At 41.4% G+C, this 144179-nt stretch overlaps 1 protein-coding gene across 2 annotated transcripts; it reads left to right on the top strand.

Annotated features, from left to right (window-relative positions):
- Window positions 1-25060: 25060 nt before the first annotated feature.
- Window positions 25061-119175, top strand: LOC148028216 (ARM repeat superfamily protein). Of its 2 annotated transcripts, none has more exons than XM_087689993.1 (16): window positions 25061-25505; window positions 67587-67705; window positions 71519-71564; window positions 71703-71775; window positions 71906-71963; window positions 72080-72175; window positions 72390-72501; window positions 73547-73813; window positions 73921-74022; window positions 74574-75177; window positions 75461-76086; window positions 76796-76989; window positions 77279-77501; window positions 80048-80167; window positions 113495-114280; window positions 114848-119175. In XM_087689993.1, the coding sequence occupies exons 1-16, from the start codon at window positions 25407-25409 to the stop codon at window positions 117989-117991; spliced, it is 6669 nt and encodes a 2222-aa protein (XP_087546119.1). In that variant the 5' UTR covers window positions 25061-25406; the 3' UTR covers window positions 117992-119175. The 2 variants fall into 2 exon arrangements, with proteins under 2 accessions (XP_087546119.1, XP_087546118.1); XM_087689992.1 differs by having other exon boundaries at window positions 25062-25505; window positions 72384-72501.
- The last annotated feature ends 25004 nt before the right edge of the window (window positions 119176-144179 follow it).

Here is a 144179-nt window from a genome sequence, read left to right as displayed (position 1 = left end):
CATGTTTAAAGCAATAACCCTTTGACATTCACCTTCATCATTCAGTAGTAAGTCAAGGGCAAAGTACTCAACAAAAAATTGGGTATTGTGTTTCATAGCCTGCCCATACAAGGTGTGCAAGAGAGCGTGACTAGTTTGATTAGTAGCACAAGCACACATGTATGCTTGACCACCTTTACCAAAATTCAAACTCTGTCCCCCCAAACCCTAGTTGATAAACCTTCCCCTCCTTAGTGCGAGAGAATGGAATGTCATAGTTCTGAAGCTCAATAATAGCCTTTGGGGCTTCTCTGCACATATATTGGATAGCATCCTAATCACCTAACCAATCACTTCCATTAACAATATCATGCATATGCCATCTCCAACCATCTTGTGTCATATTCCCCAAAGCTGCATTTATGCCACCGTGAGAAACCATGTGGGATCATGTGGGGAACAACTTTGTGATGCAAGCAGTATTAAAAACATGCTCAAAGAGACCAATCGCTACATGAAGTCCAACTCCACCTTCCCCAACCATAATCGCATCATACGTATGGTCAACTAGAGGATATGATACTGTTAATGTCATGTATCATGGCACCTCTCTTGGATCCAAATAGAAACTCTGGGGCAAACACCCTACTTGTGATAATTGCCCACCAATTCTTTCACGTTGATTAGCCGTTGAAGGGGACGAGCTACGAGAAGAACAACTCCTCAGGATCCCACTCAGACATTGCTTTCCCAACTGTGCCATCTCTCTCTCTCTCTCTCTCTCTCTCTCTCTCTCTCTCTCTCTCTCTCTCTATATATATATATATATATATATATATATATATATATATATATATATATATATATATATATATATATATGCTTCCACACAAAATTTTATGAATGCATTGAAGAAATTGTGCGTAGCCTAACTACATATGCTCGTGTGGCATGCAAACACAAAAGATACACACAACAGAAAATTAAATTCCTAATGACGCTGACTAATGTGTTCAAATCCTTGGCAAAAAACTCTGCCCTCAGATTTGCAGTGGTGGACATGTAGCGTCACGACATCCGCCCCCTTCAAACCTGCACATCCTCCGAATGGGCAACAGCTACCCATCCTCATCACCGCCAAGCTCGACGGTCAATGCAATCTCTTCATCTTCTGTAAAGCATCTGCAATGTCCATATCTTCATCTTCATCATCTCCTGGCTCAAGTCCATCAGAAATCTCATCATTCAACTCCTCAATTGCACAGGTTGCATCATCTCTTCTCTTGAATAGTTTGATTCTCTTCCCTGTAATCGAAATTCGCAAGGTCGTACCATCAAGCTATTCTAAGGAATATGTAGCATTGTCATGAACATGTTGCAATAAATAGGGCCCAAACCATCGTCTGGAAACCTTGCAGATAGCACTATACTAATTGTCTAGACTGATGTCATAAGCCAACACCCAATCTCCTTCCTTAATCTCTTTAGGTCTTAATCTGTGTCTATTATATCAAAGTGGTCTTTGTTGTGAATCCTGGCCTCTTTGAGCTTTTGAATTGCTCTCTCAATATCTTCATGTCTTCTCTCCAACTGACCAATACGAAGAGCTAAAATATCTTCTCTAATCATCTCTTCTTTCTGCCACAATAAAGCACTCCAAGAAAGTATGCAAGTCTCTGTAGGCATGACTGGCTTCTGCCCATACATTGACTCAACTGGCATATAACCTGTAGTCACACTATAAGTAGTGCAATCATCCCATAAGGCTAAATACAACAACCTAGGCCATTCCTTGACCCGCCGTCCACCGCATGCTTTAGCCAAGGCTTTCACAATCGGCGGATGGCCTCTTTTGCTCTTCCCATTGCCTTCTAGATTGTATGCCGAAGTCAAAGCAAGTTTAATGCCAAGGTGAGAGAAAAACTCCCTTGTCTCATTAGCATCCAACTCACCTCTATCTGCAGTAATTTTTCCAATACATCCATACATGCAAATAACATCCTCCAACAGAAACTTACAAACCACTGAAGTAGATTTTGTCTGTAAAGTTCTTCCTTTCACTTGATTTGTGAGATCTTCTCATGCCAAAACAATGTAGCGCATCTGCCATAAACCAATAGGCATAGTAATCAAATCAAGAACCCACTTGTAATGAATACATAGTGGATAGGTAGGATGAAGCTCATCTCTATGCCTCACTGAAGAGAACAACTGACAATCAGGACATGTCTCAACAAACTATGAGTACATGCCTCTCCACCAATAGTGCTCCTTGATCTTCTCATAGGTCGCCCAAATAGCTTGATGTCCAGCCAAAAGACTTTCATGAAATTCTTTCATGACCCGCACTTGTGAAGCTCTATCACAAACAACTCTCAACAGCTATCCTCCTCGCTTTCATGGATGCTTCCAAAGTAGCCCGCTTCGCAAGAAGAAACCATAATATTTTCTCCTGATCTTCTTGAAGTCTGCATCAAGCCATCCATCCTGTCTAGACATGGTACTCAAATAATGACCAATCTGTAAATACTCTCTTGTATACAAAGACTCATCAAAGGTTTCCAAAGCAGACACATGACAAATATGATCAACGTGCATGGTTGAAAGATTAGCCATCAAAGGTTTCCAAAGCAGACACATGACAAATATGATCAACGTGCATGGTTGAAAGATTAGCCCGATCATCAACATCATCAATGTAAGAAAAATCCATACCATCATACCTCGCATACGAAAGCATATCGACTACTCAGTTATCTTTACCTGCTATGAGCTTGAACTCAAGATTCATAGATGTTATGTACCCAATCCACCTAAGCATGGCAATATTTGGAGTAGAACAACTCATGATCATAGTTAGAAGAGGCAAACAATCAGTCTCGACCACCACAGCAGCACCAATGAAGTACTCTCTGTTATTATTGAGAGTCGTGACAACTCCCAAGAGCTCCCTCTTAATCTGTGAATAGTTACATTGCCGCTTGTTTAGGACTTTTACCCCAAACCGAATAGCATACCTATTCTTGTTTGCATCATCTTAACCAACATCCCATCCAATGCCGATAGGACTAGTATCAACAATAAGAACAATAGGTCTCCCACACTCACAATCTACCTTTCGAAGAGTTAGAGCAACTCTCAATAATTTCTTCAATTTTTGCATAGCTTTAGTATGTCTCATCTCCCAAGAAAAACATTGCCCTTTTCTCAAGACCTGGTAGAGATTATCTGCAATATGAGCAAAATGAGGAATCCAAATAAGATAAAACACACAAGCTCCAAGAAACCTGTGAACCTCCAAAGTAGAAGAGCAAGTCTCCCTATCTTCTCTATGGCATCAACCTTCGTAGGAGAAGGCTTCCTACCATAATATCCACACATATGTCCAACAATCAAAACTTCTATGGCTCCAAAAATAGACTTCAACCCTAACAAGGTCAAATTCACTTCCTCTAGCCTGCAAAGAATCCTCTCAACATCTCTAATATGTGAAAACATTCTAGTTTGAGTCTTGCACAAACAAATGGGTCACTCTAACCCACAAAGCAGGCATGACAAGTTGTAGGAAATAGTTGCTCCAATTGGTAGGAACTTCAAAGAAGCACATCTGGCTTTCAAAGGCTTTAAGATAGGCTGAAACATTATGGCCATCAAATAATTTGTGCTCACTATATTGTATAATTTAGTTGGATTATACCTTAATTCATGCTACCAATCGTTTGTGAGAGTTGTTGATACTCATTTGAGTTATGGTATACATTAGCTTCAACCCCATAGGTTCCAAAACATGAGGGTTTCTTGGCAAATGTGTCTCTTCATTTGTAGTGCTATTGCCAATAAAATTTTGCCCTTGGTTTGTTGCCCCCATGGTTTGGTTAACCTTTACATGATACTCATCTAATTCCTCTTTCATGTTCTCAAGAACTTGCTCATTCCTCTTGTTTCTTGCCATTGAGATAGATGCAATAGTAAATGACTACTTGATAGTAAATTATTAATAACTTGAGTTGTACTTTTCCAATCTCTTTGATTTTTGGCTCTTAACAAATCTTGTAATTGGGGGTAACACAGATTTATTGAAATACCAAGTTGGAAAGAATTATGGGGTAGATCCAAGTCAAAACAGTAAACCCTATCTTGTTATCTAGAAGTTGTCTACTATGACCACCTATCAGCAAAGAGACTATAACTTTTGAACCAATATGTTTCTTTGCCAAAATTTTTAGCTACAATCAAAGCTAGCATTGTTCTCTTTGAATGGAGCACAACATATCTCTATAAGAATCAATATGTCTATTTCTATAATCAATTCCTTGTGATTGTCCAGAATGAAATAGCAGCATGTCTATGCCTAAAGCAGTGTTTTAGCCCTATTTTACCATTTATGATCATACATCATCATGATACATATGTGGTTACTAAAAATGAACATATATATCCTACAAATACCATCAAACCACCTATGTATAACTTGTAAATCCGTGCAATTATTTATATCCACTAACATGTTTTGCCCTATTTTGATACCAATGATCCTTGAATCCTTTCCACTCTTTTCTAAGTGGTCTTCTATGGTCCACTACCTATGGTGAGGGGTAAACTATGGATAGGCACCTAAATGGGCTTTGAAACTCTAGAAGGTGTACAATGTTCCTTCTGGGGGCTAGGTTGTGCACACCTATGAAATCTTAAGTAGCAAGGGAGGGTCATCTCTCTTTTATCTTTCTATCTTGTCTCGCTTCAACCCTTTTCCTCAATCAGCATATATATGGTAGTGCTTGTGTTCTAAAAATCTGGGATGATATGCATGCTAGATCAAAAGCTTTGGGTATTCAATGATATGTAACAATTCAAAAGATAATGAAGATCAATGAGGAATAAGAAAAGTTTATCTTCAATAATCAATGACTCGCTAAATTACTAAACTCGCCTTTTATAATTTCTCGGATTTAGCAATATATTAGATCAACAAAAGATCAAAGATTGGAGATTAGCCAATACATAGATAAGAAAATTCTCTGAAATTCAAATGCCAATGTTCTTAAGCTTATGAATCAATACTTCCAATGAATCAATCATTGGAAGTATTGATGGAAGCAAATAAGCTAATAGGTTAAATCATTGTTCTCCCAATCAAATAATGAAGGTTTAATCAAGTAATAAATGTATACTCAACCTAATCTCTCCTTTATAATCGAATATGCATCAACAAATGGAAATGGAAGGATTAGAAAAGAGTAGATGCAATATCTTTTTCAATACTTGATGAAGAAGAGTGTTGAGCTTTGATCAAATTCCATCCATAGTAGTTTATGGAAAAGCCTTATGAAGCCTCCAAATCTCTCTCTCTCTCTCTCTCTCTCTCTCTCTCTCTCTCTCTCTCTCTCTCTCTCTCTCTCTCTCTCTCTCTCTCTCTCTCTCTCATTATTTCTACCGTAATTAACAATGCATCAAAAGGTCAACATTCTAACTCGTGTTTATTGTACAAGGAATAAGCACAAAATTCTGCATGTTTTTAAACATTCTATGACTAGGAAAAATCATGGTACATTTAATGGTAATTCAAACATGATATGTCTACAATTTACGCCTGCCTTTTCATGGCATGACATGTACTCTATATAGATGAAAAAAACTAGGGAATTGCTAGTTGTTGAATCAATAGCTCCAATCAAAGTGCATCGATTAACAACACCCTAATTTTTATTTTTTGTCATTCCTTGCATGCTCATTTAGTATTATTTATACAAATATAATCCACATTATATAAAAGAATACACCAAATAACATAGCTTGACACAAGTAAATTTTAAAGTATAAAATTATTTTTAAAAAAGAGTGATGAAATAATATTCCAATTTGTATTCTAATTTGAATATGAGTTTATATAAAGCTTTGCGAGCCAAAATTTGGCTTGCATAAAATATATAAGAACTCAAACCACTAAATCTTGGCTTGGATTACAAAGTACATGTTTTTCCTATGACTAGATTACAAAGCTCCTAAATCTTGGCTTGGATTAAAAAGTACAAATCCTATAAAATATTAACATGCATGCCTTGTTGGTATACATGCAAGGCAGCATGCTCCACAGGAAGTGCATGACATTGCAAATTAGGATTCAATCTCCTCATGGCAATGTACATGTCTTAAGTGGAATGAACACAATGTTTTGCTCCTCATCAAACACCTTCACCATCATTTGGAAGGTTTTACTAAATATGCAAGCCATTACGTGACAAAGTAGTATGGTACCTACAACAATGTACATGAGGATATATGCTTCAATTTATAGGGAAAAAAACAAAAGAAATGAAATTAACCATACCACTAATTGAAACAAAGAGCTTTGGACCAAAGCCCTAAACAAGACCAAATGAAACTATATATTCTTTTAAATTAAAGAAAGAGGAAGAAATACCAATTTTGAAAAGCCTTTCTCATCATGTCTTCTTTTCTCCCACATCATTGTCCCTTCGTGTCTATATACAAACACAAATAAAGTGAGATACTTTAGAACTCAAAAACTTTCTATAATTTTTTGCAAACTACATATTATCAAAATTTAATTTGATTACAAAAAGAACCACATAGATTGCAATTCAAGTCTATTTCATTGTTCATGGGTACAAGAGCATGTAAAAGGGCATTTGCATGCATCTTTGCAAGGTACCCATGTTGTTATGTATGCTATGATATGCTCCTCCTCTATACATTCCTATTATGCAGAGAGAATGATTTAAAGCTATCATAATCCAAAATAGATTTTTTATATAACATTAATATAAAGAGAAAGAAAATGTAAACATTTTAAAACGTAGGAAAAAGGAGAAGATGAATACATCTCTATATGAACTTTGCCTCCTTTGAAAACTACATAGCTTGTCTTACCTCCTTTCACAATGTGGAGCTCACTTCCTTTGACAAATAAGAAAACAAAAAGAATAAGAGTAAGAATACAAAGAAGAAGATGGAGAGAGATGAGCAAGAGAAGGAAAAGAAGAGCAAAATAAACTCACCTTCATATGTATGGACAAGAATAGAGGTTGCAAAATTGTAATGACATCTCTCCATAAAAGCTCTCAACTATAACATCTCTCAACTATCAAATTTTGGTCATGGCACATTCATATGCACATTTCTAAATGTGTGAAGCTATGAGGAAAATGCAGTGTTAAAATATGTGTGTATTGACATTTATTATCATATCTCAACCACTTCATTTCCAAAATGAAATTATAGTTGTACATATACTAGTAATTTAATGTGCATTTTAACATCCATATACCCTAGTGTAGTTAAATGTTCATTTGATTAGATTTCTAAGACCTCACCACTCACCAAAAACTTAAACAAGATTGTTAACAAGTTTTTAAACATGCTTGTAGAAGTGCATCATGTGCCTATGTCTCTGCTTTGATTCTATTATAGTGTTGACTATACAATATATCTCTTTCTTCGATGACACTCTTCTTAGGACCCAATTTTCTCCTTCTATAATATTTCCACGCAATAAAAGTTAGTTGGTTAGTTCGAAAGTTAGTTATTCAATTAATAAGCTAGTAAGATTCCTAACTAAAGACTAACTAAGGTAAAAACTGACTAGCATTAATAGCTAATAATTTTCATTCAATTAAAAATATATTTAAAAAATCAAGAGTCATAAATCTAACATTTTTCTCGGATTGATAAGGACCGTAGCCACCCTTCACGAAAAGTACAATGTGAACGAGACTTATAAGCCATATTAATCACTAGTATTAATGTGTATAGTTTGAATGGTCCAAAAATATTAGATTCTTAGGGGGGGGGGGGGGGGAGGGGGGGACTATTGTATTTTAGATATTATCCTAAAAAGATAGAACTAAAAGTCATTTAAAAGAAAAGATAAGTGATGTTTTAGTTAGTTTTGGAGATATTATAAAAAGAGAAATAAAGAAAAGTGACTGGCAAAATCGCGCACGCCGCGATCGTAGTCTACAAGCAGTAGACAACACTTCGAACAGAGAAAAGAAGAATGAGTGAACTAAGAGCTTTCTAATCAAGCGTCTTGGGGTTTTACCCCCCTTTTGGAGCCAATACAACCATCAGATTTATGATCTGGGCATCAGATCACCGAGTCTTCTAAGAGCCCCTCCACTCTTGTTCTCAGACTTATCCTCTCCTCTCTAATTCATTATAAATATGAGGCATGGGGAGGCACAAGGGAGCATAAGGAGACCCCGAAAGGCTGCAAGAGAGAGGGAGAGAGAGAGTATACCCCTCCAAGAGATTGTGAGAGAGAGCTTGAGAGAGAGAGAGAGAGAGAGAGAGAGAGAGAGAGAGAGAAGAGTTACCTCGAGAGGCTGCACAATTTCCCTCTATCTCGATCCTCAATTTAACCATCTTCTCTTACGCTCTCCCATCTCGAATCTATTCCATCTTCTTAATCTCTTGAGTCTACTTGCGGATGATAGCCTCGAAGTGAAGAATGTCGTGTGGAGATGATAATCCTACAACCAGCAACATAGCTTCAGGTGAAGGCATCACTGTCGATCCAATTGCGGTACCGGTCGTAAGTAATGTATTTTCAAATTGATATATGCTTGTTTTAATGCTCGCAACAGATGCATTAGACTCTATACCTTGTGGTGCTAGAATAGGTCATTGCAAGGATAAATCGCATCTCAAATATTCAAAGATGAAGTTTGTGAAGTGCTTGTATCAAAGGGAGTTAAATTGCACCTAGTTGCTATGTGATGAATCCATGCATAGCATAAGCAACATATGGGACACTAAAGTATTGAGCATCGATGAGTCTTTGATTAACCTTTACCGAGGATAATATTGTTTAAAGTTCGCAAATGCATGTATACGGTACATACATGGAAGAGATTATGTAAACTTTACATCGATGACATGCGACTCCTTGCCTTAGGAGAAAGGAAGATAAAGCCAAGAAAAAATGTTGCATAGTAGAAAAATGCTAAAAGATAATTGTCACTTAGAGAAGAGGCATAAATGCTCTTGCTAGATTGATTAATTTGCATTGGAATGATAGGACTTACATCATGTATAGTATTGGAACCTTTAGCATATGCCTTAGGCTAAAGGAGGGAATATTAAGTAAATTTTACTCTTTGGCCCCAAGGGGGAGAGCGAATATGCGATGGAATTATTATCGCGTCTATTATTATATTGTTTGGGAAAATTACAATTAGCTTTGTTGGTTGATTGAACAACACCCTAAATGTTTTTCTTTCAATCAAGGGATTGTTGCATTGTGATTTGGATAAATATTTCAAGGCTTGTGTTGATGGCAAATGCATGGCAAGGGTCTGTAATGACAAGTTGCCATGGGAATAAAGGAATGTTTTTCTAGAATATGATATTAGAGCTGATTGCTTTGATTGTGCTTGAATTTTAATTGGATTAATTAAGGAATTATATTTTGCACGCATGGATCATCTCCAAGATCACATCGTGGATTATCCCGAGAGGGCATTGCTCGATTCATAGGCTGATGGTCGAGTGGGAAAAAGGCCAACCACAGAAATGGCATCTCACTCCTAGACCGCTTGTGGGTCAGGTGGAGCTCTAAACACCCCTTTCCTGTCCAAAATGGAGTTGGAGATCCCCGTGAGCCCAATGTCTGGGACGTTGGAATATCCTATTCTAGATAAAGGATGGAAATTTCGGTGCCATGAGATTTGGACTGGGTACTTCTGTTGGACAAAAGGGATACATAATTCTCCTGTATGGGCAGGAGACAAAGATTAACTTAAAGATAAGTTAAGGAACTTGTTTGATAAAAGGATTGCTTGTTTTGTTTTTGTGTATGTGTTGTAAATTACGTGAACGAACTCTGTGCCCTAAAAGGCTTAATTAATGAAGCTGATTTTAAATGTCGCACATAAATGTGGTAGGACCTAATTAGACAATTAAAGCTATCAAGGGAAGCAGGTGGTTGGAATCCCCCGACGGGTCCGTCCTACGACTTGGTGGTCCCAGAGAACTGGGAGGCTTCTCACAAGGATTTACCGACAGATGACTTTAAGTATTGTTAAGTTAGAACCCAATTCATGCCGTTTTAGGGGACCGGATGCCGTACGAGCAGAGAGGTTGAGCGGTGCATCCCTCTCATTTGCCATTCTCTATGAACCAAGTGCAGCATTAATCTGCTTCGACTCTGTTGCTCCTACTCAAAGTGGGTCATTTGGAGCTCGACGCTAGCTACTTCCTAGAGACTTGGCTGATAGCAAATAGACCCTGACTTCAGGTTGGTCCTAAGTGGGAACGAACGGATACTTCCGCTTCAGGGCAGACTCGGGAAGACCTAAATCACAAACCCTGTGACATTCCTTGCGAGTGCCAGGTGGCACTTTCTAGACTCCCCTCCCGATGGGCTGCTAAGATGTGTCCCACAAGTGGTCAAGCGAACACGTTACACCTTCAATGAAATAGATACCCCCTACCATTTATAATTTCTTACTCATCTAATGAAGCGCTACTTGTTCTCTTTAGAATACTTGATGGAACCTTGCCATTCAAAAGGGATGCCTCCTCCTACACTAGTGTCTCTCTTTCCCTATAATTAAGAGTCCACATTTATGGCAAACAACTGGCAAAATTTTGCTTATATTGTTTTATGAGCCCCCTAATCCTACTCTTTGGCTATATGCTTGATGCTCCATGTATTTAGCCAATTGTGATCCTCCTTAACATGATTACACATTATCTTAAACTTGGGATTCATGATTTTCTAGACTCCCAGAATCTACTTTATTGTCAAAAGTGCATTTCCTCTAATCTTCAGTCTTTGGATCCTTAATGGGTGGCAGGGTGCCAAATGAACTCTCCTCTTGCAAGTGGCATACTTGGCTTCATTTTTGTTGGCTCTTGCTACTATACATATCATAGGTTACAATGAATTTTTATGTTTATTAATTTTCTTTACTATAGGATCCATGACAAAACCTAAGAAAATTGTTTTCTATCATTATCCTCCTCATTTTCTCCAAACTTTCCCTTCAATAAGAAGGCATTACCTTGGTATGTCAGAACATAAATGATTATCACTCGAGTGAATTCCTCCACTTGGAATTTATATGTGAACTCATGTAGCTCGATGATCCACCTCATCACCCTCTTTGAGAAATTTGCATTATTCACGAATTGGTATATTAATGTGTAGCTAGTCATGATGGTGAATGTTTTTTTATAGCAAGTACCTCCTTACCCATACAAAGCAATATGATTCCAATCATACAAAAGTGCAATATGTCAATAACACTTGAAATGGATTTTATGTTTTTATTTTTTCTATGATGATAACCCAAGAAACATCATTGGAAATGTGCAACAAAGTGGTTGCATTACTCATGATATCATTTTACAAAATAAATCTAAGAGCTAGGATCATTTCCATGAAACTAGTATTTAAATCAATAGAAGTGGGATGAAATCCTTTTGATTGCCCATAGGGTACCATGTAGATCACTGACTATCATTCGTTATGATGAATTAGGAGATGTTGGATCCACTTGGCCTCGCTATGGTGGGCCCTTGAAGTTTAGCTACCTCACTCCATTCCTTTGAGGTTGATTATAAGTTACATACTCAAGCCTATGAGTGGAATTAGCTTCCCCTATTCTCACCTAACCATCACTCTTCCCTTTCCTTACCACTGTTATTTTTTCACCTCTTGAATTTGGCTTTTGATGTGATTGAGTTCCAACTTTCACCTCCTAAACCAACCCTACTATTACTATTGATGTAGGGCTTCTCCCTTGTTGTACTTGCCTAAGAAGCTTCTTTGCACTCAACTAGACATGATGAAACTTTCCTCTAATAAATGTGTGTTTTTTTTTTCTTTCCAACAATGCATGCAAAGCTAATACGCCTTTAAAGCCTTCACCTCTAACCAACTTGCATGAGTTGTCTCTATTATGAGCAATGTCCTCTACCACCTCTAGAAAAGAAAGGAAATTGTATAACGTGTTGAGACAAGTATAACAATACAAGCCAATATAGGCTCTTTAGGGTAAAACTTACCCCATCAAAATTTGCAAGCATGGATATGAAAGATGCCACCAATTAAGATACCAATCCAATGCAACCTCACCATGCATGAATAAACCCATATTGAGCTATTACATCATATTTTGTTGATGTGCATCTCCACAACCAACATAAATGCTTGTGCTTGTCTTGAAAATTTCTATACACATACTGGGAGGAATGTACTTTTAGACTTTTCTCCCAATCAAATAAGCAATGCCTCTCCCTTCCCTCCATGACATTCTTAGGTCCACTATTGAACATTCTGTAGACTACTCTCCAATTGTACAATTGATATGTGTATCATCTTCTATAAACCCTCAGGATTTCACTTTAGGATGCCTACACTGAGCTTAAACCAAAATAAGACCAACATATTTGTGCCTTTTCTTTCATCTCACATATTGCCATGATTATCAACTCTTATCTACTAGGAAAGGTAACTAATAGTGTTAGCTAAAGTAATAATGAAAGCTCTAACTTTATTATGTGATGGGAAGAAAATATGATTACCTTCGGTCGTACACGTGCTACCATTGTGATACCCCACACATGGCCAAAACATATTCAACTAATGCAATTGCCATGGTCACTTTACAATGGACTAGTATGGCTTGTAGTTGGACATTTACATAGGTGATTGCAAGAATCCATCCATCCTAGCTACTGTAAATCTATTCTCCCACACCATCATGAACTTTCTATTTGTATACCACACTATTATTTTGGAAGCAAGAGGGATGCTACAAATATATGTACATCATTAGTATCTTATGATGTTGCAAGTGATAATGTGTGTGTGTGTGTGTTCTCTCTCTCTCTCTCTCTCTCTCTCTCTCTCTCTCTCTCTCTCTCTCTCTCTCTCTCTCTCTCTCTCTCTCTCTCTCTCTCTCTCTCTCTCTCTCTCTCTCTCTCTCTCTCTCTCTCTCTCTCTCTCTCTCTCTCTCTCTCTCTCTCTCTCTCTCTCTCTCTCTCTCATTTGAGCCCTCACATGCACATACATGAGCTTTCCCTCCCCCTCCCCCTTGTGTGCGTGTGTGTGTGTGTGTGTGCGCGCGCATGTGTGTGTGTGTGTGTGTGTGTGAAGTCTCATCGCAATACCACTATAGGAAAATCTAAGAAAACACACACACACCAATTTTTTTTATAGGAGTAGTAGCATAAAAACTTGACTTTTCTTTTTAGACAAAAATCAATGCCAAAAGTTTACTTTTCTTTATATGGATCATATTAGCCATCACCATGCACATTGATTCCAACTCATTTTAGATGTGTTTCTATCTCTCCCCTTTCTTGATGCACTCTCTATTTTCAAAGAAAAATTTTCAATCCATTATGTGCACATGAGAGAGAGAGAGAGAGAGAGAGAGAGAGAGAGAGAGAGAGTGTGTGTGTGTGTGTGTGTGTGATGATGGAGAGAGGATAGAGGGGGATATCTTTTTAATATTTAGCCCAAAAGGGGATGCCAATGATCCCTTTACAAGCTAAACAAAGTTTTCAAATTATAATTTTGGAGAGATATAGAGATAGTGATTGATTGGATGCGTGTGTGTGTGTGTGTGTGTGTGTGTGTGTGTGTGTGTGTGTGTGTGTGTGTGTGTGTGTGTGTGTGTGTGTGTGTGTGTGTGTGTGTGTGTGTGTGTGTGTGTGTGTGTGTGTGTGTGTGTGTGTGTGTGTGTGTGTGTGTGTGTGTGTGTGTGTGTGTGTGTGTGTGTGTGTGTGTGTGTGTGTGTGTGTGTGTGTGTGTGTGTAGAGAGAGAGAGAGAGAGAGAGAGAGAGATTCTTTTTAAAGAAATTTAAATCTAAAAGAGGGCATCAATGTCCCACTATGGTGTAAATTAAAATCAAAAAAGCAATATTGCGGGGGATAAGGCACACCCACAGAGTTGATATGGCAGAGGAAGAAGAGAATTAGTTTGGGGAAGAGAAGGTTCATAAAGAGAGAGAGAGAGAGAGAGAGAGAGAGAGAGAGAGAGAGAGAGAGAGAGAGAGAGAGAGAGAGAGAGAGAGAGAGAGAGAGAGAGAGAGAATGTAGAAATAGGATAAGGCAAAACACCAATGAGATGGTACTACTCATGGTGGCAAAGAGTGGAATAGGTGGACTGTGTGGAACAAAAAAAGGGGGGATCAATGGCTCACTCTTTGCATGCACTCCATTTCTAGTAATTCCTAGTTGCTAAGGCAATGTTGTGGCTATTTAGAGAATGTGCAATAGCTCAAGAAGCTAAAGATGATGAGTGACATTTTTATCTCATACATCTTGTTCCACACTAGCCCATTGTCGACTGATCACCTAGTCAAATGTGTCCACAAATTCACCAAGTGGGGGTATCATGTTCACTCTTACCTTTGTCCAACTTCATCTCAATTGTATGCTTGCTTTAGTGAGCCATGCCCCACAAGAACACCCCTAGGTAGCCATGCCCCATGAATGCCAACATATCAATGGTGAATTACTAGGTGGCAAGCATAGAGGGTCAAGGTTAATGGCAAAAGACATGTATTGCTATAGACAACCATATAGAGAGGCAACATTCCATAGCAACTTTCTCATGAAATTTGAAAACACAAGAAGAACATTATTGCTTTGCTTCCTATACTCCAATGGTTACTTTCAAAGCTATGTCTCCTAATATAAGATCAGAAGCATCTTCATTCCCATTTGCCTCTCTTTTCTATTGTGACTTTTGTTCGTCAATGGTTATCTTGGATTAATCCAATCTAGGCTTTTGCCTCCTCATTTACATGGTGGTACTCTCTCTAGTAAGGAATTGTATTTGAGGATCTATTGACAACTATGTGTCCACCAAGGGTTCATTTTGATCCAAATTTATTTTATCATCAATATTCTACTTACCTTCCCTAATACTTCTTTTCAAATACAATTCATGGACAAGACAAACATGTATGACATGACAAACTTAGGTTCTCTCCCTTTCTAGTTGATGAACTAAGATAATGAAATGTTGGAATGAGTTTGCTAAGCTCTATTAAGCAAGAATAAGGGACATCGATGGCCCCTCTAACATTAGTAGACATGACTTTTCAAAAGAAAATGTGTTAACAAAATGCACAACATACTTGGGAAGACAGGAAACAACAAGGCAAAGCGATGGAAGGCATCCATGCCGAACCCTAGAGTTGGTATTTATATGAAGAAAGGGGCATGCCATGGCTATCATTCATGCACTCTGCTTTCTAGCCATGGGTGTGTTCTTGCAAAACTCGTTCCATGTAAACTTTTGATGCATTCTCATGCTTATAGTTATCCCCTTAACCTCCAACCAAGAAGCATAGTTCTACAACACTTTCTACATCTGCTCCATATGTATGTTGAAGATCCAACATATAGTTGATGAATGAGTCTTTCACAAATCAATATATCTCTTAATGAAAGCCATTTACCGCGTGTAGATATATGTTACTCTATTAATTGTTGAACATTAGAAGCTTTGTTTGGCTTGTAGCTTCTAATTTGGAACAAAGGAACACTACATTGATTGTTAAATTAATGTTTCTCTTGCCAATAAATTGTTTTGCATTTCAACAGTAAAAATATATTCCAAAATAATATGAACAAAAGAGTTTGCCTTAAAATTGTTTTTCCATATCAATAGTTCAAAGTTACATTTGTAGGTGACACCAATCAGCTAAGGAGAAAACCTCCATTGTTAATAAAAGATGTGGGTAAGAACCTTGTGAGACATAAAATTATTAGTGGGACTTTTGAACCTTGATTGCACCTTTAAAATGCCTTGCCTACTTTTTCTTATAATCATGTGAGTGCTAAGCCCATTATCCCATCCATAGTCCTCATCATCACCCTTTCATTGAGTGCAATCACTTTTGTAAATCCAATATGGTTTCTAGAAAATGATTTTTTAGCATGGTAATTTATAACTAATTATGCTAGAAATGAGTCAAATCAATAAACGTGAATAGCAACATGCCTTTTGTAATTATCACATTGAGATCATATTGAGATGGTTGCATGTGCAATACCTTAAGACAACAATTCTACTACTAAAAATTTGCCACATGAGAACACATTACTACATGGTAAAGTGCCTTGCTAGCTTATAAATTGTTGCCACTTGATTCTAGTCGCCCACCAATATACACACACTTATTGAATCATAAGCCATGTAACCATGCTATTCTTATGACAGCATGAAACCTCCCTATCATCATTATTTAACCTTGTTCTTACCCTTCAATATACTAATCATTGTGCATTTTTCACTATATTGTCATAACTCTCTAGCCTTGTTGTTACCCCTCACCATACTGATCATGGTGCATTTTCCAATATATGTTGTGATTTGGCAATCTTCTACTCATATGACTTAAGCCTACTTCAAGCACCCTCCCTCTTATAAGTATACCAAATTGTGTTGCATGTGTATATGATGAAATGATACTAAAATTTTTAGTAATTTAGTTGCCTTATTGTCATGATGATGAAGCTTCCTATTTTCCCTCTAACCTAAGCAAGGTACTATATGCATGAGCTATTGCTACGCCATGGGGTCTCCTCAAGAGCAAGAGGCATGTATGAATATTATGGAAATGATGCAATGAGCCCCCTTGATTCCTACAACTCTAAGAACCAAGAGGCTTCTAACTAATACTTAATGTTTATTTCTTGCCCTTTCTGGACTCTTGCTATCATTGTAAGGCTAGTGATCATTTTGTTTGGTTTTGTCCAAACAAGACAACAATGGATACCTTGACACACTAGAGGAGAAGATGAATGCTAAAGGAGCCAAACCTTATGGAAGGCTCTCAATTGTTCACAAGTTTTAAGGCAAATGCAATCCAAACAAATGGCCCAAACTAAGATTCAGAGAAGTAAAGTCTCGCCTATCATAAAATTGGCATGAGATCAAGCTAAAAATTTGAGCTCGTTTCTATAGCATATTGGGGTTCCAATTTCCAATTAGCAAACAAGGTCCCAAAAGAAACATCAACTTGCATAGGAATAGAAAATATTAGGGGAAAGAAGAATTCAAATTTTATTTGATGCATCCTCTTGATCAGGGTCCATCCTATAGCCCCACTTTTTTCCCCCAAAATTATTGAAAATATCCAAATCTTATCTTCCTTTTGTGCGAGCAATCCCAAAAACAATAGCATTGGAAACTACAAAATGGTACAATATTCATGATGATTGATAATGCTAATGGAAATTGCATACTAGGATTATAATGGTGGAACACCAAACTCTTCTACCATAAGTAACAAAAATTCTACATGTTTGTAGCACTATAACACAACTTTGCAAGCTATATAGAACACTTCACTTATTAATGCCTTAGTTCTTGAGCAAATTTTCTCATGTACATGCTCCTTTGACATATCTAGATACTCTGCAGTAGATCAAAGAGATGCCAAGTTCTCAGTTTCAATCTTAATTGCAATAACATTAATACACATGGGCCAAGTGATGGTATTGGTTTCCATCTATTATGCTCTACTCCTACAACTCCTTCCTCCTCCTCTTCTTTTTCCAATGTCATTGTTAGCACACCCTTCCATCACCATCCCTCCCCGCATCATCCTTGAAATCACATGCAGAAATATATAATCAAACTCTTTGATCATATCTCCACCCTAGAGCTCATTGAGAAGCTAAGATTTTGATCACCATGGAGATAAAAGAAATAGGTTTGCAAAAACCATCTAATATGCTAGAGATAAGCGCCTCTTTTAAATTATGGAGAAAGAGAAGGGACCACATGATAAAGAAGAATTGACTTTTAAAAACCACCTTGTACTTGCAATCACTTGGTCCATTTAGCAGTCCTAATGACAATCATTGACCCACCATTGGTCCTTTCAAAGAACATACATTAAGTGAATAGCAAGCAAGCCCAACCCACGATATAATCCGTAGTGTATATGAAGCCACATTGGTCTAGCAAACAATAAATGCTTTTCACCTTCTCCTCCTCATTGGATCAAACAACTTCCTTTTGACTTGAGTGACCTTGGGTCACAATGATGAGAGAGAGAGAGAGAGAGAGAGAGAGAGAGAGAGAGAGAGAGAGAGAGAGAGAGAGCTGCATGTGCTATGTGCTTCTAGTAAAATGAGACCGAAGGGGGGGATGAGGCAAGGTACATGTATTGTTGTGCTTCCAACAAAATGGGACCCAAAAGTGGACATTGCTTAAAGCCTCTACTAGGGCCTTGAATGTGAGTACAGTTTGACCATTGTTAGAGATGTAGTAGACTATCTTTTCCATAGGGTAATCCATGGCCAGAAGGACAAAATGATGTTGGCACAATATGACCAAACCTTCCAATGACCTACCACCATTGATCTTACTTTAGCCCACATAGACAATCACAAGCACCATATAATGTCTTTCCTTTCTATTTTTACATTGTGGCGATAAGACTTGTGCCTTGACAGTCTAAAACACAAAAATATTGAGCTCAATTTAGTTCTCTGAATGAGAAATGTAGCATTGAGATGTTTTCAAGGACACTTGGAAGTTGTTGAGATCTAGTTATGACTGCATCCTACTCATTACATCGTGATGTGAATAAAATGTAGTATTGAGATGTTTTCAAGGACACTTGGAAGTTTAGGATCTAGTCATCAGTGTATCCCACTCATTACATCATGATGTGAATAAAACGTTGAGTGCTAGAACAAGTCCATATTTTCCTAGCTCAATATCCACCATGACCTCTTTTTTTGTGGTGGAATATCTTAATCTCCTTTTAGGGAATCAATATGTCACACCTTCCTTGGCCTTAAGCAAACCATCTTATTTCCATACAAATACAAAGAGTCCTACACTAGCAACAACAAATGTGAAAATGTTGTACTTAGAAGTTGTGAGAATACCAACCCTTTGATATCAATAGCTTAATGAATACCCTCATGCAAAAATATGGGGCTTACATAAGTGAAGAAAGCGACGATCCACTTCAAAGTTTGTGTTCCAAGTAGGGTTGCCAATGGCAAGGTCAATCTAAAATTCTTCATTTCAAGTGGAGTAGAGAAACTATTGAGTATCAATTAATGACAAGAATATCAAAAGAAAGTTGCAAATGGTGGTGAAGCTGAATCCTCTTGGTGGTAATTATGGCAAAGATCTAAATATACCCCTTTTTAAATAGAGCTATTGCTATAACAACTCTCATTAATTTCCAATTACAATTGTAGAGTAGGAAAATTATTCCCAAGTAGCATTCTTTCTCAAATAATCTATCCCTAATTGCATATCCTTTTTCCACTTATGACTATCATCCCTTAACATAGCATCCTCATAACATGAAGGCTCTCCAGAATCTATTGTTATGAGGGTGACAAGAACTTGACAAGGACAAGGATTGTTGCCTCATAACCTATAGGGGAATAACTTGAAGAAGAAGAAGAACTTATTTCTTTATTACAAAAGGATGAAGTACAACAATGTATTTTTTTATACAAGACAAGATCTCAATAAAAGACTAGATCAAAGACAAGATAAGACAAGAATTAGAGATACGTGGCTTGAACTAGAACTAGAGAAGACTTACCTTGCAAGAGCCTCACAACTGATGTTGGCAAGACTAAAGGGCTTGTAGCCCAAGACCCCTATTTATACTAGAGTTGAGGAGGTTAAGGCAAATGTTCTAGATGATGATATCATTGATGACATAAACAATGATATAAGGAAGATTGATATAAGCATTGATATAAGTATTATTCTAGAACCTCCTAAAGTATCTTCTAAAACCTCTTAGAATATTCTAGAACTTTCTTGAATCTTTCAAAAATTTCTAAAAGATACTAGGTTTCTTACTGTCCATGACATTACCCTCTCCTTTAGTGATGATTTCCATGAGGGGAAATGGGGTTTCTTGGTAAGGCTCTTGGCTTCAATGGATGTTGTTGATGAAACTCCTTTACTTTGGCAGGTGGTTGGTGAAGATGAGAGGCTAGTTACCATGTTCACTCACTAGAATCATAGTCCTCCAATGAACAAGGCATTCAAGCCTTCTGCAAGAGATTTTGAAATCAAGGATATCCCCAATCTCATACTTTGGATGACCTTCGATTTTAACATGTAGTGATGGCTGTTAGTTCCTCCCCCTTATTGAGGGCATATGGCAAGCCTCCAAGACTAAGACATGGAACATTCGGTGAATTCTCATGGATTGTGATAACTCACGAGGATAAGTGAATGGATTCACTTGGCTAATGATCTTGAATGGCCCAAATATTTGATAATCTAGCTTGTGGGAAGGACAAGAAGAACATTAATCTTGTTGTAAAAGCCGAACTCAATCTCTAGTCTTGTAAGTTGGATATTGCATCTATTGTGTCGATTGGGATTGTGTTTATATCTTTCATGGGCTTGTTGAATATGTGACTTTAACTCCTTATGGATCTTTGACAAGTATTCACTTAGATTCACAGTAGTTGGATCCTTAACTGGGTGATTGATATAAATGTCCGTTGTAGAGTATTTTTCATAGTTAGCAAAGAATGGAGTCTGCCTAGTAGGTATGATTAGCCTTATTGTATAGCCAAATTTAGCCAAGGGAAGTAGATCCACCTAATTATCTTGACCATAATTGATTGTATATCATAGATATTATTCATACATTCTTTGACTAATTTCCACACTTGAAGCCACCAATGGTATCATGAGATGAGCTCTATTGTTTTATTGACCCCAAAATGGTATTAGGAGATGAGCTCTATTGTTTTATTGACCCCAAAATGTTCAGCATTGAGAAGGTTATGCCTTGTTTGAACTATAAGTAACCGAAGTGATCAGGGTGGCATATATAGTAGTCCTTGACAATGGAGCATGCTTTCAACTTTTTGAAAGCCTTCAACACTTGTACACCCTTCTTGAACTTTTTGCTTGATATTCTAGGCAAACTGATCCTTGGAACCTTGTAGAAGGATGCTCAGATCTTCTACATCTTTGCTCATTATTGTGCAAAGTTGGAATTGTCCTAGTTTTAAGACAATAGAATCCTATTTGTCACGAACTGCATCTCCTTTTTTAGATGCAAGATATGAGTGTCGAGAAAATGCATATGGTTTCTCTTCTTTGTTGCCAAGTTGATATGTTATGGCAAAATCAAATCTAGAAAGGAATGTACTCCAACTTACTTGTCATTGATTCAAGACTCGAGAACTCATGAAGTACTCTAGACACTAGGATCATTGTCTGTATTCAAAAACATGGATGAATTCATCTCATGTAAAAGTTTTCATAGGCCCAAATGCATGCATGTAAAAAGGATACTTTGTTGACAATGATAAAGGATGTTAGGAGAAGGGGTTTCTATAACCCAATTGAATTGACAAATGCATCATGAAGATATCAAAGAAGAAACATTGTAAATCTAGCCTTAAGCTACCACTATTAGGTTGCATGCGAGAATGTGATATCAATGCTATTCACCTCACTACATGTGAAAATTAGAAGTGCAATATAATTGCCTTATGAAACCAAGATTGAGGGTGAAGTCAATGAAGCGGTTGGCCTATGCAAGTATGGACCATGAAATGTGCTTTCTTAGTCAAATGTTGTAGGTGCTTCCTTTTTTGCTCAATTGTTGCTATTATATTGCATTGACATTGATGCCACATGATAATAGAACAATATTGATAAGACAATGTCCCTCAAGCCTAGAGAAACCTTTGAAAGATTGAGATTTGAAGTTGTTTACAAATAACGTAGTTGAAACGATTGGACACACACACACACACACACACACACACACACACACACACACACACACACACACACACACACACACACACACACACACACAAATTAAGTTGGGCAAATTACTTTGGCTTTAGAAAACTTACTTTTCTTTATATGAGCATTCTCTCTACCTTAGAAAAATAAAAAATTTTAATATACTTTCTTGTTCACTCTATTTTTGAATTTTCATCGCTCTCACTCTCTCACTCTCACCCCCTCTCTTTTGATACTAAATTTCTCATAATTATTTCATCATACACACACACACACACACACACACACACACTCTCTCTCTCTCTCTCTCTCTCTCTCTCTCTCTCTCTCTCTCTCTCTCTCTCTCTCTCTCTCTCTCTCTCTCAACACTCTTCTTCCGCTATCCTAAGAAAAAAAGCAAAAATTGTTGCAAGGAACTATGTGATAATAAAAATTGGCTTTTTTCATCACACACATGCACATACCCCTCTTTTCTCTCTCTCCCTCTCTCTCTCTCTCTCTCTCTCTCTCTCTCTCTACTTCCATTGAAGTTTTGGGAGAAAATTCTAAAGTAGGCATGTAGCGTAGACATAGGTCAAGTGCTTATTATTGTAAAGATGCTAAAACATATTGTTTCTCTTATTGTCTACATATGAACAATGCGCATACAAAAAATAATATAGTCAAATGATGGACACATGCATGCCATCTGTTGCAAATGCACGTGAATGTGCATGCATACACATGCATGCATGCACCCATGCACATGTACACGCATGTGTGCACACACACATGCACACACATGGCTTTATATATCTCTATAATGAGAGAGAGAGAGAGAGAGAGAGAGAGAGAGAGAGAGAGAGAGAGAGAGAGAGAGAGAGAGAGAGAGAGAGAGAGAGAGAGAGAGAGAGAGAGAGAGAGAGAGAGAGAGAGAGAGAGAGAGAGAGAGAGAGAGAGAGAGAGAGAGAGAGAGAGGAGGAGTAGGAGGAGGAGGAGGAGGATGTGGTGGTGGTGGTTTGGAAGCTACAAAAGATTTAGTTTAAAATTTGAAATATGCATGTTAATCAATTTACAATTCCCTCCAAAAGATTAAGTTAAAGGTTTATATTTTTGCCATCAAAACCAAATTTTGTGAACATTGTAGTTACCTTTGTTTATTCATTGGTATATTATTTGGTTATTGTCTTTTATCTCTCAGTCATTGCAAAGTTCACCTCCTATTCCATTGGTATGTAGATGGCATATTAGTCTTCCTTATTTCATTTTCTTGCGTGTCATGCATAGAGTTAGAGTGTTTAGTCTCTAAAAATGACATTTAACCAAATGACCAATAGAGGGTAGTGATGCTTTCAAAGCTAGTGCTCTATCACTCTTAATCCCTTTCTTTTTTGCAATTTGATTCACTTATTCTAAAAGCATAAGGATTAGGTTTACATTGGCCATTCATCTCTCAAGCTTATCTATCCGATGGACATGGCAAAATATGCCACAGACGGTCATTTCTCTCTATTTTACTAGACTTGACATTAACAGTTCAATTTCTTGGAAAGTAGTGTCATTGAACATATCTTGTAGCCCTATCCCTTATTATAGCAAAAGTAAATTACTTGACCCGCAACTTGACATTCCAAAGTGGCTTATTGTGCTCAACTACATCTAGGTTGGTGCATGACAACTCAAACTTCCAACACCACAAAGAGACTTTTTAAAAAGTGCAACAATTTCCATTCTATATTTGTGATTGGGATTTGACCCATTCTTGGCTCCTTGAAATGGTAAAGGCATCATAGAGCCATTCATATGTAGGTTTTCCATTACTCACCATATTGTTGTTAGTTTGTTAGTAATACCAAAGAGACTTACAAGCCCCATGTTACATGGTCCTTCTTGATTTACACTTTACACCTCATACAAACTTAATACTTTAAGATTTTCATAATTTAAAAGGTATACACATAACATTAGATTCATGACTTAGGGGTATTTCATGTGGAGTCCTCTCCTAGAAATTTTTCATATTTTGGCTTTGTGAAAGGCGCCTCTATTTACACTTTGAAGTGCTCGCTATTTCTCTAGAACAATGTTGAGATATGCCAATGGTTTAAGCTCTGGGATAATGTGGCACTTGAAAGTGATGTGAGCCCCAAATGTACATTTTTTGATTATTTTAAAAGGAAAAGATTGCTTGTCCTTTAGTGATTTGGGCACACAAACTCCATTTCGATTTTGCCTTTCCACAGATGTCCACACCCTACCAATTATGGTATGAATGTGAGTTTTGCACTTAGTGTCACTCACCTTTCATTTTGTCTAATGGGCTGACAAAATAATATTGTGTAACAACCTTAAGAACTTTGTTATCATAAGCCACATGCCAAAGGGGTCCATAAGGTGACTCCCCCAAAACCAAAACACACTCATTCCAATTTAGTGATAGTCTTACATAAAAGAATGATATAAATTCTTATATATTATATATATGTTTAATGTGAGTCAAATATAAGTTGAGCAATGTAATTTACTCTCATATTTTGGATTTTGGTAAACCTTAAAATGTTGGATCCTTAAGTGTTACTCTATGGCCTTCTCACTGTCATTCATATGGGAACCTTATATTTATAACTAGGTCTGCTTGATAAAAATATTAAAACACCCTCAAAATTTAAAATTGAATGCCATATGATGTAATTAAACATTACTATACAAAAAGATATTCTATTGGCCCCTTTATCCTAGACACCTCTGCTTATTGTCTTTCAAATAAGATTGAAAACTTTGAATATGATACAAAATGTACTCTGTCAATTGCTAAACTACTAACATATGGGCATCAAGCTAAACAAAATCTACTTTGTCATTATTAGTATGCTATTGAGATATGGGCATCAAGCCTAACCGAGATTTTGGTGGGACTCTCTCTAGAGTCTGATGTAGCGCTTTTTTTCTTATACACAAGAAGTTTTTGACAGTTCCCCATATGGGAAAAGGGGTTATTTTCTTTGGTTTTTCCCTTTTGTGTTCACGAGCTTCTACTCATGATGCACTACTTACCTCACTAGGTGCAATCGGAGTGTAGGGGCTACCAATGGTGGGTGCTAGGGATGCGGTAGCTCATGATGTCCTTGGCCCCAAGCATACTTAGCTAGGTGTAGGGTCCCTCCCTTGTAGAAGCTCATGATGTCGTCGTAATTCACAATACGGGCGTCGGGAATTACGGTGGTAATCTATCTGAGACTTATTTTGTTCCGAATTACTTATGAAAAGTTGTATCATTTATAGTACTTACTGAGCACATGTCTGGACCTACGTGGGTGGTGCCACGCGAGAGAGAAAGAGAGAGACAGAGTGTGTGCGCGAGTGAGAGAGAGTGCTGATCCTCTAGCGTGGAAAAGGCAATGATCTTTTTTGACTCTCAGTGACGGTTGGGACCGAGACAACAGTAGTGACTGTGACAGGGGACCCAAGCATCAGGCCCAAGGTGTCAGATCATCGGAGGATGCAGCTGTTCCGCCATAACCCACACAGGGAGGAACATTCGGGCAGCGGCGATCTGGTCGGCCCGGGAAGTCCTGAGATGCGGGTCTTCAGAGAGGCAGAAGAGCTATCCATAGAAAACCTTCCAGTTTGCTAGTGTCCCCAATACCGCTACACAGATCAAGAGCTGATCCAGGAACTGTAAACCGAATGGCGCGCCAGGTCAGCCCTGCGAAGCCCATCGTGGATGCGCTGCTGCAGCGCTTCCTCCCTCTTGCGCGCCGCAGGATCGATACAGCCCAAGCCCAGGTCCTGCGTCATCTTTGATCGTACAAGTATCTTTTTGGTTTGTTTTCATCACAGGTCCAAATTCATCACGAGATTCAATCGCAGGGCTTATTGCCAATTACAGATAAATCGTAATTCAGTGGATCTCAGACCCGGTATTGCAAGAATTAAATTTGCTTTGGGAAATGGTCATTAAATTTGCTTTGAGATATGTCTGTTAAAACGGCTGCAAGCTCATTCGGTCTCTCTCTTTCATCTCATGAAGCAGCTACTTATAGTTGTGAGAGAGGGTAGATTTTGATAAGGTAGCGTCGATAGATAGAAGAAACTCTCAAAAACTGTGGAAAGAAGGTAGCTTTTTTTGCAGTTTAAAGTGCTGTACTAATCTAATTGCAAATTGGGCCACCTTTGTTCAAGCTTGGTGCAAGGAATTGGTTGTTGTAGATCTCTTTGTCAAGACAAATACAAGTCTGCTTAGCCCATGGCACTACCACAGGGGTGTGTGGGGCCAATGACTATCCAACAACTCAATTGAATGTTGAAGGTGTGATGCCAACTGAACAAATCATCAAATGATTCTTGAGCAACAAACTATGTCAATGTGCCAATGTTAGCCATTCCTAATGTGAATGAAGGAGGACCAAACTTGTTGATACATCAAACAATTCCATTGAAGGTCATCTCAATGTATAACATACACATCTCAACGGGTGTGTAAACGGAAGTAGAATGCATGGACAGCAGGATCGTTGGTTGCCAGATAATTAGTCAGCCAAATAAGGTCAGACTCCAGAGTCTTCCTCAAATGTGTGTGACTCGTATTATGGGACATAGACGCTTATTGGAGCCTAAGAATGGAACACTAAGCCACTTTGATAGAAAGATAAGAGCTAAAGTTAAGAAGAATATACATAGAGAGAATGACATTCTGAAACTTATGTTCAAATTTATCATGGTTAACCTCATCTCCACTTGCTTTTTTCTTCCATTCACTCTCTTTCTTATCGTCTCAATAACGCAGGTTTCAATCTGAATACATGGGTAGTAGCCTTATTAGGTAGCAGCAAACCATAGCAAAGGGAGCATCCAGGAGTGTTGTGTGTTGAGTAGCCGAGGTTTGACTTTAAGCAGCTTTAAAATATTTTAGAGACTTTGATATGGACTTACATAATCTTGGAATGATATATGTGTTGAGGCCCAAGAAATCAAGAGATGGTTGCATAGCTCCATCACTTGTTACCCTACCTTCACCTCCTTTTCCATTTCCTTTCTTATCTTACAATCTCAATAACATAGGTTTCATATTTGATAATGTGGGTAGTAGCTCTATGTAAATCATAACAAGGGCTCACATCCAAGATTGTTGTGTGTTGAGAAGTTGAGGTTTGACTTTAAGGAGCTTTTGAGTTTTTTCACGGATGGTTGTCGAGCTCAAACCAAGAACTTGACTAGTTGCAAGTTACTGCTGCAATAGAAAGTGTTAGGGCCATTAATAGTATTGGTTAATTGTCAAATTAGCTTAAGCGTGCAATTATCTCCTAAGATGGAAAGTGCCTTGTTTTTCACATGTATTGAAGGAATGACTTGGAGAAGGCGATGAGATTGCACCAATGCAAGGAAATTCCAACTCTTAGATCTCTTGCACTAGAAGTTGAGTTGGTTCTTGATCATAGGATTGGATGATCATACCATGCAACCTATCAATTGGACATGTTTCTTAAGGAGTAACCTTAAGAGTTTAAAGGGTTAGCTGGTTGGCTTTATGGTTTAGAGCACCAATAATTGTCAAGGGAGGAAGTGTTCTCTTTCTACATCGTAAGGTTAGGCGCCCAATTAGTGGTAGACATTAAATTGAGGATTGAGGTTAATAATGTTGGGTCTATTAGGACTTTAGAATGCACAAGAAGAGAAGTAGAAGAATATGAGACAATTGCAAACTCATGATTCAAGATGATCATCAATTGACAAAGGAATGCATACCAAAAGCATGAGCTGTTTAATATGTACACAAGGCTTGATACACATGACTTGCACGCCTAGGCTCTCTCTCCAAGTTAAGTCATATGAATGAGCAAGAGAAGCTATAAATAGCTCACCAAAAGGAGCAGGTTGGACAGCCATTAAGCCATGATATGTGTTGAAATACAAAGGTTGTTCTGTACTAAATACAAATCACAAAAGCTCTATACACCTTATGACATGTATATTTCTAACACCCTAAATCCACCTTGAATCACCTAAGAAAATTGTCCAAATGTTCACCATGTCCCATACCATAATAGGCACCAAAAAATCCTCAATAGCATAGTGCACATGACCAGGAGGACAGATGCACCATGGATATCCTGGCATAGGGTGGGCAATGCTAGATGGGCCTCGGAAGGAGCACCTGATTGATGTCAATATGAGATCTTAGATCATACCCCAATTTTGATTATAGAAAGTATCCAACACCAGGACCCCTTAACGTGTCATGCATAGCCTTGTAGAAGATTTGTTGATCTTGTTCTGTAATCTGCAAGGAATAGGGTTTGCGTGGCAGCATTGAAATGTATGCATGCATGACTCAGTGATTCAAGTTGGTTGTTGATATAAATTCAGCTAGTGGACAACAAAATAGGTGAGATTTTGGATCTATAGGGGAGTTGATTTGGATGCAATAGTAGAGGGGCAATTTGAAGCTTGATTGTAGGCCATCTCATGGGCTACGCGTTGATGCTCTTTGATCCATGATCTAGTCTCCCTAGGCATTTAAATTGTCATTAAATGCAATTGTTGCTCCTAGTGTCCTAGCACTAAATGAAACTAGGGTTAGGGTTTATTTTAGGGTTTCCTATGATGTTTAAGTTGTTAGGGTTTCATATTTTATCATTTAAAGACACTTCGTGCCTCATTTTGTACCACTATGGCATTATTCAGTGCGATCGCCTAGAGCATTGTACTCTCTCTCTCTCTCTCACACACATTAATTCATTACTTCTTATTCGTAATCAAGTATTGTTGTGTATCGATGAATTCTTTCATCCTCGTTCATTTTCCATTAAATTAATTGCACAATCACTCCACGTCTGGGCCAATAGTGGTATAAGAGCGGCTTTTGTTCATCGCCCCCACCATTGCTCACGATCATTTTCTCCTAGTCATTGCCATTGAGTGCCATGCTGCTGCCCCAAGCCATTGCCAGTGTGTTGGGCTCTATTTTCTTCATCGATGACCACACAGTCTTGCCATACTCATCCTCCTCTAGCCTCTGATGGACGGTCCTGTCCAAGTTAGGCTCGTCAGATCTCCAGCTCCCTTGTTGCAGATTGCATTGACACACTGGCCTGTTCGTGACAAGAGCATTGGCTAACTGTCATCTTATAGTCAACTTGCAACACTCCCCTGCTGTGGTCTACCATGCTGCCTCACCACATTGGTCACAAATTTGCCCCCTATGCCCCAACCGGCACGCTTGCTGCTCGTCACACATCATCGCTACCTTGAACGCGCAAAAGTTGTCAAATGCTTGTCCCTCTCGTCAAACCTGCTGCCTTAAAGTTCACTTGCTTCATGCCAATCTGTCGATGTTGACTGGTGGCCTCACAGCCGACAAATGTTGATGTGTCACGTTACACGTCGTCAGCCACTGTTGCTCGGGTTGACTTGCATCCACCATACACCCGACAGCTTGACTTTAAAAAAGAAAATATATTAAACAAAAGCCCTTGTTTCTGCCATCTACCCCATCTAAGCACAAATCTCCTAGTCGAGCTTGAATTTGCACAGGAAGTTTGGGGCTTTTGATCAATTCCACCAAATTCTTCATTGAATCGAAGTAATTCAGCAAAGTCATCGACAAATTTGGGGATTTTCACCAAATTGGTCAAATTTTGCTCAAATTTCATAAAAAATTTGGAGCTTTTTGAGAATTTGGCATCCTTTATTGACATTGAGGCAGAATTCATCATTAGGTGCGACATTCGACATCTTTTAGGTAAAATTTTTAAACAGAAATGATCAAATTTCTCTTCGATTTCCTGATAAGATTTGGGGCTTTACGTCATTTGAGTCCAAATTCACTCCAGTTTCTTCAAAAAATTTGGGACTTTTCTTAAATTCATCAAAATTCATCAATATTGAGGCTCGATTCACCTTCTAGTGTGGAATTTGACAACATTTGGATAAAATTTTTATCCAATCTCTTCAATTTCACTTCATTTTTCTGGTAAAATTTGGGGCCTTTGCCCAATCCCCCCATTGAGGCACCCAAAATGTGGGGCTTTTGCCTCAATTCATCTTCTTGGCCCTTGATGTGCTCCAAAATCATATTATTTGGCTGCCTGTTCTTTCCTGACATTGAAGACAAATTTGATTGTTTTGGCATATTATTGGGCAAAATTTCAGTATACTCAGCTGCTGTCTACATGGTTGGAGCATTTCCAGCCATTAATCTCTGATTTCAGCACATTGCTGATTACCACCTTCATCGGGTAATATTTATTTTTGAAATTAATTATTTTCAACATATTCTTCTCTCTCAGCAAAAAAACAGCAAGAGAAATTATTATTCTTTATATTATTCGACTTCATTGAGGTGGGCAGCATATCTTCTATCAGTGATTTATTATTGTTCGGGCATGTGTTTTCTCTCTCTTTACTTGGAAAATATTATTTTATTGCTAATCATCACTCATGGCCAGCAATAATAATGATTTGTTGGGTGTGCTTGGCGCTGACAACAAGCTCGACGGCACCAATTACCCAATGTGGGCTTACATGATGCGACATGTTCTTGTCGCGAAGAATCTATGGCATATAGCCAATAGCATGGAGGTCTGTCCAACGTTGGCACCACCTCCCGCTTCCACAACGCGAGGTGGCTCTCATGATGTTGAATCATCCTCTTCTTCGGCAATGTCTCCCACTCAAGACCAAAATTGATGGGATGGCCATGACGCTCAAGCGTATGCCCTAATCGCTTTATCCGTGAAGAGAGTCACCATTCCACACATCTGATCATGCAAGACATCCAAGGAAGCATGGGATAAGCTTGCATCATTATATCAAGTGCGCAATGAAGCACACATTGCTTATCTACGTAAGCAATTGGAAGACGTTCGCATGGAAGTAGATAATATGAATGCCTATCTCACCAACATCATAGATCTTATTGAGCAATTATTAAATATTGATGAAGAAGTTCCTGATTACCAGCTTGGTTCTATTACTCTTAATGGTCTACCGGAGTCATATCAAGGTTTTGCTACCACCTTACGGTTGGAACTATGGGTCCCAAGTTACTTACAACTTCGACCAACTTGTGTCTCTTTTGTTATAGCAGGAGCAAAGCCGTCTCAACCACAATGCTACCATGGCAACCGAACATGCCTTCTCCACCCATCATTGTGGAAAAACCAAACCCAAGCTATAAAACAAGGTTGCTGGTCTCAGACTGGTCATCCTTCTCCCTCCACCCCTTCTACATCGAAGATACCCTTCCATGCTGGTCCATCCTCTTCCAATCCTTCCAAGGCTTGAGTCAACAAAGCTAAGAGGTGTAATTATTGCCGGAAAATAGGGTACGACATCACTGAATGTCTTAAGTGCATTGCATTAGAGAAGAAGAAAAAGGAGTCCGGTCTTGCTCTTACACACGAGATTGCGAACTATTCTCTATTTAAGGATTATACATTTTTCATTCAGTGTTAGTATAATCCATCTATTCATGATGCTTGTTTTCTCTATTACTGATGCGGCTTCTACTTGGTATTTCGAGAGTGGTGCATCTAAGCACATCACCTCTTGCCGAACATTGTTTTCATCTCTCTGATGTACCTAAGGGAGGTATAGTTGTGTGGTATATGATGATTAGATTTCTTCTTCCATTGTCTTGACACTGGACAGGCACCCTCACTAAAGGTCTCTATTGTCTTGATACTTATGATCAGTAACTTGCTGAAAATCCTATTGACAATGCCTCATTAACAAAGGAACCTTTTCATGATACACATTTATGGCATCAGAGGCTTGGTCACATAAACTATCGAGCATTAATGAAGCTCCAGTCATTAGAGGATATGGTCAAAGATCTTCCAAAAATTCACTTGCCATCTAATCACATTTGTGAAGGTTGTTTACTTGGTAAGATGCATCAATTCTCCTTTCCTAAGGATTCTCATGTTCATTCGCCATCTATTTTGCATCTCCTTCACAATGATGTTTGTGGTCTTATGGGACCAAATCTATTGGTGGATCTTTGTATTTTGTCACATTCACAGATGATAAATCCCAATTTACTTGGGTATATGGCTTGAAATTACTTGGGTATATGGTTTGAAATCTAAGGCTGAAGTTTTCTCTTGCTTCAAGACTTTTATTGCTATGGTGGAAAACCAAAGCGGTTTTCGCATTCGAACCCTTTGCATTGAGAGGGGGTGAATATCTTTCCAAATAGTTTTCACTTTATCTTGCATCTTGAGGAATTCATCATCAATGCACTGTTCCTTACTCCCCACTCCAAAATGGAGTAGCAGAGCGGAAGAATAGGTCACTCATGGAGATGGCAAGATGCATAGGAAAGAGTAAGAATTTACCTAATTCCTTTTGGTTTGATGCTATTCTCTGTTGTTGTTGCTTATGTTTTGAACAAGTGTCCCACAAGAGCTTTACGCACTATCACTCCTTATGAGGCATGGACTGTTAGAGAGTCATTTCCTGGACAGCAGAGTGCCGTGTCAGTAGTACGGATAGTGCAGGAGTCACATCAGCAGCCACATTAGCAGTTTGCGCAGGTGCCACGTGGCGGACAGTTTTTAATCATTATTTTATGCAATTGGCTTCATTTACTTCAGCTGACCTGGTGCTGGGCACTATTTTTCTTTGACTATTTATAGTCAGTTTGTGGCACACTTTCAAATATTCTGATTTGACATCTGATAGAGTTGGTCTGTTGAAATTGACAGTGTGCAGGCTGACGGAGATCGAGGTTCTCAAGGCGGAGACACACGCAGATATTTTCTTTGCACCCATGTATATTTCTGCACTCCTATGTAGCATACTACGGTGCAGATTTTCTGCGTTACACTCTCCTTTTCTCTCTCTTTCTTCTCTCTGTGTTCACTCTCTTTGCCTTTGTCGTATGCTTCCGCATCACTGCACTTTGACATGGTATCAGAGCGGTGAAATCGGACGGACTGATTGAAGAACCTACCTGAAGAGGAGATTTCAGCGTGACACAAGGTTGTGTTTTCAGCATTCAAGGGCGAGCGGGAGGACTGCGTATCGGAACAAGGCTGAAGCGAGTGTGGGCGTGCGGGAAAGGAGTCCAACTGGTGAATTTGCTGCAGGTTATTGCTGTTCAAAGGGGAGGAAGGCTGTGTTTTAGGCCTTCCACTGCAAATTTTACCTTTTCATTACCTGCGGCGGTTGAAGAAGGTTCGGGAAGCGGAGGAAACAGCCCTAAAACAGGTTGCGGTTACACAGTCAGAGGGGGCTGATTTTGCGTTTGTGCAGGCATTGCAGGTGAACATGTCTACAGAGACTGATTTGGAGTTCCAGGCGATCATGGACAGGAAGGTGCATGTCCTACCAGCTCTTCCATCAGATCAGAAGCTTGATGGTGACAATTACCGCATCTGGCAGGTGATGATGTTGGCCATTTTGGGGTCTTATGATTTGGCGAGCTTGTGATGGAGGAGATTAACTGGCCCTCGGTAAGAGATGAGTCCAAACTCTCTTCCAATGCTCGTGCGGAGTTGACCAAGGCCCAGTCTCATTGGGACAAACTGAATGCCAGGATTCGTTCTTTTCTTTTTTTGTCTTGCACTAGAGTCGTGATAGCTCACATCGAGCACTTGATGGTGGCTCGAGAGATATGGCTAGAGCTCGATCAGATGTATAATTGGATGACCTTGATGAAGAGGGTTTCTTTGGAGGTGCAGATGCGGATTGTGTCCGTGAATAAGTCTTCTTCGCTTCGGGAACACATCAACAAGCTTCGGCAAGTTCAGATGCATGTTTAAAATGCGGGAAAGTCTATTTCCTTCGAAGACATGGCGATCACTTTATTGTCCTAGTTGCCGCTACGATTTGGTATCTTTTATTCCGCTCTTATTGCATCAGGACTGGAGTTGACTCTTCGGTGGGAAGAGTTGGTTCCTATGGTCTTGGACCAAGAGGAACAGTTGAAGGGAAAGAATGCTTCCAAATCGGAGGCATTGGTTGGTTAGGCCTCTCAGAAGAAGGGGAAGGACCAAAAGAGGAAGGAGGACAATAAATCCAGGAAGGACAAGGAGAAGGAATCGACTTGCCATATTTGTGGTAAGACCAGTCATTGGAAGAAGGATTGCCTCGACAAAGACAAGGACACCAAGAAGGTCACGAAGGATTCTGGAGCGGTGGTTGCACCCTCATCAGCTGCTTTTCTACACTTAGTAGTCATTGAGGACTCTACACTGAAGACTTCTGATGCTGCGATGATAGCTCCCCAGGCTTGAGAGTGGATCGTGGATAGTGGTGCCTCACGGCACACGACTCTTTCTTCCGTTGGTATTGCCCATTTGCGACCTTCGCATGGGCAGATTCTCATTAGAGATAACTCTTCTATGTCTTGCTGCGCGGGGTGAGATGCAACTGATTCTAGATGGTCGTGGTGGTACCCACACTTCCGAGGTGTTGCATGTGCCAGGCTTGGGGTATCATTTACTTTCGGTCCATAAGATTTGTTCTCTTGGCCTCTTGGTGGAGTTTGACAGTGATATTGTTCGCGTCCTTGATCATGGATCGAGTTTGGAAGATGTTGCGAGGATCGTTTTTGTTCGAGGTTTGCCGGACATAGTAGTGAGCCGCCAGCCATGTGTCTCCTGCATTCGTGGGAAACTGCATTGGGATGCGATTCCCAACAAAGCTTTACGATGGTCTACTTCACCTATGGAGCTTGTATCTACGGATCTTTGTGGTGCGATGAGGACCAAGTTCCTGAAAGGGAGCTTGTACTTCATGTTGATCGTAGATGACTACAACAGGATGACATGGGCCTATTTCTTGACGTTGAAGTCAGAGGCTTTCTCCCACTTCAAGGATTGGCTTCTCTTTGAGGAGTATTGATTTGGCCGGCGACTGAAGACCTTGTGTTTAGACAAGGGTGGTGAATTTATGTCTAATGAGTTTGCTCGTTTTTGTGCAGATGGGCATTCACCAGGAGTTTACTAACACTAACACTCCTCAAGAGAATGGCATTTTGGAGTGGAAGAATAGAAGTGTGATCGAGATGGCGTGCACCATGATGAAGCATCGATAGACACCTCAGTTTCTGTGGGGCTGAGGCCGTGGCTATTGCAATTCACATCCTCAATCGATCTCCCACTTCGGTCGTTGACAGGATGACACCTTTTGAGGCTTACTTTGGGACTAAGCTTGATGTCTCGTATTTCAGGATCTTTGGGTGTGACGCCTATGTGCACATGCTGAAGACGGAGCATGACAAGTTTGAGGCGGCTTCTTGACGACAGATTTTTGTTGGCTACAGCTCCCAATCCCAAGGTTATTGTCTGTTTGATCCCGTCAAGCGGGATGTCTATACAAGCCAAGATGTGCAGTTCGTGGAAGTTTCGGTCACAGAGGGGGGTGAGGAGCACCCTGTCCTTGGAGATCCAGGGGAGAGTTGGGCTCCCGAGACAATTCCTTTGGAGCTAGAGTCTTTTGATGGAGATTTTTCTTCTGATTTAGAGTCTTTCCTTCCCCCGGCCACCTCAGTGGAGCTTCCGCCGGTGGATGTTCGGGAGTCTTCAGCAGATGGAGAGCGATGGGGAGAGGTCCGGCCTCCTCCTCGTTGGGCCCATAACACACTTTGAGATTCAAGGATCGAGGGGGTTCCTGAGGAGTGGGAACTGCAGGATGGACCGCAGAGGTCATGGAGGAATCATGCACATTCTATGGAGCTTGTTTGCTCTAACTATTGTTTGATGACCCGTGTTTTGTAGGATCGAGAGCCCACTTCAGTGAATGAGGCTTTGCAGTCTGACCATTGGCGGAAGGCTATGGAAGTCGAGTTGGAGGCTATTGAGAGGAATGGCACTTGGTCCCTTGTGCCTCGTCCCTCTCACAAGAAGGTGATTGGTGTCAAGTGGGTCTTCAAGACCAAGTATCTTAGCGATGGTTCTTTGGACAAGCACAAGGCTTGCCTTGTTGCTAAAGGTTTTGCTCAGCGCCCCGGGATTGACTTCCATGATACTTTTGCTCCCATTGCTCGTATGGCGACTATTCGAGCTGTTCTTGCCTTGGCTGGCCATAGGAGATGTCTTGTCTATCAGCTGGATGTGAAGTCGGCCTTTCTCAATGGTGACTTGCAGGAGGAGATCTATGTTGAGCAGCCTCCTGGCTTTGGATCCTCGGATGGGAAAGTTTCTAGGTTGACGAAGGCCTTGTATGGCCTTAAGCAGATTCCACGTGCATGGAACAAGGAGATCAACTTGTTTCTTCAGTTGAAGTTGGGATATTGATGCTCCAAGACCGATCTGCAGCTTTATGTGCACACTTCCGAGGCTGGTCGGTGTGTTGTTTGTGTTGTATGTTGATGATTTGATTTTGACAAGGGATCATGCATAGCAAGTGCAAGAGACCAAGACAACTTTACATCAAACGTTCGAGATGACGGATTTGGGGCTTCTTTATTTCTTCTTGGGTCACGAGATTTATCATCTCAGAGGGGGATTTTTATCTCTCAGCAGCGATACATTCAAGAGCTTTTGGTGACTTTTGAGATGGCGACTTGTCGGACCATTTCTACTTCTATGGATTTGAACTGGAAGGCCATTGTACACTCCGATTCTCCCTTGACGGATGCTTCCTGCTATTGTCAGTTGATTGGATCCTTGATTTGGCTCCTCAACACTTGTGTTGATCTTTGTTTTGTTGTGGGTCTTTTGGTGGGGTTCATGAGTGAACCCAAACATGTGCATTTGCAAGCTGCCCTGAGGATTCTTCGGTATTTGAGGGGGACCTCTGACTTAGGGATTTCTTATCCAGCAGGTATAGATGCTTCCGCTCTTGTTCTTGCCGGTTGGAGCAACTCGGATTGGGTTGGCAATGTGGACCAACGGAGGTATACTATAGACTATTGTTTTACCTTGGGTACATGTGTTATCTCATGGAGTAGCAAGAAGCAGCCCATGGTAGCCCTTTCTTCTACAGAGGTGGAGTATCAGGTTGCGTCTTCCACCACGTGAGGTTGTGTGGCTTCGGAGATTGTTGGAGGAGCTTGGCTGCCCTCAGACTTGTCCTACTCTTCTGCGGTGCAGGGTTGCATTGCCTTGGTACGGAATCTTGTATTCCATGCCCGGACGAAGCACATTGAGATCCAGTATCACTTCATTCGGGAGAAGCTTCTGGATGGGACCATTGATGTGGATTACTACAAGACGGAGGATAATTTTGCTGATTTGTTCATGAAGGCGCTTCCCCAGGCTCTTCTTTGGCGACATGCCAGATCCCTCAATCTTTTGACCTGTTGAGGATCTGAGAGGGGGTGTTAGAGAGTTATTTCTTGGATAGCAGAGGACCACGTCAGCAGTACGGACAGCGCAGGAGCGACATCAGCAGTCAGCACAGGTGCCACATGGCAGCCTGCAGTCAGACAGTTTTTTATCATTATTTTATGCAGTCGGCTGCATTTACTGCAGCCGACCTGGTGCTGCACTATTTTTTCCTGGCTATTTATAGTCAGTTTGTGGCACACTTTCAGATATTCTGATCAGACATATGATAGAGTTGGTCTGCTGAGACTAACAGTGCGTAGGCTGACGGAGATCGAGGTTCTCAAGGCGGAGACTCATGCAGATATTTTCTCTGCACCCATGTATATTTCTGCACTCCTATACAGAATACTACGCTGCAGATTTTCTGCGTTACACTGTCTCCTTTTCTCTCTCTCTCTCTCCTCTTTGTGTTCTCCCTCTCTCAGTCTTTGTCCTATGCTTCCGCATCGCTGCACTCTGACATGGACTGGATCCAAGCCTTCTCTCTCTCACATGAGGACTTTCGGATCATTGGTGTATGCTCATGTGCCTTCTCAAAAATGGCATAAGCTAGATGACAAGGCTGTTCATTGCATATTTAATGGATATAATCCTGAAAGTAAAGGGTACCATCTTTATCAACCCTCTACAAGCAAGGTTATTGTTAGACGAGATGCTATCTTTACTAAAAATGTTTCTCACCTCTTGTTGGATTGTAAAAAACAGCCTACTATTGATACTTCAGACATCTTTGACAGCTTACTACCGCCGCTTTTCCATAATGGTTCCATGGCTGATCCTTCTTCTCAGCCTTCATTTCCACCATCTACAGATACATTATAGCAGTCTATTCAGCCTGAATTACAGCCACAACAGCATCATGATACCTTGTTTGAAGAGCAACCTCCTATTCTAGATCAATTGGAGCATACCAAGGAGCGTACAAGGGCTGAAATTCAGCAGCCTAAAAGAGTCCCTCACTGGCTGTTGGACACTCTTCGGGACAGCAAACCACCTCTTCCTTTGGTTGCCCCCACATGAGCCTCTGCTCGCAAGGATCAAGGTAGTCTTCTTGCATGTGCATTGGTGGCTATAGCATGCAATGAAGAACCTCTATGTTATAAAGATGCTTTCTCAGATGATCATTGGGTGGAAGCAATGAAGGCAGAGATTGATTCCATCCATCAGAATGACACTTGGGAGCTATGTGACTTGCCTCACGGCAAGTGTGCCATTGGTACCAAATGGGTTGTGTGCCATTGGTACCAAATGGGTTGACAAAATTAAAAGAAAGTTAGATGGTTCTATTGGTAGGTACAAAGCCTGCCTTGTTGCCAAGGGCTGTGCCCAACAACAAGGAATTGACTTTGAGGAGACTTTTGCCCTTACCTCTCACGTTACTATCATCAGGAGTATTATTGCTCTTGCTGCCCACTTTCATTGGGAGGGCCATCAGCTAGACATCAAGACGACATTTCTCCATGGATATCTCACTGAAGAGCTATATGTTTCTCAATCTCCAAGATTTGCACTTAATGGCCTCGAGCACAAAGTCTATCGTCTCAAAAAGGCTTTGTATGTTTTGAAGCTAGCTCTACGGCTTTGGTACACCCGCATATGTTCTCATCTATTGCATCTTGGATTTTAGAATAGCCCTATCGAGGCTACTCTTTACTTTTGACATTAGGGATGTGATTTTATTATTCTTGTGCTTTATGTTGATGACATGCTTGTCATTGGGACCAATGCTGGTCAAATTGCAGCATTTAAGGCTGATTTACAACAAACATTTGCCACAATAGATATTGGTCTACTTCACTACTATTTGGGTATCCAATTTGCCACCATTGAGGGGGGCATCATTATGACAAAATTCGAGTATATTGGACAGCTTCTTCAGCGTTTTCAGTTTGAGGATTATAAGCCCGTGTCTATTCCCTTGGAGCCTGGTTTTAGATTCACTTTTGATGATGGTAGTGGATCCTTTGATACTACTTTATATCAGTAGGTTGTTGGATGCTTGATTTATCTATGTCACACCAGGCCCGATCTTTAGTTTGCGGTGTTCCAGTTGAGTAGATATACGCACAGCCCTTCAGTACTTCATTGGTAGGTAGTGAAGTGTGTCTTTCGGTATCGTAAAGGCACCTAGAATCTTGGCCTTTTCTACAAGGCTGATTCTTCACTCTCTTTGCATGGATATTCGGATAGTGATTGGGCTGGATGTTGAGATTCTTGTGTCTCTTATAGTGGCAACTACTTTCTCTTGGGTATATCTCTTGTTTCTTGGTTCAACAAGAAACAAATTATGGTTGAACTTCCAGTTGTGAAGCTGAGTATAGAGTAGAGTTCACAGCCATAGTGGAGTGTGTTTGGTTCCGCAAGTTACTTGCAAATCTTCATGTGCACTAGATGGCTTCGACACTTATCTACACTGATAGCTAGAGTGCTTTGGCCATTGCGTGGAACCTAGTGTTCCATGGTCGCATAAAGCATATAGAAGTTCATTATCATTATGTTCGTGAGCAGATATCAGCTGGAGAAATAGAGTTATCTTATGTATCCCACTGAAGACAACTTGACAGATCTTTTCACGAAGGCTCTTCCTCGACCAAAGTTTCAAGCTTTTTGGCAAGCCTTGAACTTGATTCTATTTGTTCCATGAGTTGTTATACTATGTATTGTCATAGGTTGCTATATTCACTTGGACGAACTTGTGCAACCATGACCTCATGTTTCTTTTTATTTTCTAGGATTCAGCCATTTTTTCCTTGATCAATTCGCCCATCTCATGGAGGGGCATTTGTAGGCCATCTCATGGGCTACACGCTGATGCCCTTTGATCCACGATCCAGGCTCCCTAGGTATTTAAACTGTCATTAAATGCAATTGTTGCCCCTAGTGTCCTAGTACTAAGTGCCACTAGGGCTAGGGTTTATTTTAGGGTTTCCTATGATAGTTAAGCCGCTAGGTTTCATATTTTATTATTTAAAGACACTTCATGTCTCATTTTGCACAAGTGTGGCATTTTTCCGTGTGATCACTTAGAGCGTTGTGTACTCTCTCCCATTAATTCATTACTTCTTATTTGCAATCATGTATTGCTGTGCATCAATTTATTCTTTCATCCTCATTCATTTTCTATTAAATTAATCACATAATGACTCCACACTTGGACCAACATTGGTCCTATTGGTCATTTAGGATCTATATGCAAGTGTTCTTGATCCAATTTGTGTCCGCGTGTGCTTGTAATCCCAAGGCAATTTGGGGCTTGATGCAAGAGGCAATGGAACCATGTGAATGTGTGCAATGGAAGAGAATCGGAAATAAAGAGAAAAAAGAAGAGAAAAAGAGAGACTAGGAAGAGAAGAATGATTTGCATGAACAAAGAAGAAAGCTGAATACAATGAGAATTGATCAGTCCTTGCACACAGCCCAAGGCGTCAATGAGGGCATTAGATCAGGCTAAATAATGATGACGACACCTTCAACAGTGACAATGACGGAGATGGAGAGTGTGCAGCCTATTGTCCATGACGAAGATAGAGAAGACTGCAGCCACTTGATGAAGCACTTCTTTGCTATGGTTAATAACTAGTCTAGGAAATCCCTACAATCTAACAATGGGGGTGAATACGTCTTTGAGGTAAGACATGTGGCATGTGGATAGTCCAGCAGCCTCTCTCTTTCACTACTCTTGAAGGATTAGCTGATTGGTTTGCTAGTGGCTCCCCTATTGCACTTCATGCATCCATTCCTACAGTATCTCCTGCACCTTCTAAGACCACTTTTCCACCTCAATATATGTGATGGTGGTGACACACTTAGCCTTTCACTTTTTAGACTTTCACTGCATACTTACATAGTACATACTCATTGTATTGCACTTAGCTTTGCTTTCTTTTATTTTGAGTTTTGCTTTTTGGAGCATCTCATTGTTTACCTTTGTGCTTGCAGCTTTTGATATCTTTTTGTAGGGTTTTGTATTTCAATGTAGGGCCCACATGTAGGTTTCCACAAGTCCTTTTTGAGCTGGAGACAGGAGCCACATGCCGTTCCTTTCATGGTTCCATCTCCTTGGAGTTTTGCTCTTCTACTAGCATGGTGGCTTTCCCTCCCATGGCGGATTGTGCAACTTCTCTCTTGATGCTATCATGGTGATGTCTTTTTTCCTTGCTCTACTAGTGGGGATGCTTCATTATCTTCATTTCATGTAGTTCTCAGTACCACACGAAGACCGACTTGTCTTTAGGGTCCTCTTTCTTCTTCAACATTCATATCCAGGTTGAGAGGGGGTTCCTATCCTTCTTGTTATTCTATAGGTTTTGGCACTTGTCTTTGACCTTGCTCTCCCTCCCCCTCCCAGCCCCCGGGTTGTACCTTCTTCTATGTATTGCATGATTTTATCATCTTTGTACTAGGGTGCTTGGGCAAGTGAACAATTTCCCTATGAGGGACACTGTCCAAGTGGCACTTGTTGCATAACAGCTAATAAACTTGGTGATGATGTGTAATGACTCGTGAGGGCTCAAGATTTTGGACGAGAGATTGATTTTTTTGTGATTTTGTTTAGTTATTGGACAATCTAGTATCTATTCTTGTCTTGAGAGTTGAATATTATACGACTTTAGTATCATTTATGAATTATTTATGATATATTATCATTCATTCTTGATTTTGGCATTTTGTCAGTTTGTTTTGAAATGAGAATCATGATGTTGCAACTTGACTCAGTCCATATTGTAGATAGGCTATTTTCTTTGTATGATATATTTGAATCATGATGTTTGAGTTCTAAACCATAGTATAGCTTGTCCAAAGACTAACTTTGACATAAGTGACAAGTCAATAATGGATCATGGATATATAACGTATTATTGTCAATTGACTCTATTATCACTCAAGCTCAATGGGCCATTCTTTGTTTAAGAGAGAGTTCCATAGAGATTTAGAACTTCTTTTCCCAGTCAAAACTATTAAAAATCCCTATATAAAAAACCCGCGTTTCTTATTTTACCCCCTCTTGAAAGAAACTTACGAAACATGTTTTTGACATTTCATTTCTAAATGCTTCTGACGTTTCTGATTGCTATGACTTGTTGCACGAGCATTCTTCAGCATGTAGCATACTATGTAGCCCATTGTGCAGATCCTTCTTTACATGCTATTTCATCACCTTTCCCTCGTCATCATTGACATTCTAGAGTGGATGGGTAAGCTTGTCTTGTTTTGTAATGTGTTGGGTGTAGCATTTCTACTTTTGTCTTTTGGGTCATTGTTACTTAATTGAATCAATCGCCGCCTATAACCTTACATTTCCAACCACAAAAAAGAAAAACCAAAATTGAATGTGGTTTCATCCGCCTTTGTAGGGCTTGGTAGACCATTGGGTAGCCGACGAGCACACTTTGCGCGATACCTTGTCCTCTCTGGGTCGACTACTTCGATTTCCTTGGTAAGATAACTATGTCAAGATTGTGGGAGAGAAGGAAGGAGTCTCACTTGTAGCTTTCTCACTTACACAATGGGAGAATACACAAAAAGGTGGAGGTTGAAAACAGTTTTCCTCTTCTTAGTTGTGTAAACAAAAAAGAACACACGTACAGAGAAATAGAAGAACCCTATATATAGGTCTCAAACCAAACTCAACTAACTAAGGTGACATACTAATTGAGCTACGAACTAGAGTAGATAAGGATAGCTGTCATCTAGCTATTATTCTTGGGCAGTGTACCAACCGCATTTGCAACTAACAAGTCGGTGACATAAATGCACAACGGTCACCCTGGCATATCATGAGTGGAGCTCGATATCTCAACACTCCCCCTCGAGCTCAATCCCAATTCCTGTACACCAAGCAGGTCTCTAAACTTGCGCAGCTTCTCTGTGCCCAATGCCTTTGTGAATATGTCAGCTACCTGATCCTCTGTGCTGACATAAACTAGATCAATAAGATCTAGTAAAACCCTCTTCCGCACATAGTGATAATGTATCTCAATGTGCTTTGTTCTAGCATGATAGACTGGGTTATTTGCCAAGTGTATACTGCTCATGTTGTCATAATAAATGACAACTGGTCCATTTGTAGGCTGATGCATATCATAAAGTAGCTTATGCAACCAAGCTACCTCACATGCAGCCATTGTTGCACCCCTGTACTCAGCCTCTGTGCTCGACTAGGCAACTGTAGGCCGTTTCTTGCTGCTCCAAGTGACTGCAGCACTCCCAAAAGAGAACACATATCCATTGGTAGATCGTTTATCAGAAATACTACCAGCCCAATCAGCATCAGTGTATCCATGCAACTGTATCTGAACCCCAGTCTCATAAAATAGTCCATACTGCAATGTGGACTTCACATACTTGAGTATGCGTCTAGCCGCATCCAAATGCGGTTTCCTTGGAGCCTGCATAAACTGACTTACCAATCCAACAACATAGCTCAAATCTGGCTTGGTAATAGTCATATAAATCAAACTTCCTACTATGCGTCTGTACATAGTAGGGTCTTCGAGAAGCTCACCTGCATCTGCGCTCAGCTTCACATTCTGCTCCAAAGGAACTGAAATAGGCTTACAACCTGTCATCCCATATTTGGACAGCATATCCAATCCATACTGCCTCTGCAAGAGCCGTATCCCACTTGGTGATCTAATCACCTCAATGCCCAAGAAATAGCGCAGCTCTTCCAAATCTTTCATCTCAAACTTCTGCTTCAATAGCATTTTCACATGAAGGATATCTTTATTACTATCACCTGTGATAATCAAATCATCAACATAAATGACAAGCAGCATAATACCTTTCTCTGTTTTTCTCACATAAAGTGAGAAATCTGCCTTGGAAATCTGAAAGCCAATAGTCACAAGATATTGTCCTATCTTGTCAGACCATGCACTAGGTGCTTACTTTAAGCCATACAAAGCTTTCTTCAACCTGCAAATAAACTCAGGATGAACAGCATGTACATAACCTGGTGGCTGCTCCATATAGACCTCTTCTTGCAAATCACCAAGAAGACATTCTTTACATCCATCTGATGTAAAGACCATTCCTTTGATGCAGCCATAGCAATGACTGCTCTTACGGTTGCCATCCTTGCAACCGGACTGAATGTTTCTTCGTAATCAATGCCATATGTTTGTGCATACCCCTTGACTACTAATCTTGCCTTATATCTGTTCACAGAACCATCTGCATTGTGCTTCACCTTATAAACCCACTTATAATCAATTGCATTCTTATCTTTAGGCAAAGGTACCAATTCCCATGTAGCATTTGCTTCCAAGGCATCCATTTCTTCATCCATGGCTTTCTCCCATTTTTCTTTTCCCATGGCTTACTCAAAAGAAGTGGGTTCTGGCTCTTGTATCACTTTGACCATATAGGCATAGTGAATGGCTGTAAATCCATCATATTTCAGCCTATCCACAGGATACCTAGCTCTAGTAGACCTGCGCAAAGTAGGTTCACTCCTAGGTGCTCTCAAAACATCCCTGGTCTTCCTTACTCCAGGTGTAACAATAGAAGGAATATCTAACTCATCGTCAATGCTCTGTTCTGAGCCACTGGATTCACCATCCACATAAGAGTGACCTGCATTCATATCAAACATGGACTGATCTATCTTCTCTTTTCCTTTTCATGAAACCTGCATACCACTATGTGCATTGTTTTGAGGAGATTCTCCTGATCTCAATCTGCCTGTCCATTGCGAAGAATGTGAACCACTACTAGAGGACACTCCAGGTCCACTAATATTTTGTGACTGCTGCTGTGAATTCTATGCAGCATTACCATTTTGTGTATCTACATCATCAATCACATTTACTGGTTTATACCAGCTACTCATCTCATAAAAAACAACATCTCTGCTCACTGTAAACTTACGAGTAGAAGGGTTATAGCATCTATACCCTTTCTGCTGCAGAGAGTAACCAATAAAGATGCACTTCTCAGCTTTTGGATCCAACTTGGATCTCAACTCATCTGGCACATGAACATAGGCAATGCAACAAAAAATCTTCAAATGAGAAATATCTGGTTTCCTACGAGTATACCTCTCCTCTGGAGTCATCCCATGTATTGTTGCAGTGGGAGTCCTGCTCATTATGTAGACTGTTGTAGCAACTGCTTCAGCCTAGTAAAAATCTAGCAAGTCTTTTTCGTTGAGTATGGTACGAGATACCTCTCCAATATGCCTGTTTTTCCTTTCTGCAATTCCATTTTGTTGTGGGGTATGACTGTATGAATATTGCTGCTTTATGCCATGCTCCTGCAGGAACCTTGCAAACTCATTTGAGAGGTACTCTCCCCCTCCATCTGACCTTAGGCATTTTATTTGCAGGCCTGTTTATTTTTCAACCATAGCTTTAAGAGTTTTGAAAAGCCCAAACACTTCACTTTTCTTTTTCATAAAATACACCCAAATTTTTCTGCTATAGTCATCAATAAAAGTGATAAAATAATGACAGCCTCCAATAGATGCAACTTTAGTAGTCCACACATCAGAGTGGATTAATTCCAATGGCTTTTTACTCTCTTGAACATATCTAGGAAATGATTTCCTTGCCTGTTTTCCAAATTGATAGGCTTCACATACCTTATGCATTTCTGCAACCTTGAATTTAGACAATCCTGCAACAATATTTTGGGCTTGCATTGATTTAAGTCGCTGTACATTAACATGACCAATGCGTTTATGTCAGATATCAATATCTGAAACTACACCGGTCCCATGTGCAAATATTGCTGCACTCAATTTAGGCATGTCTGTATCCAATGTAAACATTCTGCACTTCTTCTTTCCTTTTGCTATCAAGCGACCTTTATTTTTCATATCCTCAACAAAGCATCCATGAGAATTAAATCTGACCTGCAAGCCCCGCTCAACCATTTGACCAACAGAAACCAGGTTCTTGGTGATATTCGGGACATAAAATACATCCGACAGGTATTTTTTTTTTCCATCCTGCATAGACAAAGAAATTTTTCCAATCTGCACGATAGGATGTGCAGTATCATCACCAGTCTCTACAAATCTTGGTTTTTCCATTTTCCTTGCATCTTGTATCCATTCTGCATAACTTGTCATGTGGTTTGATGCACCTGAGTCAACATACCACACATCGTTGCTTTCTTCTGCACTTGTCACAGAATTGGTCATGTGCTGCACCATAAACAAATGCTCATTTCTGTCATCACCCTGTCTACTAGAAGATGCATAATTCCCTTGTTGCAATTTTTCATTCATGATGTCATTTTGCTTTTTATAGCAGTCTTTAGCCATATGACCCATCTTACCACAGTAGTAGCATTCAACATTGTTGTTTGCATTTTGGCCTCTTTGCTATCCACCACGACCTCTTTGGCTCCCCCTGCCTCTAGAGTTACCACGTCCTCCTCCATAGGACTGGTTTTCTTGAGTTTGCTGCATATTCTGATTTCTACCACGGCCTCCAGATCGGCCTCCTCTACCTCTGCCTTTACCTCTTCCAGCATTTGAGTAGAAGACAACTTCTTTTGAAGTTCCTTCTGAAGAAGATGCACCACCATTTCTCTGCTTCTCAGAAATTAGAAGAGCAATCAACTCCTCAAAATCAGGAAATCTTTCACGGACGGAAATCGATGTTCGGAACTGTGTATAATCTTTTCCTAGACCATTCAAGGTCATAAAAACTAAATCATCATCTTCCACTGGCGACCCAATGGAAGCAAGTGCATCTGCAATCTTCTTTACCTTCATGTGGTAGTCATTGATCATACTTTCTCTTTGCACATTGTGCAACTCTTGCTTGAGCTACATTTTTCTGGCTTGTATATTTGTGCTATACATTTTTGATAAAGTATCCCATGCCTCCTTTGGCGTACTTGCATCCTGAATATGCACAATCATAGAGTCTGAAATACTGATAGACAGCCAGTACATAACTTTTCTGGCTCTCTCATGCCATCCTTTAAATGCCTGCATTTGTTGTTGATTGGGAACATCAGGAAGAACTAGTTCTTTTTCGTTTCCTTTAACGAATTCCCAATATCCTTTTCCCATAAGGAAATTCGTCATTCTAAACTTCCATGCTTGGAAGTTGTTCTTGTCAAGCTTTTCAGTGACAATGTGTGAAAGAGAATCAGATGCCATTACAAAACACTGCAAAAAATTCTATCACTGCAAAAAACACAGCTTCAGCCTCACAAGGGCAAATCTGCAATACTGACGAAAGTGATATTTGACCACACAGTCACTTCCTAGTGACGATTTTGCATCAATAGGCAACAAGGATGATTCTGTAACTCCCAATATCTCTGCGCACAGGCACACGATGCAATTTCTACGGTAACTTTTCACCGACCTATAGAACAGTGGTCACACAGCAAAAAACAGGGCCTTTTCCTGAGTGCGTGTGGAAAACTTCGGCCTCCAAAACAGGCTCCGAAATGGCCTTGAATAAAAAAAACAGGGCAACCAAGGGCTAAAGCCCTTTCTTGCAGCATATACTGTCCTCTTCTTACACCGCGAAGGGCGTCTCAATTTGAGACAATGCACTCTTGCACTTTCCGGCTGTGCTACCTGCAGAGACTTGCTCCCAAACTCAAAAAATGAAAGCAACACTGGTCCTCTTACCAGGACGCCGCGAACTTGGTTTGCTTTCTTGAGCTCCTTACCACGAACCAGGCTTTGATACCATGTCAAGATTGTGGGAGAGAAGGAAGGAGTCTCACTTGTAGCTTTCTCACTTACACAATGGGGGAATACATACAAAGGTGGAGGCTGAAAACAGTTTTCCTCTTCTTAGTTGTGTAAGCCAAAAAGAACACACGTACAGAGAAATAGAAGAACCCTATATATGGGTCTCAAACCAAACTCAACTAACTAAGGTGGCATACTAACTGAGCTACGAACTAGAGTAGATAAGGATAGCTGTCATCTAGCTATTATTCTTGGGCGGTGTACCAACCGCATCTGTAACTAACAAGTCGGTGACATAAATGCACAACGGTCACCTTGGCATATCACGAGTGGAGCTCGATATCTCAACAAACTATCGCCTCTATAGTCTTGGTAGGCCATTGGGTAGCCACTGTGCATCCTTTGTTGGATGCCCTGGTTGCTTTGGGACGGAATGCCTTGGGGCAAACATTATAGGCCCTCCCTTTTCGGCGCATCTTTGGGCTTGAGAGGGGTTATTGAACTACAATACGCTTTATAGCTGATTAGTATCTTTAAACAAATCCAAAATACGCTTAATTAATGAAAAACACAAAATTGATATACAGTTCAAGAGAGTTTTAGTGGTTCCCCAAGCACAAAATTGATACCCAGTTCAAGAGAGTTTCAGTGGTTTCCCAAACCCCTAATTTTTTAGGGCACCCTTTAACATCCATAAATAGACACCATTTAGGCTCACCCCTCTTGTGCAAATTTTAGCCAACAATCTTCCTCAATGTGGTGGTTCGACCTTTGCGATGACTGCCACACCTTCCATATCTCTTCCAATGCGTGGCTGTCAAAAATAATAGTTATGCTCTGATACCATGTCAAAATAAGGGATAGTGTAGAGAGACATTAGGTTTTGTGGGGAGTAACATAGTGTGTGTATGGAAAACACTGAGAGATAATAAAAACTCAAAAACACAAGAACACAGTGATGATATACTGAATCATGCCATGAGAAGAAAAGCAGATATAGTGGAGCCGAAGCTTAAAAGATAACTGCGTTGTCATCTTTGAATCAGGTGGCAACACGTATGAGAAATCTGCACTGTGAAGGGAGCGAAACGTTCTTTGGGTAGTGGGCTATCGAAGTAATCACTGGAAGGTGAAGGACAATTGTAGAGGGAGTGAATTGCAGCCCTCTGATGCCTGTGGAAGATGATCACCAGCTGTTGAGGGAGCGAATTGCAATCCTCTGATGCTGGGGAGTGACTTGGGCAGCAAAATGCAAATCCCAGAGTGTCGGAGCTGTCAAACAGAGGGAGAGCAGCCCAGATGTTTACACTAAGTGGATAATGATGACGCCAAATGATGGAGGATGATACGAGGTGCAAAAACGCAAGTCCCAATAGCCCCTGTGATAAACGAGTGACGCCAAGTGTGATGGAGGAGGAGCCAGGCTGTAAAAACACAGGTTTTAGCAGCCCCTGTGACAAACAAGTGATGCTTGGTGATGGAGCAGGAGCCAGGCTGCAGAAACACAGCTCCTATAATAGATAAGTGATGAAATGACTGATGCTCCATGATGTAGACTGTTGCCAGAGGCTAGGACGTTGATGCCAAGCTAGAGATGATGACGCCAGGCAAGGAAAAGATCACACTAAAAAATGTAGGTGATGCCAAGTAGATGATGGTGATGCCAAGTAGAAGATACTCCAAACGCAAGGCTTGATGTTGGAATAGGGCACTTGAAGCAGAAGAGGAAGGGTGAAGGCAGCCAGGAGCCAGGAGCCACGAACCTCAATGTCCTCCTGAAGGTGTATGAGGGAAATGGAAGGGGCTAGTGAGAGAAGGGAAGAGTGTTTAATGACGGAAGAAGAGGGATGAAGAATGATTGAAGAGTGGTGAGAGTGGTAGAAGTGAAGGATGAATGAAGCGACTACCTATTTATAGGTATAAGTTGTCTAGGGTGGTGCACCACTATGTGGGTGCCCATTGAAAAAGTGGCCAAAATGTGGACACCAACCCTTTATGGGGCTGTCAGTGCGAAACCCTAAATGAAGTGTGTGAAATGAAGAAATGGTTTTGTCGCTGCCCACTGTCTGGCACCCTCCCTCTTGCTGCGTTTGGTCCATCAGCCATTGCTGTCAGTGTTGGCACCTCCCCTCTTTTGGTGCCATTGGCGACCTTCTCCTTCCTCTTGGCGGCTCCTACATTGCTGCATTTGCAGCTTTTTGCTGTCACCACCCTCCTTAGGCATCATCCCTGTTGTTGCCTCAGTCTCCTGACTCTTTGGTGATGAGCGTTTGGTGTTTTTCGTCTTTAGCACTCGGACTGGTAGTCATAGCTCTTGGGATCCATCTCCAGTGGATGTCACTCTCCAACACTCCATTGCTCTGCCCTTGGGCATTCTGTACACTCTTATATTCATTTACAGCATTCATTCACTTCAGAGTTTCTTCTCTCTGTGTTTGAGTTTTGACGTTTTGTGTTTTGCATTTAGGGTTCGAGTTTTGCTTGTCATTGTCTAAGTCTTTGTGTTTCAGTCTTGGTCATACATTGTATGTTTCCTTTATGCAAACCCTAGCATATCTTCACACCTCCTAGCTGTTGCCCATTCATTCTTTCATTTTGCTAGTTTATCTCTCTGTTCAGCCTGCCATTCCCTCTCTCATTAGCCTGATGTGGTGCCCTCACTGATGCCTTGAGCTGCATGTAGGGACTGATCACTCCTCATTATATTCAACATTCATTTTTAGATCAGTGCAGTCTATTCCTTCCATTCTTACATCTTTCCTTCACTCTCTATGTTCGTGTTTCTCTTCCTTTGTGCACTCTCACATCATCGACTTTTGCAATCAATTAAAAAAGAAACCATAAGGGACACCAAGGGTTTGGGGCGTGCTGGTGTCAAGTTGTCTCTTTCTTGAGGGCAATCTAGCTCAAAGTTGGTAAAGTCATGAATCTCATTTAGCTATTTATTTATGTAAACATTGCCCACTGTAATTACTTGTAAGTGAGGGTTTCACCACCCTTCTTTGATAGGGAAGGTTGGTTTCATAAGGAACAACTACAAAGGAAGGAATTGAGTGAGCAAAAGAAAGAGTTATAGTGATGGGTTAGACACGGAGATCGAGACAAACAGTCGTTACGCGCAGTGAGAAACAGAGAGAGTGAGATAGAGCAGAGTAGAGAGTGAGCACATTTGTAGGTACAATGACGAGAGAGTATCTTTAGGTTTTTAGATAGATATATATGTGTAAGTACAAGTGCTAAGGGTGTGTTCACACTCGAGTACATTTAAAAGGCACAAGGCCTTTATTCCCAACAACCTCCCACCTAAAGGCAATGTGCCTTAAGAGGAGAAAAGAATCAACTAAGTTTAGGTATGTACAAAGCTGAAATACATATATCTATCCAACTTCCATCATCTGTCGGCAATGAGCAAACTGCGCTGTTGGAAGACCCTTCGTGAGAAGGTTTGCAGGGTTATCATCTGTATGCACTTTGACAAGCTCAACGCTCTTGCTGTCAAGCACATCTCTGATGAAGTGGTACTTCACTTGTATGTGCTTTGTCTTTGCATGAAAGACAGGATTCCATGCTATCATGATAGCACTCTGACTATCACAATGGAGAATAGGTAACTCTGAGATGCCGAGCTCTCCCACTAGACGTGAAAGCCATAAAGTCTCCTTGTATGCCTCAGTGGCAGCCACATACTCTGTCTCTGTAGTAGACAATGCAACACACTTCTGTAGCCTGGAGATCCAAGAGATTGCTCCTCTTGTGAAAGTAAACACATACCCAGAAGTGGACTTCCTGTAGTCCGTATGACCAGTATAGTTTGTATCCGTAAAGCCAACAACAGATGCCTTCTGCTTTCCAAAGCAGATGCACAACTCCTTTGTGCCTTTGAGGTATCTCATAATACCTTTCACTGCATCCCAATGCTTCTTGCCAGGGGTTGCCATGTATCTGCCAACCACTCCCACTGCAAAGGCAATGTCAGGACGTGTAGCAACCATAGCATACATCAAACTGCCAACAGTTGAAGCATATGGTATCTTGGCCATTTCAGCCTTCTCATCATTAGATGTAGGGCTGTCCTCTGCACTAAGTTTCACACATGGAGGCAATGGAACCCCAATTGTTTTCCCCCCCTCCATATTGAAACGCTGTAAAACTTTGGAGATATACTCCTGTTGAGATAGATAGAGTAAGCCTTTCGATATATCTCTGAGTATTCGCATGCCAATAATGTGATTTGCATCACCAAGATCCTTCATGTCAAAGCTGCCATGAAGACTTTGCTTCAATGAATCCAAGGCATGAGTATCCCTGCCAGCAATCAGCATGTCATCAACATACAAAACCAAGATAATCAGGCTGCCATCTGCTGCCTTCTTAGTGTACAAGCAGTGATCCACTTGACTTCTATGAAAGCCTTGGGATTGCACGAATGTATCAAACTTATGATACCATTCTCTTGGTGCTTGTTTCAGCCCATACAAACTCCTTTTGAGTTTACATACCATTTTTTCTTTCCCTTGTTCAACAAACCCTTCAAGCTGCTGTACATAGATGTCTTCATGCAGATTACCATGTATGCAGTCTTGACGTCCATCTGTATGAGTTCCATATCCTCAACTGCAACCAAGCCCAAAATGGTTCTCAATGTAGTCATCTTGACTACAGGAGAGAAAATCTCATCAAAGTCAATTCCACGCTCTTGCTTGTACCCCTTTGCAACCAATCTTGCTTTGTACTTTGGTGAGGAACCAGAAGTGACCTTCATCTTGTTAACCCATTTGCATGGAAGGGTTTCTTGCCCTTTAGGCAACTGCACCAAATCCCTGTCTGTCCATTGCTTCCTTGAAGCAAGACGGTTCACCACAGTCTGTCAACGTGACATGATCAGCCACATTATTTGCACCAGGAACAAATCTATTAGGTTGTCTAGTAGCCCTAGACGATCTCCTAACCCAATGGTCATTGTTTGCTGGCTGTTTCTGCAAATTTCCATTTTCAGCGTGCTGTCCTGGCATTTCAGCCTGCAAATCAGCATTAACAACTTCTTGTCCTAGCTGTTCCTGCACATGTAGTGGCTCATTTTCATGGGCAATAGTTGACTGATCATTTCCTGCATTTACAGGTTCATTTACAGCATGTATTTGCTACTGTATAGTGGGCACATTTTGCTGTCCAAAAGGTATTTCTTCCCGGAATACAACCCTATGGACCTCCTCAGTCTTTTCGGGCTGTTTGTGCGTGCGATCTTTCCGGAAGATAACGTCATTGCTGCGTACTATTTTCCTTTTCTCGAGATCCCACAATTTATACCCCATTTCACCCTCGTCACCATATCCTAGGAAAATGCATTTACAGGACTTTAGCTCAAGTTTGTTGCGTTTTTCTTTACGAATGTGCACAAAAGCCTCACAGTCAAACACTTTCAGATAGGCATATGAAGGTGGCTTGCCTGACCACGCTTCTTGGGGAACTCCTACCCCTAAAGACCTGTTTGGTGACCGATTAATTAAGTGAACAGTTGTCATAACAGCCTCTGCCCAAAAATCATGGGGTAATGCAGCATGAGACAGCATCGTACGGACCTTATCCTGTATGGTCCGATTCATACGCTCTGCAACTCCCTTTTGGGGCGGATTATGAGGGGCAGTGAGCTCTCTCTTTATCCCTTTGTTGTCACAAAATGCCTAAAAGGCCTTGGACACATATTCCCCACCATTATTTGAGTGAAGACACTTAAGTGTCTTATCTGTCTAATTTTCAGCCAATGCTAAGAATTTTTTAAACTTGTTAAGTACTTCATCCTTGCTACGAATAGGGTAAACCCATACTTTCCTTGTAGCATCATCGACAAAGGTGACAAAATATTTCTTTCCCCCTAAAGATAATCCTGGCATTTGACATACATCCGAATGTACTAACTCTAGAGGAGAAGATTTCAAAGAAAGAGACTTTTTGTGAGACGTCTGTGCATGTTTGCCATAAATACAATGATCACAATGCTCAAAATCAGCATAACGAAGACAAGGCAAGTAACCCAAATGAGAAAGCACTTTCATTTCTATTTGACTCGTGTGTCCCAACTGGCTTGGCTGCTCAGTCACGGCAACAACGTGGTCACGCACACTAGATACATGAAGTGGATACAAAGTATCACTCTTGCAACCTTTGGCAATAACCCTAGTTCCCTTACCGATCTTCCATTTTCCATCACCAAAGGTGGTATGAAAAACATCATCATCTAGCTGCCCTGTGCTAATCAAGCTCTTCTTGAGCTGAGGTACATGTCGTACATGCTGAAGTGTAAAGATAGAGCCATGCTGAAACTGTAATTGCACATTGCCAATACCTGAAATGTCACATGCATAGTTGTCCCCAAGATGGACAACACCATGTCGACCCCTTGTATAGGCGGAAAACCACTCACGATGAGGGGTGACATGAAAGGAAGCATCTGAATCGAGAATCCAAGTATGCATGTCATCATCTGTATCTGCAAGTAAAGCATGTGCATCAAAATGGTAAGAGACAAAGAGTACATCACTTCCACTATCACTGTCATGAGTGACTACATTCACCTCTTCAATTTTTACACTGCTCTTCTTAGGCTGACTGTCCTTCTTCTCTTCCTTGCTATCATTTGTTTTCTTGCCTTTTCCTTTCTCTTTCTTCCATTTGTAGCAATCACGTTTGAAGTGACCCTTCTTGCCACAATGATGATATTCAATATCTTTGCCACGTGATTTACTGCGTCCCTTGCTATTATATTTGCCCTTTTGCTGTGATCTGCCTCTAGCATGCAAAGCACTGGAAGACTTACTGGATGCATTGTTCTGCCGATTCATCTCTTCCATAAGTAGAGCACTCTCTACATCAGCATACAAAAGGATTACATTAGAATTGCTCATAGCAGTCCTGAATGTATCCCAACTCTCTGGTAGAGTGCAAAGCAAGAAAGTAGCCTTAAATTCCTCATCAATCATGAACTTTAAGGCAACCAGCTGGCTGAAAATGGAGTTAAACTCACTCAAGTGAGTAGACGTTGCTGTACCCTCTTTCATACGCAAATCCATAAGCTTTTTCAGCCAATACACTTTGCTTGCAGGCTGCAGCACTCTTTTGTGCATACAGTTCTTCCAGTCTAGTCCATATAGCATATGCAGAATCCAAACATTCAATGTTGAACAGCAAGGCATTAGAAATCGATAGCTCTATGGCTGAGCGTGCAAGCTCATTTAACTCATCCCAATCGTCCTGTTCCATGTCCGCGGGCTTTGCCCCTTTGGTTTTGATCGGCTTTGCCTGCTTCTTTTGCAACAAGATATTGTAGCACTGCTTTTGCCAAACTGCAAAGTTATGTGCGCCGTCAAGCTTCTTTATGTGCATCAGATTACTGCTGTCATTGCTGGCAGCCATGATTTCCAGCCCAAATGTGACCCAAAAACAGCAAATGCAGGCCCAAAACTATCACCCAAGTTACCAAGGTACAAATAAGTACCAACCAGCAATAAATGACCACATAGAAGCACAGATTTCAGATCCGTAAATAAATTTTCAGAAGCACCAAACCATGTGCTACAGCATTATCCAACTGATTACAGCTGTTCCAAGGGCATATGCATCACATTACATGAGAAATCCCAAATTTTAGCTGCAATTTCTGTTGTACATGTATCCATGGGCATAAAAATTTGACATGAATGGTCAAAAGGCCCAAAATTTTGTGCTCAAAGCATCAAACACACATTTGCATTTTCTCTGTCATGCATAGAATAGGCCAATTTTGCTAAAATAGAGAAATTTCAGCAAAACGCCTAAATTTAACCAGTGTTGATGTCCAAATTGCGTGGAATTCAACTTGCATGTACATAAAATGACCAAATGTTGCACAGATTTTGCCCAAACTGCAAAAGCCCCAAATTGCATGGGGTCCAATGTGCATCAATGTCGAGAAATTGGGTAAATTTCAGCCCAATTTGTGTATGTACATGAAAAGCCCCAAGTGCCGGGGACAAAATGTCACAAATTCCTGCAATTTATGAGACAGATTTGCTTGTCCTGCATCAAATTCCCCAAATTTGGGAAAAGCCCCAAAATTTCTAGGCCAAGATTGCACGAAAATTGGAAGTTGTGCCTCCACGCGTGAACGCCTGTCAGTGGGCAAAAGGAATTTCAAGAAGAAATTGATTTTGTCAGAAAATTATGACAGGTCCGTTGACCCGCCAGACAGGTTGCGTGGCTGACGGCCGTTCCCTGCTTGTTGCTCGTTACGCGTCGCGTCGTCAGCGCGCCTGCCAGTCAGTCGTTGCGCGTCAGCTAGTCGTCGTGTAGTCGCCCATTGTATAGCAGTGCCTCGTCACGTAGCACTATTGCCTCCTCCAGCCCATCGCGTGCCTTGCTGCCTGCTTCGTTCGCTTGCCTTGGGCCTGTTCACCAGTCGTTTGCGTCAGCATGCGGCTGCCTTGTCTTCCGCCTGGAGGAGCTATCGCCTATCCACAACTTGTTGCACGCCGTCCAGCAGTCCGTCGTTGCTACACGCCCCCGTCAGACCTGTCGCCCACGCTTGCAACTCCGACTTTGCCGACTCAAGCACGACTGATGGAGCATTCAACACTTGTGCTCTGATACTAGTTTGTAGTGACGGGTTAGGCATGGAGATCGAGACAGACAATTGTTAGGTGCAGTGAGAGACAAAGAGAGTGAGATAGAGCAAAGTAGTGAGTGAGCACGTTTGTAGGTACAATGACGAGAGTACTTTTAGGTTTTTAGATAGATATATATGTGTAAGTACAAGTGCTAAGGGTGTGTTCACAGGTGAGCACATTTAAAGGCACGAGGCCTTTATTGAATATTCCCAACAAGAGTACAAAAGTATAACTTTCAAAGGCCTTCAGAGGGGATTGACGTTTACGGGGTGTGCTATGCAGGCGGCCATTAGGAGTGTTGTCACATGGGGGCCATGAAACACCAGGCTGAGGGGCCATTAGGAGTGTTGCCACGATAATTGATCCAAGGCTTTAGCTATGTAGCTAGCAAAGCCGAAATCAACACAAGCCAAAGGAGATGCAAGAGAACATGCGTGCTAAAGCAGCGAAGTGTGCAAATACAGCCAAAGGCACAATGCAAGTTAGGTTAAGTATAGAAACCTCTGACAACAACATTAAAAAGGCAGCAGTCAACATGCCACGGGCCTTACTTGAGACAAGTAACACTATGATGCACAACCAACACAACCATGAGGATGGTGCACATTAAACCTATCAAGCACGCAAATAGGGCCAAAGGTACAATGTAGGATAGGCTGACCTAAGTAGAGACATTTCCAACAACAACATCAAAATGCAGCAGCTGATGTGCCACATGCTTTGTTCGAGACAGATACTACTATGGTGCATGTTGCAAGGTTTGACATTGCAACAAGAGGGGTGAGACGACTAAAAAATGCTAACAGCATGACCAAAAAATGTATGCTCAAAGAAAATAATGAAATGACAGTGAATGACTGCACAAGTCAGGTACAATGAACGGATGCTGAAGGAGTGAATGGACATGTAGCTGGAGCAGAGGTGAAGGCATTTATGTCTAGGCTGGTTGACCTGATCCTCTTCTGGAACACACTGTAGGGTGGGTCGTAGGATCTGCCACTGTGCAATGGTGCATATATTATGTACCCACTGTATACATATATACATCACTGTGTCTCACATTTTCATATTTAACTCATTGCTCTTAAGTTCTTGCTTGTCTCCCTTCCATTATCCTTTCACGTTCTTGATGCCTCTAGTAAGGCCCTACTTTAGATTCTAGAGAAGTTCAAGTAAGGTTTCTTCAAGTAAGGTTTCCATGTGCCAGCTAATAAGGAGGATCTTGCATTGCAAACTGGACAAATGTGTGGATTGTTGGAACTCAAAACCAGACTAGAAAATTACTGGTTTACTTCAGTTTCTATGTCTCATAGCTCTTGGGGAGACACCTCCAGGATTTTTGTCCAAAGAGTCCAAGCATTTGGACTAATGCTATCTTCATTGTAATCTGCAAGCAGTGTGGCTCATCCATTCAGTAATAACAGATATTACCAGTTGCTTAATTAAGATGCTTTTAGATGGGATTTAGCAGTCTTGGTGGGGGAATAACCAACACATCTGTCCGTCTAGACCAAGGCTTACAGGCAGATAATCATCAGAGGTAAATTGATATGTAGGTGATGAGTGCCACCCTGCCCATGTGACAGCAGTTATAACTGCCATCAACAGTCTGCCCCATGCATGCTGTCATGGGCTGCCTGTATGTTTCCATTATTTATATTGCCTCTGTAGGTACACTATTTTTATATTGTCGGAGCTCAGCTGGATGCAGCAGTTCAAGGAGTGAGAGTGATGGCTAGAGAGACTCAGAGAGGGAGAGTGAAAGTACGATTAGATTTGAGTGTACTAACAATGTGTTGGTACACAAAGAATAAAATGTATTTATACTTAGGGCATATTAAGGGTGCATTCACATGTACAATTGAATAGTGTGTGTGCTGTACACGGAGGTCAAATGGGCCTTTATCCCAACAACCTCCCACTTAAAGGTCCGAAGTGAACCTCTAACCAACTCCCACTAGTCGTATGCAATGCTCATGTTGAGCTTTGCTTAGACTTTTAGTGAGAACATCAGCATGGTTGTCTTGTGTTTTGATCTTGGTCAATGTGATTAGACCTTCTTCGAGAATCTGTTTGATAAAGTGATATTGCACATCGATATGCTTTGTGCGTGAATGATACATGGCATTCTTAGCCAGATACACAGCACTTTGGCTATCACATTCCAAAACTGCAGTACCCATAGACATGCCGAGATCCTTTGCAAGTCTGCTCAACCATATAACTTTCTTAGAAGCTTCAGTAGCTGATATGTATTCAGCTTCAGTAGTACTCAGTGCGACAATGTTTTGCAACGTGGAACACCAAGAAATAGCCCCACCAACAATTGTAAAGACATACTTGTTGGTGGACCTACGAGTGTCCAAGTCACCTGCCATGTTTGCATTACAATAACCCTGCAAACTAAGTGCACCCTGCCGGGCCTGCCCATAGCAAATATACTTTCTTTGTGTACCCTTTAGGTATTGAAGAATACACTTGATAACCTCCCAATGTGTTTTGCCAGGATTTGACATAAACCTGCTAACAACTCCCACTGCATGAGCAATGTCTGGACGAGTAGTAACCATAGCATACATAAGAGAGCCACAAGCCAATGCATAAGGGACTCCTTTCATAGCATTTTCTTCCATGTCATCTTTTGGGCTGTTGGCTTTACTAAGCTTAAGATAAGGAGGTAAGGGTACCCCAAAAGGCTTAGCTTCAGCCACGTTAAATCTGTCCAATACCTTTTCAATGTACTTTTCTTGAGATAAAAACAACAATTTATGCATTTTATCTCTGCGAATCCTCATGCCCAAAATGTGCTTTGCATTCCCCAAATCTTTTATGGAGAAAGTTGATTTCAACTGATTTTTAAGAGCATCCAAGCTAGTCTTATTTTTCCCAGCTAACAACATATCATCCATATACAAAACAAGTATGATGGGGCTGCCATCAGTATCCTTTTTCATGTACAAACAATGATATGCATGGCTGCGTGTAAACCCATGAGATAGCATAAAAGTGTCAAACTTTTTGTACCACTGCCGTGGTGCTTGCTTCAGCCCATACAGGCTGTGTTTTAGTTTACACACCATCTGTTCTTTTCCAGGAACTACAAAGCCCTCAGGCTGTTTCATGTAAATTTCCTCATCAATATCACCATGCAAGAAAGCTGTTTTTGTTAGCAGTCATGTTTGTCATGCCTTGTCATCTCCTGCCTGTGAGCCTCAGTCTGAGTCAGATGAGGACTTTAGGAGCTCTGACTTGTCTATCACTTGTTTTGACGGAGGAGGTAGCTCATTCTAGAGCACTCAGTTTATTGCATTTCAGTGCATTTTCTCCTCCAGTCGGGATTTTATGTGCATTTCCCGGGGCAGTTTCTGCATTCTTCAGCCTGCCTCACCTGCCGGACATTGTCCACCCTTTCCGGGATTTTTTTGAGCATTCTTGGCATTTTTACTAGCATTAAATGCTGGTCGGATCAGCATTAAATGCTGGTCGGATCAGCATTAAATGCTGGTCGGACATATTTATGGCCTCAAATTTCAGGTCGGCCAGTTTTTGGGTTTTTTGGCTATTTATAGCCATTTCCCACTTGGCAGTCAGTTGTATTATCATCTTCCCTCCTTCTTTGGCAGGTGCACACTCCGACTCCGTCATCTTCCTCCGTCTTCAGTGCTGCCGTCATCATCAGCCTGATCTGGTGCCCTCACTGACGCTTCGGGCTGCGTGCAGGGGCTGATCAGTCCACAGTTTTGTATTCAGCATTCATTACAGTCAGTGCAGATTTTCTTCCTTCATTTTCTGTTGTCTCTCTCTCCTCCTCTGTGTTCGTGTTCTTCTTCCGTTGCGCACTCTCACATGGTATCATCGCTTGACTGAGAGCACGGAGGACCTAACCTTGTGGAGAGATATCTCACCCCTCTTCTGCTGCTGTCGCCTCATCTCCAACTGCCCAGGCGGCCCCTCCAGGTGGCCACGTTGCGCGGCCCCTCTTTCAGCTGGGCGACACATCATCAGGCTGCGTTTTGCAGATCTGGTGGTCGTTTCCACTCTTGGTGGCTCATCTCCTGCTGGCGACCCACTCCCAGGCTGCGTTTTGGTGCTGGCGGCTTCTTTTTTGGTGATCTTCATTAGATATCCTTGCGTTTTGCAGCTCCAGGTGTTTGTAGGCTATCACAGCCTGTGTTTTGGTGGTTGGTGACCAGACTGCTGGTCCTACTTCGGCATCGGCAAAGTTTTCTTTGGTGTTTGGTGTTTTGTAGATTGGAAGATGTCTTCTCATCAGTTTACGGGCTTTGATGACTCAGATGACGAGCTTTTGTCTCGACACTCATCTGAACGGAGGCGTGATTTTTATTACGAGGACTGTCGTCCGGAGTCTATTCCTCTTTCCCGTCCCCCTTCTATTCATGTATCTCGGCGATCCCCTTCCAGTGGGCCGACGATGCAGCCTTTGGTACCCCCTGTACAGGTACCCGTACTTTCTCAGCTGCCCAGAGAGGACCGGTTGGATGGCTCCAACTTTTCTCTATGGTCTTGCAAGGTGGAGTGTATCTTGGACTCTTTCGATCTTTGGGAGCTTGTTTCTGTTCCTATTCCCCGGCCTAAGGTGGATCCTGTAGATGGGACATCTATGGCTCGTGCAGCCTTATGGGATCGGCTTAATTCTAGAGCCAGATTTTTCCTCTTTCTGAGTTTGCAGGATTCTGTCCTTGTTCATGTTCACAGGTTGAAGACTGCAGCAGATGTGTGGAGAAAGCTCGCTTCTCTCTATCAACAGAAGACGTTTGCTCACCGGATATCTCTCGAAAAGAAGTTGCGGATGCTCGCTATTGATGATAGTCCTTCCATGAAGGACCAGATCAACAGATTACAGGATATGAGGGATGAGCTTGCATCCCTCGGTCGGACGATATCTTCTGAAGACATGGCTATGATTCTTTTGACTCAGCTGCCATCGCCTCGTTTTGATGTCTTCTACACCAGCCTTCTTACATCGAGGACCTGTGAGAAGCTTCTATGGGAGGAGCTATCCCCACTTGTCTTGGAGCATGACGAGCGACTCAGAGAGGTCAGTGCTAGTGGATCCGACTCCACTAGAGCCTTTGTTGTAGGTTCGGGAGGACAGAAGAAGAAGAAGACGAAGTCAAAGGCTAAGAAGAAGGACAGTTCTTCAGGCTATGACTCAGATTCAGAGAGACTGAAGTGCCCACACTGTGGGAAAGGGACACATCCAGAGGAGAAATGTTGGAAGAAGTACCCTCACCTTCGTCCGGGAGCGGAGGGTGGATCTACATCGGAGCCTTCTTCTACCTCTACACCAGCTATTACTCATGAGTCAGTGTTCGTTCATATCCATGCTTTGGAGGAGGATCCTTCTTCCGTGGCTGCAGTGTCTTCTGTGCAGCCTTGGTTAGTGGACAGTGGTGCTTCAAGTCATATGACTCCCCGAGGTGATTTGTTACAGGATCTCCGTCCATCAGAGGGTTCTGTCACTCTTGGTGACCTTTTATCGGTGCCTATTAGTGGTGTTGACACATTGCCTTTGTTTATCGACCGACCTTCGAGCTCCTTTTCACAGGCCCTACATGTTCCGGATTTGGGCCTTCCCCTCCTCTCAGTTTATGGCCTTACGAGGCTTGGCACACGAGTGATCTTCACCGAGCATGCCGTTGTTATTGAGGATTCTTTTACAGGAGTTGTCTTATCTACAGGTTGGCAGGAGAGCGGGCTTTACAGGCTCCATTCCCCTTCTTTGATGCAGGGTCCTCCGAGGCAGTCTATTGCTACACCCGTTCTCGCTTGTGCACCTTCTATTCCACAGGTTCCTTCCCATCCCCCACCCTCTCCTCCGGTGGTTCCCTCGTATCCCCCATCCCTTTCAGAGGGGGACGATCTCGGTGATGCGGCTGTGGATTCCCTGGCCCCTAGTGTTTTAGAGGGGGATTCCCAGGATCGTGAGGAGCTCCTTCAGCAGCAGTCTACATCGACGGACTTCATCGACCTTGGCATTCCTCTTGCCACCCCAGGATCCGTTTCTCCCTTGGCCTTCCGCCACATCCAGGATCTGAGAGGGGGTGTTAGCAGTCATGTTTGTCATGCCTTGTCATCTCCTGCCTGTGAGCCTCAGTCTGAGTGAGATGAGGACTTTAGGAGCTCTGACTTGTCTATCACTTGTTTTGACGGAGGAGGTAGCTCATTCTAGAGCACTCAGTTTATTGCATTTCAGTGCATTTTCTCCTCCAGTCGGGATTTTATGTGCATTTCCCGGCGCAGTTTTTGCATTCTTCAGCCTGCCTCACTTGCCGGACATTGTCCACCCTTTCCGGGATTTTTCTGAGCATTCCTGGCATTTTTACTAGCATTAAATGCTGGTCGGATCAGCATTAAATGCTGGTCGGACATATTTATGGCCTCAAATTTCAGGTCGGCCAGTTTTTGGGTTTTTTGGCTATTTATAGCCATTTCCCACTTGGCAGTCAGTTGTATTATCATCTTCCCTCCTTTGGCAGGTGCACACTCCGACTCCGTCATCTTCCTCCGTCTTCGGTGCTGCCGTCATCATCAGCCTGATCTGGTGCCCTCACTGACGCTTCGGGCTGCATGCAGGGGCTGATCAGTCCACAGTTTTGTATTCAGCATTCATTACAGTCAGTGCAGATTTTCTTCCTTCATTTTCTGTTGTCTCTCTCTCCTCCTCTGTGTTCGTGTTCTTCCGTTGCGCACTCTCACAGTTTTTACATCCATTTGGTACAGCTCTAAGTCCAATACAACAGTGAGAGCAAAAAACACACGTAGAGTGGTCATCTTCACAATAGGTGAGAAGACCTTCTGGAAGTCAATCCCTTCCTTCTGTATATATCATTTAGTAACTAGTCTTGCCTTGTACTTGGGTTTCCCATCAACTATCTTTACTTTGTAAACCCATTTGTTTGGAAGAGACTTCCTTCCTTTGGGCAACGACATAAGATCCCAAGTATCATTTGCATATAGAGATTTAATCTCTTCGTGCATAGCTAGCCTCCACTTATTGTTGCTGAATTCGCATGACTTGGCCCCTTTCTATGTAAGAGGCTCACCCTTATCTGTAAGCATCACATAATGGAAGGAGGGATCAAACCTATGTGGTTGCCTTCTCACACGTGTAGGTCTGTGTACCCAATGATCAACATTTTCAGGAATTGGGTTTACATCTGGAGGTATGTTATTTTCAGCATTTACAGCACCTTCATTTTCATTACCAGCACCTGCAATTTCATAATCAGCAAGTCTATTTTGCCGTCCATGACCTCCTTGTGCTCCTATTTGCTGTCCATCATCATCTGGCTCAAAAATAACTGGCTGATCATCAGTTTCAGCCTGTGGTACATCGCCATGAGGCTCATTTTTTGAAGTAATAGGTGGCTGCAAATTCTGAAATTTGATCTTTTTTATACCTTCATTAGAGGCTAAAGTACCTTTCAGTAATTTCACCTCATTGAACATAACATTATGGCTGCGAATAATTTTCTTGGGTTGAGGTAACCACACTCTGTAGCCAAATTCACCCTCATCACCATAGCCCATGAAAATGCCTTTGGTGGATTTTGGGTCAAGTTTGTTCCTAAGCTCATCTCTAACATGCACAAAAGCATCACAACCAAATATGCATAAATGGTCATATGAGGCTGATTTGCTAGACCAAACCTCCTCAGGGATGCCATTATTTAAGGACATGTTTGGAGAGCGGTTGCAAATGTGAACCGCAGTTTTGAGTGCCTCTCCCCAAAATTCATGAGGGAGATTAGCAGTGGACAACATGCACCGTTCTCTTTCACATAAAGTCCTATTATATCTTTTAGCCACTCCATTTGAAGAAGGGCTGTAAGGAGCTGTAAGCTCCCCCTTAATACCATGCAAGTCATAAAAGGACTTGAATTTAGTAGATGTGAACTCACCCCCATTATCAATTCTCAAGCATTTCAGCTTTCTACCTGTCAGAGTGGTCACAAATGTATGAAAAGTTTTAGAGATTACAAACACTTCACTTTTATTTTTCAACAGGTATACCCAAATCTTTTTGGAACAATCATCAATAAAGGAGACAAAATATACAGCACCACCCAACGATTTCATGGCATACTACATACATGAGAATGCACAAAGTCCAAGACATTTGACTTACGAGAGACACCAGAATAAAATGAAAATTTTAATTTGCTTTCCCTATTGACACTCATTACAAAACTCAAGTTTAGAGTCTTTTCCATCATCCCTCTTCAAAGAGGTAAGGACATCAAGTCCTTTCTGGCTCATATGGCCTAATCTCTTATGCCATAACTCCAAGTGACTGCAAATTTCAGCAACTGCAAGAAACTTGCCATTCAAAGCTTTATAGTGCAAACAATACAAAGTGCCTTCTTGGTTCCTTTTGCAATCAAATAGAACCCTTTTTCACTTTCCACAATCCACCACTAAAAAGTGTAGTGTAACCATGCAAGTCAAGCTGACCAATAGATAGTAAACTCTTTTTAATGCCAGATACTTATTTAACATCTTTCAACACAAGCTCTTGCCCATTGTCTAAAGACAAGTGTATAATGCCAATCCCATCAATGCTGCAAGCATGGTTATTTCCAAGATACACCTTTCCATAAGTGCCTGCATTGAAAATAGCAAAACACTCCAAGCAAGGAGTTACATGGAAAGAGGCACCGGAGTCTACAATCCAAGTCTGAGTGACACCATCATTAACTGACAAAAGTGCATCAATCACATCAGCCTTGGTAATCTACATATCCTGCATGTGACATACAAGGGCATCATAATCAACTGTACATAATACATCAGCCTTGTATCCGAAAGCTCCTCTATGACCACACTAGAGGCCACATTTTCCTTTTCCTTGCCTTTGGCTGTCTCAGATGCATTTGTCTTATTCTTTTTCTTCTTTTTCTCTCCTGCATTCTTCTTTCTCTCTTGTTCCTTCTTGTAATACTTGCAATCAGGTTTCTTGTGGCCCTTTTGACCACAGTGATAGCAAGTAATGTCACTCTTTTCCTTTCCTTTGCTCTTGCTCTTGTTTCTTTGTTTTGCATTTGCATTTTTCTTTTCAGCCTTGCCTCTTACATTATAAGCTGAGTTGTTGCCTTCTCCACTAGACATACGTCTAATTTCTTCATTCAATATTGAACCCCTCACCCCATCATATGAGAGATTGGGGTTATTGTTGAGAGAAACCACCAAGGTCTCCCAAGAATTAGGTAGTGTCATGATGAAAAAGATTGCCCTCAACTTATCATCAAAGTCCAAATTTGCATCCTTGAGCTGATTTAAAATGCCTATAAATGCACTCAAGTGCTCAGCTGCAGGCTTTGACTCATCCAGTCGCATATTCACCAATTTGTGTATTAAATGCACATGATCAATAGGTGTGGTGATCTCATAGGTAGTTTTCAGCTTCTCCCATATTGCATAACCTGTATCCAAACCCTTAATGTCTGTCAGTGACGACCCATCTTAATGTAAGCCATAGCTTTTTTGTTTACTCTAGCCTAATCTGCATTAGACATTTGTGCGGATTTATCTTCCTACAAAGCATCCTCACAATCCTTTAGGAACAATATGCCCTGCATACGGTCTTTCCAAAGGTCAAAGCCATAACCATCAAACCGTTTGATTTCCATCAAACTCTTGATGTTTGAACTGGAAGAATTTGCAGCCATTTTATCACGAACACAAGTGTAAATTCCGTGGACTGTAAATGCACAAGATGAACCAGCAAACACACTGCTGTTCTTCCTCAAACAGTAATAAATCTTTGCTGTTTGTACATGAACCAGCCATCACACGGGCAAAAATGCAGAAATTTACCAAATTCTGCACAAAACCCCAAAATTTCAGGTCCAAAAGTGCATAAATGTTAGCCAATCTGACCCAACTGAGCAAAATTTTACCAATACATGAAAAGCCCCAATTTTTCGGAATCCAATGTCAAGAAATTTTACTCAAAGAGCAAAATTTTAACAAATTTGGCAAAATCCCCAATTTAATTGAGGTCACCACACACAATGTTTGCAATGTTTGACCTGAATATCACTGCCAGGCATAGACGAGGTCAAATCTAGGAAAAGCCCTAAATTTTTGGGCCAGATTCGCACAGATCTGAGGATTGTGTCTCCACCGCACGAACCCCCGTTAAGAGAAGTTTCCAAAGAGATTTGAAAAGAAAATAAAGTTTTGATTAAAAAAAAATTGGCGGAATGATGGGGGGGTGGGGGGTCGGTTGACCCGTTGTTGGTTCCCCATGTGCGCTTGCCGCCTGGTCGTCGCGTGCACACTGGTTGCTCGCCATCCGCTGGCTTGTTAGCCACGCGTTGGTTCCGCTGGTGCCCGGTCGTCACATGACTTGCCTTGGCGACTCGTCATTGCCCGTTGCCACGTGTGCGCCTGCCGCTTGGTCCCCCGATTGCCGCCTGGACTGTTTGCTTGCCATTGCCCCGCTGAGTCGCTTGCACGCTTAGACTGCAGGTCGCCTATCGCCTGTTGCCCAACACGCTGGTCGCCAGGAACTCCAGCTATCTGCTGATCATCAGCTCCGTCAGCTGATTCCGTCAGATCTCGGGAAGCATGCACTTTGTGCTCTGATACCAGTTGTTGGAGCTCAGCTGGGTGCAGCAGTTCGAGGAGTGAGAGTGATGGCTAGAGAGACTCAGAGAGGGAGAGTGAAAGTATGATTAGATTTGAGTGTACCAACAATGTGTTGGTACACAAGAATAAAACGTATTTACACTTAGAGCATATTAAGGGTGCATTCACATGTACAACTGAATAGTGTGTGTGTGCTATATACGGAGGTTAAATGGGCCTTTATCCCAACATGTATGTCATATTAGTTGGCTACATTTAATACTAGCTAGCTTACATTGCTTACATCTGTCTTGCTAATGAACATGAATACTGTGCTCCCACATTTTTCATGCTAGTTAGAATATATTCCATGCTAGGTTACATTGTCTCATGCTAGTTAGCATATCTTCTACTGATTAAGAGGAATGATCATATTCTTCATGCTAGCGAGCTTATTTTCCGATTGTAAAAGCTGTGGTGTTTCTTATCTTTCTATTTTAAGTTGAAGGCAGGAAATGGTTAATGCTACTGTAATGTACAAAGCACCAATTTGATGTTGAATGTAAAATGGCTTGTAAGCAATGCTTTGTTATAATCATATTGGAAACATGAGAATGCAGTTGCACAAGATGAAACTTTAATCTTCGTTGAGTATGAACTGAGCTTTGAATACTTCTTTCAGGATGGGCAATATCTTCGAGCATCAGATCCAGATTATGAACAAGTTCTTGATTCCCTTGCCATGGCAGCCCATTATACTCCTGTACCTTTACTTGAAGCACTCTCAAAATGGAGGGAAAGGTGATATATGAAACACTTTGGAACTTCTACAAACCAATGAAAAGTTAATGTACTTCAAGGTCTCATTAGGAATGTATCTGGCTTACTGGAAGAGCTGTTTTACACCTGCCTGCCAAGCACTAACCAGCTAATGATAGGGAAGGGCTTAGATATGGATCATTATATCGAACTGCACCTGGATCAAGTATGAAGTTTGTTGATGGTAGGACTTCTTAAAAGGGGAAATGCTGCAGAATACTAGATGAGCACCCAAGATACCGACCATTAAAATCATTAATAAGTTGATAGGTCTCAAGTAGGAAATAAAAACTACTACTGGGCTGCTCTAATGCACCTCACGAACATAGATATGGAACAGTTTATAGACAAAATAAATTATTACAGCAAGAAATACAGATAAACTGTTTCATGAAAAACCAGACTATATCCAACGAAAATGCTTTTTCAAATCTGAAGCTTGTATGACATAGAATAGCATCAATGAACCATGGACAAGATTGTTTAAACTAATAAGACCTTACTGTACATGAGGTAATTGATATACATGGCTAACCTTATCTTCATGATGAAATTGGTCCAAGTGACATGTGAGCCACCAATATATATGACTATTTAGGAGGTCCAAAGTGAATATACATAAAGCTCATGACAAGACTACATGTGATTATTTTGGAGCTCCAAAGTGCATGCATATGAAACTTGATCCCGAATGGATGCCAAGTAGAATAAAAGATTTGGAGGTATGGTATAGCTTGCAAAGATGGGTGCCAAAGGGAAACACAGGGCATGCCTGCATGCCACATGAACAAAAACTGTGTGAGCTAAGCTCCATATAAACTGCTGCTCAAAGAAATTGTAACTTCTGGTTGTGATGAGGAAGTGATGACTAGATCATGAGAAAGTAACATCTAGTTATGAACCTTGAAACTTCCTGTTGTAAAAGCACGTTGATGCAAGCAGTGGGGGGAATTGTGGGAAGTCAAAATACCAGAGGTCATGTGTGCAAGCTAAGGGGAGATTTGAAATTGATTTCTTCATCACAAATTGTCTTCTCAGGGACATGTGCAGCTGATTGAGTCACTGGTAGAATTGACAGCACATGACCAAAGGAGCTTCTAATAGTGCTCCATACAAGCACTGTACTGTGATCTACAGGTGACCATTTAGGAGCTCCAAAGTGAAAATCCATAAAGCTCATGATGTGACTATTTTGGAGCTTGCAAGAAGCTTGATCCTGAATGCATGCCAAGTAGGGTAAAAGATTTGGAGGTCTGGTATAGCTTGGAAAGACTTGCTAATAGGCAATATTCAGGGTAATTTGTGCCAAAGGGAAACACAGGGCATGCGTGTATGCCACCATGAGCTTGTGAGAGTGTGCAACGGAAAGAAAAAAGTGAACATGGAGAGAAGGAGACAAAGAGAGAATGCAGGAGAGAGAAGGAACAATGTGATTGCAATGACTGAATGTACAAGGCTGCAACAGTCAGCCCCAACACGCAGCTCTATGGGTCGGTGTGGGCGCTAGATGGTAGCAGGGGGATGAGAGAATGAGGAGGGTTGGGTGATCACAAAGGATCAATGGTAGATAATGGATAATGAAAGTGGGAGGGCAGGTTGCCTATATATAGGCAAAAAAGAGGGAAACCCTAAATGTAGTCAAACCGTAAAAAAATAGCCAAAAGTGCATTAAAAATGCACTAATGTGTCCTCCACCTAAAGTGTCTTAAACACATAAAATGATAGACAAAGACAATGTTAGAGCTCCTAATGTCCTTGTTTGACTTAGATTGAGGCTCACAGGCTGGAGATTACCACACAAGTGATAAGCAATGCCCAAATGTCTCGATCCGGAAGAGAGATGCCAATCTCCTCTAGATCTCTACAACAGTGCGGATATGTCACATGCACGAGCACGAAATCTAAACAATTCAAAAGGAGAGAAGTGCGGACTGTGGCATTCAACCAATCCCATAATGTTTCCGAATTTGTGGTCACACCATCGTGAGGATCCATGGTAGGTTGGGGTATAGGTATAGGGACTGTAACAAAATCCCAAAGGTCACAATCGTCGAGGAGACACTCCATGCGGCAAGACCATAGAGGGTAGTTCATCCAATCTAGCTTGTCGGGTGTGGAGAGAGAGGGTAGGATTGGCATCTGCTTAGAAGATGCCATCAATGCCAACTAGGGACTAGAAGCCTCAGAAGAATATAGTGGGAAAGAGTAATAAGATGGTGGTCGGTTTGAATGATCCTGAACCACACGATCCCCCATAGCATACAAGTTGGCCATAGGTGTCCTTCAATAAAGTACTTGCAAGAAAACAAAAGAAATGCTGCCACTGGAATAAAGGCAACCAATAAGAGGTGTCCTTAGGATAATTGGGGTCCGTTGGGTCACGTGACAAAAGAAAATTGACCAAAGCAAGGTAGATGGGGAGTATCCAATGCCAAAGGCATCACATAATACCGGGTAGAGAAAGGGAGCAGTAAATGCAGAGGAAAAGATGTCTTCAGTTTGTAATCACAGCCAATCCAGGGGTTGATAATGTACCAGGAGTGCCCGGAAATGGTGTATTTGCAATAAATGCAAATCTGCCCTGGTGCTGGCCAAAAAAAGAGGCCGCTGAGCATTAAAAAGAAGTCGCCCTGGTTAGAAAAGACCAGCCAGTTTGAAACACAGCAAAGAAAAGATGCTATCCACCTGTAAACAGGCCGCTTGCCTTGTTCGACTCTGAATGCAAGATTGTAGCATGTATAGAAGGCACCCAACAAGTTTTGTCGCAGACAACACACTCCTCTTTGAGATCTTCGGCTCCCACGCATGGCTTGGATACCGTGTGAGAGTGTGCAACAGAAAGAGGAAAGTGAACATGGAGAGAGGAGACAAAGAGAGAACGCAGGAAAGAGAACTTGCTAAGACGGAGTATGCACCCAAGGGCTCAGGAGTTCCTCAATTCAAAGACGATGTGGGCATTGAGATTTTTATTAATTTAATTTTATTTTTGGTGGGGGTTCTTTGGTTTTTGTTTTTGTTTTGTTTTTTGTCAGAGAAAAGTAAAGTTCTATTATTACACCTTAGAACAAAGTGTTCCAGGGCAAAAAACCAAGTACAAAGCAGCCTTGTAAGGGACTTCCATATCAAGAATTATATGACAAGGAGAGGTCTATTACAAAGCTTGACTGAATAGCCAGTTGGGAGGTCTATAATGCCAAACCAGGTGGGTCTGGAAGAGGAAAAATGTGCCAGAATCCCATGTTTTTTGAAAAGCATCTCTCCTCTTCCTCATAGTCTCCGAACTGCATTTCAGTGTCTGCTACATTTGCAATATGTGTAACATCTATGATCAGCTTCTGTGAAACTACAGTTGAAGGGAACAAAGATCAAGGCACAATTTTCCTCAGGTTAGAATGCATTCTGAGGGTAAAATCTATCCATCTTTTCCAGAAGCTTCTAATGCTACAATTAGAGCTTATCAACATCTACCATCGAACGGTTTCATGTTTGTACAGTTTGTGAAAGGATCTTGAGAGCATCATGATCAACATGTTTTCCAGAATTTATTTGATATTGTTGTCCCATTGGTTGCTACCATTTTGAAGGGACGTTAGCATATGCTTTCACTCCACACTTATGATTTTGGATTGATTCCTTTGAGGTACCAATAGACACATATTTTGAGGTAGGCTCTATATTTGTATAGTATCAATGCAGGGTTACAAATTAGGGCCTAAATCCTCAACTTGTATACAGGCCTAAACCTTGAATTTGGTTTCTTGCAAATAAATGTGCACAAATTTTTGTTTGTTTCAGTGAATCTCCGAAGGGCGCAAATGATGCCTCGACCTTCCAAAGAAAAGTATGCCAAATCTTCCATCTCATGAGTGCTTTAAAAGTGTTTTATGGACAGGCATATTGCTCACCGTTCTTTTTCTCCCTTGAAGTCATATGCTTTTTTTCAGGACTTGTGATATTAACACACTTGTCTGCTCCTTAGTTGGCAGTTGAGTGCATTTTTTGCTCTGCGTGCATACGCTTTGTGGAATGTTGCCCACAAGAAGGTCTTACAGGTACAGCTCTCAATTTTATTTCTATGGTGATTTCTTTGAATATATGTTCTTACCCCTTGTTTTTCTATGGGGTACCCAAATTTTGTTTCACCTGAGTAATTATGTGGTTCACATCTTGGTTGTCTCATAGAGAACTCTTGGAAAGGGTTGGAGAATTTTATATTTGACTGGCTCATCAATGCTGATAGGTGGGTGATGATCTTTTTTGAAATATACATACTGTGCCTTATTAAAAACACAATACGTTCCATTAATTACATTGTATTCAGATTATCATACTCTGATTTGAGTGGTATTGTTTCAGGGTTGTTAGTCAGACAGAATATCCATCATTGGTTGATCTGCGAGGACTACTACTTGATCTTGTTGCTCGACTTCTGGGAGCTTTATCAAGGATAAGGTAGAGTGTATTGGCCATCAAACCAAGGCAAGCTTTGCATTACTAGCATTTTGATTCCGACTCAAAGGAAGGGTGTGTTACTGTCTGTGTGGCAACTTTTTATTTAATCATATATCCTTTAGAATCTCACTTTTTTGAGAACATCTTCTTGGTGACAAAGATAGTTGTGGCCTGGCTATGCTTCCGACTGCTGACCTGTTGTTTTCAGGTTCAGTTCAGTAACGGAGCGCTTTTTTAATGAGCTGAATGCCCGTCTCATTGATGGAAATGTTGCCAGGAGTGAAACTCTTAACATCATCAGTGGAATGCGCTATTTGAAATTAGGGGTGAGCCTTCTATAAATTCATTACTTAAACTTTTCTGGAGAATTAGTTGGATGTATGTTCATCAAGATATACCTTTACTTATGGTGTTAACTGTCCTCTGTGAGCAAAGGGCACTGGCATGCTGGTGTGGGCAAAAGGATTAGCAATAGTCCAGTCCTAGAGAAAGGCATATGTCAGATATGACATTCATGATCGTCCTTTTAAAAACATTACTTTCTTGATTCTTTTTGGGGAGCTTAACATTTACTCAAGCTTGACCATCTTTTCATCTCAAACCCACATACACTTTCATTAGGGGATTGCAGGTTGGCTTGTGATTACAATCCCTATCAGGCAGGGTTGTAAGAGTCACCCCTCTAAATCAGGGAGGTCAGTGATCCCATTTTATTTCCACCTATGTACAGTTGACAGAATCATGCAAATTAGCTTAGCCATCTACCCAATTTGATACTTTTAAAGGTGCTTAAACAGGCTCTCTATTTGTGACTGATTAGCCCAGTGTCCTGATCTATAAATTTGGGGATCCTTCTAGAGTCTAGGTACTTGTGGATCCATTCTTTAGAGTTGCAATCATGAGCATCTGGTAGCACAGATCAATTGTGACCCAATGTTGGATAGGATGACCTGATCTGGGGTGTACTTGGAAGTTGGATATTACTGATGATCAATTCTTTGGTCTGGATTGTTTCCCATTGACAAACAAGGTTTGCAAGAATTAAGTTCAATTCAATGTAAAGGTTTTCCTTGGTTTTGAAGTTGCTAAAGTGTTTAAAAATTCTATCAGGAAGTTACAGTGTAATTTTAAAGTTTTATATTTTCTTACTGAATTGTATGAGTATGATGATGCACTATATGCATCTTAATTGTGTGAGAACAATGCATTGATTTGCAAAATATTAGACTTATAAAAGATTTGGAAGGGGAATGTGATACTTCATGTTTGGATTTTGTGGGATTGTGTATTGTTTGTTTTAACATTCTTATGGCAGTTTTGGTGTAGAATCTGATGATGGCTTTATGGGGATTGTTGTTTGGAATGTATCAGGTCAATACAGTTGGTGGGTTGAATGCATCTACATCTTTTGTAGCAAAAGCAAACCCTCTCACACGCACCCCTGCCAAAAAGAAGACAGAATTGCAGCATGCTGTTTGCAATATGCTTTTTAGCATATTGGCACCAGTGGCTGATGGAGGGAAAGGTCAGTGGCCACCATCAGGTGTAGATGCAGCACTAAGCTTATGGTATGATGCTGTACTACGTTTCCGTGGTCAGCTCATGCATTGGATGGATAAACAAAGCAAACATATAATAGTAAGGGTCTTTGGTGGTTGTGATTCCTGGATGTGGTCAACTTTTGCTATGGCTGTGTTGATCACTGCTAGTGATTTTTGCCTTTAAATATTACCTTGTTGTGGCAGGTGGGATATCCATTGGTTACTCTTCTGTTATGTTTAGGTGATCCTCAGTCCTTCAACAACAATTTTGGATCTCACAGGGAGCATCTCTACAAACTCTTGAGAGTAAGTCAACAATTTTATTGTGAATTTGTGCATCTGCTCCATCTCTGATATTTTAACATCCTTGTGCCTTTCCATTTCCAGGCATCCATATTTTGGTCTAGCATACTATGTATACATTGTGTCCCCGAATAGCATATGTTTACAGGAACTTTTTTGCTCGAAATTTGTGCAGTAGTAACTGAATAGATGCATTCAATCCCTTTGCTTATATAAAAATAATGAGTTTTACTGTTTTGTTCAATGCTGATCTCTTTTTATAGCTCCAAATCATATTTGGATGATTGCTGACAGCCTGTCTAACAGTGAGATTTTATCTCAATACTCTTCTTATTTTTAAATGTCTTGTGAGGCTGCAATGCATCTGTTTTCTATTTCTCTTTAATGAATGCATTCAAATTAGCATGCCTTTCTCAATCAGACCAACCTTGTTGGTTGAGCTTCAAGTGATGCATGTTTTTAGTGCAACAACTTGGTTGGACGCAATGTTCATTTGCAGTTTCTTGCAGAAGAGTGATCTGATAGTTGACTTCTTAATTACATGTTGTGTTCAGGAAAAGAGTTTGAGATCAATGGCTTTAGACTGTTTGCATCGTGTCGTGCGGTTTTATCTCAATGTATATGCAGAGACTCAGCCAAGGAATCGTGTTTGGGATTATTTGCATAGTGTTACTTCTCAATTATTGGTGCTCCTAAAGAAAGGATTGTTGACTCAAGATGCACAGCATGATAAGGTGGTGGAGTTTTGCCTAACCATAGCTGAAAGTAATCTTGACTTTGCCATGAACCACATGGTACTGGAGCTATTGCGCAATGACAATCCTAGTGAAGCAAAAGTAATCGGTCTCAGGGCCTTGCTAGCAGTCGTGTCTTCACCTTCGCATCACCGCACTGGTTCAGACACTTTCAGATCTGATGATGCCCATTATTCTGCTAATTCTTCTCTTCGAGGCTCACCATTGTCTCCATGGTCATCTTCTGGCTCAGGAACTTCAGCCTCTTTGCGGTATCCATCGACTGCTCAAGGTACTTCATCGGATGGTTCTCATGACATCAGTCAATATATACCAAAGGTTAGAGCAGCCCTAGATCAAATCATAAGGACATGCCACAGCACATATGGAGCTGCCCGTCTCACCAACCAAAAGGTTACCTCTGGTATGGTCCGCAGCATGCACCATTCTCATGTCAGATTGCTTCATGTTCTTTTTACCTGGTTCTGGAATCTGGGTATTTAAAAAGTAGGAGGTCAACAACTTGAACACTGCTATATTTGGAAGTGGTTATGTTGTATTGGTGATTGGTATTCTGAATTTCATGCATACGCAAACATGCAGAACTGTAAAGTTACCACGAATTTTGAATCCATAAAAAACTAACATTTTTTTTTCTCCATTATTGTGAATCCGATTTTTGGTTTTGCATGTGTGATGGCGGGTAGAATTAATGGCAAAAGAGAAGACCCAAGGCTGGTTGGTTTTCCGATGGGCTTTGAAATGTGTACCCAGCCTTATGCCAGATATCTGGCGCAATGACAAAATGGCAGATATACTCCCTGCCTATGGAATCAGTTCAGAACCTGGTGTTCGTGAGGAAGCAGCACAAGTGCTTTTCAGGACTGTTCGAGATCTCCCACACAGTCGTCCTGCAGTTATGAAGGGCATGGCAAACTTCATTTTACAGTTACCAGATGAATATCCACTTCTGGTTCACACTTCCCTTGGTCGTTTAGTTCAGCTGTTACATGCTTGGCGAGCTTGTTTGGCAGAGGAAAGTTTATACATAGAGAACAAGAATGTGAAGCGAACAAGGGGAAGTGGAGAGCTTGGTTATCGGTCTTCACATTTTCGTCCAAGTGGAGATGCGTACAAGTTTTCTCCTCATGGGATGGATGCGATTGGCCTTATTTTCCTTTGCTCTGTCGATGTTCCAACTCGGCATACTGCCTTTGAGCTTTTGCATTGTGTTCGTGCATTGCAAAATGACATAAGGCGGTTTTCAAAGAGAAAATCAGATTTTGAAGAACTTCAGCAAACCTTTGTGATAGATGTCTTTGAGGAAGCTGGTGTGAGTATTCAAATGCTGATGCCATGTTGTTTTTTGTTACACATTACCTTGGCTTAATGCAGAAATACCTTGTGCTGAATAAAATTATTGTCCTCCCCATTACTATTATATATATGCAAAACGAACACAAAGGTTATGGAACCTTAAGACTTACGTTGAGGTCTTGTATATGGCATAATAAAGTCAAAACACTAATAAAATATGTGCAGAGTATTAATCAAAGGCTGGTTATACCCTTATTGAAATTGTATTATGTTGGCCTTTGTGAGTTTGTTAAGTTAGGTGCTTAATCTTTAAGATCAAACTATCAGATTTTACTCACTTAGGGTGTCCTAGACCATAATCAGGTTTACTTTTTCACAAAGCCAGTATCACTTTCACCAGCTTATAACCACATTCATCAGAGTTGTAGGTCTTGGCTGCAGCACCAAATTAAGAGGATATTGTTAGCCAATAATGGCTACATCTTGATTAAGACCAGTTGACGGAAAATTGAAGTGAAGACATCACTCAGTCTAGCTGAAGCATACTAAATTAAGGCTTGCAGGTTTTGACTTCGCATGGTTGAGCCCACTTATGAAATCCTTATAATAAAGTAACTGGGAGAATAAATAACTGGGGCTTGAAGAATGATATGCTTCTAGTTAACTTGAGCACTTTAACAAACATTTCATTTATTTTCATATTGTGGCATGTCTTGTGCTGGCAGGAAGACATAGTGCAAAGATGTTATTGGGATCCAGGACGGTGGTTTGATCTGAGAAGAGAATGGGATGCAGTTCCGCCAGATGTAACTCTTCAGTCTATTTTGGAAAGTCCTGACAAAAGTAGATGGGCTCGCTGTCTAAGTGAACTCGTTAAACATGCAGCAATTCTGTGTCCAGATGCAGTAGAAGCAGCAAGGTAATCTGATCTTTATGCCAATCTGCTTTTGTGCTTTTTATCAGTTGATAAATCAGGGTTTAGAAGCAAAAGTTAAGAACCTTGAAAGGAATGCTCAATTCCCAGCCATCAATTGACAAGTCTGGAAAAACTCTCTAAAACATTGTTACACTACTATATGATGTTGGTGGGCTGTATATTTTCATTTTTGTTGGTTGCTGCTCTTGCAGACTCGGATGGTTTTCTGGAGGATACTGAGTTGAACATTGGTATCTATCAAGTATCATAAAATCTTCTATGGATTTTGCAGGTTGGAGATAGTGCAACGCCTCACAAACATGACACCCATTGAATATGGAGGGAAAAGTATGCAAATGCAGGACTTTGAAGGGAAGCTTGAACAATGGCACATGTACTCCATGTTTGCATGTTCATGCCCACCTGAGGAGAGTGAGGATGGGGGATCTCAAGCTGCTAAAGACATGTTTAATATGATCTTTCCTTTGCTAAGATCAACTTCAGAGGGCCAAGTTGTAAGGCTGTTATTACTCTCCTACTACTTTTGGTTTGTTGATCTCCTTGTCTCTTGCATGCTTTGTTTTAACACGTATCTTTTACCATACACATTGCTTGGCCTTGTTTCAAGAATGACATTAGCTATGTCTTGGGAAATGACATTGTGTGTGAATCAAGAATTAATCAGAACTACAGTAGGTTGATTTTTTAGTTTGTTTTAGACTTCCACGAGCTTCTACTGGTAGCGTCATTGCTTGGATTATTGACATCAGTCACTGTACAAGCCTTTGGCTTGGAACCTCCTCTATTGCTGGTCCTTTGTGATTATCTTGTCTCCCAAAGGCCCCCTTTTTGGGACATTTCAAAGACAGAATTCCTTGTCCTCCACAGCTGAAGCATCTCCCCTCTTTATTATACTTGCCAATCTCTTAGACACGGTCTTCTATGTGGCTTTCCAATTCTCCTCAAAGTTCAATTGCTGGGCATTGATTAGGTGAGAAGCATGCAAGCTGTCTTTATGTATGGAAAGGATGAAGAGAAGTTCTTGTTGGGATAGTGTCTAGCTTCATTTTGGGCTCCCTATATTTTGTTCTAAGTGCCCCATTATTTTTCCCACTTACACATTGACTCACCTATAGGGGCATCCTCTCATCTTGCGATGTGTAGATCAACAGCCAAAATTGAGCCGAAAAGGAAGGTTATAGAGAAGAGACAAATGGCAAGACACTTTCACACAAGCTTCCAAGTGGCCCACTATTTGTGATACCTCATGATGTGGTTGGATGCTTCTCGTGTTACTCCACTTTCCCTTAATGCACTAGCTCTCCCCTTTCTCCTATAAAAGAGCTCTTTTTTTTTTCATTCTATATCAATTTTCTTGGTTGTAGACTCTTGTATAACCATTGAAGATAGCCATAAGTTGGCCCCATTCATCCACATCATCATCCTCCATTCCCATCATTGAATACTTCCACATTCCCTTGTCTTTTGTTGTTTTTACAGGACAACAAACCTCTAAATTCATTTCAGCCCCTCCTTCCTGAGCTCTTCTTCCATTTCAAGAAAAAGAAGCAAGCCATATCAATATATTGTATCAACGATGGAGAGAGGCTGATTTTCCCTCTTTCTACTCTTGTTGTGTAAAGAAATCAGTTGTTTTATTGCATAGTAAACGCTGCATGCTTATTCATATTATGAAGATGTTCGACCCTTTCCAATGAGTTGTCTTTCAGAAATGGATATTGCCTGAAATTTTTTTCCTCATAGAAGGTTAGAGGTTCTGTTGGTGACAAAGAGAAGACTTAATTGTGGATGATGTATGAACTTGGATTTGGACTCTGTTGCTCCATTGCTAAGTATCATCTTAAGCCTTTTTTCAGATTGACAACAAAATTTTCAACATCTGCAAGTGTTTTAGGTTTTGTTCTTCATAGAAGCAACTTGGTTGATACCCCAGATATGCAATTGAATTTTGAATCTGCCATCATTTGATCCTTGCTTTTGGGGAATGCAAATTGTGCACAAAAAGTGCCAAATCAAACCTAAAAGTTCCACAAAAATTTGAAAATTCTGAAAAGCTTTAAGGCCAGCTCACAAGCTGGAAAGCAAGACAAAGGGGCTTGTGTTACTTCTGAAGGGCATCAAAGAACAGGGATCCAAAACATCCATCACCTCAGCTAGAACCAGCTGTCTGTAGTCGTCTTGTCCACAAGGTAAAGCTATCAAGAGCGTGACCGGCCATGGATGACATCATAACAAGGTTTCACTGCAAGCTAGTCTAGCTTTGTTTTCATCATGCACGCAGATCTAGGGTTCTGTTGCTCAAAGGATTTCTTCATCAATAGCTTCATGGCAGCCGAGTGAAGCCATTTTGGACTTGTCTCAGCCCTTTTGTGAAGATTATCTGCTGTGGTTATTCTCTAGAATTTGATTAAAGATTGCTGTGTCTTCACGACTGAATTTAAAATTAATTTGAAAGATTTGGGTGCTTGAAATCTTTTGTTGTACTTTGTATTTTGGTGTTGAGAATGTTGCTAAGCCCTAAGGTAGCTGCCTCACATCTTAATAGAAACCTGAGAGATGAGGGGAATGCACCCTTCTTACCTTAGTGCTTTGTTCTTTGTCGTCATTGTCTAGATCTTTCTAGTTACACGACCCTTGCCAAGTTATTCTTTATCCGTAACACACATGGACTGATAGATAGTTTTTATCAATACCTGAAAGTTGTAATTTGTTGCTCATGGATTTTTCATTTCCTTAGAGATAAGACACATTACAAACCGTAACACCCATGGGGGTATTTTTTCTCCAAATATTAGCTCAAGGAGTGGGCAGATATGAAGGTCTCCATTAGACCCAATGGAATCATTGATTGGCTACATTTTGTCTTGCTGTACAAAAGATGGAGTAGATTGTACTTATTTTGCTAGTGTATATAGTGGTTTTTTTGTCCATCAACGCAATCACTTATATGCAAAGAAAATGTAATTTCTCAAGAGGATTTTATTGCTACATTTGTCACTATTTACTGGTTTATTTTTGGGATCATCTCTCTGTTTTGCAGTATGTTGCTACTCTAGCTCTTGGTCACTCTCATGTGGATCTCTTTGAGGTGATGTTGAGTGCCTTGCTTACATTTCTTGAGGAAGTTACATCGGAGGCTGAAAACAGACCCAAATGGAAGGTCAATAATTCTTGACTTGTTACCTTAGTCATTGCATGCTTATTAGGTGTACAACGTTTTGTATATAATTTTAATGTTTTAAGTTTTGATTTAAGTGAAGGATGATTGCACTATTCCTGTGTTTCCTACTGTTCAAGAAGCTGACACTGCCTGTTAGAAACTGCCCCTGTAGGAAAAGAGTCCTTGAGAATTCTGTTAAGTGGGCTCCTTTAAGGTTTGCCCTCTGGCCTCCTCTGAAACTTGCTTTGTGGCCTCCTTTGGGAACTACTTTGTGGTGTCCTGTCAGACTTGACTAACCAGATCGTGGGTTCAAATTATCTGGACTGCTCTCTTTTGAGACCTAACTAACCTTCTGGGAGGCCTGAGGATGCTGAGCGATGGATGGGTTGAAGGATTTTACATTCTCTTCAGATGTGTCCAAATCGTTTTTAATGTTGTCCTATAGTTCCAAGGCATGAGCTTGAAGTTGCAATCTATAGTCTGGGGGAAATTGCTTGAACCACCTTGCTGATCATGTGATATGTCCATGTGCTTTAACTGCTCTGATTGGTGAAAAGATGCAAAAGTTCATGATTTTATCACTGGGGAGGGAGGGAGCAAGAGGTCCTTTCTTTAGTAGCCATCTTGTACTTTTAGAGCCAAGTCCGAATGATGAACTGCAAAATGCAGATCTGAAGATTGAACGTGCAAGTGTTTGGGAGAGCTTTTGCGCTGAAATGCAGCTGTTTCAGGCTGAAAAGCATGCTTGATGGCTCCAAAACCTGGGGTTGTTGAAATACAGCTGCTGAAAACAAACTCTTCAGGGTGGGCCACCGTGCTCCCAGGAGGTTGGGGGCTGGGGGGTTGCAGATGGAAATTGCAGCTCGTATAGGCAAAAATGAACCACTCTGAAAACCAGCTGTTTCAGCAAAAGTCAACTGTGATGCAAGGCTTGGGGTGAAATATGAGATTTTTATTTGATCACGAAACTTTTAACGGAGGCTTGGGGTGAAAGTCCAAGCCATAATAAACGATGTTTGTCAGGCTTTCTATTTGTAACTTGACAATCATCTGGATTACTAAACAACCACACTAATAAATCTTTCTTACACACGATATTCCTTACCAATTTTTGTTTTGTTTCTGTGGATACTCCTTGCCTATGGGATATGGACAGAGCGAGTTTTGCATCCAAGGGTCAGCACTGTCTAGAAGGGGTTTTCCTTTTATAGTTGGAGGATGTAGCTATCTCGAGAGGTAGAGGGGGGAGAGCTATTTCATGAGGATTTTCAGTAGTGGGACTCAACACAAGGAAACTAGGTGAGCAGAATGAAAAGAGTAAGATGGGCTACATAGACACTATGGTTGGATGTAAGCTGGAGCAAGGTAGATGAGTATTGAAAGGTTAGAAAGTTGTCAGAGAATCTAAATGCAGTTAAAAATTGCGAAGTTGAAAGTTCAAAGAAGCACACCCAAGATCCTTGAGGAACCAATGAATTTCTTAGGTACTGAAAGAAAGATTAGGATAGAGGGTATTGCCCTGAAGATCAACTTTGGTAATTAAGGCCTAAATTACAGTTAAGAGAGTCTTCTCTAACAAGCTGCTACAAGTGAATGAATCAATGGCTCATGATACTATTATTGTGGCAAATGGTAGAGCCATGTACAGTGATCTAAGGCAAGTTAAGCATGACACGATTATTATTAACGTTTGAACTTAAGTTCTTGGTATAGCAGGCCATAAGATCTATGAGACTAGTTATGCATAGAAATATGTTTCATACAGGCAGGAAACAGTTCATACCCATGAAATACGTGTTTTATTGACCTATTTAAACATTTTTTCAAAAACATTTGCACTATTACTTTGGAACTCTTATTTGTTATAGCTTGTTTGAAGGGCTGTGCACATTTTGCATTTATAAGTAGTGACCTGTCATTTAAATGTTTAATGGATAATGGCAGCTGGCTTGATCACTATGATTTGTTCATTAGTCATGATTGATAGATATGGTATTTTTATGATTGACAAACCTTACAGATTATTGTTGGGTGTAAAGTCCCTTCGTCAAGACCCTTCGTCTCCATGTAAAGTTATACGGGTGTGAACACACCCTTATTTGTCCCTAACATATAAATGCATTTTATTCTTTGTGTACTGTAACAATCTGGTACACTCATCTTGGGATTCACTCTCTCTCACACTCAACACTACTGCTCCACTCCTAGCTTGCACTCCCATTGCCCACTCATCCCTTCAAATTGGTATTAGAGCTGTGGCTAAGGTGTGCACAGTTCTTGAAGTTTGTGCGCGTCAGATTCAACTTATCTGCGTGAAGAAACGTCAGCTTCAGGCACTGTGTGTGTTGGACAGACAGGCGACATGTCAGAAACCCTAATCTGTGCAGGCGACAGTCTTTTCAGTTTGTTTTGACCAGCTATGTGCAGATGACAGTTCCCAAGTTGGAGGTGATAGTTCATGACAACTAGTGGCTGTCAGTTTTGACCATTGTAGACTAGGCGACAGCTCCTGACAGCCAGTCAACAGTCCTTTCAACATTTTTGGGTGACTTGGCACATCTACACAAGCTCTAGTTCACGTGTGGAAGCACAGTCAAGTTTTTTCAGAAATTTCATGGCTGAAATTTGGGACTTTTCCCAGATTTGATGCTGTTCATGCATAACAGTGATATTTGATCCAGAAATTGCAAACATAGTGCACATTGGCTCTGAAAAATTTGGGGCTTTTCATGTATCAATGAAATTTTTCTCAGCTGAGCTAAATTTATTGACATTGGTGCACATTTGGACCTGAGAAATTGGGGCTGTTGCAAAATTTTGTGAAATTTTGCTAAGTTGTGCTCATTTTAGGCTCTCGGGACCACATATTAATGCAATTGGGGCAGATTGGTTAGTGAAATTTTGGGGCTTTTCCTAAAATTTGTAGATTTTGGCAAAATTGATGTGTGTAATGCATTTTGGGGACATTGCTGAAGCAATCTTGGTGATGTAAGTAGTGTAATTTGAGTCTTTTATCTCCCGCTTGTGAGATTTTGGAGAAATTGCCAGGAATTCTTGGGTATTTTTGTGTATCAAAAGTTGATTTGGACAAATATGTATGCTGTATCCATGTCAAGCAGCTCCTATTGAGTTGATGTATTGCTAAATATTCATGGTTCAGTAGTCTTATTGATCATTTGCAGATCTGAGATTGTTGCAGATGTATTTTGGGTGACATTGCTGAAGTGGGAGTCACTTGGCAGTGATGTATGCATGTCATCTATGCTGAAATTTCAGTTATATTACTGAAAGTCATTCCCTCTACTGCTGTACTTATATTTGGGCATTATTTGTAATATAGTGACACTAAATCTTGCTCTTATTTCCTGAAAATTTGGGCTGAAATTAGTTTAGTATTCAGCCTGTTATTTGTTGTCATAAATTACACCATTGGTACTTCGCACTTTTCTGACAAATGGCCACTAATGCTTCTAGTAGTAGTGATACCAAATCCCTTCTTAAAATCAAGAGGTTTGATGGCATTGGCTTTGATCTATGGAAGGACAGGATGCAAGGCATTTTGTTTTTTAAAGACAATGATGATGCTTTCTAGGAAACTAAGCCTGCAACTATGGCAGATGAGGATTGAGCAAGACTCAACAAGAAGGCCATTGCATACATTAAAATGGTTGTATCTGATGATGTACTTACAGACATTAAGTGTCTTCATACAACTTATGTTGTATGGAAAAAGTTAATGGATACTTATGAAAATACAACCCAAGTAAATCAAGTGTGTCTCATGTGCAAACTTGTGAATATGGAGTTGGATGAGTCTAAGCTAGCATTTGAATATTTGAGACTTGAGTGCTTTCACAGGGATTTTGAACTAGCTGCAGGACTCTGGTCTGTAGCCCTTCAATGATAAACTGAAAGCTATTTTCTTGTTGATGACGGAGGCTTTGGTTGTTTCACTTAGCAACAACACTGCTTTATCCTTTGATGGTGTTAGAGTCTCTATGCTCAATGAGATCAAAAGAAACTCCAGTGGAGAAAGCAGTGGTTCAACCTATCATCTTAGAGGTAGGTTAAAGAAGAGGGATAATGTAGCAAATAAAGGCAAAAGTAGAAGTAAAAGCAAGGGTAAACAACAAGATGTTACTTGCCATCATTGTGGATGTAAAGGTCATAAAAAGCCGGAGTGTGAGTACTAAAAGAAAGAGCAAGAAAGAAAGAAACAACAGGGAAATAAAAAGAAGGATGACAAGAAAGATGATGACAGCTCTCCCTTAAAATAAGTTGCAAAGGTAAATGTTGCATCTAGTGTGCTCATTGAAGAGCTCTCTGACAATGGAGAGATACTTGTTGCAACCTCATGCAATATAGACACTATGGCAGCAACAAGTGAGATGCACATCTCACCAAAAAGGAAGTAATTGATGCCTTACTTTCAGCTCATGGACTGTTCCAATCATGGACAGTGGACAACGGTACCTCTTTTCATGTTACTTTATCCTTGGAGTCATTTTTTGAATACACTACAGGTTCTCTAGGCAAGGTTTACTTGGGTAATAACTATGCATGTGTGAGATAGAGGTTGTAGGTACCATTCACTTGGTTCTTGAAAACAGCCAAGAGTTGATTTTACAGGATGTCAGATATGTACCTTGCATAAAGAAAAGTCTATTGTCAGTTGGACAACTTGATGCAAGAGGGTATTATACTAACTTTGGTAGTGGATCTTGGAAGGTCCACAAGGGCTCTATGCTAATTGTTAAAGGCAACAAAAAGGGGATTTTGTACTATTTGCATTGTGAAGCATTACCTGGGAAGTTCTTGGCTGTGGCTAAAGTTTACTCCATAGATGGAACTTGGTACAATAGATGTGGCCATATGAGCCAAAAGAGTCTTCAATTCTCTCCTCTTTAGGGAGATTCAATATAAAAGGCTTTGGTCTCGAATTTTGTAATGATTGCATATATGGAAAACATGTGAAGTCTCCTCGTTACTGTGGTGTTGTTAAGAAGTCCAATGCTCTTGATTTAGTACACTCTGATGTGTCCACTATGCTTGTTATTTCATATGGGGGTGCACGGTACTTTGTTACTATTATTGATGGTTTTAGTAGAAAGTCATGGGTATATGTATTAAAGATCAAAAAGAAAATACTGGATACATTTAAAAGGTTTCATGCTTTTGTTACCACACAGGAAGGACTTAAGCTAAAAGCTATAAGAACGGATAATGGGGGTGAGCATGTTTCTAATGAGTTCAAAAAGTTTTGTGAGATGTATGGCATTAAAAGGGAGTTGACAACTCCTTATAATTCTGCATCGAATGGCGTGGTTGAAAGATATAATCGCACACTTTGTGAGAGAGCCAGATGCATGCTGTCCACAGCTATATCTCTTGTAGCAGTTTTAGGGAGAGGCTCTTAAAACTGCAGTTCATGTATGCAATCGCTCTCCAAATCATGCATTGGAAAATGGTATTTCTGAAGAGGTTTGGTTTGGCCATTTGTGTGTCTTTGGTTGTGATGCCTTGGAAAATGGCATTCCTGAAGAGGTTTCGTATGACCATTTGCGTGTCTTTGGTTGTGATGCCTTTGTGCATGTACTTATAGAACAGAGGACCAAACTAGATATGAAATCCATTAAGGGCATCTTCATGGGATGTGGAGATGAGGGAGAGATGGGTTATAGAGTTTGGCTTCCTTAGGGTAGGAAGATTGTATGTAGGTGAGACATAGTATTTAGTGAGGCAAAGTTGTTGGGATATGCATGATGCTACACAAGGTGACCTTGACAAAAAGAAGGTCAAATATCAGTATGAATAGCTAGCCATTCAACAGCCATTAGCTGAAGATTCTGTTCCTTTTGATCTTGAAAATGATCAGTAACCAATTGTGCTATAATCAAAAGATAATGGATAACAAATAGATACACAGGATGGAATAAAACAACAAGAAGAACATGCTGAAAACAAGTTACAGCAGCAAGAAAATGCTGAAAATCAGCAACCTGGTAGTAATGTGCACGTACCTGAGGATGTAGATCCACTACTTGACAATACAGATCATTGGGTAAGAAGGTCTACACGTGCCGGAAGGCAGCCACAGAGGTTTCAGCCATCTTTGGATTGCATTTTGTTGATTGATGAGAGTGAGCCTTTGACATTTAGAGAGGCATAGTCATGTGAAAAGAAGAGAAAGTGGGAGCTTGCTATGCAGGAAGAGATGAAGTCTCTATATGCAAATAACACTTGGGAGCTTGTACCTTTCCCCAAGGATAGGAAAGCTACCCCTAAAAAATGGGTTTACAAAGTGAAATGTATTGATGGGAAGCCCAAGTACAAGGCACGGTTGGTTGCTAAGAGCTATACACAAAAGGAAGATATAGACTTCCAGGAGGTCTTTTCACTAGTGGTGAAGATGACTGCACTCAATGTTTTGTTTGCTCTCATTGCGTCCTTGGATTTAGAGTTGGATCAGATGGATGTGAAGACTGCTTTTCTTCATGGTGATTTGGATGAAGAGATGTGCATGAAACAACTAGAAGGCTTTGACATTCTAGGGAAAGAGCATTTAGTTTGTAAGCTGAAATGCAGCTTATGTGGGCTGAAACAAGCCCCTAGACAATGGTACAAAAAGTTTGATACCTTCATGCTCAACCATGAATTTAAATGCAGTCATGTAAATCACTACTTATACACTAAAAAGGCTGATGATGGAAGTCTTATTGTGCTTGTCTTATGTGTGGATGACATGCTGATTGTAGGAAAGTATAAGAGTACTTTGAATGCCCTTAAAAGATAGCTAAGTTCAGCCTTCTCTATGAAAGATTTGAGGTCAGTTGAACACATTCTAGGCATGTGCATTAAAAGAGATAGAGGGCAGCACTTATTGTTTCTTGCACAAGACAAGTACATTAGCAAAGTACTTGACAGGTTTAAGCCAGTTGAACACATTCTAGGCATGTGCATTAAAAGAGATAAGAGGGCAACACTTATTGTTTCTTGCACAAGACAAGTACATTAGCAAAGTACTTGACAGGTTTAATATGATTGATGCTAAGCTTCTTGGTGTGCCTTTATTGCCACATACAAAGCTTAACAAAGTTGATTGCCCCAAGGATGATGCAGTTGCTAGTGCTATGAAGGGCATACCTTATGCATCGGCTTGTGCATCTTTGATGTATGCAATGATTGCAACTTGCCTGTGACATTGCTCATGCACTAGGAGTTGCTAGCAGATTTATGTCTAACCTTAGCAAGCCACATTGGATAGCAGTGAAATGTATTTTCAGATACTTAAAAGGTACACAAGAGAAGTGTATATGCTATGGAAAGGGTACACTAGAGTTGTAGGGATTTTGTGATTTGGACATATTAGGAGATTTTGACACTAGGAGCTCTTGGTGTTCAAGGTTGCAGAAAATTATGGCACTGAGTACTATAGAAGTTGAATATACTTCAGCCACAGAAGCTTCTAAAGAAGCTATTTGGCTTAGCCATATGGTCAAGGATTTTGGTCTTTCTTCACGTACTCTAGTGCTTGGTTGTGATAACTAGAGTGCAGTATGTTTGGCTAAGAATGCTATGTTCTATGCATGTGCCAAACACATAGATGTTCAGTACCACTTTATTTGATAGGTCTCAGATGATGGTCTTGTCACATTGACTAAGATCAAAACCGAAGATAACTTTGCAGATGTTCTTACTAAGAGTCTTACAAAGGCTCAACATGAGCATTGCATTCGATTAGTGGGAGTTGGTTAGTTTAAAGGTATCACTTTGGGCCTTTAAGTGGGAAGTTAATGGGTGTAAAGTCCCTTTGTCTCTGAGTAAAGTTATACAGGTGTGAACATACCCTTATTTGTACCCTAACATATAAGTACATTTTATTTTGTGTACTCTAACATTGCTGCTCCATTCCTGATTCGTACTTCCATTGTGCACTCATCCCTTCAATTATTGCCCAATGTTTCTAGAATTTGATTTAGACATCAATCTTCTTAAGTCAAGTTCAGTGTGTTTTCTAAGTTCTCATGGAAGTTGTACATGAGTAACCATGCTTTATTGGCATGTTTCTCACACTTAAATTTCACTGATGTATTATAATTGTAGAAAACTTGTTTCTTGCTGTTTTTAAAGTCCTATGGAACCATTTCGTGTATATGGAACCGCTTGTTTTTGAAACTCCTAGCTACACTGCATAAGACTTGAGGTTCATAAGAATAACAAAAGAAAAAGGTGCGATATTGGTGAAGTAGTTTATATGCATTAAGTTGGGCTTGCCAATCTTTGTTTGAACTATTTAAAGATGATTCTATCAGCCAAGGGGTTCATTAGTGTCTTCAAAGGGTTGAAAGACTATGGTATGAAAAGTACCACAATAATGTGTCCAACAAGACAAACAATAGATATAGACACTTAAAAGCTTTTGCCCAATTGGAAAGTTAACAGGTGAGGGTTTGTGCCAATTAGTGCTTCAAATTGATAAAGTGTCTCAATGGTGATTCCGATGCATCTAATTATTATGTTGCTATGTTACCTCATCTACTTGAGGTTGGAATAATATGCTCCCAAGGGCATTTGCATGACATTATTGATGAAAGTATTTGGTGATAGTGTGTGTCTAGCTTGTTTGGAGAGTGCTACACATTCACTCCCCAATAGTCTACTTTCGTCCGCTCCCATAAGAGACAGTGATTGTCAGACTCTCTTTGCTCCTTGAGCATCCTTTATCCATGTCACATTCCTTTTATTATTCATTCATTAAGCATTCGTTCATTCATCGGTTCTTCTTTTGTTCTTTTTATAGTATTGTATGAGCTCATTGTGTGTTTGTACTCTTGTGTTTTCTCTGCAAACCCTTGATATTTATCTTCACATGAGCGGATGTATGCGTGTGGGTGTACAAGGCAGTGATTGCAGCAAATTTTTGCTCTATGTGCTTGTGTGCGTGTGTGCAAGGTGTGCATAGAAGTGTGTACAAGACACACTTGTTGCATCAAGCGCTCACAGTGTAAGTGACATAGATAGTTCTCATATGGACGCACCTTACTAGTGCTTTTGACCTTATTTTACATGAGGTCTATTCTTCTTGATAATGTTAATGAGCTAATGACCATTAGTTTCACCAAGTGAAAAGTGTGTGCAATATTATAGTGAGGTATGCATTGATCTTTGTATTTTCCACAAAAGGATTGACCTTGCCATTTATCTTTGTAACCGTTGATTTGCAAGGTAACTAGGGTTTGTAAGCTTTTTACCTTTGGATTGCAAAATTATGAGAAAATCTCAAATTTATTGATTTTTTAATTTCTTGTTCCCTTCCAAGTTCCCATTTGTGAGTGTAGCTAGGGAGTGATGTTGAGAACATGTCATTCTTAGCAAGGCGCTTTGTGGCCATTTCATAGGGGTCAAGAGTCTTTGTCTTGACCTTCACTTTTGCTTGCTCTATAGCTTGCCCGTGTGGCACCCCACCATAATCTCTAAACTCTCTCTCTCTCTCTCATATGACACACAACCCTCCTCTCTCAGCCTCTCTAGATTCTCTCTCTTTCTCTCATTGACTTTTTGAGTTGCAGCTACATCTAGTACTTTAGAGCGTACCCTAGATTGACTCGTAGTTACACCATAGGGAGTCACCTTAGGCAAAGCCATTGAGAGATGTAGAGCCTATTGCTCATGGCGTGTTGCCCACGTGCTTTCTTGAGGCATTAGCGGAGGATACAGATGATATTGGCACACCATCATGTAGCTCTACCTTGATGCTTTAGCTTATGCATGTTGGATAGACTCCATGTTGGTAGGGAAACAAAATAATTTGCCTATTTCAAGGAAACAAGTCCTCTCTAGGAAAAAGGCCAACACATTGAATGAGATCCAACTACCAATCTAGAAGACCTAAGCCTAGCAATATGTCCTTGGATACCACAGGTCCAGTAAAAAATGAGCGCATTTTGGGTGACCTAGTTGTGCCAATGGCCCCAAAAACTGAGGAGTTGGAACAATATCTTCAAATGTGGTTGCACTTGAGTGGGATATTTTGCTTTAGGGAAGACCCAGTCAAAGGGGCACAATGATAGCCCAACCACAACTCTCCAAATATGAGACAAGAGGGGTCCCAATTCTCTTGGCTAAATGGCATGAAATAAATTTGTGACAAGAGGATTTTGCTCTAGTAGTGCAAAAAAAAAACAATTGCCGTTCAAGATTTGGTGCTTTAAAAGAGTTAAGGAGAAGTCCGCCAATCAACACTCTCCAAAGAAAGACCTTACATTTGAATGGAGTCTTGTTTAGTGAGCTTTCCATCACAGTCATTTTTGACCAAGTCTTAGATTTGTGCAAGCACCAACCAGCATTGGATTAGGTGACCAGCCAATGATAACCTTTGGTCATGAGATGATACACCTAATTAGCCAAAGACTTTTCAAGATTGGGTCGTCTTGTAAGATCCCAATCCTACCAAGGATGATCAAAATCAAGGGCGAGAAAGGGTTGCCTATTTTTCAATCCCATCAAAATCTAGCCCCATAAGTCATGGTATTTGCGAGGGATCCGAAAAATCCTCTTAGTTGTGCCAAAAGCCCTCAACACATTGCGGCTTGCTGGAGTGACATCAACAATAGAAGACAAGCCCAAGCACGCCATGCGATTAAATTTTGGTTGGTCCTCGTGTTTCCCATCCTAAGAGAGCAACTTTGACACAACCAACAATTCCATTTGGAAAGAGTTAGCAGCTAAGCAATCCTCTACCAAATGCCAATGCACCTCTTGAAGAACTAGCTTCCATGAGCATACCAAATGAGTCTCCAAATAAGAGGATGATGTGGAAAAATGGACCTTAGTGTTGAGATGTTGAGAAATGGGCATTAGTGTTAAGGATGTGCCACCACAAACCCTAAATGTTAGTATTTTCATGCACTAATTCCCAATCCTCCAAAAACAAACGAGGAGGATAAAGGCCTAGGGGTAATGAGCAATGTGCATAGCGCGAAAAAGTGACCAACAAAGAGCCACCATATGAGCCTCAATATCCAAAATGGCCCCACCACCCATGCTTGGTGCAAATATGGCTCCAAGAAATTGAAGAAATACTTGCATGCAAAGAGTCTCTTATATCAACCTCAAGCAACCAACATTCAAGTTTCAAGTTGTTTATTGCAGAATTATGAAAAGAATCCTATAGTGAGCTACTTTTCAATTTCCCATTCCCTCTGTGTGCCAATCACATTCCCCATTCTTGTTCCATGTTCCTCGTTTCCCATTTTGTGTGGCTATGATGATATGACAATCAAGAGAATGCATGTCACCTTGCAACTTGTGCCTTGGATAGCTCCTCAAGCTAACTTTAGCATCACACAAATTTCCTCCCAAATGGCACAAAGAATCTCAAAAATATGGACTAATAAATTGCCACTTAAGGATAGGCCTCAAAAATATGGACTAATAAATTGCCACTTAAGGATAGGCCTTTCTTGTGATTATGCATACTCTGGTATTACTCCATTAGGTTCTATGGTCTAAAGAAAGAATTGCTTGTTCTACCTATCATAGATATATATACAATACTTTATATGAGAACATTTCTTGTGCTGTTTGAATTGTCCTTGTGCATAGGAACTGATACATGGGGTGTCTTCTTCCCTCCTGCTCCATTTTCTTTCTTTTGGTTTTGATAGTATACTTTGGCAATTTGGATCTTTCCTAGGTCAAATGGAAGCCTTAGGCTACTTTCTTCTTTTGGGTGGGCTTCTAGACACTCTAGACTCTTTGGAACCTTCACAACTTGGCTACGCCTAAGACTGCTATTTTTTATGGTAACACTTTCTTTAGAAGATCATTGCACCAATCTCTCTTTGACAGTGTGGTCAATTGAGGATTATATAGCTTGTATATCATACTTTTTATGAGAGCTTTCTAGTTTCTTGCTTAGTGTTTGGTCATTTGTGCACTAATGCTTGTTGGAGTGGGGGAGTGCATGTGCATCCACCCAAACACTTGAAGTGTTTGGTCATTTGTACACTAATAATTGTTGGGTAGGGTGCACACCCATGTGTACAATAGAGATTCAAGACACCTTTACAAACATAAAAATATAATTAAAAAATGTGAATGAGTTAAACACGTATATGCTGTAAAAATGAATGTAAACAATCGTAATGGAGATATATAAATCAAATAAACACGAAGTGTGATGATATTAAGGTGTGCTAACACAACTATGCTAAACGTCATATTTTGAAATCGAAGTCTTTCTTTAAAATCCACGTGAAGGATTTCTATGAGGAAGAGGAGATATGCTTTTTTTAGGACATGAGATTTTGACATCTTTTTCCGAGATTTTGGCACCTTTTTCCTCTTCTAGATCCACATGGTTTGGCATTAAAGACCTCTTGACTGGCTATTCACTCGAGCTTTGTAATAGACTTTCCCTTGTTATATGATTCTTGATATGGAAGTCCCTTACAGGGTTGCTTTGTAATTGGTTTTTGCCTTGGGAAACTTTGTTCTAAGGTGTGTTAATAGAATTTTCACTTTTTTGGGAGAAAAAAAAAAGGATTTTACATGTTTAAAATCTATACTATACTTCCAATTAGTCACAATTCTTTATTGAAATGGTAATCACTAAGAAAATTCAATGGAATCTATCTTGTTTTTCATAATCATTTTAGTTTTTTCTACATTTATTATGAATGCCAATTTTTCTCTTTATTTAAATACATCCTTCCTCTTAGTGACCTAAACAAATGCTCTATGCGAAAAACCATTTTAGGCTGCATGTGCAAATATAAAATTTTTAAGGACTTGCTTGAGAAAACAAAAGCCCTTTCATGAACCTAATTCGAGTTCTCCTTGCCTCTTTTTAAAAAAAAAAGACTTGAAAAAAAGAGAGAAAATTTGCTTCTTATATAACTCAAAAGACTTTAAATGAAGTACATGTGCTCCATAGCCTAGTTGGAGCTGATACAAGCCATGCTAGAGTCATATATACATGCCTCTCAAGGTGATAGGGGAAATGAGGGATAGAAGCCATTGAGGAGGATGTAAAGAAATATCCTAACATAGAAACACAAATAATACTGTACGACGAAGCATAGATTCATAGAAGAACACAGTTAAGGTAACTTAGAGAATGAACGAAATGATATGACTATTGAATATACAATGCTCATGCAGCAAACACACTATGTAGTAAATGAATACTGTACCTCCAACTCTTGTATCTCAAGGATCAAGGCAGGGGTAATGATCTAGAGAGTGTGTCGTACTCTAAACGGATCTCGAATTGCAGCAAGGCAGCCTCTGGATGTCGAATACCAACAAAGCAGACAAGGAAGGTTGGATTTGATGTAAATGACAGTGCTAGAGAGAGAAAGACTAAAAACGCAGGTGAGGAGAGAGAAATACTAAAAACGTAGGTGAGGAGAGAGAAATACTAAAAATGATGGCTATAGGAGAGAGAGAACAGCAAATGCAGGCTGCAGGAGAGAGAGACTAAAAACGCAGGAAAATCCAGCAGTAGCTGTTAGCATGCTGAAATTAGCTCCGAATAGTGTGTGATAGGTTGGAAACAGGCGCTAGATTGTTGTAGAAAGCAATGGCCAACTTGGAATGGGATGTCCTCTGTGTTTGGAGTGTGGGCAGCGAGTTGAAATACCTAAAATCTGCAAAAACGAGATTAAGGTTGAATGGAGGGGAACATATCTATTTATAAAAAGTTTGGGCCCTCCCAAGTGGGTTTGTGCTTATGGGATACATACGCTCTCTAGGAACACATTTCTTTTTAAATAAACAAGATTTTTCCCTTAACTAAGTATGTTTTGGAGCTATTTAAGTGAAGTTAATTCATATTTAGCTCAATACCCCCTCTCAGGCCCAATAACAGTGCTATGAGAAGTAGGCTAGCCAAACATTTATTTTTTTCCCCTTTATCTTTTATCTTAAGGCGTCCCACCTCAAAGTAGCCAGAGCATTGGACAAAGGGTGTGTGTCGGGTGTCAAGTGGCCTAGTGAGACTACAAAGGCGATGGTTATCTTACTAAGGGAGCCCAAGTGATCACCCCAGAGAGTAGGGTATCGGACAAAGGGTGCATGTCGGCTGCCCAGTGGCTTACCAAGTCCTGCAAATGCGGATGGAATGAGCTATGGACTTTTTTTTAAAAGGGCTTTGTAGTTTTGATAGATCTAACATTGAGTGTTTCAAATGAGTTTTCGTCTTATTGAGTATCTGTGCCCCAAATGGGAGAGTCATAAGGGATGGTCAGACCGAAGATCTTCACAAGACAAAGCATACTATCCCTACCGGTACTGGGTGTCGGTGAATAAGGAAAATTGCTAAGGTGTGGGTGACACAGATATAGCCAAGATATGAAGCAAGCAAGACAAGCAAAGCAAGCAAGCAAGCTAGGGACAATTGCCTTGGAGATTGCCATGTGTAATGCCACGAATATGGTGGATCCAGAGTTGACTACTCCAAAAGACCGGAAAGGGATAAACGTGCATAGATGAATGTTTACATGAACAGAATGCCAATGCATGGGGTAATGCAAAGGGAGATGCAAGATGCCATGGTCATGTAAAATGCAATGCAACGGTATCACTTGGAAAGTGCCCTCACAGGGGAATTGTTCACTTGTCCAAGTGCCCTTTTACAATCATGTCATCTTGACAGTGCGGATGAAGTTACAAATTTCCATAAGTACAATACAAAAGAATAAATAAATGAATGAATGTCTAAAACCTGTAAGCATCATCACTGTTACTATCAAGAGCAGTAGTTGCCCCCTCTCAAACTAGAAGGGAAAGCAAGAGAGAAGCACCCTCTTCCCATCAATCTGAAGAAATAGGGGAGGGTGTACTCAAGTCGATCTTGGGTAAAAGGTATTGAGGAATTGGCTAGTTGACCGCTTTGGTCAAAATGTCTACAAAATTGTTCGATGAAGGTACAAACTCTAGACGGATAGTGCCTAGCTCAATCTACTCTCTGGAAAAGTGGAAGTGAACTCCCACACACGTTGGATTTGTGGTGTGATGATCGGATTGCCCGCAAGGGCAATGACACTCTAATTGTCGTAGTAGACAACAGTGGGAGAGTCACAAGGGAAGTGAAGCGCCGCTAGTAAGCTCCTTAGGTAGATGGCCTCAGTGGTGCTATCGAAGAGAGCCCTATACTCAGCCTCAGCCATGGAAGCCGCCATCGTCTCTTGCTTATGGCTAAACCAAGAAATGAGAGCCGTGCCCAAGGTGAAGAGGTAGCGACCATGGGAATGCCAAGTGTTAGGATCTCTTGACCAATTAGAATCAATGTACCCCTGCAACCATAAACCAGAACCATAAGTGTGACCATAAATTTAAGTACACTGTAAATAACGCAACACATGAAGACATGCAATCCAACGTGACATCCTAGGTGTTGTGAAATACTGATTGAGTAAGCTAAGTCTAGCCTAGTATGAATTAACCAAAGAAGTTGCCTATATGTTATTTCCATGATTGTCAAGTTCCGACGGTTTAGAACTCATTTTGAGAGGGGGAGTTGATAGAGGTGAGCTGGTGAGAGATGCCATGCTACTATAGAAACTCGGAAAACTCGTGGGAGATGAACTCACCACCGCTATTACTCCTCATGCAATCGACACGATGATCCGTCTAGTTATGAACCAGCAACACCCAAGCAGAGAAATATGTGAAAGCATCAGACTTATGGTTGAGGAAGTACACCCACGTGTATCTCGAATGATCATCCACTATCTTAAAGAAGTATAGCGTGCCATTTAAGGTAGCAGTGGTGGATGTGGGCCCACAAAGATCAATGTGAATCAATCTAAGAGGCATCTCAACTCTATGTGTAGACTGTTGAGGAAATGGGATATGGTGCTGCTTCGGGAGCTGACATGCCCTACAGACATCACGAGCTAGCTTCAGGCAAGGAATGCCCTCAACCATCTCATGGCGAGACAACTCATAAAGAGAGTCATAGCCAAGATGCCCTAGGTGGAAATGCCAAAGACGCTCATTGTTCGTAGGCTCTAGAGATGTGGCTAATGCTTGGAAGCTATGAAACATGGAGCCCTCAACTGTTGGCTCGGTAAGAAAATGGGTCACATGGTATAGGCCATCAGGCTATGCCTCACCGCGAGTAATCACTAAACCAGTCTGAGAGTTAAGGACCTTGATTGCGGTCATTGTAAAGAAAATTGCTTGCCCCAACTGGCAAAGTTGCTAAATAGATAACGAGTGTATCCCAAGTTGTGGGACATGGTATACTTTATCCAGTGAAGCCAGGTCCGAACCCTTGTCAATGGCAAAACTAATGCAACCTTGAGCTTGGATCTTGACTAAGGAGTTGTTTCCTACATTGACCCGCTCGGCTCTGCAAGGGCTCAGGTACGAAAGTTGTCCTCTATAGGAGTCATGTGATGTGTAGCTCCACTATCCACAATCCAAACAGGTGCTGATGTGCTTAGCTGTGACGAGTGGGCCTCTGCGGTAACCTCATCGGGAAGCAACTCACAGATGTGGATGAGACTTGCATTGGATGTCTCTACGGAGACAATGTGGGTCTTAGTAGATCAGTCAGACATGCCCTCTGGAGTTGAGAATGTTGGCGACTAAGATGGTTGATCAATGGCAATGTGAGTTTGGCCTTTCCACTATTATCACCTTGCCATCACCTTGCCTCCCTTGATGGGGGCTGCCCAATTGAGGGGCAGGGATTTGTGACTTGGATTTTGGTGCTATGCCTCTTGCCTTTGATCAACACTTATCATTAAAATGACCAGCCTTTTGACAATGTTGACAATACCTATTCTTCTTAGGTACATTCTACTACTCGGGTTTGAGTTGTGAAGGGGAGTTTCCTGATTTCCTTGCTTGATTTTGATTTTGATTTGAAGTTCGATTTGGTTTACCCTTCCCTTGCTGTCTCTTCTGAGAATAAGTAATAAGAGCCCCTTTGAGGGATTATTCATATGAAATTGATCGAACAGTTGTGCATAACGCAGTAGCTGACATTCAAATTCATAGAATGTGGGTAAATTGAAGAGAGAAACCACTTGCTGCACAAAATTGAAGTATTTACGCGGAGCTTGTTAAGAAATAATGTGACCTGATTGTTAGAGGACTTAGGAGTCCCTGTAGTGAAGAATTCAGTCAGGAAATGTCAATACTCAACCGACTTGACTTTCAAGTCATCATGGTCAGAGATTTTAAAGTTTTGAAGCTGATGGTCAAGATTTATTTGACGAGTCCTATCTCGAACCGCATAGTGGTCAATCAAGTGTGCCCATCGCTTTGATGCTAAGTCAAAATACTGAAGCTGAGAATGAAACCAGGCAATAAGCCTTGCATCATCTTGACAATAGTGGAGGTATTCCTAGCCTTCTATGAGCCGACGAGCTCATATGGAACAAGTGCGGGATCGGGTTGGGGTTCCAACCCTTGCACAAGATCCCATAGGTTTTGTAAGCCAAGGACATGTCTCATCAAGTTTGACTAAGTTGTAAAGTTTGACCCGTTAAAACAAGTCTTGTCATTAAATGCATGCTTGGCGGAAGATGAGGTAGAACCATGAGGTATTGGGAATGTGGGGCAAGATGGATATGGAGGATAAGATGGTGGTGGTGGTGGTAGAGGTGTCTGATAAGGAGGAGGGGGAAGAGGTGGGTGGGCAGAAATAGGCTGTGAGTGTCCAATGAGTGTCGATTGATGTAGAGGCATTGGAACATGAATGTTTCTATAGGGTGCCGGTGGAGGCGGAGGCACTGGGACACGTAAGCCCTGTCCAAATGTCGGCTGGGACACAACATAATGACCAAAGAGTCCACTAGGTAATGCCATGGAGGCAAATTGTGTCACCAATTGGTCCATACTTACGGGAGAGACTGGGGAAGATACCCAGGCTGCAATAATCCCTAAAGTGTGTGAGGAAAAGGTGGAACACCACCCGATTGAGGAAGAGATGCGGTCCTAATGGCTGTGCCTAAGTTTGAAGAACCCCCTGGTGTGGTGAATGAAAACACATGTGATCTTACATGAGAGGCAACATGTGGTGTACTTAATGAAGACTGAAAGGATGTGGCAGCGGAATAAGAGGGTGGGATGGGAGGGAGATTAAATGGATTTGTGATAGATATAGATGTGCGAAATAATGTGGGTTCCTTTTTTTCATTAAATGCATTAAATTGAAATAATGATGATCAAGATACACGTACTTCATTTTGACCTTTGAAAACAAAATTGTTTGAAGAAAAAAAAGAGAAAGAAGTACTTGCAGTTTCTTGTTTTAACTGTTTACCTAGTCTTGAGTTCATAAAGAAATATCTGTCTTCTTCATTACTCATAAACCAAAAATTGTTTTGCATATGTCATTCATCATGAAAATCATCCATACCAATAGAAGAAGGAGAATCATCATTAACAGAATCTGAAATGGTAGACATACTTGGCACCAGAGAGAATAAGTATGAAGGCAATAGAGTGTACTTTATGCCAGTTTCCACTTGCAGATGGCCAGTCCTAAGTGGAGATTCCGCCCTTCTTGCATGGTTAGTAGATTGGTGCACTGAATCTAAAGGGTGAAATTCCAACTTACCTTCTATCTGCTGGTGGGCTCTATGTATCAAAATGAGATCGTACTCAGCTATAATGATCTCGTAAGGTCGTGGAACTCCATGGTAGTTCAACGTCTGTTCGGCTATATTAGGAGCTTGTGAGGCAAGCTGTGAGGTCCACTCTGACTCGTTCCTTGATGGATTTAGGTTGGATGTGAGAAGTGGTGTGGAAAGTGTTCAAAGTCATTTGCCCTTCTATTGTTCCTGCATCTTGTGTAGAGCTTTCAGATCAAGGCCTAGGTTTCTCTCAGAGAACTTGGCTCTAATACCATGTGAAGAAATATCCTAACATAGAAACATAAATAACACCGTACGACAAAGCATAGACTAATAGAAGAACACAATTAGGATTAGGATAACTCAGAGACAATGAACATAGAGAATGAATGAAATGATATGACTATTGAATATACAATGCTCATGTAGCAAACACACTATGTAGTGAATGAATATTGTACCTCAAACTCTTGTATCTCAAGAATCAGGGCAAGGGTAATGAGCTAGAGAGTGTGTTGTACTCTGAACAGATCCGAATTGCAGCAGTAGCCTCCAGATGTTGTGAACATCAGCAAAGCAGTCAAGGAAGATTGGATTTGATACAGACGGCAATGCAGGAGAGAGAAAGACTAAAAACACAGGTGAGGAGAGACAAAAAATGCAAGTGAGGAGAGACTACAAACGTAGGTGAGGAGAGAGAAAGACTAAAAAACGCAGGCTGCAGGAGAGAGAAAACAACAAACGCAGGCTGCAAGAGAGAAAGACTAAAAAGTGCATGCTGTAGGAGAGAGAAAACAACAAATGCATGGTGGAAGAGAGAGAGAGAGAGAGAGAGAGAGAGAGAGAGAGAGAGAGAGAGAGAGAGACTAAAAACGCAGGAAAAACCAGCAGGCGCAGTTAGCATGCTGAAATCAGCTCCAAATAGTGTGTGGTAGGTTGAAAAAGGGCGCCAGATTGTTGTAGACAGCAATGGCCAGCTTGGACCGTGATGTTCTCTACGTCCGAGGTGTGGGCAACAGTAAGTTGAAATACTTGAAATCTGCAAAAACGAGATTAAGGCTGAATGGAGGGCAGCTGAAACCAGCCTTCCTTCCATGGATGGGTGGTACATTCCTAATTACAACTTAATTACAACAACAAACAATTAATGCAAATTTGAAAATACAAATTTACCTATTGATCTTGGACAATGCACACCTGATTGGCCCCAAAATTGGCGCCCCTTTCGGTATTTCTTTAGCTTTATTGAAGAAGAAGTTGATTTACAATGGGATTTTCCCAATCCCTTTTGGTATTCCAACTCCCCTTGCTGTCCAAAGTGACCAATAAGTCTTCAATCTATTTTGCACCTTGATTCGGGCACTTAATTGGCCTTCACATGTTTTGATGGAAACGGAAAATGCCCTAAATTCAATTGTTTGCTGGTCCCTCCACTTGAATAGGCTAAAAATAGCCTCAGCCCTATTCAATCCAAGTCTTGGAGCTTCCAATTTTTGGTATGCTTTCCAAAGTTGTTGCTAAACCCTAATTTCTGCTGTAAATTAGGGTTAATAGTAGAGAAATTGCAATTTCTCAACCTCCAAGGGTCCAAATACTGAGATCTTCAAAGCAAGGTTGTGAAATGGTTGGGAGATGAGAGGGAAAATTGCAGAGAGAGAAAATTCAGAGTTTTGTTGCGAAGAATGCTAAAAATCAATCAAGTGCAACTGTTGCCTTGCCACAACAGTATGTAGATGCACAGAACTGAAGAAAATCAGTCATTTACTGCTGCTACCCTGTCTCAACAGCCAATAGATGCTGTCTCCTGTTGTTCATTGGTCTTCTTTTACCCCTGGTTGCCTCAGAAGGTCCTCCAATGACTGCAAATGAGACCAACAATCTCTCCTCTCTCTCCCTTGCAGGCTGAATTTATAGAAATGCTTCTCTCCAGCCTCTAAAGACATTTTCAGTCTTGCATGGGCATTTTTGATAAGTGGCAACCTTCCCAAATGGTTTTTTCAGCATTTTTCATAATTAAAGATTAATTTTTAGTCTTTAAATATTGAAAATTAATCTAATAATTATTTCGATGTCCTGAAAAATAATCTGATTGGCCAAAAATTAAATTGGCTAGGAAACTTCCATTCCCAAGTGTCTCTGCGCCATCTTTGACCATCAGATTGGCATTAGGTACCATTAAACGCCACTTCTCTAGTGTCACCAACTGACACTTATGGCCAAATGGATGACCTAGGTCAACAACTGGCACCAGATACCACCAAGTACCTATGCGGCATAACTTATAGCAACTTTTGCCTTTGAAATCCCGTGATTTCTTCGGGTTCCGGGCTCGTAAATTTACTTTAACTCCAGTTGCACCTCACTTGTGCATCATTTACTTAATCATGTGATTAAAAATTAATCCATATGTTAAGTGAGATTTCAAAAATACATGTCCTCATAACAACAACATATCTATTTATAGAAAGTTTGGGCCCTCCCAAGTGGGTTTGTGCTTATGGGACACATACACTCTCTAGGAACACATATTTTTAAATAAACAAGGTTTCTTCCTTAATTAAGGATATTTTGGGACTGTTTTAAGTCAAACTAATGCATTTTTAGCTCAAGAGAGGAGAGTAATGCCACTTGGGATTGTCTACTTGCATAGTGAGAAACAGATCATGAGCACCCTAGGTATGTAAGAAGTGGTGTTGGAGTTCCTCATGAGCTCGAGCGTCACCCTGCACTTGAGTGACTGTCGAGGGAATGGATGATCGAGGTCCAGAGCTCTACCACAGTCTCATATATTGTCTACTTGCCACCCATAATCAATTGACAACGTGCCTTCTAGATGTGATGAATCGTGAGGTTTCCAATAATCTCCCATACCTCCGACCGTTTTGCTATCAGCTCTAGTACCTACCAGATGGGTAGTGCCTCCAAAGCCGACCACAACACATGAACCTACCTTGATAAGAAGAATACTAGCATGTATCTCAGCCCCATATAGTAGGTGGTAGCCTTGGCTAAATGCGTCTCAACAGATGTCCCCCTCTAGGAGATAAAGTCTAGGCTAGGTGTCACTTGACAAAGAATGCGGCATACCCCTCTCCACACCAACTGCGGCGCCTCATATGATTAGTGGCAACGCTTTGGAGTCTCCAAGCGCTACAATGGACAGTGCTTAAAGACTCCATCTACTATTTCTGAACCGGCCAACTCCCAACTACCAAGTCTCCATGTGTCAATAGCCATAGGAAATAAGACACCCTCCACGGGCTCTACCTATCCTAGCCAGAAGGTCCGTGGGAAGGCCTCGCTAATGCTATGTTTCACCTAGTGCCTACTGCACGAGGGTGGCCAATCTATATCCTTTTGTATCAAGACATGCATGCCAATCCATGTTGTGTAGGCCAAGAAGTCTTGGGGCTTCTTGGCAACTGTAGTGGCTTGCCATTGGGGTCCCAATCCACTTCATGAAGGGGTTGGCTCTCCTAAATCCAGAGACACCATTCCCTGAACTCACTCTAAGGTACATAGGGGTCTAGTAGCCAAGTCTTTCCTTGGAGTTCGATGATACGAATCCTCCTCTAGGGTATATCTAGTAGCTCCTTATCATGCTGACCTCTATCGAGGGCTAGCCTTTTTCCAAGTGCTAGTTTGGACTATGAACAATATCTAATGAAGGCCGCTGCACACTCTACTTGCTAAGATAGTAAGGGGATGCCTATTGGTGAGAACCTGTACCTCACCAGGAAGCATCTGCTCCCAAATGGGGTTCCCAACCAGTTTGAAGGGATTGTCATGTCAATCTCTCTCCTCTTAATCTCAACTCCATGGTGGCAGCTAGATGCTTGCTATAAGATCACAGAGTTAGCTAGCCTGTAAACCTCCTTCCACACTCTAAGAGTATTGGCAAGACTGGCCTTCCAACTGGCCCATTAGATGTGAGGACGCTCATCGATTTGGATCCTGTCATGATCTTAAACGTGGGGGTTTCAAACCACTAGTTGGCAGTCTCTCTCCTCCTGACAAATTGGAGGCCTTTGAATCAAGGCCTTACATAGGTCTTCCCAGACTCCTAGCAGATTGCACAAGAAGGGAGATTTGGGTGGGGTGATCTGTGTTGATGTGAAGATATATCATGGATGGCTTTCACTCCCCGCTGAGCTCTAGCTTGTACTCTTGAAGGCTTTCTTGTAGAAGGACCTTTCATGTTTGTCCCCTTGGCGTGAGCCCACGAATCACGAGCTTGCCCAGGAGGGCCAGACTCGCAGAGCTCTCGCTTGTACTCTTGAAGGCTTTGTTGTAGAAGGACCTTTCATGTTTGCCCCCTTGGCATGAGCCCATAAACCATGAGCTTTCCTTAGAGGGCAAGACCCTAGTACTCTAGGTCAATTATAAACTGGCTCGTGGAAAAGTTGAGTCATACAGGACGAGGAGAAGCACCAACAGGAAGCAATTTACCAAGTTGCTGCTAAGAGGACTTGGTTGACCACTATGGGACCTATTTGCTAGGAAGAGGTGGATCATGCTCCAGTAGGTCAACTTCCTTGTGATGGAGTCAAGCACTAGGAGAAACTGCTGGGCTAAGGTAATGTGGAGTCCCACCTAGAAACCAAGATGAAACCCAAGTGGATTCCCCACTTAGTGCTAGAATTTGGATCTATGAGAAACCCAATTGACTTTTGCCAGTTGATTCTTGCATTAGTAGTTGTGTAGAATACCTCCAATGCTAGTCTCACCCTCTCCAACATCACCTTATCATCCTCCACATAGAGGGTTGTGTCATTTGCGTACTTAGTCCACCTTCTCAGTCTCCTCTCTCAATGGAAGCTTACTGTGACATTAATGTGACATTAAGGTAAATCAAGGGAAACATGCACGAGGATGACCGTCCGGGGTCTTGGGCGCCCAAACGGGGTTTTGGGGAGCCTAGAACCAAAGAGAGTCCAAGAATAGAAGGACTCACCAAGGTTTGACGGCTGGCAATCGGATCACGATGGGTCTGGCCAGCAATGAACTAGGCAAGGCTGGGAGGTGAAAGGAGAGCTCGTGCTCATTTATTTTTGCTGCTTTTCCTCTAGCTTTCATCGTCTTCTTGAGAGACGTCTAACATTGGTATCAGAGCGGGTGCAGGCGTTGGATTCTTTTTGAGAAGTAGTCGAATCATACTGTCTTCAAGAGCGGACGGGTTTTGCTCAGTTGACCCGTGAAGCCGTTCGTTTTCGGCGCCCTGGTAACAAGCCGACAGGTCTCGCCTCGTCGACCCGTGAAGCCGTTTGTCTAAGGCGCCTTGGTAACACGTCATACAAATTTGAGGTAAGGTTTGTCTTCGCCACGTCACGAATCATCTGGCGAAAAAGAGACTGTCATTTTTGTCTAACGTCGTATTCTGAATCGCGCGCCGAATCCTGGCTCGAGCCCGTCTTAAAGCGCATCAACGGACCACCTTGTTCCCTTTTCCGCAGGCTGGCCCTCCAGTTCCGTGAGACGCAAACAGAAAAAAAACTTGACGCCACTTTTTGGTCTCCCTGTGACCAGCCGACTGCACGCTAGCTTTTATTGTCTGGAATTTCTCTCGCCAGCTCCGACTGCACTTGTATAACAAGTACAGGCTGAGTAGAGAACAAGTTCAGGAAAGGTGCATTGATGGCTTGCGTGATCATTAAGAAGGGGGCTGAATACTAGTCGTTTCTGCAAAGAAGCTCCATTTCCTGTGTGACCAGTTTGGTTCGGAAGATAAAATTTGTTCCTTACTCTTCGGGTTTATTTACAAACCAGCAACAGCTGCCTGCCATTAAAACCAGGGAAGTACTTTACTTTGTATGCAAATTTCTTATCTTTGCTTTCCAATTCCAGTGTATTAATGGCAGAAAAAGGGAAAGAGTGAGTAATGGAAGGTTCTAGTTCGGGGGACCACCCTATGGTAGATCCCCATGAACCAGAGATGCAAGAAGAACAGTGGGAAGAATTTTTTGCTACACGAGAATAATTTGATGATCTTACTGCTCGTGTACAGGCTCAGGGGGTTCAAATGGAATTTTTAACTCAAACACTCACTGAAATAAAATCTCAATTAACTTTATTGTTAGAAAGAGATAAAAACAAGATAGAAACCTCGGATGTCCCATCTTCATCGAAAGATTTAGATGTGACTATGCGAGATTCTAAGGAACCCCACCACAAGTTGAGGGATAATCCAATTCTAAAAGATATGAAACCCCCTCAGTTTCACGGGGAGGAAAAAGATAGAAATAAAGATACAATCTTTAATTTCCTCCAAAAATGAGAAGGTTTACATAAACTTAAAAATACCCCACCACATCTCCAAGCACTGGAGGCTAGTTTAACTTTGGGGCCCAAAGCATATAAATGGTGGCGAACTTTAAAGGAGGCAAATAAAATACCTGAAACTTGGGCTCAATTTGAATCTGTATTTTTAAAAGAATTCCTTCCTGAAAATGAAATGGAAAGAAATTGGGAAGATTAGGATTATGTCAGACAAAATGGAAGACCCCTGCTTACATATCTGAAGGAATATCGTGAGATAATCCTCAAATTGGAAGGAATAGATGAATTTCAAAAGACAAGAGGATTCATTAGGGGACTAGATAAAGCCTGTTAAAAGGAAGTAAAAATAAGTTCACCTAAGACGCTGGAAGAGACAATTAAATTTGCATTAATTAATGAAGATAGTATGCGTCCAGGTACACTCACTACTCTCACTGATACGGAGCCCAAGTCTAAGGGATTGGAAACCTCAAAATTTGTGGGAAAATTTAAAAGGAAAATGCAAAATTTAAAGGGTAAAAAACAACCTTTTGAAAAGAAACAATATGTGAGGCCAAAGTTAAGTCCTGATGACTTTGATAAGGCTAAAAAAGAAAAGTTGTGTTTCAACTGCCTATCCCCTAACCATGCTGCTTGGAATTGCCCTCAAAAGAAAAAGGGGGAAGACAAAGGAAAGGATAAGGACAAGGGCAAGGGAAAAGAAAAACAAATCCATGTAGTACAGACCTTAGAATTAAAGGGGCATGAAAGGTATAAATCTTTAGAGGTCTTGCACATGGATGTACAACACAAGTGTTGTATGTCAACTTCTATGTGGCAGCCTACTTTTGGGCCACATGATTTAGTTAAAGTACATGGATTGATAGCTAGAAAGAGGGTTAGAGTCATGATTGATGACTCTGCTACACATAATTTTATAAATGATGCACTTATCAAAAAATTGAAACTTCCCCAACAAAAGAGTGGGCATCAATATGTTGTTCGTATGATGCAAGGCCAAGACAATAAAATATGGGATACAATGGTATCCAATTTGGAAATTGAGATTCAAGGATATAAAGATAAACTTGATTTCCAAATTATGAACATGGAAAGAGCGAATATTGCTCTAGGGAGGGAGTGGCTATGGGGATTGGAATCATCCTTAAAACGTAGTTATCACCATAATACATTGGAATTTGAAAGGGATGGTAAGACTTTTGTCATTCAAGGTGAATATGAAGTATCTGATAATCCTTTGCTGTGTTCTACTAAAGTTCAGAAGTTGATAAAGAAGAAAGTTTGTGAGGTATACATGTTATGGTCTCTTCCTATACAAAACACTTTTACTTTTTGTAATATAAAGCAACAATTTTCTTATGATTGTGAGTTGAATATAAATAATGAATTAAGTAGTTTGTTAGATGATTTTAAAGATGTGTTTCCTTCTGATTTACCAAGTGGCCTTCCACCAGATAAGGGTGATATAAATCACCCAATTGACACAAATAAGGATACACATCTTATTTCTAAATCACCGTATAGGTTAAGTGAAACACAGCACCAAGAAGTTGAAAGACAAATTAAGGATTATCTTGATAAAGGGTTTATACAACCCAGTAATTCACCTTGGGCTTCACCAATTTTATTAGTAAAGAAAAAAGATGGTTCTATGCGACTTTGTGTTGACTATAGAGCACTTAATAAAATAACAGTGAAGAATAAATTTCCTATGCCCAGAATGGAAGATCTTTTTGATCAATTACAAGGGGCACAATTCTTCACAAAGATAGATTTAAGATCAGGCTATCATCAAGTAAGAATTAAGGCACAAGATGTTTCCAAAACAGCATTTCGTATTAGATACGGGCATTATGATTTTTTGGTGATGCCTTTTGGCCTCACTAATGCACCAGCTACCTTTATGAAGCTGATGAATAGTGTTTTACGGCCCTATCTAGGACATTTTGTGGTAGTCTTCTTGGATGATATCTTGATCTTTAGTAAATCAAAAGAAGAACATTTGGAACACTTACAATTAGTATTCCAACTGTTAAGAACACATTCCCTTTATGCGAAGAAAACTAAATGTGAATTCTTTGCACAAGAGGTCAAATATTTGGGGCATATTATCTCGAAAGAGGGAATCAACATGGATCCAGAAAAAGTAAGGGCAATTATTAAATGGCCATCTCCAAGGAACCTGGAAGAGCTGCAGTTCTTCCTAGGTTTATCTGGATTTTATCGCAGATTCATTCTAGATTATGTCAAAATAGCTGTTCCAATGACAGACCAACTTAAAGGGAAAGGAAAGAGCTTTAATTGGGGAACAAACCAAAATGAAAGTTTTTAAAAACTTAAGGTAGCTATTGCTATAGCTCCAGTATTATTAATTGTGGATCCCAATAAACCATTTGTGGTTGAAGCTGATGCCAGCGATAAGGCGATAGGCGCAGTCTTATTACAAGAAGGTCGACCAGTTGCTTTTGAAAGCAAGAAATTAGACCGTGCAAAACAGAATTATTCTGTTTATGAGAGGGAGCTGTATGCAATAGTACATGCAATGAAGAAATGGAGGCACTATCTGTACGGTGCCAAACTTTTGATTTTATCGGATCATGAAAGCATTAAGTGGCTTAATGATCAACCGGATTTACACGGGCGTAAAGCCAGATGGGCCGAACTCCTCCAAGAGTTCGACTATGAGATAAGATATAGAAAAGGAAAGTATAATATAGTAGCTGATGCACTCAGCAAAATGCCCATCATTAATGAATTGAGTTTTACTCAGTTCACTTCCAACTTGCTTGAATATTTAAAAGGGAAATGCCAGGTTGATCCGGCTTATTCCAACATATGGGAAGCAATAAAAAATGGGGATCCAAATGAAAGTGCTTTTACTGAGGAAGGAATATCTGAGGATGTTCAACAAGGAAATGGAGCATCAGGGGTTACTCAAACCGGATTCAAGTGAAAGAATTTTACCATTGATGATGGTTATTTACTCTACAAGGATAGGGTATGTGTCCCGAAAGATAAAGAAATAAGGCGCCAGATACTCTTTGAGTGTCATGATATCCCTAGCGCGGGACATCCAGGAGTTAATAAGACTTATAGTCTTATTAAAAGGCAGTTCTATTGGCTTGGAATGAATAAGGACGTCCTTGACTATGTGGTCAAATGTAATAAATGCCAGGTTAATAAAGCTGAAAGATTGAAAATGGGAGGACTTCTCCATCCACTAGAGAGAGAGTATTTACCGATAGCAGAGTTTGCATATAATAGTGCCAAGCACTCTTCCACTGGATATAGTCCATTTATGTTAATGTATGGGTTTCAGCCCAGAGCTCCTTTTGAAGTTGGACTGCATAAGGAAAAGGTTCAGACAGCTAAAGACTTTTTGGAGAATATGAATAGTATGTTAAAATTTGCTTAAGAAAATATTAAAAAAGCTCAAAATCGAGCTAGAGCATATGCAGATCCTCATCGAAGGGACATCTCCTTTAAAGAAAGAGAATTGGTCTATCTTAATGTGCCTGAACAAACTAAAACTATGAAAAAGGGACAATGTCCAAAGCTTTCACCGAGGTATTGTGGTCCTTTCATAATACTTAAAAAGGTGGGAGAATTGGCTTACAAGCTCCAACTACCTGCTGGTAGTAAAATACATCCAGTTTTTCATGTAAGTAAATTAAGGAAGAAGCTGGGTGATTTGGATAATCTAATCTTAAATGATGACATTGAGGAGCTATTAAATGACCAATCTAATCCACATGAACCAGAAAGAATATTAAATGTTCGTAATAGACGAACAAGGAATACTATTTATCAAGAATGTTTGGTTAAGTGGAAAGATTGTTTAGAAGAAAGCTCAACATGCGAGCGAGTAAGTACTTTAAAGAAAAGGTTTCCCAATTTACAGTTAGACCTTCCAAGTATCGTTTTCGAGGACGAAACCGATTCTTAAGGGGAAGGAAATGTGACATTAAATGTGACATTAAGGTAAATCAAGGGAAACATGCACGAGGATGACCGTCCGGGGTCTTGGGCGCCCGAACGGGGTTTAGGGGAGCCTAGAACCAAAGAGAGTCCAAGAATAGAAGGACTCACCAAGGTTTGACGGCTGGCAATCGGATCACGATGGGTCTGGCCAGCAATGAACGGCAAGGCTGGGAGGTGAAAGGAGGGCTCGTGCTCATTTATTTTTGCTGCTTTTCCTCTGGCTTTCATAGTCTTCTTGAGAGACGTCTGACACTTACGGTCTCGTAGATCGTTCATTCTCGAGCAAAGAAAGTAGGACATCACCTTTGCAAAGAGTAGGAAGAGGTAGGGGACTAGAGGGCAGCCCTACCAAACTGACCTTTCTAAATGAAACTCCTCCCCCTTACTGCCTCTCCTATGAGTACCTTGTTGGTGGTTGACCTATACAGAGTAGATATCCCTTTGATCCACTCCTGGGGAAGCGCAATTGTGCCATAGTACCTTTCAAGAAATCCTAGACTCACAGTCGACCCTGCCACAGGCCTTCTCGAAATCCATTTGAAGTAGTGCCATCCTCTAGCTGCTATGTCGAGTCCACTTAGTGGCCTCAAAGATGGTAAAGACGTCTTCCAAGATGCTTCTTTCTTGGAAGAAACCTGTCTGTGTAATGGATGATGTTTGGGAGAATGGAATCATATTGGCTAGGGCCTTATATGTCCGGTGGACCCCAAGACAAGGTCCCCTACATTAAGCCTTACCCTTAGGACCCTTCTTACCACAATCATCCCATGGTCTCGTGGCATGGATTAAATTGATCAAGAGAGAGTATGCATTAGTAGAGATTAGAAAAGAATCGGTAGTACCGAATCGATCCACATGGCAACCCTTTAACCACCCGAGCTCTCACCGCCCAAGGGACAAGCACTACAAGAACTTGCACATATGGTACATGAAGCACATGCTAACAAACTCAGACCAATAGAAGTGCAAACTCCTCCACTCTTGCCGTGGGCGTTGATGGAGTGCTCCCGATAGATGTTCAATCTCCTTGGGAGTACCTTCCGTACCTTGCTCGCCAGGGTGGGGAAAGCTTGTGCCCCAAGAAGCAAGATGTCAATTCGTCGTGCGAGGGCAGCTGGATCTCTTTGCCCGACAATCAACTTCGTGGGACCACGGTAACAGTTACGTGAAACGGCCTGAAATGACCCCAAAACGTCGGAAGTTGGAACGGGAGGAGAAAAGGCTGAAACGTGTTTCGGTGCCACGTGGCGTGTCGGGCCGTTGCGTTTCGGTTCATAAATCGGACCAGGTCGAAACGTTTGTTGCAAAACATTTTCTAAAACATGTAAGACGGCTGTATCGTTTAGCTTTGTTGCAAAACGTAAACTTTAATATGAACTATTTTAAAAATATTAGACGGCTTCATAAAATATCAGGTACACGCGTTTGTTGCAAAACGAAATCTTTAATCTAAACTTTTTAAAAAGAAACGTTCGTCTCTCAGCCCCACCAAAAAACGTTTCGTTACAAAATGTCTATTTAAGAATGTTCGTTATCGTTTGTTGCAAAACGTTGTCAGACGGCTCAAGGAAAACGTTTCTTTATCAAAAACCCGTTTTTATCGTTGGCTGCAAAGACGGCTCAAAAAACTATAAAATGTTCTTTTTGAAAAATGTTCCCAAAAAAGGTTTTCAAAAAATCCTTTTGGCCTTGCCTCCACTATTAATTCAAAAAGTGTTTTGTTTCTCTATCTTCCAAGTTTCAACTTGCAATATTGAATTGATAAGTCAAGTTTCTAATTCACACATCTTGAAATATTCTTAAGAAGGAGATTATGCGACATGCGCCCACCATATCTCCCTGATGATGCAGTGTTCCCGTTCCCGTTTTGACCCTTCTGAAAATTGACGTTGCCGTTCCCATTTTTATTGTTGTTCGTGTTCCCGTTTTGACATTCCCCTCAACTATGGACCACACGCCCCACTACAGTGGAGGCTGTTCGCATTCCAGGATGCAAGGTATAAATGCATGGATAGGCCTAGTAGTTGCTGAATAGGCTTCTGGTTGGTGTGGAAGAAGCCAAAGAGAAGGAATTGTTGGGCTTGCGTATTCACTTTGCCGCAGGCCTAGAGTGTGAACTCCATTCCCCCATGGTTGGTTTGTGGTGTATGAGGGGGGTAATAGACACTTATGTTTGCACGACCAAGGCTTCCATGAGCCAAGCTGAGAGACAAGACTCTGTCTTCTGATAGAATTGGGCAGCCTAGGCAAGTGGCCACTCGATCACATCCATCGCTAGGATCCATTGGGAAGGGGCTTGAAAGACGATGTTGAGGTGCGGAACCTCTGCCCTATGCCGCCAGTTGATGTCCATCCGACATCTCAGCCAATGTTGTGCTCATAGTGCTAGTCATGCCTCTCCTAGCCACTGAGAGGTGGTCTACTACCTGGTCCCTCATGACCTCATGAGTCATCCCCTAGAGCTGTCGACTAGGCTCATGAGTGAGAAGATCAAAGGAAGGTGTAGTTCAGCCCGTTTGATAATGCCAGTAGGATGGACTTTGCCATCCCTCGGTTTGCGGACCACCAAGATACCCATCTCTAGGAGAAGTGGAAACTCTACCTATCCTGCCACTCCGATGTATGACCACGGGCCATAGTAGAAAAATTCGTGTCATAGACTGTGCTTGGTGGGGAAAGTGTGGGGAGCTTGCAGTGCCACAAAACTATTGGCGGTGTGCCGGGGGGGGGGGGGGGGGTGTGTGCAGACAAGAAGAGCTAGTGGGGGGTGTGGCTCGAGGGGGTCATCGGCCCCTGTGGGAAGAGGCTGCAACTGGGGGGGTGAGGCTGGTGTAGGAGCAGGAGGGGTCAGCATGTGGTGGGGTAGGGGGAGTCCTCCCCCTTTGGCATCATTGGACCTCGGAAACCCTCATCGTCCATGTGCACAGCCGCCTCTTGTGTCGCCTTCGCACCAACGCAGGTGCACTCCAAGGCCTGGTGCTCAAAGCCATGTTATCGCAAACACTGACTGGGCTGCCTTGCCACAATGATCTATTGTGTAAATGTGTGCCTGCCAGCATGGATCTCTAAAAACTTGGGTATTTTCTTGGTATCTTTCACTGCCACCGTACTTTCAGAACCCCTGCAGCCATCATTGCATCAGCAAAGGAAGGCAGGAGGACCATGCTGAAGAGGTACCCAAAAAGCTCTACCAATTGTTGGTACTCAACTGCCAATCTGGGAAAAAGCAAGGTGATCAGATAACAAGGGAGTTTGTTGTGGAGCTAAGCTCTCAATAGTGAAGCCACTGTGCCACGGGACCCTGTAGATGGCTCCTTTTGTCGAGGCTATGGAGGAGCTGCCAAAGAGCTCCAAGGCTGCCTCCACTGAGGTGAGATGGACCATAAAGATACCTTAATCCATCAGTATTACCTCTGCAATCTGTACGGTACCAATGTGCAGGGTTGAAAAAAGCCAATCACGGAGTTGTGCCCTGGAGGGAGAGTGCTCAACGCCAAAAATCATGGTCTCCTCTAGTTCCCTTTTGGTGGTGTAAACAGACCAGAGCTGCTGCTCTGTGAGGCTGATGCGCAAGGCATATGACTGGGGGGCACTCGTGAATGCTTCGGCATCAGACCAGGTTTTTCCATTGCGAGTCTTCACTTTGGGGACTGTCCAAATGCTACGTTTGCCTGATGGGGAAGGCTGCCTCGAGGGGTGGGGGCAGCAGCAAGTATTTGAAATCAGCCGGCCTGTGTGGTGGTGGTGGTGGTTGGGGGGTATTTCATGGTGCAGAGGCGACCAGGTAGGCCTGGTGACCAGCCTGTTTTGAAAGGGGGGGGGGACTGGCAGAAGGAGCAGGTGAAAACTGTTGGAAGCAGCACGTGGGAAGAGGTGTCGATGAGGTGCTAGGCACGGGAGCACAGGTGGGAGGGTGACGAGACCTAGGGGGAAGAAGGTGGTGGCAGCATCCTGATTAACACGGGGGCAGCAGCACACATTGGAGGGAGTGGCATTTTTCAGTCATGGCACTCATCAGAAATATGGATAAACTATTCCTTGCCTCTAGTAGATGGAATTGGTGTATTGTGATGAAATCAAATGAACTCTTATATCGACGTGTAAAAAAGGGCTAAAATGATGGTTATGAAAGGAAGGGTATGGGAGAGTAAGATTCTACTTGATAATTAGAAAAAGAGGAACCTCCTGTGAGAAGGCCATAACTCTGAATCCCTTCTTACAAAGTGGATTCTCGAATTTCCTCAAATTTCAAGCTGACATTATTAGTGTTTAAAATGTTTGTGATTGAAAGTGCTCTTTTATCGTTTTAGAGCAATAAAAATCTCAACGGTATAGAAAACATATTGGACATTGTATTCAATACTTGATGAACATGTCTCACAGGAATGCCATAGTCACTGCATAATCTTGATCTGGAATCAATGGTATAATTCGCTTATTGTGCCAATTTTCTCTCTTTTTTGTATTCCTGCAGAGCCAAAAACTTCGCCGTGATGACATTCGGGTTCATGTGGCAAATGTTTACCGTATGGTGGCAGATAATATCTGGCCTGGTATGCTTGCTAGAAAGCCTGTGTTGCGTATACATTTTGCGAAGTTCATTGAAGAAACAGTCAGGCATATATGTTCACCCCAGCAGGAGTACTTCCAGGACTTGCAGCCCCTAAGGTACTCTCTTGCTTGTGTATTGAAGGCCCTGGCACCTGAGTTGGTTAAAGCAAACTCAGAAAGACTGGACCCAAGAAGCAGAAAAAGGTTGTTTGATCTTCTAGCATCTTGGTGTGATGACTCAGTGAATACATGGGGACAAGAACTTGTAAGTGACTACCGCCGTGAAATTGAGCGCTATAAGGCAGCCCAGAGTGTCCGTACTAAGGATTCAATGGAGAAAATAAATCTTGAAAAGGAAATCAATGAGCAGGTGGATGCTGTGCAGTGGATGGCGATGAATGCAATGGCTGCTTTACTATATGGACCTTGCTTTGATGATGGTACAAGGAAGATGGGTGGAAAGATTATTTCTTGGATTAATGGGCTGTTCATGGATCCTGCACCAAGAATGCCTGTTGGATATTCTCCTGCAGAGCCACGCACACCTTCACATTGTAAGTTCTCCCTGCCAGGAACTGTGGAAGTTTACCGCAATGCTGGTGGCAGGGAGCGGCAACGGGGGAGTCAATCTAGGACTCAATTGGCCAAAACTGCTCTTATGAACCTTTTACAGAGCAATATTGTTCTTTTTCCTGCCTGCATTGATCAGGTAAAAATGCTTAAGAATATTCAATGATTCAATTCTTAAGAAGAGCTGTATAATTAGTAGATATTTAAGAAGATATCCTAATGTATGGCACTTAATGTGATTTACAGTGCTCACTTAGGCTTGAGACATAAAGGGTCCTGTTTTTGTGTTGGATGATGTTTGGTATTAGCATCTAGGCAAATTTCTTAATGTATGCCGCTTAATGTGACTTACAGTGCTCACTTAGGCTTGAGACATAAAGGGTCCTGTTTTTGTGTTGGATGATGTTTGGTATTAGCATCTAGGCAAATTTCTTTGTGATTGCACAATCACTGAGCAGTCATTTGCCTAGAAGTGTGCAGCATTTAGGCAATGATATAATCTTGATCACAATGGGAACCAGTTATTTGCATGAAAGTGTGTAAATTATGCGTTACAGTCTGTCCAACATTGAACAATACATTAAGAAAGAAAGGTCTAGAATGAGTGCATTTCCTTATTCAGTTATGAATCTGTGATGTAAGGTTATAGCGAAGTGTTAAGCTCTAACTGTCAGTGTAACATACTGATTTCTGTCTTGCTATGCAGTGTTATTCATCCGATTCATCAATTGCTAATGCTTACTTCAGTGTGCTAGCTGAGGTTTACATGCGGCAAGAGATACCCAAGTGTGAAATACAGAGGCTTTTGAGTCTCATACTTTACAAAGTTGTTGATCCGACAAGGCAGATTAGAGATGATGCTTTGCAGATGCTGGAAACTCTTTCTGCTAGAGAATGGGCAGAGGAAGGGGAAGGTGCTGGAAGATATCGTGCAGCAGTAGTTGGTAATCTGCCTGATTCGTATCAGCAGTTTCAATATCAGCTGTCTGCCAAGTTGGCAAAAGAACATCCAGAGCTAAGTGAGTACCTTTGTGAAGAGATCATGCAAAGGCAACTGGATGCTGTGGACATTATTGCGCAACATCAGGTGCTAACTTGTATGGCACCTTGGATAGAAAATCTCCAACTTTGGAACCTTAAACATTCTGGCTGGTGTGAAAGACTACTAAAAAGCATGTATTATGTAACCTGGCGTCATGGGGATCAATTTCCTGATGAAATTGAGAAGTTGTGGAGCACAGTAGCCAAAAAGGTGAAAAATGTTGGTCCCGTACTTGATTTTTTAATAACAAAGGGTATAGAAGACTGTGATTCAAATGCCTCTGGTGAAATAAGTGGTGCTTTTCGAGCATACTTCTCTGTGGCCAAGAGAATAAGTCTCTACTTAGCAAGAGTTTCTCCTCAACATACAATTGACCATCTGGTGTTTGAATTGTCACAACAAATGATTGATGATCAGCCAGAACAAGTCAAACGTGCAATGGACACGGTGTTTGAGATTGACAGCTTAAATCCCGTCCTTGAGTTCTCTCAGGGGCCACAGCAGGTGCAGATGCTGGATCAACCACCTCCGATGTCGCCTTTGCTGGTAAGAGGTTCGTTGGAAGGTCAACTGCGTAATGTCAGTGGTAATCTGAGCTGGAGGACTGCAACAGGTCGGAGCATGTCAGGTCCTTTAAACACCATGCCAGAAATACACACTGGGAGATCAGGGCAACTTTTTACTGGTTCAGGGCCACTAAGCATATCTGGCCCTCTTATGGGTGTGCGGACTTCTACAGGAAGTCTTAAGAGCCGCCATATGTCAAGAGACAGTGGCGATTACTTTCTAGAAACGCCCAATTCCACAGCTGAGGAATTACGGTCTAGCACACCTGCTATAGCAGGAGAACTGCTATCTGCTTTGCAAGCTCATCACCATTGGCTCTCAAAGTCAGACATTGCCTTGATACTTTTAGCAGAGATTGCTTATGAGAATGATGAAGATTTTCGTGGTCATCTTCCTTTGCTATTTCATGTAACTTTTGTGTCTATGGACAGCTCTGAAGACATAGTGCTTGAGCACTGCCAACAGCTTCTTGTAAATCTCCTGTACTCGCTTGCTGGAAGGCCTCTGGAATCTTATAGTGTTGGGGAAGATGGGGATGGTGAATATAAACAGCAGGTGGAAAGCCTGATAAAATTCTTGCAGTCAAAGAAGGGTAGTATAATGTGGGAGCATGAAGACATTACACTTACCCGTGTTGATCTTCCAAGTGCAGCTCTGTTGTCTGCTCTTGTTCAAAGTGTTGTCGATGCTGTTTTCTTTCAGGGGGATCTTCAAGAGAAGTGGGGTGAAGAAGCTCTCAGGTGGGCTATGGAATGTACTTCCCGACATCTGGCATGTAGATCCCATCAAATATTTAGAGCGCTGCGTCCTAGTGTAACAAGTGATACATGTGTATCACTACTGCGATGCTTGCATCGGTGCTTGAGCAGTCCCTCACCATCAGTACTTGGCTTTATCATGGAAATCCTGTTCTCTTTGCAGGTGATTGTGGAGATCATGGAACCAGAAAAAGTTATTCTGTATCCTCAGTTATTCTGGGGTTGTGTGGCAATGCTGCATACTGATTTCGTTCACATTTATACACAAGTGTTGGAGCTTTTTTCTCGTATTATTGGTCGTCTTTCTTTTAGTGACCCAACAGTGGAGAATGTACTGTTGTCGAATATGCCTAAAGATGAATATGAGAACGGTCTCCATGATAAAGACTTGGGCCGTCTTGATTCTAGAGGATTTGATATTGGCAGGAAGGAAGAAGATGTCAAGACAGACCGGGAGAAAGCTCCTATGTTCGAGGGTGTGCAGCCATTAGTGCTAAAGGGGCTTATGTCGACAGTCAGTCATGCTTCAGCCATTGAGGTTCTTTCACGTATAAGTTTAGATTCCTGTGACTGCATCTTTGGGGATTCTGAGACGAGACTACTGATGTACATTATTGGCATGCTGCCTTGGCTTTGTTTACAACTACAGAAGGAACAAAATTCCTCTTTCTACAGTTTCGAGTCTCCTCTTCAACAACAATATCAAAGAGCTTGCTCTGTGGCAAGCAGCATATCACAGTGGTGTGAAGCAAAGGGTCTGGAAGGTCTTGCATCAGTCTTCCGTTCATATTCTGAGACTCAGTCCACAAATATAGACGGGTTTCTAGAGAGAGTCTCTTCGCTGGTGTGTGTAGAATGGTTCCCCCGTCATTCAGCGCTGGCTTTTGGTCACCTTCTCCGTCTACTTGAGAAGGGCCCAGTTGAATATCACCGGGTGATTCTACTACTTCTGAAGGCCCTTCTCCAATATACCCCTTTGGATCCTGTTCAAAGTCCCCAGGTCTACACAATTGTTTCACAACTTGTTGAAAGCAGTCTCTGCCGGGAAGCACTGAAAGTTCTGGAGGCACTTCTGCAGAATTGTAGCACGCTCTCCAATTTCCAGTCCGATAACACTGGGATGGTAGGAAGCCAGGATTTCAGCTCTGCAATGGCTTCTATGTCTGGAAGGAGACCGGAAGAGGATCGCCTGGAAAAGCCAACTGCCATGCTAGTTTCGCAAAGCTCTTTTAAGGCTTCTCGAAGTGGTCCACTGCAGTACTCTGCAGGCTCAGGTGGCGCTATTCCCATGCAAGGCATGATGAATAACATGGGAAGCATAGACACATTGCCTTCCAGGGAGACGGCCCTTCAAAACACAAGGCTGGCTTTGGGAAGGGTTCTGGAGACGTACGGACCTGGGAAAAAGAAAGACTACAAGAGGCTAGTGCCTTTTGCGTCTAACAGTAATATTCAAACAAATGTCAACAATAGCCAACGGTAACACAAGCAAAGAGCTTAATCTTACAGCGCTCGGGTGTATCCGTGTGAACCAACCAAAGTGCTGGCATGGCCTCCCTTGACTACTCTTAAGGTAATCCATGCCAGAGATCCCTTACCAGTGAACCGGTTATCTTGGCTGTGCAACGGTTACCAACAGACTCAGTGCTTCATTTTCACTTTTCCTCTTTGTGGTGGGGATGTGGCATTTCTATGGTTCACCGGATGGCTTTCATCTTTCGACTTTGGGCCAACGAACAGTCATGGACTGGGAACACCCCATGATACTGCTTGGTGAATGATCAATCCGGACATCTGGATTTCTGATGCGTTAGCTTCTGTGGCGGTTTTCAAGTAGATGGGGGGAGCTGCTTTGAATGCTTGCGCAGTCGGATCAAATACAGGTGGCATGTGACACAGAGTGGAGCTGGGAGCTGATGTCAAAATACCCAAGTGGTTGTTTCGACCCTTCGACTGGCTGTTGCAGAATGTTTGTGCCAGGAGCAAATGCTGTATTCATAATCAGCGCCAAACATTTTGCCTGGTTGTAAAAGTGCTGATGTACATACATAATGGGCCTCATACATCCCACATTCTGTGGCTGCGGAAATTTTGACCGCGACCGTGGAGACCCTGTATAATAGTCTACTCTCTAGGGTGACCTCATTTCACCAGAATCTATCGCTGTATATTCTGCAAGTGTACGGATTTCACTGCTCTGCCATATTTGTGGGACATAAGAAGGTTTTGATACGCTTGGCACGACTTTTTTTTTTACCAACCTTCAATCCTGTAAACCTTACGTTTTTAAAGGGTGTGATTTACAGCACATTCCTGCATATGGACCACTTGAGATTCATCATTGGAAGATTTGTGATCCCTAATATTACAGTTTAAGACTAATCTTATAAAGAAAAAGACGAGTTCCGGGAGCCTATCCTCCAGCCTAACATAGTTCACCACCACTACCTCTCATTCAAAGCTTGTTATTGCTGTACTAATAATGTCGCTAAGGATAGGAGAAAGGTCTGCAACATGATCCTATGGCTAAGCCCTCAAAACTTTGTTTTTGTACCTTCAGAGCTAGGGGAAACGAAGGGCATCCCCTCCGAAAGCTCTAGGTGGTCAGTTTGTACGCATGCAAGGTTCCTTGGTTCACTTTTTCTACAATACTTATTGTTTTCATGAGAATGCACCTCGTGCATTGGAGCATTGCCTGTTTGCCTTTGTGTTACTTTTAATGGTTGATAATATAAAGTATTAACCCTTTAAGATGTAAAAGGGAAGAAGAAAACCTACAAAGCGCTAGTTAACTACGGGTAATTATTCCCTCAAGAATAAGCGAGAGTCCCCTAACTATAGTTGTAACATATGCCATTACAAGCACCACAACACTCTTAGCCATTCTTTCCATATTAGATATATATTAGAACAAGTTTGTTTTATCTCAATTCTTGTCCAATTCGACTAAGCATGCCCATTGCCACAATTAACACCACCACTCTCCATGTTACAAGCAACCTACCCATAGTTGTCAAGTATGAAAGGTATGATACAATACGGTATGATAAAATACGGTACTAAATGGTATCTTAAGATTTTACAAGGTATGGTACGATATTAGTGCGAAAAAAATAACTTGATTATTTTGGACTAAATATAATATAATAGATATTTCAAGTCTAAATAGCAATGCTACTAGAGTATATAAGATGAGTACTTGAGGATAACATGCCAAAACCTAATGTTGCATGCGTAACATGGGCTATTGTCATCTACAACTTATAACTACATAGATGGGAGTGGATACATCATACATGCATGATCATACAAATAAGAGAAGTGTGGGATTGAGAGAGAGAAGGTTGAGAGAAATTGTTTGAATCTTAAATAAGTGATACTAATATGGAAGGTGCGGTATCTAAAGTATGATATAGTATGAAACCTTTCGTACAAGTAAGAGAAGTGTGGGATTGAGAGAGAGAAGGTTGAGAGAAATTGTTTGAATCTTAAATAAGTGGTACTAATACGTAAGGTGCGGTACCTAAAGTATGATATAGTATGAAACCTTTCGTACGTGGTACTAGTATAAGTATGGTTGAGATAGAGGAAGATGCGAGAGAGAGAGAGAGAGAGAGAGAGAGAGAGAGAGAGAGAGAGAGAGAGAGGCTTGGGGGAGAGAAATAAGAAAGAAAGAAGAAAAAAAAAGAAATGAGAAGGAAAAAAAGAAAGTTGTAGGCTTGAAGGAGAGTGGCCAAAAAGTGTCTATTTTTTCGTACTAAGTCGTACGGATACATATTGTATCGTACTATAGGGATCCTACCGTACGGATCAGTCTGTACTACGTACGGAAACAACTATGAACCTACCCTTTCATTTGCTCCATGAATCTTCTTAAATGTGAGCGTGAGGTTGGGAAGCTAAAGAGAAATGCTTTAACTTTATAGAGGTAGAAAAGGCAACATTGAGACTTAGAACTAATCTTGGCTGAGAACACTTGGTACACTACAAATGAGAAAGTTATGCATTGTCATCTATGGTGTGATTGTTGGAAAAGGCAATAGTGTCCCAAAGGCAATTAATTTTTTAAGCATATATAGGGTACTTTCTTCTATGAATAAAATTGCTCATGCGCGCTCTCTTTTTAATATGTCTATTGTGATAATACCCATCTTAGAGCCAAGAATTGGTATTAAAGTAGATATAGACGTCAAGACATTGTAGTTAGGATATAGTTAGCACTAAGTGATTGTACCATTAGCATATAACTTGCCTTTAAAGAAACAATCTACTTATCATGACACACTTTTAAGCGTGATTCCAATTTACATTAAAGGAGGGAGAAATTTGGCCAAACAATAATACCCTCTTGGACTCACTAGTAGAGACAAGAAGAAGTATTGTTGGAATTAGTCCCCTACACTTTGTTAGGAGGTGCACTTTATAAGAAATGAAAATATGAGTTGATACATAGATGTATCACAAAAGATGAAATTGGGATTGCACTAAAGCCTTACCATGACGAGAAGTGGTGAACATTTTGCAAGAGAAGCAAAAGCTAGAAAGGCTCTCCTTCTAGGGCATTGATAATCCATACTAAAATTCAACACTTATGATCCCAAATTCAACACTTTAAACTTTCCTTTAAAAAGAAGAAATCAATTGCTTATAGTTGTTGTGCACCCTTGTCCTCCAACTTGTTCTCACTTCTTCATAGCCTTACAATCACACTACACACACCCATCCACTTGCTCTCTCTTTGCCCTAGCCAACAATGCCTTCTTAGGTTGCCAACCATATTGCTAGGGTTGAAAATTTTAAAATTCTATTCAAAAAATTATTCATTTTATACATTTTCGATCAACAATTTCCATACTCTGGTTTCAATTATCATCTTTGCAAGAGGAAATTCTTGCGGTTTTTGTTCTCATAATGACGAGACTTTGTAAAAGGTGTTAATACTTGTACATTGAGGTGTGTACTAAGGTGTCACAAGGCCCTCACTTTTGTAAAGCCTATATAGGGCATTCTCATATGAATAAAATTACTTTTGTACTCTCTTTTCAACATGTCTATTGTGAGACGGCTTCCACTCTTTTGGCTTGTGTGAACACTTACCTTTGGCTTGTGTGAATACTACACTTGATCATGATATCTTTTTTTCGAAACAAGTGATTTATCAAAAAGCAATTTCAATATCTTTAAAATCCATATTTATTGAAAAATAAATTAAAAACAAAAAGCTATTTCCATCTCAGTCCCCCTCTAGGAATCCCTTGCTTGGAATAACATTATTATTTCTTTTTACTTCTATGTGTGACCAACTCTCTTTCATGTCATATCCTAAATCTCACTCCGGACTATGATGAGTCTTAAGAGCTAGGCCATGCCCAAGTAAAATTTAGTTGCACAAGTCTATATAGTCAAGTTGAATAGTGTGTGGCTAGTTTAGTTGACCACTCTTAACCTTGTGTTAGAACTTTAGGGAGTTCATGGAGTATGCTCTAAAAATGAAGGCACTCCATGAACTTAGTGAAGTTAAGAGGATGTGCCAGTCATCGATGGGTAGAAATAGTGTTCTCACTCTAAAAAAGTTTAATCACACAACAACTCACCTCTCTCTCTCTCTCTCTCTCTCTCTCTTGCTTTCTCCCCCTCTTGTCTCCTTGCTAGCATATGTGGGGTCCTCGCCTAGTCAAATAATATGCCCTTGGTGTTTTCACTCCAATTTTTACTCTCTATAGTCCATAGAATTAGGTGTGGCATGGCATTAAGTATTATAATCCTCAAGGACATAGCAACAAACCATTGTAGACATATAGTGTGTGCTACAAAAATTTAAAAATGTGTGTGTAGTATGAAACCATGAAACACAAAACATAGAGAGAGAGAGAGAGAGAGAGAGAGAGAGAGAGAGAGAGAGAGAGAGAGAGAGAGAGAGAGAGAGAGAGAGAGAGAGAGAGAGAGAGAGAGAGAGAGAGAGAGAGAGAGAGAAACCCATGAAGCCACTAAATATGGTATTGAGAATACAATATGATCTTATGCACTCACCTATGTACAAAAAAGCATGCATCCACATCTTTTCTTGTAAGAAAGGCCTTCCTTATCTCATCCAACATATCAAAATAAAAATTTATTAAAACAAAATCACTCGAGTATTTGTCTCTTAACTCCATCAACTAGATATAGTTATGTAAAATCGTGTTTTAACTTGCCCATCTTAACCATTGTAAACCCATCTGCCACTCTCTCTAATTGGCAACACTTTTTAAACATAGAATAGCTATATTATTTCATCTAACATGTTCTTTGATTAGCATATTAATGCTTTTGAGGAATATGTATAGTACACATATATTTATATGTGTTATGTTCTATGCATGATGCTTGATACCTTGGATTCCAATACCATTGCACACGGTTATCATTGAATAATGCAATCACTCTAATTAGGTAAATGTTTTACATGCTTATGTCACTTTAAGAGACAGATACATGATAGCATTACACTACTCAAATATTCCAAAACTCATGCACCCATGTACACTTCCACACATGCAAATGACGAAAGCTACAACCCTATTGGCAAGTCCATTTAATTCTTAAATTGATTGATTCTTATTATTAGGATAAGGCATTTGATTTCCTCATGTGGTTGAAAACTTATTCAGTGCACCCCACCCCCGGCTTAACTTGGGTTTCTATAAGTGAAAGCATGGCCTATATTGGGCTTGGATAATGCTTACTCTATGTTCACATTAAACTCTCTTTTTACACATGCTTGTAGTATAATGTGGAAGAGAGGATTATATACCATTTTATTTTTGTATATATTCAACTCCTCTCTTTATATGTGACACATATGGCCTATGTTATTCTTTTTTGGTTCTCACTAGTAACTTTCTTGGTTGGTTGGGATGTATTAAGCAAAACCCCTCAATTTGTTTAAGCTTGTACTATTCAATCTTTTGGTGTTAAAATATACTATTTACATAGCTAGCGGTTTAGACCTCCACATATTAGACAATTGTCTTTTGGGTTCCTATTTTAGCAATCAATTACTGACATTATACTCTATGCCATTTTGTGCCAAATATAATATTCAAGGCTAGTACTATCATTATCACAACTAATGGGTACAAATGAGCCTTCCATTTGGTTAATTTGATATGCTCAGTGCTTTCTTACAAACTTTGGCAAGCCCTTCTCCTATTGTCTCCTCCTCCTTCCTTCTCCTATATAGCTTAAGCAATATAGAGCTAGAGAACATGTGAGAGAATGGGAGTCTTCAAAAGTATGAGAGAGTCTTCCCTTCATGCTTGAGCCATTATCTCTCTCTCGTTCTCTCTCAAAAGGGTATGATTGGATTATTGAAGCTGAGGCTTGATAGAATCTTCTAGTGTTTGTGTATTGAGGATGGTTGAATGGTTAGAGCTTTGCTTGTAAGGCTAGACTATGAGTGAGCTTGAGGTAATGATGAGCTGTGTTTGTGTTGAGATTTATTTGCTTTCTTGCATTATTAGGGATAAGAATAAATAGAGGAGATAGTTTCGAGAATCTACGTGAGGCATCTATGTGAGAGATAGATGAGTCACTTGAGAGTGGAGTATGCATGAAAGAATATGATCCATCTCATCTTGCATTGTTGAGCTAGAGATAGTTGTGAGACAAATACTTTGTAATATCATATAGAATAGTCAATAGGGTGTTAATTCACCAGAATGAAAAAACACATTTACTTCAAAGGCCAAGGATTACATGTAGAGAGTGAAATACACAGGTCAAATAGTGACAACTCATCATGATGCACACACTCTTGTTTAGGTTTGTTTGCTTTGATTTGAGTATCTAGATAACCCTTTTTTGAGTTTGTATGCAAAAGTTATGGTCGAAAGAAGTTGCAGTGTAGAGGGAGCTCACGCTCAACCGCCAAAACCTACGGACCGCTTATTCCTTCAATTGTCTCAAGCGAGTACCTATGGCTATCTCTCACCTAGCCGACATGCCTTTAATCCTACCGGGGTGTAGTGAGCTTACCTTGATGCCCAAATGAGTTGCCTCCTCCCTCAAGCGCTCCAGTAGCTCCACGATTTGTGATGCAAGATCAAGCATCTTCAAGCCTCCACCTCCAAGCTCCATCCTCCATAGCCATGCACGAGACGAGAGAAGAGAAGAGAAGAGAAGAAGAAGAGAGGAGATGATGGAGAGCTTCACCTCCAAGATCCCTCACCCTCTCACACTCACTCCCTCACTCACTCACACTCCCTCCCTCAAGCACACACAAGAAAGCGAAGAGAAAAGAAGAAGAAGAGAAGATGACAAGTCCCCTTTTGCCACACACCAAAGAATGAGCTCTTCATTCACTTTTCAACTTTATATAAAAAACCCTAAATCCCTTTTGAGCAGCTATCCCCTTATCCCATTTTTTACATAGCCCTAGGCCCTCTTTCCCATTGTCCTCCTATCTTTGTAGCTTCCTTTCTACCGCCCATATACATTTACAATTTGTACAGGAGGGAGCCTGGCGTTCTTTTACAAAAAGTTTTAGGGGCGCCTTGCATTTAAGAATGCGCTTCTATCTTTGAATTAATTAGATTTTGAGGTTGCCCTTACACTTTCGGTTATTTCCCTTCGTGCTTCTTTCATTGTGTCCAATTTTCTCTTGGGCAACCTCTTTTAGGTCCTGACTTGTGCTTTTCCACTTTTTTCACTTTCTTCTTGTGCTGAGGGTAACATTACCCCCCTCCTAGTTTATTGCCAGTCCTATGTCACTGATGGGTGGTAGTTAGGTGGGATGGGTGTAGCCAGATGGCTTTTTTGAGTTTGTATACAAGCCCTTGCGAGGGATGGTATTGGATGGACTGACCCTTGAAATTGAAGATGTAGTTGGGGCAGGTCCTTCCCTAACGTTGAACTTGAGTGGATATGTCCCTTGAAATTGAAGATGTAGTTGGGGCGGGTCCTTCCTCTTGCTTTTTGCGGTTGCTACACTGCAATCTTACCATCACTTTTTCCTATTTCCCTATTCCCTTCAAGGTGCCTTATCCCTTTGCCCATGTTGGTTTGGTATGCTGATAAAATGAATCACATTGTGCCTCATGCTTTCCTTGCGAGAGCCTTCGGAGGTTCTTCCTCATCCTTGAGAGAGCCTTGCTAGAATGTTCAGTGCTTACCTCCATCCTTTCTAAGAACCTTACTAGAATCTTTGGTGCTTTCCATCATCCTTGAGAGAGCATCCTTCATCCTTAACAGGGCCTCCCTCATCCTTGAGAGGACCTCACCAAAGTAGTTGGAGCTCCCCCATGTTTTTTTTGAGATTGCCATCTCCTGCACTATTTCTACCTGAGTAGAATGAGTTTCTTCATTCACTTTTTGGCGGAGGATTCCTTGGTTTTCCTCTGCATCGTGTGGGTTGCATGGTGATATATCATGTAACATTACCTCCCACCTAGAGGATTGCAAGTACCATGACACTGGTAGTTTTGAGTTGATGATGATTGAAAAGGGCGGTCGTGAGAGTCGATGATGATTGGGTCTCGTGGGGATTGGTTTTGGGGGGGGGGGGGGAGTTGATTAACCAGTTGAGATGGTGGGGGCCAAGAATGTATTGCATGGATGATGGGGCCTTCAAAGTGGATGGGTTGCAGCTTTTGTTTGTGCTTGAAAAGAAAAGACGGTGCACTACCTAGGGGTGTGTCTACCTTACTGTGTGGTACCTTGTGCTCGTGCTAGTGGAATTGGGAGTTGGGTTGAAACCATAGGCAAGCCTGGGTGTTGTCTCACACTTGAGGACCCATTTTTGTGCAGGGGGAGGTGCTGTGGACGTGACTTAGGGAGACATGTCTAACCACAGGTGAGCATGAGCTCCCCTTGGTGTGTCCTGGCCTTGATGCGTCGTAAGTGTGTGTGTAAAACCAAAGTTGCAGCAAGAAAAGTGTGCACAAGAGGGAGATAGGAGCTCAAAGCACAAGAACAAAATCTTGTTTGCTAAGTTGCTCAAAGTACAACTTGGGTACACTCTATCTCACACTTGATAGTGACCCATAGGCTGTTTATATAGCCTTTGCCTAGCTAGGGTTAGGGTTTCCCCTACCCCTTAAGTCCATTTACATCCATCAGGCCTTATATACCCTTGCTTAAGGTGAATTCCCATGGCTATATTGTAACACCCCCTCTCAATGCCAGGGTGGCATTGCATCTCAAGACATGTTATAGTTCCCCGCTCCTCAATCAACTGGGATGCCTTTATAAATTAGGCTACAAGGATATTCATAGATAGAGGATGTTCACAATACTCAAAATAGTCGATCATCTGTGGATTGGGAGGCAAAGTTGGCCTCCAATTCCTTAGATAGTGGTGGAACATTGGGACACTTACTGGTGATATGCCGGTCTTTTTGCATTTGTTGCACTTCATTTTGTCAAGGCATTTTTTCCAACAATTGCTTACAATATGCAATTTCTTGTGACAAAAGGAGCACTTAGTAGAAGCGGTATGAACTAACACTTTCTCATGGGAAGTGATTGCTGACGTTCCTTGAGTATGATTTCTCTTCTCTTCATCCAAACAAGACTGGATGGTACTTGCCAAAGTTGGGTTTGGGATATTAGTTAGGGTAGTCACAAGTGTTGGAAAAACCTTCTTCATAGCTTTTAGGAGAATAGCAATAGCATCCTCTTCATGGACTGGAGCTTGTACTGAGGCAAGCTGTGCCATGAGACCCTTCACGTGAGAAATGAATTTTCCCAAGTCTTCTCCCGATCTATATTCCAAGCTAAAGAATTCAATTTTAAGGAAGATTTTAGTAATTTTACTAGTGGCTCTATAGAGATTTTCAAGCTCATCCCATTTTTCTTTAACAGTATTTAGTTGATCAACATGATGAATCAAGGACTCATCTAAGTGTAACGTTATGATTGCTTGGGCACGTTGGTCATCCTCTACATCAACCAGATTTGTAGAGTTTACAACTCTAATGCCTTGAATGAGAGGCCAATACTCTCTCTCCATCATCTTGTACTTGATAAGTACCTACCATGGGTGGAAATATTTGCCATCAAATTTACGAATTTGAGGGCGGACATCAGTATAGGTTGTGGCCATTGGGAAGGTCTTACCACTTACTAAGACAAGGGCATTGTCTACTCCCTTACAAACTTGCCAATGAATGCGGAAGCAAATCAAGGACACTGTTACAAACAATTGATATTCAAAATTGCAATGAAGAGGAAGGCTGAAAATCATACATATGTAGTACTTCAAAATATGACTTTGGTGGTCCTTTCTTATGTGCAATCTTCTTCTGAGGTTTAATGGTCTTTTTAGGCTTCAATGATGTGAACCTAGACTGGACTTCTGGCTTCTCCTTGTGGTAGGCTTTAGTCAATGAACCTTGTGTTGGAGAAGGACGGTTTATGATTTCAATGCTTGTTACTGATGATTCCAAGGAGAGTACAATGACACTCATATTATTGACCAAGGTATTTGAAAGAAATCACACATGATATGTAGCAAGCAACACAAGTTTAGGATATGATGGTTTATGTGTTTATAGTTGTACACATAGCCTTACAAAATGAAGTAGAACACTTAATGATTTTAATTTTTTGATGAAAAACTCAGATTGAGTAAATACCAGTAGCAAAATGATTTAGAAATGTGCTTTAGTGCTTACAAGCACTCATATCTTAATTTATGCTTCTAGAGATGGTAGATGTCGGTCTTTGGTGAGCTTAGTGATGCCCTGCCAAGTGAAAGAACCTTTGAAATGGAGTTCCTAGATTAGTAACTGACTCTGGAAGAGATAACTCAGTGATTAAAATCACTATTAGTGATAGCAAAAGATGAAAAAAGCAAGAAGGTCAAGCTTTCAAGCTTGTGGCTATGGCTGCCATGAAACCCATAATTAGGGTTTGACTCTATGGGAGCAACAAGAGAAGAATTTCAGGAAACCCTCTTGGGTGGAGATAGCCCACTTGGGGGGCTATCAAAGCCCCATGGTCACCACCAACATTGCACCTGCTACAGGCCACGCTAACCTTATGAACTGCTCGACTGTTCAGAACTACGCCAATATGACGATTTCCTCAATTTCGTCTTCCACGCTGCCCAATGTTGCTCTTTGATGTGCCAGGACTGGTCGCCTTGTGTCAGAGAAGAAGTTCCTAGTTGAAGCCAAGAGCTAAAATGATCTCCTTTGGCTTCCCCAGATCCTCCAAGGTCAGGGGGTCAAGCTGGCTATGGAGTTTGAAGGTCCAAGATGAGAGAAATGAAGATTTTCTTGTGCACTTAGTGAGACTGAGATTTGACGAAGCTGAAAGGATTAGAGGAGGCTTCGATACCGTGTGGAAAACCAAAGTTGCAGCAAGAAAAGTGTGCCCAAGAGGGAGATAGGAGCTCAAAGTACAAGAACAAAATCTTATTGACTAAGTTGGTCAAAGTACAACTTGGGTACAGTCTATCTCACACTTGATAGTGACTCATAGGCTGTTTATATAGCCTTTGCCTAGCTATGGTTATGGTTTCCCCTTCCCCTTAAGTCTATTTACATCAATTAGCCCTTATATACCCTTGCTTAAGGTGAATTCCCATGCCTATATTATAATAGTGTGTAATGGGGGAAAGGGCTAGGGGGTTAGGGAGGATAGAGCCGATCGTCTGAAGCCATCGGATGTTCCTAACTTGAGGACCCCTAGATGCAGTGCTCGTGGCCTATGTGAAGTGAAGTGGTCTAACTGATTTGCCCATGAGGTGCTTCTTTTTCCTCTTTGTTCACCCCTTTTTTTTTTGAATTACATGGTCACGATGACGAGAGCTAGTATTCATCATCTGAGTGGGGTGGAGATGGGGGCCTAAGAGATTTATTCAAGAATTTCCTATTCTGCAAGTACCCTTTGAGGTTTAGGCAGCCTTGCAGAGTGGTCGTAGAAAGAAACGGATGATTGCAAAGTGTAAAGTGGCTATCGTTCATATCTTCGAGGAGGGAAGAGCAAAATGAAGGGAGAAGAGCAGCTTGCATCATCAATCGAGCCATGGCGTAGCTAACTATGGCATTGAGATCACAATAGAGGGTTGGAAGGCCGCGCTCTTGTGGAGTGGGATCTTGCCTAAGTAGTATTCTAAGTAGTCTAAGGTAATTGCATGTGGTGATGAAGGCAAGGTCAAGGAAAAAGGAGAATTCATTTACAAAACGGACTATAGAGCCTCCAAATCTTCAGGTGTGAAGATAAGGGCCTCTTTAAGCTTAATAAAAGCTATTTGGGCAGCCTCTGCTATGCTCTCAACTAGTACTTTATCGCTCTCTACCTGAGCCAAACAATGTGCAAAGGTTTTGACTCTTTTCTCATTGAGGGTTGCCCATCCTTTAGCTTTCTTCTTCAATTCTTTACAACCTTCCCCTTGCCTCTGAGACAATACCATGAGCCTCTGTTCTTGATCTTCAATTTCTCTTTTGAGTCTCTGTTGCTCCTCCTATTCCAAGGCTGCCCCTTGTTTCAATTTTTCTATTTCTTTGTGCAATCTAAGGGTTTGCTCTTGTCTATATACTTCCAATGTTGTAGTAGCATCCTTGAGATTTGCCATTTCTGCATGTAGTGCTTTGAATAGCTCTTCCAGATCCGCGGCGTTTTTTTGCATCCTCATGAAGCTTTGCTTCTCTTTGGCCAGCCTTGCCTCCCATCATCTATCATCTCCTTCCTTTTGTTCTGAGTGCTTCTCTTAGCTCGCATATTTCTTTTTGACACATGGCCACATGTTTGGTCTTTTTTAGCTGGAAGGCAGCCACTGTCTCCTTCTCATCTTCCAACTCAGCCACCACTAGTGCTATTCTCTTCTCCTCCTTAGCTTTTTCTAATTGTGAGAGTAGCTCTTTGACATATTCATCGTAGTCAGAAGTTGGCGTCATCATTGTAGAGATGGGAGTTGTGGAGGTATCCAGTCTTTATCATTTCGGGTCATGTCTTGATTCGGTGTTTTGCTGCTGCTGCCGGTCTCTTCTGTCCAATGGTTGTGGACTCCAAACTCCTCCCCTATGTGAGTTCCTTATATTGACAAAGTACTGCACCCAGACCATGAGATTGCTGGCATCTACTGTGTTCGGGGTGCCTTGCGTGGGCGTTGCTGCTGCGATGGTGGGTATTAAGAGGGGTGGGATGGGGCGATCGGGGCTTTGCCCTTGCCTTCAGTCACTGTAGGTGGCGTCATGTTTGGCACATGTACACTTGAGCTTGGGCCTTCATCTCTTTGTGGACTCAAGGCGTCCAACTCGTCTTGCCTACCTTGCTGCTCGATGGACAAGTGTGTGGCTAGCGTGATGTCCTCCTCTTCCTTCCTCTTCAATTCCTCCTTCTTTTCAGCAATCTTTCTTTTTCTCTCCTCTTCGGCCTTCCTCAATTCTTCTTCTAGTCTCTTAGACTCCTCTTTCTCTTTCCTCTTCCTTTTCTCTTCCTCTTTCTTTGACTCCTTCTTCGCCTTTTGCAAGTTTGCGTTCTCCTATGTCAGTATTTTCTTGGGTTGTTTTGGTTTCCTTTTGCTAGACCGGGCTTTTGGCTCTCCCTTCTCTTTGCTAACCATTCTTTCACTTGACTTCTCTTGTTCATGACGGGGGTGACCTTCTGGGTGTCTCATCGGCTCCTTCCTCTCCTTTTTGCACCTCCTTCGCTACTTCTTGGATGAGAGCAGTCAAGATTCCCCCATACCTAATGAACAAGGCTTTGGATGATGGTTTCTTCCTCTTAACTCCCTTTGATGTCAGAGATTCCCCACCCGCCGGCTTGGTACCTAGGGCTAGTGCTTTAGCAGATTGATCAATGGTTTTTTGCATGTAGTCGTTTCAGTTTATTTTATCTAGCACGCGAGCTACCAAGCTCTCCACCATGGGCACACTGATTCTGTGCATAAGGGAGTTGTACCATTGACTAGAGAAGAGGAAATGTATGACTTTTTCCTGCATTCTGATTTTTGAGTCGGGGATGTCCCGAATGCTTATGCCGTCCTTTGTCAGGACTTGCTCCTTTCTCATGTTCCACATGGCGTATGCATCCCTCTTCTGTCTCCTTTCCACCTTGGGTTCCAGACCCAACACCTTCTCCACCAAGGTCTTACTGAGTTGAATTTGAATTTGCTTCGCTCTTTCTCCCCTCCCCATAGTCTCCATCCTGTATTCCTTGTTAGGGTTATAGGTCCTCAAGAAGTCCACACACTTGGTGTGGTCGGAACTTCTCGATGTACTTGGCTAGGTTGCATTGCTCCATGACCCTTTTTGTAGCCTCCTCCTTACCCAACACCTTTGCAATGTTATTGATGCTTCGGAACTTCAGCTGGTTGTAAGTGTGGTTTTTCGAGGAAGAGGCCATACTTCGCTCTTTCCTTATCCATGAATGGAAAACGGTGTGCACGATCCCATTATGCTGCCATCTTCAGCTCTTGTCACATAAAACCATGGTTCACCATTAGCATTTTTAAGACACTTTATTGCTGGAAGAAAAAACAGGAGTTGATCATGCTTTTATGAAAAGAAGACATGCTTAAGCATAAAAAGAGAAATTTCCTTCGAGAAATTCTATTAATTTCTAAAAAATTTACGACACTCTTCCTTAATCACAAGTTGATTTTCATCTATTTTGGGCATTAATTGAGACTTTAATTTTTCCTTGCATGTTTCATTTCCCCTTATATGTTTGACTTCACCTCTTCATTCCACCTTTTGATTTTGCATTACTTCACCTTACTTCTACTTCACCTTTCCCCCTCCTCCCTTGGGAATGAGAAGAATCCTTCGTAGGATTTATAGGCCAAGAGGTCAAGGGCCTTCAGTGCTTGTGTTTGGGGCTTTTACTTCTGCATGAGCCAAGTATAGAAATTTGGATTGTATTCTAATTGAGCATAGTATCCATGTCGAAAGATGGATGTTGACTCAAGTGATGTACGTGAGAACATCCGTGAGGAAGTCACCAGAGTTTACTCGACTCGTGATGTGTAACTCCTCCTTGGTCAGAATTTGATCTAGATACGGGTGGGTCAGAAGGTGCTCTTCTAGAGGTCGGTTACTGATGGTGGTCAACACCCTATAGGAGGTTGGAGCTATGTAAGCGGGGTCATACTCCGAGGTTTTGATGGCACATCATTGCTCAACGTTAGCCGTGATGTGATAGCTCTCTAGCTCCCATTGAAGTCAGATAGCATACCATTTCCTCAAGAAAGAGAAGTCGGGTGCTAGTGAGTTGTTTTAACTCCTCTATTTCTCTATCCATGGCAAGGACAATGCTCTTGTGATAGGACATGATGAGGCATTGGTTTCATGCATGTTCTTTGGAGATCTCAGTGGGCCAATTAGCTCCTTCGCTACTTCGGAAGCCTTAATGAATACAATTCCGATTCTTCCTAAGAACAGGGGAGTGCACGTAGTTTTGCCGCTATAGGCTCATCCAAAAGACCTAAATCCAGCATGTCGTAGCTTTTAGCAAGTGTCATAAAGATAGTATCCGAGCGTCTAAGGCAAGAAACCAAGTCATCCCTCGTATTCTCTACCAAGTCGACGGCCATGGTTAGAATGGATCTCCGCGCAAAAGAGCATTTAAGGCTGATTGGTGGTTGGAGTTTGACTTGAACTAGATAGTTTAGCATGTGATTGTTGCCGCTTGGGTTGTTGCTAAGATTGTGACTTGGATTCTTGTTCGATAGGCTTGGTTGGAGCTGCGGGTGTTGCATTATTAGGTGCGTTTGAGGCCTTAAGGGTATAAGTGGGATCAAGTTGAGGTAGCTTGTGAGCACTAAGCTGTAGTTTTTGGCGATAGCTTGGCTTAGGATCTACTGGCCTAGGCTTTTGAGGTGCTATGGGTTTCGTAGCCTGAGTCTCGTGTGGCACGTGTGCCTCATTGGTTTTGATGCTTTGGGTGGTTAAGTTTGAGAGTGATGTTCAAGTAGTGTCCTTATCCATCTTGGCCTTACGTACCCATATCCATGCATTACTCTCGTAATAGCCTTGAGCTTGCAATAAGGTTTTGGAGACCCATCGCGACTTTACCTTTTTGCGAGGTTGGTAGCGTCGTCTTGGCCTTCTAGGTTTTGAGTGTGAGTTCTCAACCTTACGAGGTCATGGGAGCCTACTCCTGGGTGGTGGGCCTTGATGTTTAGGGATCCATTGAAGCTTTGGTCTATAGGCCTCAGCTTTGACTCACCTGATTTTCCTGTCTTGAGGTTTGGCGGGTTGTGATAGGTCACGACCCCCCTTCTTAGACTTGATGGTGGGTTTCTCTACCAATGGCTTTGCAGACTTTGAAGGAGTCACGCAACCCTTGCTGAAAGCGGTGACTATACACATGCTGCCTATGGTGAGGTGAATGCGCTAAGACTTGTAGTTGACATTGCAATGAGCTTGCTTTTTAAACATACGTCCTAACAACGATTCTGTACCTTCATCTTTAGTGTTTGGCAACACATAAAAGATCATTGGTATGCTCTCAAGCTCGATAGAGATTGCTACTTTGCACTTTCTCAAGAGTGCATATGATCGTCCCCCAAATGGGTTAAGTTTAGCAGTAGTGGGCTGTGCTTATGGTTTGCCAATTTGGGTCCAATTCTCATGAGTTAGGACATTAAAGTCAGCTCCCTCATCGATTAGTGCATTGACGGTGGTCGTGTGCTTGGCAGTGATAGTTATGCTTAGGTAAGTCGGTTCTACTATTTCCTCATCCTCATCTTCAATCTTCGTAATTGTGGCCACTCGTACGTTGACAGGAGACTCTAACATTGGAGGTTCATGTAATGGGTGCGTAGGGGGGGCAGTACTTCTTGATGCATTTTCCATTGAAGAAGCGTATGCCCTCTCCCTCTAGGGTTTTGAGTTCCACATAATTGGTTTTACTAATGGTGCAGGATCTAAAAGGCCTTAGCCCTCGAAACTTCATCTTTTATTTATGTCCCTTGATTGAGTACAAGAGCACTAAGTCTCCTTGTTCAAAATCCTGCTGTTTGACATGCTTGTCAAACCAGCTTTTGCATCTCGGCTTCTCACATATGAGTGCGTGGGTGGCTAGGAGTCGAGTTTTTGATAGGCGTCCGACCTCAATTAGGCGCTATGTCCATGCCTTCTTCCCCTCCCATCTTTCTTGAAGAGCGTCTCTCAGGCTATGAAGGAAAAAATCTACAGGTAAAATTGCTTCTGTCCCATAGGCCATCAACTTGTTATCCCAGTCGCTACACAAAGTAGAGACTACTTTGGTTAGGACGTTCACTAAGATTTTATTAGTAGACTTAGCCTGGCCATTTTCCTTGATGATAGTAAGGCGAAGACTTGCGATGGATTATTAGGAAGGTAGACAGGAGGTGAGCAATCACTTCATTTATGAAGTGTGTGCCTTGGTTACTCATCACTAGTTCGATGGGGTAGCCGAATCGTGAGATTACTTGCTCCCATAGGAACTTGACAGCGGTCTATGCATCATTCTTCTGAGTTGCTTGTGCTTTAGCCCACTTTGTGAGATAGTTTGTGTGGCAACGATAATGTATTTGGCTTGTGAATAATGTGCCACAGGACTAATTGGCCCAATGAATTCGATTCCCCATTTCTTAAAAGGCTGTCTTGCAATTTTAGAGGTTAGCTCCATTTGATCCTTGCAAATTGGGACTTTCGTCCATTGGCACTCATTGCAGTGTTTTACGAATCGTGCTGCATCGCGAAAGAGGTTAGGCCATCACAGTTGAGACTGCAGCACCTTGCCGATTGTCATGTCTTCGTTAAAGTGTCCTCCTACAATCCTGATGTGTGCCTCTGCCAGTCATGCATTTCATAGTCACACATACATCTTTGTAGCAACCCGTCTTGCCCCAATCTATAGAGTTGGCCTACTATCAATTGATAGGGTTGGATTTTAAGGATGAGTCACTTAAGTCGGGCCTTCTAGATGGGCCGATTAGGGAGTCCATGCTTGAGCACTTGGACTATGTCATCTGCCTAGTATGGCGTCAAATCAGCTCTAAATAAATCCCTTACACTGGACAGGTGAAACATATGTGCATCTGGCTATTTGTCCAGGATGCCTTGTCCAAGGACCTCTCCTATGGGTATACGGGACATATGGTTAGCCATGTATTGTTGCTTCCCCTTGCATACCGCCACAAAGAAGTCAAATTCTAAAAGTAGAAGTTACCATCCAGCAATGCATCCTATAGCACAAGGTTTATTAACAAGATAAAGCAATGCTTGATGGTCAACAAAGAAGGTAAAAGGAGTAGCCAATAGATAATGCCAAAATTTCTTTACAATAAATACCATGGCTAAGCCCTCTCTTTTCATTGTTGAGTAATTCATTTCTATATTCATGAGTTGTCTGCTAGCAAAGCTCACTGGATAGTCTAGATTGTGTTCACTAGGCTGGCACAACATAGCTCCTACATCAAATTTTGAATCGTCGATGTGGATATGGAAGGTGATTGTCTAGTTTGGGGATCATAGGATTGGTGCAATGGTTAGAGCATTTTTCAATTCCTCATATATGCGTTGGCATTCCTTGGTCCACTCGAATATAATCAACAATTTGTATAGAGGTCTAGCAATCAATGAATAGTTTAACATAAAGCGCTGATAGTATTCCGTGTGGCCTAGGAAGCATTGAACTCCCTTGTAATCAAATGGGGGTGGAAGATCAACAATAACCTTGACTTTCGAGAAGTCTGTGGCAATGCTGTTCTTTGACATCATGTGGCCTAGGATGCATCCGTGCTTTACCCACCATCAGAACTGGCACTTCAAGGGGTTCTGTGAGAGGCGATATGACCGTCATCGTTCAAAGATTGCTCAGAGCTTATCTAAGTGTTCCTGCTATGTAGAGTGAACACACAAATCATCTACGAAAACCTCTAACTCCTTCCTAAGCATGTCTATGAAGATGGTACACATGAGCCTCTAAAAAGTAGTTGGTGCATTAGTCAACCCAAAGGGCATGACTATGTAGGCAAAGATGCCCCACTTTGTGGCGAATGCAGTTTTATGTCTATCATCAGGATGCACTTGCACATGATTGTAGCTTGAGAAACCGTCTAGGAAATTGTAGGCTTCTTTACTGGCCACTCTTTTGAGCATGTGCTTAGTGTATGGAAATGGATAATTGTCTCTCTTTGTAGCAGCGTTTACCTTCTTGTAGTTGATGCACACTCTGATTTTTCAGTTCTTTTTCAGCACAATCACTATGGGTGAGACCCAGTCTGTGTGCTTAATCTCATAAATGAATCTTGCTCTCAACAGCTTATCAATCTCTTCTTTCACTATGTAAGCATGCTTGGGATTCATTGGATATGGTCATTGCTTGACCGATGTTGCCTCGAGTATCATGGGTATGTTGTGAGTCACTACACTCAGATCTATCCCTTTTAGCTTCTCGAGGGACCAAGCAAGCACGTCTATATACTCTCGCAACAAGAGAGTAATGAGACTTGATTCCTCTTCCCTAGTCAAGTCATCAGCTATAAAGACAGGTCGGGGTGTTTCCTCTTCCTTGGCTAAATTGACCTCCTTGACCTTGGTGGGCCCTTCTATTGGTTCACTGGCTTGCCCTTGGCGTTTGGCTCCTAGCAAGATCACCACCCTATCACCTTTTTTGAACTTTGTGAATCACTTTTGTAGGTCTTGTGGCTTCCTTCGCTCATCAGCATGTGGTTCCTTGGGCCGCTTCCTCCTTTTCTCCTTTAGCCTTCGACGCCTTAGGTGAATGGGTAGGTCCACTTTGGTGCATCTAGTCTTAGGAGGTTGAGGCATTTCTTTGGGATCGCTATTTGAGCTTACTTTCGACTCAGAATCAAACTCCCTATCTTCACTAGAAGAGGGAGTCTCTCCTGGGGGTCGGAGCTCATAGGGTGAATCCGACTTGAACAATGGTGCGGCATTTGGTTGGACTAGGCCTGCTTGCTTGTAATCCATTGCTCCTATGTGTTCCAGCCATATGCAGTCACAATCCATGCTCATGACTCCTTTCTCAATCCTAAAAACATTGTTCTTGCTTGGTTTGGAGTTTGCGTGTATGTGTTCTATCAATCATCCCTTAGTGTTGTATTCTATGGTATCCCTCTCTTCTTCGCTCTGGTCACTAAGGGAACAATAGTCCTTGTATTCATTGTTAGAGCTATCTTCATCCGATTGCTCATCATCTCCTAAGTCTTGATATGGCTCCTCCATTTCATTAGTGACTAAGGCCCAATTGTATCTCAAGTTTAAGTCATGCACTTTGGTCCATCACCACTTAGGTTCGTTCAAGAGACCTTGGAGAGGTTTAAGGTTAGCGGTTGGGTTGCCTACTAGCTTGTTTGTCAAATGCTCTAGGATCTCAAGGAGGTCTTGCTTGTTGTTGGGAATATGGAATTGGATCGGGTTTGGTTGTTTGTTTGAGCTTTCAGCCATCGTGAAAATTAGCATTGAAGGTTCGCCATCTCTGGGCTTATCGATTGCCTTAGCAGCCTCTTGCTCGTACTCTTCCTTGTCTGAGAATGACAGATCGATAGTGGCTAGCCTATGCATCCAATCTTACTCAACTTCTGGACAAGGGATATACTTAGTCAATTGCCCATAAGTATTTTTCTAATCTAGGCGTCACCCTTTAGCATGGCTTAGATGATATCTAGGTCGACTGGCGTTGTCTTCCAAGTGTCCATCTCTACCCTCACTACCTCTGTTCTACTGCCTAAGAAGATCAGACCTTTACCCTAGTCCTCTCTACAACCCGTGCATTGCACATCCAGGACCGGCCTAGCAGGATTTCATAGTCTATCCCCTTCATGACCATAAAGTCAATGGAGAATTGGACTCGTGTGATCTTCATGGGCCAATTCTTTAGCACTTCGAATGGCCTTACCTTCATTCCATTAGCTAGCGTGACATTAAACCTAGCATTCTCAACAAGCGGGTTAACCCACGCCCGGAGTACTGAGTGGATAAGCACACTAACTCCTGCCCTCGTGTCTACAATTCCCTTTCTTGTGGTATATCCAAGAGCTAAGATCGATAAGACATCATGTATTTCCATGCCCTTCTAGAAAGCATTCACACGCAAGGATTTGGGCATTGAGTGTAGCGTCAGAGTCAATATTTGTGTCTCTGAATCATGTCTGTGCAAGTCAATGGTAGCTTGCTCCATCGAACCTTCAACCCATTATTTCAACTCTTGCCACAATGGTAGATGCTGCCTAAGCAGATCTCGTAGGCTTAGGGTCATGGGGATGGTCACTAGTGTGGTGAGAGGAGGTTGCTGGCTGCTAGCTTTTCTCCAAATCTTGCATTTCCAGGTCAATGACCTTGACTGCTTTGTTGTCCCATAGCATTCAAGCTTTGTCTAAGCGACACTACTTGTGGTGTAGTCACGACTCTCGATTTTGGTTGTGTTTGTGAGATTGGCGTGCTTATGCTTGAGAGATCATCGATCTCATCTTCCAATATGGGCTCAACATCTTTTAGGTATTCTTAGGCCTCTTTTACCCACTCATTCACTTTTTTGATGGCTTCAAGTTGGCGCTTTGGGTTGGGGTACTCCCCGACCTTTGCACTTCCCTTCTTAGCCATCTTTGGAGCTGACATTTCTGCCTCTGCGTCTGTCATCTTTTTTCCAGCAAGCAGCATTGTGGCACTCTCCATTTTTGGTGTAACCTTTGTGTTTGGTTTCTTTTTCCTTAGCCTACAACTCTTTTTTCCTATTGAGGCTGTGTCCAAATTGCTAGGCCTTGGTAACGATATGCCAGCCTGCTTCCTCTGTGCACATGTCATGACATGTAGAGGGATAGGTGTGGCCTCCCCGTCGAGTGTCTTGACACCAAAAAATTCCAACAGGACTAATGGCATGATGCCAAACAAGAATGCGGTTTTTGTCCTGGGAAATCAGTAAAGAGATGAGTGATTCCACACTCTATGCACCTAAGATCTGCCTTGTTGCAGTTGGCTTGCTCCCTCTCACAACAGCGTGAGGAAATATATCCTAGGTGATCGCAAGTCTGTGGCTCTTGGGTCTGCCCTTCTATGCCCCTTCCTCTACCTCTATCTAATGCCATCACCAATATTGGTCCGTAATCCATAAGGATCAGATTACCCTCTTCATCATACGAGACATAAGGGTTCACATAGGGTTTCTCGTCGTTCAGCTCCTCCACATAGTGGATTGGAGCATCACTTGGTGGGTGGGTTACGTAGGGTCTAGGTGGTCTAGGTATTCCAGTGGGGTTTATCTCCATCCTAAGAATGGTTGGTTTAGTGTCGTTGGGTGATGGGAGATCCAGTGGGGCTCCTCTCCCAAAGAAGTTTGGTGGCCTATTCGCTAGGTAAGGCTGATTGTAAGGTTGCAAATATAGAAGTCTTCTTGGTAGTCTCTTGGCAATGCATGGTATCGTGGCTGAACCTACCACAATTTGCGCAAAGTCGGGACCTAGGGTCTAGACACTCAACTCGCAAGTGGTTTTCGCCACAATACACACATTGAATGTGAGGAAATGTTGGCCTTCTCATCATCTCCTATAGTTTGGCTAGCTCCATCTTCATCTCTGCTAGTTTCTGACTTGGATCTATGCCCTTTCCCTTATCCTGAGTACTTGGACCTGATCTTTCGCTTGGCATTGAAGTTCTTTCAGAGTTTCTAGGGTTAGTCTCTTCTCGGTCCACCGAGCTACTGGAGCTTCTCTCCTTGAGCTGGTCATCCACTCTAATGGCCTCTTCAAAGACCCTAGCTAGTGCATTTTGCTGCAAGCTTGAGTTACCTACCAAGGCCTTGTAGTGTTCTTCACCCCGTATCCCATTGTTGAAGATTGTAGACACTGCTCTCTCCGTGGGTCATTCGATCATTGGGATTCTCTTAAAGAGACTCCTTATATGGGTCACATAATCCCTGATGTCTTGCTTATCTCTCCGTTTCACGTTTATGAGTCGTACGATCAGGTTGTTTGAGTACCCAACCTCCAAGAATCTCTTAATGAAGAGATTCTTGAGGTCATTGAAGTCATTGTGCTTTGTGGCACCTAGGCTAGTGTACCAAGTCCTTGCCTTATTGCTTAAGCATAAGCTGAAGGCTTGCGATCGCTGAGCGAGATCGGTGAGGCCATTGGATCATAGACCTGCTCGAATTACTTCACGAAGATGTAAGGGTCATCATTTGGCTGGTATTTATCTAGCTGCTTTGCGACTACATGGATTTTAGACTAGCTCTTAGAGCCTTGAATAACCCCTAATCCTGCAAGCAAGGAGGTTGCCATTGCAGTGGCACTTCGCTTTTGTTGGATGCGTTGTCTAGCAGTCTCTTCATGAGAAGCTCACTCAGCATAAAATCTCCTTCTAGCACTCTTTCCCTCTCGGCATTAGGGCCTTTTCTATTCCTTTTGCTAGTGCTAGCACCCTCTGAATTTCATGCACTTTCATGTTTTGCTGGTGCAATCTCCTAGCATGCTGCTCCTGATTGTAGGTCACCAGGCTTTGCAAAGCTTTACGCACTAGTCTCCTCTCCTCTCCTAGGTCTGCTATGACATCCTTGGACGTCCTACCGTGGTGGTCTAATCGGGCCTGTAGATCGTAATCGACGACTAGCCCGTTGGATTTCTATCGGGAGATTGTCTAGGTTGAGCTCCTCATCCCGCACGTGGTTACTGCTTGTCTCTACCATGTCCGCGGTCTCTCTCTCCACCAAGTTTTCAATGAGATTGATTAGATCGGGTAGATCCACTCCTCCAATGGTGGCTATTCCTCTTGGCTTCCCTGTTGTGTCTTCTGCTTGGTCCTACGCTTGGGGTTTCAATCACCCCACTATGTCTCTAAATCTTCTCTTGAAAATCATCAATTTATAGTCACTCAGTGCGTATGTGTACTCTTTTTCGTGCACTATGTGCAATCAGGCTTTCAGATTTTCTTATGTGTACTTCAAGTGTTGGAAAATAATACAAGTGTGAAGGCAAAGTGACTATGCGACTCTCACACTCTCATTTATAGATTTGGCCTAATAAACTGTAAGCCTAATTTATGGCCATTCTTACTAGTTCTAGGGTCTGCGCTATGCTGTTCAGTTCGATCAGGATCCGTTTGGGGATCTATGACTTAGTCTGGCGCTACTTAGCAGCTTGGATTTCTAACTAATTGGCAAGAGTCGCTTCTAAGTCCACATTTCACTGATCTACCTATTTCTCGTGCCAGAAAGGTGTTCTAAGCGTCTGTATGGCATTCGGGGGTTTGTATGGAAATGGTCTAGATCAGCCAGGGTCTTCTAGTTAAAAATTTGGAAAATTTCAGATTCGGCCCAGCATGTCCAAATTGTAGGGGCCAAATGGCGGATTCGGCTCATCTGAGTGGACAAGGGCCAAATGAGAATGGGCCAAATGCAACCGGCCAAACGTTTGATTCAAACTATTCGCGTGGGTTTTCAGAGGGCCGAGTAAGGGCCGAATGCCAAGTTGGTCCAAATGGTTGATTCGAGCCGAGGGCCAATTCTGGGACTCGCCTCAAAATCGTCGTTACTCGGACAGAACATAGCACGATTTTGGCTGACACAATAATAAATCACTCGAATCACACGATTTACAACACACCCCGTAGTAAGCACCTCGAGATCAAAGCTATAGAAAAGGGAAAAGAGTTGTGTATACCTACAATGCGCTAAAAATGCTTGGGTGAATCAATCAATCCGATGCAGGCAATAGGTCTCCCTCTCTCATCCTCTCACAATGCAACAATTGCAAATGAGCTCCTCCTTGGCTTCTTGGGTTATAAACCCTTCCTTGGTTAAGGCTTTGACCTCTCCAATCACTCTCTTAATGACAAAAGCCCTTGTGAGCACTCCTTTTTTTTCCTTTTTCCTGATCTGTGGCATGTTTGGGCTTGTTTTACAGCAGCAACCCTAAAGCTTTCCCGCTTCGATTTCTCGATCCTACCTACTCTAAATGCAACAAAAATCAAAAGTAAAGCATTGAAATGATTTCTCTTACTTGCCTAATCATCAAAAACACAAAATACTTACTTTTTTTGAAGATTAAACTCCCGAATCTCCTAGCTATAGAGAGCAGCAGCTTCAATGCTCGATTTGAAGTGCACAAGAGCTCTTGACAACGGAACTAAAATGTAGAGGGAGCTCACGCTCAACCGCCAAGACCCATGGACTGCTTCTTTCTTCAAGTGTTTCAAGTGAGCACCTATGGCTATCTCTCACCTAGCCGATGTGCCTTCAATCCTACCAGGGTGTAGTGAGCTTACCTTGATGTCCAAATGAGTTGCCTCCCCCCTCAAGCGCTTTGGTAGCTCCACGATTCGTGATACAAGCTCAAGCATCCTCAAGCCTCCACCTCCAAGCTCCATCCTCCATAACCACGTGCGAGATGAGAGAAAAGAAGAGAAGAGAAGAAGAAGAGAGGAGATGATGGAGAGCTTCACCTCCAAGATCCCTCACCCTCTCACACACTTCCTCACTCACTCACACTCCCTCCCTCAAGCACACACAAGCAAGCAAAGAGAAGAGAAAAAGATGAGTCCACTTTTGCCACACACAAAAAAGTATGAGCTCTTCATTCACTTTTCAACTTTATATACAAAACCCTAAATCCCTTTTGGGTGGTCATACCCTTATCCCCTTTTTTATATAGCCAGCCGTGGACTAGGCCCTCTTTCCCATTTTCCTCCTATCTTCCTAGCTTCCTTTCTACCGCCCATCTACTTTTACAATTTGCACAGGAGGGAGCCTGGTGCTCTTTTACAAAAAGTTTCAGGGGCGTCTTGCATTTAAGAATGCACTTTTGTCTTTGACTTAGCTTTTGAGGCTACACTTTCGGTTGTTTCCCTTTTTGCTTCTTCCGTTGTGTCCGATTTCCTCTTGGGCCAACTCTTTTAGGTCCCGACTTGCAATTTTCCACTTTTTTCACTTTCTTCTTGTGCTGAGGTTAGCATGCAGCTAGGTACAGGGCTTACCGGAAAGAAAACAAAATCAGGAAAAGAATTGAAGTAAATAGGGAGAAGACTAACAAATGTTTGTGGATGCATGTTTGTGGCAGATGTGGGTGAGATTTGGGACTATTATACTACTATTATATTATATAGAGATTTTTAGGGATGAAGTGTTGAACTGAGAGTTTACAGAGGATCTTGCCATGATTTGGGTGCTATCTCTTGCATGTTGAGTACCTTGAAAATAGGGTTCTTGTGGATAGATTTGACTCTCTCTTTTCCTAAGGATATAGGCCAAAGAGTGCAAGTATTTTATGCTAAAATTACAATGGTTTTGAAGCTTTTGCTTAAGGAATACACTATTCTTTGGGTTGTTTTGATTCAAGTGTATCATAAGGTTATATTGGGACAATTTTGAGGTCCTACTTGCATTGTTTGTGTAAAGATTGATGTATCTTTTTTGCTAAGGCTTTTAGACTAAAGTATTAGTTTGAGCTCTCATCTCAAAAGTGTTATTTGACTGATCTATCATCCTAATAGTGAAGTTGTGCAAAGATTGAAGCAAAGGTTCTTTTTGCAAGCGATACAATTTGATTTCTCTCTTGCATACTTCTCTTGCCTACAATTTCTTTTGTTTCTCATAAGTAAATTTGTATTCTTAGGATCCCAATGGTTTTAGGTCCAAACCCCCCTGCCCCCAACAATGCCATGCACATTAAGAGTCTCATTCAACTCCATCACATCCACCCCTAATCAATGCTACTCACACTTTTTTGTGATCAGGCAAATAATTTTATTCTAAGTCTC

This window comes from Lygodium microphyllum, chromosome 12, assembly GCF_053477565.2.
Source record: "Lygodium microphyllum isolate KBCC chromosome 12, Lygodium_microphyllum_v1.1.10, whole genome shotgun sequence".
In the NCBI taxonomy this organism is placed as follows: domain Eukaryota; kingdom Viridiplantae; phylum Streptophyta; class Polypodiopsida; order Schizaeales; family Lygodiaceae; genus Lygodium; species Lygodium microphyllum.
Note: the sequence above shows the minus strand (reverse complement) of the source record. Positions and strands in the feature narration are given on the sequence as shown.

Bases quoted from the DNA above. Each gene is read 5' to 3' on its own strand.
- LOC148028216 (XM_087689992.1), top strand. From the start codon at position 25,407: ATGGCGCGCCAGGTCAGCCCTGCGAAGCCCATCGTGGATGCGCTGCTG. The intron at 72,502-73,546 runs GTGAGCCTTCTA...GGAATGTATCAG, and splicing joins TGCGCTATTTGAAATTAGGG to GTCAATACAGTTGGTGGGTT. The intron at 77,502-80,047 runs GTAAGGCTGTTA...TCTGTTTTGCAG, and splicing joins CAACTTCAGAGGGCCAAGTT to TATGTTGCTACTCTAGCTCT.